The sequence below is a fragment of the Geotrypetes seraphini genome, chromosome 1 (genome assembly GCF_902459505.1).
Source record: "Geotrypetes seraphini chromosome 1, aGeoSer1.1, whole genome shotgun sequence".
NCBI classification, from domain to species: domain Eukaryota; kingdom Metazoa; phylum Chordata; class Amphibia; order Gymnophiona; family Dermophiidae; genus Geotrypetes; species Geotrypetes seraphini.
In genome coordinates, this window is record NC_047084.1 from 467,378,946 (window position 1) to 467,507,158 (window position 128,213).

The 128,213-nt window shown below is 44.2% G+C and overlaps 2 protein-coding genes across 3 annotated transcripts in view; one reads left to right on the forward strand and one right to left on the reverse strand.

Annotated features, from left to right (window-relative positions):
• LOC117364244 (leucine-rich repeat neuronal protein 1-like) overlaps positions 1 to 17,411 on the forward strand; it is a 23,582-nt gene extending 6,171 nt beyond the window's left edge. For both annotated transcript variants that reach the window (XM_033953368.1, XM_033953282.1), the window contains exon 2: positions 13,811 to 17,411. In XM_033953368.1, coding sequence (XP_033809259.1) covers positions 13,932 to 16,133 — 2,202 coding nt within the window. In that variant the 5' untranslated portion in view covers positions 13,811 to 13,931 and the 3' untranslated portion in view covers positions 16,134 to 17,411. The remainder of the gene's footprint in view (positions 1 to 13,810) is intronic.
• Positions 17,412 to 59,084: 41,673 nt separating this feature from the next.
• Positions 59,085 to 104,944, reverse strand: ELK1 (ETS transcription factor ELK1). Its single transcript, XM_033924218.1, has 6 exons — positions 104,314 to 104,944; positions 100,026 to 100,234; positions 92,841 to 93,251; positions 87,255 to 87,725; positions 77,308 to 77,409; positions 59,085 to 61,084 (listed from the first exon to the last, which is right to left on the reverse strand). Exons 1-6 carry the CDS (start codon positions 104,339 to 104,341, stop codon positions 60,986 to 60,988), a joined length of 1,320 nt encoding a protein of 439 aa, XP_033780109.1. The 5' UTR covers positions 104,342 to 104,944; the 3' UTR covers positions 59,085 to 60,985.
• Positions 104,945 to 128,213: the final 23,269 nt, after the last annotated feature.

Genomic DNA, 128,213 nt, shown 5'->3' on the forward strand with positions numbered 1-128,213 from the left:
ATACATCTGGACTATTTGTTTTGGGAAAGCAGCAGCAGTAGTGGGGATGCTAGGGGGCAAACGCTGGTGGATGTGGGGTGGGGAGAGAGAGAGAGAGAGACGATGCTGGTGGATGTGGGTTGGGGAGAGATTGGGGGCAGGCACTGGTGGATGTGGATTGGGTAGGAGAGAGGGGGCAGATGCTGGTGGAAAAGGGGTGGGAGAAGAGAGAGGGGGGAAGAAGGTAGTGGAAGCGTAAATACAATAGCCCCCCTCCTTTACAAAGCTGCGCTAACATTTTTTAGCAACGGCTGCCGCGGTAACAGCTCCGATGCTCAAAGAATTCCTATGAGCGTCTGAGCTGTTACTGCCACGGCCAGCGCTAAAAACACTACTGAGGCTTTGTAAAAGAGGGGATAAATGAGGTAAATTTGGAATTATTAAACTGAAACTTAATAAATGGACTATCATGAAGCAATATTTAAAAAATACACATTTAACAGTACTGCAGAGAAATATGATAAATGTCTAAATATCAGTATAATACAAACAATACTATAACAGACAGCATGGAAGAACATTCAAATAACAGATATAATACAATGTTAGCATAATACCAATGAAACACCTAATAAGCACGTATTAGAACATTCAAATATCATAGATATGATGAAATTTATCCTAACTGACTGTACTACCCATCTTTGCTCCATCTATATATCTGCACATGAACAGAGTTGGTTGGAATAAATAGAAGGTTGACTAAACTCAAGACAAGTTCTTAGTATAGTTGAAGAAGATATAAGGAACTACAGTAGTTTTTCCCCCGCTTTTGCTATCCCCCTCTTTTACAAAAGTGCGATAAGCTTTTTAGCGCATGCTAAAGGCTAACACTTGCATGTTATCCTATGGACGTGTTAGCGGTTAGCGCACGCGTTGATTTAGCTCAGCGCGCCTTTGTAAAAGATGGCCTAAGGTGTGCTATGCATTTTAGCGCGCGCTAAACATCAACATGTGTATGTTATCCTATGGATGCGTTAGCAGTTTGCGCACGCGTTGATTTAGCGTGTGCTAAACGCGCGTTAAAACACTTAGCGCACCTTAGTAAAAGAGGGCCTTAGTTAACGAATGTATCAAGCTAATACAGGTGTGGAGTGAGTGTATAGTCAGTCACCATATGTATGAAAGGTTAGGTAGAAAAGCCAAGACTTTCACTTGATTTCTGAAGTAGAGAACATAACATAAGAACATAAGAAGAGCCATACTGGGTCAGACCAAAGGTCCATCTAGCCCAGTATCCTATTTCTACAGTGGCCAATTCAGGAAAAAAACAAATGCTGTAGTAGCAACAATCCATGCTACCGATCCCAGGAAAGCAGTACTTTCCATCATGTCTGTCTCAATAGCAGCCTATGGACTTTTCCTCCAGGAACCTTTTTGTAAAACCGGCTACATACGTTAACCACTGTTACCACATCCTCTGGCGATGCATTCCAGAGCTTAATTCTTCTCTAAGAAAATATCTCCTCCTATTGGTTTTAAAAGTATTTCCCTGTAACTTCATTGAGTGACCCCTAGTTTTTGTAATTTTTGATGGAATAAAAAAAATGATTCACTTGTACCCATTCTACACCACTCAGGATTTTGTAGACTTCAATCACATCTCCCCTCAGCTATCTCTTTTCTAAGCTGAAAAGCTTTTTCCTCATATGAGAGGAGTTCCATCCCCTTTATCATTTTGGTTTTTCTTCTTTGAACCTTTTCTAAATCTGCTATATCTTTGTTGAGATATGGCGATCAGAAATGAATACAGTACACAAGGTGAGGTTGCACCATGGAATGATACAAAGGCATTATAACATTCCTAGTCTTATTTTACATTCCTTTTCTAATAATTGCTAGCATCGTGTTTGCTTATTTTGGCCTCCGCCAGACATTGGGCAGAAGATTTCAGCTTATTTTCTACGATGACATCTAGATCTTTTTCATGGGTGCTGACCCCTAATGCGGACCTAGCATCTGGTAATTGATTTGGGTTATTCTTCCCAATGTGCATCACTTTGCATTTGTCCACATTAAATTTCATCTGCCATTTGGATGCCCAGTCTTCCAACTTCGTAAGGTCTGCCTACAATTTTTCAGTCTGCATGAGTTTTAACTACATTGAACAGTTTAATGTCATCTGCAAATTTAATCACCTCATTCCAATTTGCAGATCATTTATAAATATGCTAAATAGCACCAGTCCCAGTATAGATCCCTGTGGCACTCCACTATTTACCCTCCTCCATTGAAAAAAATGGCCATTTAACCATACCCTCTGTTTTCTATCAAATAACCAGTTCCTAATTCACAACAAAACATTGCCTCCTATCCAATGACTCTTTAATTTTCTCAGGAGCCTCTCCTGAAGAACTTTTTCAAAAGCTTTCTGAAAATCCAGATACATTAGAGGGATGATTTTCAAAAAAAGATTGATGTTTAAAAAAATAACATAAACCAGCATTTGGACGTCTTACTAGTCAAAACATCCAAGTGGGCATTTTCAAAACTGACTTTTTAGACATCTTTCTGGTTGTTTTCTCTCCAGTGTGTCTAAATATTAAGGGGGAGTGTTAGAGACACGTTTTGGGTGGGATTAGGATGGGCTAGGCACTTAGACGTTCTATAGCGATAAACATTTTACAAAACATCTAGGGCACAATTTGGATATTTTGGGCTAGACCTGTTTTTAAAATGAATAAGGGCCAAAAAGGTACCCATGCTGACCAGATAACCCTGGAGGGATGATAATATGGCCCCTACACACTCCCCCAGTGGTCACTGACCCCCCTCCCATCCCCCAAATACCTGCTTGAAACAGTACATTTCTGTCTGAATGACAGCTGCAGATACTATAGCCAGTCTTAGTAAAGCTGCAAGCAGGTCTCTGGAGTAGCCTGGTGGGCAGTGTAGTGGACTTCAGAGAAGGGGACCCAGGCCCATATGCCGCCCTAACTAGTACACTTGTGATGGAAAGTGTGTGCTCACCAAAACTCACAAAAAACCCACTGTACTGCCATATAGGTGACACCTGCAGGCATAAGGGCTATTGGGGTGGTAGAGAGGTGGGTATAGTAGGTTTTGGGGGAGATTTGGAGGGCTCATCATAAAATGTACAGGATGTTCACAACAGTGCCCACTAGGGTGCCCCAGTGCTCTACTGGCATGTCTGTGTGGCTAGTCCATTAAAAATTGTGTCCCCTTCTACATGTTTTGGATGTTTTTAATTTGGTCTTTTTTTTCCAATAATGGCATAAACAATTAGACATCTAGCTGGGCTATTTTCGGGAAAAAAAAAAGATAGATGTCTAGCTGGACAAAATGTCTAGATGGGCCAATTAAAAAAATGATAGACTTCTTTCAGGTTCAAAAATGGACATTTTCTTCCCACTTTTTGGATGTTTTTCTCAAAATTTCCAAAGTCAGACTTAGACGTCATATCGAAAATACACCCCCCCAATGTCAACCAGTTCTCCTTTAGCTACATGTTTATTCACACCTTCAAAGAAATACCTCCCTTGGCTGAACGCATGCTGACTCTGTGCCATGTTTGTCTACATGTTCTGTAATTTTATTTTTTTATAATGGATTCAACTATTTTTCCCAGCACTGAAGTCAGGCTCACCAGTCTATAATTTCCTAGATCACTCCTATGAACCTTTTAAAAAATTGATGCAACATTAGCCACCCTCCAATTTTCAGATACTACAGACGATTTTAGTGATAGGTTACAGATCACTTCACAGCAGAGATAGTCTCAGTTTAGACATAGCTGTTCTGGGAAGAAGTTCCAAAGTGTGGGGGTAGAGATAATGATGCTTCTTGAAATTTCTGGCTCATTTTGTCTGAGGACCTTGAAAATCAAACTTAGAGTTTTAAATTTAGCTCTGTAAAGTACTGGTAGCAAGTGTAGTTTTTGCTAGAAGGATGTTATGTGTTTACTCTGCTTGCAGCCTATCAGTCATGATGCTGTACTCTGAATTAGTTGGAGCTGATGCAAACTTTTTTTAGGTTTGATCAGTGTACAGGGCATTACAGATTCTCAGCCCACTGCACTAACCATTAGGCTATTCATCCACTTGAGTAGTTCCCAGCTAAAACCCTATCCTCCCTGTGAATAAGGAGGAAAGACGGGGATTACAGAATCTTTCTGCTGCTCCTAGCAGATAAGATGGTAGGGGCCTCACCCCTGTAGATTTGCTATTGGGAAAGTATGGGACAGAGCAGGAGCTGTTTGTGGTGCTGAAGTCCTGCTATCTTTGTCTTATATGCTGTCTGAGCAGCATGCACATTCCAGCTGTATCTGAAGGCAAAAACCTTATTCTCTGTCCTTACCTCTTCCCTATAAATAATAAAAATAGATAGGCAGGCAGAAATAGAAGGACAGTATATCAGAAGAAGAGTCGGAGTTGGAGAAATCAAAAGAGAGCATGAGAGTGCAGCCAAACACTGAACCGCAAGAAACCAGGCCAGAGAAACTGGAACTAGGCCAGAGAAACAGGAACAGAAATACATTTCCTTTTGTACAAAATGCAAAATGCAAAGATACACTATTTGGACCAAATAGTGTCTCAAAATGAAAGAATAAGTTAGCACAAAAAAATAAGTTAGTAGGGAAAACAAGACCAACAAAGGTGCATGCTCATCATTTCTCAAAACTAAGAAAGAAAATTTTTTAAAAACCCAAAAACCTTCCACAAAATGCAGGACAAATGCAATCCCGTAGAGAACAGAAGAAACAGCAAGGACAAATATGTATCATGCCAGTGATCCAGAAATATAATGAAGGTAATATTTGTGGGTTTAAATAGACCTAGTAGATAGAGACAGGTTGTTCATTCTCTCCAAGGTAGAGAGAACAAGAGGGCACTCTCTAAAAGGGGATAGATTCTGTACAAACGTAAGGAAGTTCTTCTTCACCCAGAGTGGTAGAAATCTGGAACGTTCTTCTGGAGGCTGTTATAGGGGAAAACACCTTGCAGGGATTCAAGACAAAGTTAGACAATTTCCTGCTAAACCAGAATGTACACAGGTAAGACTAGTCTCAATTAGGGCACTGGTCTTTGACCTGGGGGGCCACCGCGTGAGCGGACTGCTCGGTACGATGGACCACTGGTCTGACCCAGCAGCGGCAATTCTTATGTTCATTAAACATTAAGATCAGCATCAACAATATAAAAGGATATGCTCAGTTATAAACAGAATAGAAATCTGTCTAAAATAAAAAAAATCCCTCCTTCCCCCACCCTCAGTAATGACAGTACTCTGTGGAAGAGTAACAAGCAAACTTCTAGACCATTGGCTGGCTGTTTTATTAAAGCAATTCTGTTGGACTTTCTTGTTTTTGTCTTTCGTGTTTTATAAAAGCACCCATGTGCCTATTATACCTTTATAAAATAGGAACTTTTTCAAATTTAACTTAGAGTCTTATTATACAATTACCTCATCTTATCAGGCAACCATATTGAGTATCATCAAGGAATTGTCTGTGTTATCATCTTTTCTGCACTTTGTGATTACTTCCTTTCACCATTTGAGGCTTGATTCATTGAGGCTTTTCTCCCATTCTGAGCCTATTCAACAAGGTGTTGATATTTTAGGCCTTTAATCTTGTTCTTTGGCAGGGTGTGCACATATTGTCTTGACAATCCTGAGTGACAGAGAGAGCAAGAAAGAAAAAGCAAGGTAGAAAGACAGAGGAGATTAGCATGCAGAGGTAATGAAACTGCAAAAATAAGGAGGGTGGGAATGACCACTTTTATTACAAAACCTAAAATCCTATGAAGAGGAAAAGTCATCCTTAAAACTGTGACTCTTAACTAGGGGCATAGCCATGGGTGGGCCTGAGCCCACCCAATTGAGGCTCAGGGCAGTGGTGCAAACCTGAACTGGCATGGGGTAAAACTCCATGGCCCTGCATCTCCCTCTCTCTCTCCCTTCAGCAGCTAACTTCTTCACAGGGCCAATAGCAGCAGTAACAATTCCTACTAACTGCCTGCCACCAACCCAGAAATCGACTTCTTTGCCGCATTCTGCCCTGTCAGTTGTGGCAGAGAATGGTGGTATGTGGCAGAGAAGAAGGCTTCTGGGTCGGCTGCAGGCAGTGAATAGGAATTGCTACCACTGCTACTGGCCCTTTGAAGAAGCTAGCTGCTAAAGAGAGGGAGAGAGGCAGGTGCAGGGCCACAGAGTTTTACCCCATGCTGGCTGTCAGGTGTGTACCATTGTTGAGTGGCCCTGAGCTTTTAGAGAAGCTTGTTAAGGTAGACATGGGGGGGGGGGATCTAGCCAGGGAAGGGAAAGGATGGAAAATAGGAAGGAGGAAGGGAAGAGAGGGAGAATTGTAGGACATAGGGAGAAAGAGATACTGCATGGAGGAACAAGAAAGGGGTGAGATGCTGCATGGGGAGAGGGGATAAGTACAAGAGTGGGGAGAGATGCTGTGGGGTGGGAGAGGGAAAAGAGTGGGGATAGATTCTGCGGGGGAGATGGGAAAGAGAGGAGAGAGATGCTTCAGGGACAGAGGGGCAAGAGAGGGAAGAAATGCAGGGTGAAGGGAATGATGTTGGACCTAGGGTACAAGGGAGAGAGAAAAAGAGAGATGGTGAACAAAGGGATAGAGGGATCAGGGAAGAAAGAGGGAGAGGTATTAGATATAGCAGTGGAAGGGACAGAGGGATAGATGTTGGTTCCAGAATGCCAAAGAGAGAGAGAGAGAGAGATGGTGGACGATGGGAGAGATGCACAGGAGGGGGAAGGGTTAAAGATGGAAATGTTGGATGGAGGGGTAGAAGAGATTGAAGGAGAGATGCTAGACAATGAGAGAGAAGGAGACATGCTGGACTATGGGGGAAGTTGTGCAGGAGGGAAGAAAAAAAGGACAGGGAGATGCTTGGGGGGCTGGAGTGAAAGGAACAGGGAGATGTCATATTGTCAGGGAGGGGAGAAAGAAGAAACAGATGTTGACCAAGAAGGGTGGAGGAAGAAGATGCTGGGTGTAGTGGTACTATGTGGGAAGGGCTGGGGAGGGGGAGAGGAAGATAATGATTACAAGGGATAGAAGTAAGTTAAAGATGAAAGGGAATGGAAGGCTGGAGAAAGAGTGAGATGGGGAATGGAAGAACTAATAGGTGAGAATAGGAGATAGAATTTGATAGGTAGCTGAAAAGTAGAATGAAGGGTGAGAAAGAGGGTAAAATTAGAATGAACAAAGAGCATTACATTACAGATTTCTTATCCGCCTATACCTTGCAGTTCAAGGCGGATTACAAAAGATTTGACTGGACATTTTCCAGTGAAGATACAATTTTTTTTTTTTTTTTTTAATTATAACAGCGGAGAGATAGCTGGGTAGATTCCAAGGGGAACTTACGAGTTGGATAGTAAATTGACATTGCAGGACTGTGTGATATAGACAGATAGATTACATTTAGAGTAGGTAAGGTTACAAAACATTTCAGGGATCTGTTTATTTAGTAGGTGTTTTGGGGAGGATTTTATTAGGGGAGAATTATCTGGAGGTAAGGTGAAGGGGGGTTAAGATGTTTGGATGAATTTTTTGAAGAACAGGGTTTTGATTTCTTTTCAAAATGTTTTGAAGTCGTCCGTTGTCGTCAGTAGGTTGGAGATGATAAGGTTGAGTTTTGCTACTTGTGTTTCCAGAAGGTTGTCAAACATTTTCTTGCGCTGTGTGCCTTTGAGTGGGGGGAAGGCAAAAGGGTTCACTTTGAATAATAGGCAGTAGAATTTGAATTAAATTTGTGCTTGTATGGGTAGCCAGTGAGAGTCTAAAAAGGCAGTTGTAATATGATCATGTTTTCTCAGGGAGTATATCAATCTGAGGGCGGTGTTTTGTATGGTCTGAAGTTGTTTTATCATAAAGGCTGGACAAGGTAGATAGAGGGAGTTGCAATAGTCCAGCAAACCTAAGACTAGGGATTGGACAATTAGTCTGAATTGTGCTGGGTTGAAAAATTTTCTGATTTTACGTAGATTTCTCATGGTTAGAAACGCTTTCTGGGTTGTCTTGTTGATTTGGGACTGCATTATGCAACATCTGTCTATCGTTACTCCTAGGATTGAAGAAACATATGTGAGAAGCAGGTGTAGTAAGGAAATGGAACAAGACAGAGAGAGGAGAAGACAAATGGACTGCAGTCACTTGAAATAGAATTAACAGAGGAAAGATAAGAAAGCACAAAAGAGAAATTTGAACCAATATGATGGAAAAATGAAATGTCTAGTCAGGAAAGGTAGAAAAAAGCATTTTATTTTTCATTTATTAACTGAAATATGTTAAGTATAGTGCTCTTTTACATCACTATGAGTACAGTGAAAAGCGATACTTAGCTTATGTCAATGTAGTCTGCCTCTAGGGTATTTCACCGACATGACATGTTTCGCTGGGTAGTTTTATCAAGGTGTTAGCCCTAGACTACTAGGGAGTTTTGGCTACCTTTGGAGAAAGTCTGTAGGAGTGGAGGCTGAGAGAAAATTTGATGGCCACCCACTTTGGGCTGGATTCTGTATCCGGTGTCAATATTGGCAGTAGCCTTAAAAGCGACCGCCAATCGTGTGTCAATCATGCTTTGGTGCCAGTTTTAGAATCACGCTTATGGGAAAGATAGGTGTTAGAAATGCAGTCCAGGGTTTTCAAGGCCTTTATTTACGGCACCTATCTTACGGGAATTGAGCCTATGTAGGTGCTTTACACCGCCTAATACCAGTTCTGGTGTTGACCCTGCCTACTTTGGCATTTGGCGGCCTAAAGCACCTACATAAGCATGATTCTGGCACCTTTTATATAGGTGCCGGTAGGCGCTTCAACCTTGCTGTTTTTTTTTGCCATTTCTAACAGTGTTCTTCAATTAACTTAGGCGCCCCTTTGAGCTCAGGCCCAGCCAAAATTGGCTGTCTGACAATGCCACTGCTCTTAATTAAGGCAAAATGTTCCCTGCTGTACAAAAGGAAGGCATATTTTAGTATTCTACTACATAGGGATAACTTTATATGGATAAATTACCTGCATATAGCAATTCTGATATATTCAGCTAAATATCTGCATAAAGATATATGGATATATTATTTTCATATCTTTATGTGATCCATAGACCATAGAATATTGACCCCAGACTACTGAGAAACAATACTAAAAAATCATCAGAAATGACAAACTGAAAAGCAAACACTTCTAGTGTGACATTTCTCCCTCTTCCGATTGCAAACTCATGCAGTTCAGTATTGGGTGTGAAAAGACAAGGTAATATGTGTCTTGTCTCATTAGTGTCATTGGTGTTGTATGAGGCTGTGGGTGTCTGTTTCTGTGTCTTTGTAGGTATCTTGTGTCTATGTGCATGTTTGTGTGTGTGTATGTGTATCTAAGGTTACCATATGGCTCCAGAAAAAAGAGGACAGATTGAGACATCCAGGTTTTACTTCCATTGAAAGCAATAGAAGTAAAACCCGGATGTCTCAATCCGTCCTCCTTTTTCTGCAGCCATATGGCAAACCTATGGTATATCGAAATGTGCATGTGTTCATGTTTGAGTCTCTTTTTGTGTTTACATCTTTGTCTTTCTATGTGTGCTGTGCATGTTTGCATCTCATTATCCCCCACATTCTGTTTAGGTCATCCAAATCTGCTCATAACCTAATTAATTCATTAAATATTAACAATCAGCCATTGGTATTAACAAAGACTTAATTGACAGCAATTAGAAGTTACACACGGATCTGCCCTTTGCCTTAGTCTATAACAGGCGTGCCTAAATTTCATAGCGCACAACTCCAAAGGGGGCTTCACCACAGGAGTTTTCAGAAATTTAGGCATGATGCTATAGAATACCTGCCTTTGCACACCTGCCATCAGTTGGGCGTGATTATTTCCTCTAGCTTTTGGCAAGCATAAGTTCTTGAGCCAAAAGACAGGTGCAAGAACTGTGCCTAGCTAGCATTCTGCAAAGGCGCTCTGCGCAAAATACTATTTTAATGTGGTAACAACTGCACCTAACCTTTGGTGCCATTTACTGAATCTGGCCCTGTGTGTGCATGTGTATGTGTGCCTGTGAGTATGTGCCTGTACATGTCTATCTCTTTATGTGTTTGCATGTGTACACGTGTGCCTATGATTGCATGTTTGTGTGTGCCTGTATGTCTGTATTTCTCTGCATGTTTGCATGAGCATCAGAGCTAATACCACCACGGCCGACGATAAAAAAGCTTTAAGCAGCTTCATAAAAGGGGGCTTTTGTGGGGGTGCACGTCTGCATACACCTGTATATACATTAGTCTGTATGCATTTATGTCCTTGTACTTGTTTGTATGTATGTGTGTCTGGGATCTTGTGCATATGTGTGTCTATATCTTTATATGTATCTCTCTGTCTGTGTGTCTTTGTGCCTATGTGAACGGATAGACAGATGGAGCCGCCCCAATTGGCTCTATTACAAAAAAATAAATAAAAACATATATAAAACTAGTAATAACAGTAAAATAAAACAGGAAAGCCGATAAGAAGGACAAGTCCCAGGTCCTGGTGATGCTCACTGTTGTCTCTGGGAGGATTGGGAGAGTAACATTATAAAGGTGGAAACCACCGTGTTTCCCCGAAAATAAGACCTACCCTGACAATAAGCCCTAGCATGATTTTCAGGGTAGGTCTTAATATAAGCCCTACCCTCGAAAATAAGCCCTAATCGTAGGCAGCCGCGTATCCCCCTGCCCCACCCTCGCCACGCAGCCGAATCGCTGAACCCCACTGACCCTCCATCCTTCCCTCCCAACCAATCCCCACCGACCGCGACCATAAATTCCTTACGGCAGAGAAGTGTCGGGCCAGCAGCACTCATAGGCTGCTTCATGGCCTTCTCGCTGGGGCCTTATGTGTACCATATTGTACCTGTGTAACACACACACCACATCTGTGCCATACAAAAAAAGTCTTCCTGCTTTGAACAATTGAGTAGCGGGAGGCTGCTTTAGGTCATCCCTTGCTTGTCAGCCATTCAGGCTTCCCCTGCCACCTCTGCGCATGTTTGAGAATTACTTTCTCAAAGACTGATCAGATGGGATTACAGCTATCTTGTGTGAAACTCCGTGAAAAATTGATCACCATTTTAAAATCTGATTTAAAAAAAATCAGCCCACAGTAACTCACACAATCTTAACGGCCATTTTTAGTGCATCCGGACCACAGTCCATACTAGCCGACATCTGTGTCTGACCTAAGGGGAGTCACTTTGTGGCTCTTTTACCAAGCTGCATTAAGAGCTAGTGTGGGGTTTACCACACATAGACAGTAGTTATTGTTTCCTGCGCTAAAAAAGCAGCCATTAGGAGTAAAAATCCTACATTAGCAGCCTAATGCAGGAATGGGTGGGAACTGGGCATGACATGCGCAGGCAGAGACGTGGCCAGTTATGACTGCTTGCATGTGGGTCCATACCATGTGCTGTCACAACTGCTGCATCACCACCAAATTGCATCACACCTTTCAAAAAACAGAGCCTTTCCAAATCTGAGGTTCTTCCATTGAATGTACATTGTGTAAAAGCTTTATTTGATCCATTCCCCTTTCTTTGGAAGGAAGAGGGAATAAAATATTTGGGTATAATGATTAAAAAAACATTGGAAGATACAATGACAGTAAATGAAAAATCCTTATTGTTGAAAGTTAAAGAAATGTGTGAGCATTGAAATCTATTACATCTTTCTTGGTGGGGGAGAGTCCAAACCATCAAAATGATGATTATGCCTGTGGTTTGTTACCAAATGAGTATGTTACCAGTTTATTTCCAAAGTTCCTTTTATAAAAAATTAAACGGGATTCTTACAAAATTTCTTTGGCTGGGTAAAACTGCTAGATTAGCCTTACTATCTTTGCAAAAACCACAATCGACGGGAGGGGTAAATTTTCCAAATTTTTACAGGTATCATCAAGCCTTTATATTGCGTCAGGATTGGTATTGGATCCTTCATGAAGAATCTGCCAGACTGGTTGATACTGGAAAGTCATCTTTTGGTCCCATTACGTCTTAACCATATTTTGAGTATCAAGCATCCTCGAATATACAAGGACAATATTATTCTTCAATCTACCTGGAAGACATTAAAATTTATTTGGTTTCAGTACAACAATCCATGTGTCAATCCCTATGGTTAAACTCCAAGATAAAGTTGGCGAGTCTAAAATCCTCTGGAAACATTGGTTGCAGGCATATACATACTTTAGATCAGTGATTCCCAACCCTGTCCTGGAGGAACACCAGGCCAATCGGGTTTTCAGGCTAGCCCTAATGAATATGCATGAGAGAGATTTGCATATGATGGAAGTGATAGGCATGCAAATTTGCTTCATGCATATTCATTAGGGCTAGCCTGAAAACCCAATTGGCCTGGTGTTCCTCCAGGACAGGGTTGGGAACCACTGCTTTAGATGATGTAATTCATGGTATCTCAAAATCTCAAGATTATAAATGGTTGCAGTTGAAACAGGCCATTCAGACTGACTGGCGTAACTTAAAAAAATCAGTATAGCTTGCCGGGCCTATGTTTTCAGACAGATTTGCAAGGGCATCAGGCCACCAAGTGGTACAAATTAATATCTGAATATTTGAATAAAAAACCTAAAACAAGCTTAAAAGATATTTGGAGCATTGAGATAAAGCAGCAGATTTCTGCCACTCAATGGCCACAGATTTGGACTTGGAGAATGAGATGTACAGCGTCAGCATCTATGAGACAAACTTGTTTTTTTCTGTTATATAGAATTTATTGGACCCCAGTTCATTTGCATCTTGAAGTAGGGACACTGGATCATCTGTTGTTTTATTGTCCCTTGATACTCAATTTTTGGAAATCAATATGGGGGGAAATTAATATGGTACTTGAGACATTGATACCATTATCTTACGATGTGGTCCTATTTGGGACAATGTTGACTGCTAAGAATCCAATAAACATATGCAAAAGCAGACTTCTTCTGATCATGACAGGGGTGGCCATACAGATGATAACCAGAAACTGGAAAAACTGGGATAGGCTAAACTATTCTTTTTGGTGGGAAACACTCTGTATTACAGATAAGAAAGGATGTATGCAGAGCAAATGGGAATAATATAAATTTTTAAAAAATATGGAGTTCATTAGAGACATTTGTTAACTTAAAGACTGACTAATTGATGAACCTTTAATTCCTTGATGATCTTTATACACATCCAGGGAGGGGGGGAGTAAAATATTTTATTTATTATCTGTTTGAAGATAAGTGCTGTTGATATGTTATTCTTCTGATTGTATACTATACTTTGTTTGCACTTTGTATAAGTTTTGAAAATGAATAAAGATTTTTTTTTTTAAACCAAACCAGAGCCTTTCCAGAAAATTAAAACCTGCAATTTTGCTATGAGAACCTATTTTATGCCAAAACCACTAGTTTAAAGTTTTTTAAAAGGCTCTGTTTTTGAAAGATGTGGTGCAAGTCTGAGAAGTGAATGTACAGTATATATGTTTTACCTAGTGATTGATGCCAAGGCGCAGAAACATGTTGGGCATGTTTTGAAAGCAAATTGAAGTCTGGGCCACCTGGGTCTACCTGTTACTTATTGAATCTGGTTCTAAATGTGGTTCACATTTTATCTGCTTTCAGAGGAATGAAAGGTGGGCACAATAAGGAAAATCAGGATTTTTTAAATGTTAGATGAAGATGGAAGAGATTGCTGTGATTCTTTGATGCCTCAGTCCTGGTGGGTATTTTATTAACAGTTATTTCCTTTGGTTTTATTTCTTGCAGAAACATTCAACTGCCATTGAATCCTGCTTATGGCTATCTGGAATTTAGAAGCTTGAATTCAGAACACGAGCCTCGTGCTACAAAAGTTATCATTTCCCTTGTTACTATTTCTGGGCCAGCAATGGAAGCTCCGTTTACAACATCATATTGCCTGCCCCTCAGAACTGTAATGTTGTCACTGATAAAACTGTCCATCTTGGTTGCTCTCATTCCCTTCTCGAAAGTAGCATCGGGGTCCTGCCCACCACAGTGTGTGTGTGAGACTCGACCTTGGTTCACACCTCAGTCCGTATACCATGAAGCCAAGACAGTAGACTGCAATGACCTTCTTCTGACTAATGTGCCCACCAACCTTTCCACTGACACTCAGGTGCTTCTACTCCAGAGCAACAAGATATCTCGAGTGTCTTCTGAGCTTCAGAGCCTAGACAATCTGACTGAGTTGGACCTGTCTCAGAACCATTTTGCTAGCATTGAAGATGTGGGATTGGCCAATCTCTCTCAACTGATCACACTCTATCTAGAGGAGAACCAAGTTAGCAACCTGCCCAACTACTGCCTGAAGGATCTAAAGAACCTGGAGGAACTCTACATTAATCATAATCAGATCAGTTCTATTGACCCTGAAGCTTTCTCTGGCTTAACCAGTCTCTTGAGACTCCACCTTAATGCCAACAAACTCCAATTCATAGATAACCGCTGGTTTCAAGCACTGCCCAATCTGGAGATCCTTATGATTGGAGAAAATCCCATAGTGGCCCTTCAGAGCATGAACTTCCAGCCTCTGGGTAAGCTGCATAGCTTGGTCCTGGCTGGGATGGAGCTTCAAGAGATCCCTGAAGATGCCTTTGTGGGACTAGACTACTTGGAGAGCCTGTCTTTCTTTGATAATAAGCTATCCCGGGTTCCCAAGGAAGGCCTAAAGAATCTGCCATTGATGAAGTTTCTGGATCTAAACAAGAATCCCATTGAGAAGATCCTGATTGGTGACTTCCAGGACATGCCCCACTTGCAGGAACTGAGTCTCAATAATATGGATGATTTGGTGAGTGTGGAACATAGTGCCTTTCAAGGATTGCCTGAGCTAACCAAATTAGAGATGCGTAACAATCCCAGACTGTCATTCATTGACCGCTCAGCTTTCCAAGATACCCTTTCCTTGAAAACCTTGCTTCTTAGCAACAGTGACCTCCACCTAGTGCCAAGGGAAGTGTTCAGATCCCTCCCTAACCTCAAAGAACTCAGCCTTTATGGCAACCCCCTCCGATGTGATTGTTCTGCCAACTGGGGGATCCTGAGAAATCAGAGTGTACGCTTGAGTGAATCCCAGTCCACCCTATGTGCCTCACCAACCCAGTTAAATGGGCACCTATTTAAGGAGGTCCTGGAGAATGGCTTGTTTAGTGACTGCCTGCCCATGATATCCATCCACACCTTTCCATCTTACCTTAATAAAACAAGCAGCATGATCATCTCATTGGACTGTCGAGCCATGGCTGAGCCAGAGCCAGAATTCTATTGGATGACACCATCAGGTGAGAAGGTCACACAAGATACAGAATCTACCAAACATAAGTTACTGGGTGGAGGTACCCTTGTGATTGTAGAAGCTAGGCCAGAAGACTCAGGGTTGTACACATGTGTGGCTTGGAACTCAGATGGTTCAGACACAAAGAGTACTACAGTCCACATTAATGGAACTACAGAGGAGAAAGGCCTTGCTCTGTTAGTGGTGGCAAAAAAGGTGCAGTCACACTTTGTAGTGGTAGAATGGAAAGTTTTCCCTGGCTTTGCTTCTCCACAGTGGTCATCAGCCACCATGCACATTCACAACCCTCATATCAGCTACACAGCCAAGGTACCTCTGGACATCAAAGAATATAACCTCACTCACCTCCAGCCAGCCACCAAATATGAGATATGTCTCACAATATCCTTGGTATCTAACGTGGCCCAGAGGTCCTGTCTGAATGTCACCACCAAGGAAGCCTCCTTAGCTGTGGAAATGGTATCGCAGCCCAGTGGCATGGCATTGGTGGCTGTGCTGGGCTCCCTTTTTGCTGCCCTCAGCATGGTTCTGCTGGTCCTCTATGTAGGTCACCAGCTCAAACAGAAGAGCTGCCACCACTCACTAAAGAAATATGTTCAGCACACATCATCCATTCCCCTCAATGAGCTCTATCCACCACTAATCAACTTGTGGGAAAATGAAAGTGAGAAGGAGAAGGACTGCACCTTGGAGCAACCACCAGCACCTCCCAACTTTCCTGTGCCCCCTGCTCTACAGATTGACACCTCCAAAACCTACATATGGCAGCCCTGAGGAATTATCTCCAGTCATAGCAACTCTATCCTTAGTTCCCCTTCTTTGTGAAGAGCACGGCCCACTCTGACTGTGGTTGTGAGTGGTTGACCATGGTGTGACAATCCAGTGATTTTTGTTTCTGACCATGGCTAGAGTTAACTGATTATGGTGTGGCAATAGTAGATGTAGAGAAGAAAAGGACTATATTGGTGTGAGCATTTACCTTGAGTGTGACAAACACCTTTTGAACTACCTTGCAATTGAAAGAACTGCAAGAAATGTTTTATAATGTGTAATCTGTATGATCTATGGACTGCTGTGACATTATTTCCTGTAGAATAGCAGTAGCAGCCATTTTGTTTTGTATCTTTTTAATAGACAACTACTATATATCTGCTTAGCAAGTTGGAAGCTGGTCTTTTCCTGCTTAGCCAAATAGAAGAAGACGGTATGGTCTTTGCCTGCTGTGACTATGAATGCCATGACAACAGGACAGAACAGATTTTTGTGGACTTGGAAAAGTTCCCTTGCTATTACCATGAAATTTGGTTAACCAATTCTTGGGAAGGTTCCTCAAAGGAGAGTGACATGAGAGGAGGAGATCTTAACATATTGGATAAATGAAAAAGGGGGGGGGGAGAGATAGACAGGTTGACAGAAGATTGCAGACTCAATCATCTTTGAACAAAATAAATTATGGTTCCAGGAAGCCATCTTGCAGACACGACTGAGTTCTAATTTGTTTTGGGGGCAGTTTTTCAATCCCATGCATGGACTTGTAGATCCTGCTTTGTCTTACAGAGGGCTGGATCCACTTTATCTGTACAAATTGAGCCAGTTTAGTTGCTCTGGTGTTGAGATTTGTTAAGGAAGCCCAAGCCACAAAAGAAGCAGACTCTACTCTGGCATACTTTTCTGCCCCTCCACTTTTTTTCTGAGTGAATCCCAGTTCCTTAATGGCTCCGAGTCTTGAAGGCTACACTGATGTACCCCATTGCTTCAAGAGAAGTGTAGTTAAATTTTCCTAAGAAAAACAAGACACTTCATGTCCATAGCTATAATGGGAAATATTATCCGGACTGGCATATCGTGGGCATTATACAAACTGCAATATGGAAACTCTGAAAATGGTAGTACTTAAAATATATCAACTGGTCTGGTTTTTCTGGGGCTCTGTCGCTTCTCCTTATCCCAAGTCCTTATTCTCTAGTCTCTTTTCTCTTCTATATTCTAATAAACTTTAAATGCATTTATTTTTATTTTCGCACTAATTTTAAATAAAACGTATACACCTTTTTTATGTTCTCACCCCATTTTTTTTTTTTTTTAATACCATTTTTCAGGTCTCCGAGTTCTAATTATGCTTCACCTGTATCAATGTGACCCTGTGTGGGACTGTGATGATGATCAAGCAAATTCAGTCTGAGGAACAGCAAGTAAATAACACCTTAGCAGCTGACCTGTGGCCTAACGGGTGGGTCCAGGCCCACCCACTGTGGTTTCAGGCTTACTCATATGAGGTGGCTGACAGGCATCCCTAAGCCCCACAAGCTGAAAATCCCTAACAATACTCTCTCCCGCTAATCTTTTAAATAGCAGATCTTCACTGGCAGCGAGCAGTGACTGATACACATTTCTCACACCAGTCCCATAGCCCTCCCTCAGACACACTTCCTGTTTCCGCATAGGCCATGAGGCCAGCACAAGTAGTGTGTGTCTGTCACTGCTCGCTGCCAGTGAAGATCTGATGTTTAAAAAGTATGTGGGGGTGGGGGTTTATTAATAATAATAAACAGTTTATAAACCGCAGAACCATGAAGTTCTATGCAGTTTACAATGATTAAAAATGCCACAAATTGAGTAGAACTGGCAGGTTAAAACTAGTGAATAGCGGCTCTAGAGGTCAGTTATTGTGGGAAAGATTGTACAAATCACCTGCCTAAGTACTTCAGGAACAGATATGTTTTTAGGTGTCTCCTGAATTCTCCATAAGTATTTGCAAGCATAAGTAATTGTTTCAGATCTTTACCCCATAATGTTGCTTGATATGAGAGATGTTGTTGATGACTTTTGAGTTTACATCCTCTAGCCGGTGGAGGTACAAAGTTCAGGTGTGAGCTTCTCTTATGTCTGTTGGTTGGGAAGGAGAAAAGGTCAGTTATATATTTAGGGGCTAAACCGAATAGTACCTTAAAGCAGAAACATCCGAACTTAAACTTCAGACGAACCTCCATCGGCAGCCAATGTAGGAGTCGGAAGGAAGGAGTCACATGGTCAAACTTCTTCAACCCAAAGATCAGTTTGACCACTGCATTTTGCACCAGTTGTAATCGCTGCATATTCTTTTGGGTAATTGCCAGATAGATGATATTACAGTAGTCAAGTTGCCTCAGTATAAGGAATTGAACTAGAATTCTGAATGATGAAGCATCAAAATATGCTCTGATGGACCAAAGCTTCCAGAGAGTAAAGAAACCCTTTCTAACCAAAGAGTCCACCTGGTCTTTCATGGTTAGGCCCTGGTCCAGAATTATACCCAAAACCTTCATAATAGGTTGAATAGGGTAGCTAAGATTATTGATGCACAGTGATGTTTTTGTATCAAGCAGGTGAGATGAAGCTACAAAGAATTTTGGTTTTTCTGAGAAACTGGATGGCCTGTGGGTGGGTGGAAGAGGGAGAGACTGAATCACCGGTGGATTCTTTGCCCACCCACCATGGACCCAGGCCCACCCACAATTAAGTATCTGGCTACACCCTACTATGTTACTAAACATGAAACAAAGCATTCAGCAATCTGATTGGCTAATATGCTAAAATTTCTACTCAGCCAAAGGGAATGTTTGTAGTAGTAAAATACGTCTTTTAAAACAAATAGATGTCGGTGAAAGTATAAACCTTAGGAATGAACAGATTTGGTTTAGTGTGGAAAGAATCCCACATTGACAAGATATTAAATGCCAAGATGTATGTCCTGCTTTTTTCCCTCATCCTGAAATAAAATAATAATAATAATTTTATTTTTATATACCGCCCTAAGAAGAGAACATCTGATGGGGGATTCTAATGATTTTCTTAAACAGTCATCTTAGGGCCCTTTTACTATAGCTTAGGACGTGTTAATGGATATTCACGTGTGCTAAGTGCCATGTAGCCCACAAATATAAAGGAGGACATTCAACATGCCATATGCACTAATGCCCAAAGCGCGCACTATGCTTCAGTAAAAGGGCTTCTTATCTAAAACTAGCAATGTTTTCTTAGTGCTGTAGGGTTGTGATGTGGAGAGACAGCAGGAACTCACTTCTCCCCTATCCCTAGAACATACAGTTGTCTACAAAGGTTTAGCCAACCCTGGTCAAATGATGTCTTTCAATGAATCCCAAGGTGAACAGAAGCTGACACAACATTTATGTGGTACAAAGTACAGCACAGCATCTTTCTGTCAATGTTATGATGCATGGTTTAAAAGAATTATGAAAGATTCAACATTTTTAAAACATTTTAAAAATAACTACTGAATGTTAATTATTATTTATTTGCCCCTTTTAAATTTAAAATCAGAGAAGAGTGAATATAGACTCCTGTCAATCAGTATTCTGTAATACTTGCTTTGGCAGAAATAAAAGCTTACAAATGCTTTCCGTAGACAACTAAGAGTCTTTTTTTTCTTGTGTAGGAAGTTTTTCCACCAGTCTTCCTTTCAAAACTCTTCTGGCTTAGAAATATTTTTAATTCTCTTTCCATACACTGCATGTTTGAGATTTCCCCCCATAGATTTTCAATAATACTCAAGTCTGGGGACTGGGAAGACCCCTCCAAAACCGTCATCTTTGTTTATTGTAAGTACTTCATGGTTGATTGTGAAGTAAGTTATAGATTATTGTCTTGCTAAAATATCTCATTCCTTTCCAGCTTCAATTTCTTCATTGACAATGGGACATTAGCTTCTAGAATATGTTGATTGTAGTTGAATCTATTTTTCCCTCCACCTAAGCAATAATTCTTGTGCCTTTGGCTGTCACATAACTCCAAAGCATAATAAAACCACACCAATGCTTAAACATTGGCAAGTTGTTCTTTTCTTCAAATGCTACACTTATATTACATTATATTACATTGGTGTCTTCTATCCCGCCAATATCTTTCAGTTCTAGGCGGTTTACAAAAGAATTGGCCTGGGCATTCCCAGGAAGATTACAAAGTTGATAGTTGGAAGATGCATTAGGATCTGGGGAGTTGGGAAGGTTTAGTTAGATCAACTGACAAATTTCTTGAATAGCATGGTTTTCAATTCTTTCCTAGCTGGACATCATGGTCATCAGATTGGAGAGGTGGTGGTCTAGTCTCGCTGCTTGAGTTGCTAATAGTCCATCATATGGTTCTTGCTTTGTATGCCTTTGACTGGGGGGTGGGTAAAGTGTGTCTGTGTTCTCCTTGATCTGGATGTGTTGTTCCTGATTAGGCAATTGTTTAGATAGCTTGGTCTGTGTGTGGTTGTAGCCAAACGGTGAACCGTCAAAAGCATGTTGGACATTGGCGCACCGACAATCATGCCCTGACATTTGCATGCAGGAGAAATGTGCGCCACCTATCAGGCCTTCCCATTTGCTCTCTGAGGGGGAGTGGGGGAGAACCCCCCCACTTAACTTACACCTCCTTACACTCCTGTTGAGGGGGGGCCTGGGGGAACCCCCTCAATGGGAGCGTGAGCAGTTCTAAGTGAAGTGGGAGGTTCCCCCCACATCCCCTCAGAGTGCAAATGGGAAGGCCTGATAGCAGTCACAGCGGCGGCGCACATTTCTCCTGCGTGCAAATGTCAGGGCATGATTGTCAGCATGCCAATGTCAGGCGCGCTTTTGACGGTGTAACAGCCAAACAGTTCAGTTTTTGTTATATCTGTTCAAAGCACTTTGGCCCTGACTCTATAAATGGCACCTAGATCAACAGCACCTAGCCGAGCTTCATGCAGAAGTCCAAAATTGGTAAGCTGGCTTGGTCACTGACCACACCAGTAAAAGCTAATTTTATAAACAACTTTAAAAAATGATTAATTATGAGTTCCACATGGTAACTACCAATGCCTAAACGGAGGCACCTACCTGAAAAGTAGGCATGGTTAGGGGCAGAGAATAGGTGTGGTATGACTTAGGCGTCAGTAGGTGTCTGTGTTAGGCATTAGGAAAATCCTGGCCTAATTTGTATTTATTTATTTCCCACCTTTCCCAAGACGGGTCACAATAGAGTACATACACAGAATCACATACAGTACAACAAATAGAACATAATAGTAATAATGTAAAGCCTCCTAAAATTACAAAGAGGCTACCAAGGCCTCGCATCAAAAAACGATAAATCAAGTCCCATATTTCATCTTACAGCAGAGGTGTTTCTTCAACATTTTCTTAAAACTACTCAAACATGTTTGCTGTCGTAAATATGCCGGAAACTTATTCCACTCCTGAGGACCCACACACGAAAATATGCTAGCTCTAGACCAGTGGGCTCAAACTCAAATCCTTTGCAGGGCCACATTTTGGATTTGTAGGTACTTGGAGGGCCTCAGAAAAAAGTAGTTAATGTCTTATTAAAGAAATAACAATTTTACATGAGGTAAAACTCTTTATAGCAGGGGTAGGGAACTCCGGTCCTCGAAAGCCATATTCCAGTCAGGTTTTCCCCAATGAATATGAATGAGATCTATTTGCATGCACTGCTTTCAATGCATATTCATTGGGGAAATCCTGAAGACCCGACTGTATTACGGCTCTCGAGGACTGGAGTTCCCTACCCCTGCTTTATAGTTTATAAATCTTTCCTCCAGCCAGTCAGGTTTTCAAGATATCCCTAATGAATATGCATGAGAGAGATTTGCATACCTGTCACTTCCATTATATGCAAATCTCTCTCATGCATATTCATTAGGGATATCTTGAAAACCTGACTGGCTGGGGGTCCCCCAGGACAGGTTTGGGAACCACTGAAGTCTTAATAATAATATTGTCATTTATAGCTAAAGAGACATATGATCAAGAAACTGTTTTATTTTACTTTTGTGATTATGATAAACATACTGAGGGCCTCAAAATAGTACTTGGCGGGCCGCGAATTTGAGACCACTGCTCTAGACCAGGGGTAGGGAACTCCGGTCCTCGAGAGCCGTATTCCATTCGGGTTTTCAGGATTTCCCCAATGAATATGCATTGAAAGCAGTGCATGCAAATAGATCTCATGCATATTCATTGTGGAAATCCTGAAAACCTGACTGGAATACGGCTCTCGAGGAAAGGAGTTCCCTACCCCTGCTCTAGACACAGCTAGCCACAGCTGTTTCACTGTTGGAATATATAGGTCATCGTGAGTCACTGAGCGCAACATGTGCTGTGGTTCGTATGGCAGAATGCTATCCATCAAATGTTTCGGTGCCTTATTGTGTATATAAAGATGTGCCATGTCCAATAATTTATCAAGGATTCGATGTTCTAATACAGAGATGTTGCCTGGTGTGCCGTACGGTGCAGACACTGATTAGGCCTCAGGCCGGGTCCTGCACGCGCTCCCATGAGACTCCCCCGGTCCCCGCTGCTGTTCAGTTTCGATCTTCTGCTCTGACGCAACCGGAAACAGGAAGTTGCAGCAGAGCAGAAGATTGAACACTGAGCAGCCGCGCATGCATGTCGCCGAAAAACAAAACCTACAAACTAAGGTGAAGCGAAGGGAGAGAGCTGGCTAAACAGTAGGATCGATTGGGAAGGCAAGTGGTGGCTGCGGGGACCGTGCGATCGCTCGTGTTCCCGGCTCAAATTGGAAGGAGGGAGTGAAAGGGAAAAGGATTCTGGGCCAAGGGGATGAAGACGGAAAGAAAAACCCACAGCAGGAAAGAAAGGGAAGGACAGGCAGGTGAGCCAGATGCTAGAAGCAGGGGGGGGAAGAAAGAGGGAAAAAAGCTAGATGGGGTTGAAAAGAAGAGACACACTGGTATGGAAGAGGAAGATAGGGGAAATCTGGACACAGGAAGGTAACAGAAAGAGGGGAAATTATGTGCATGGGGCATAGGGACAGAGACATAAAGGGGACATGCCATGGGGATGGTATATGGACACAGGGGGGGCAATGAAAGATACATAGGGGAGATATTAGAAATGGAGAAAATAGGAGCACAGAAGCGAGATGGTTTGTGGGGATGGAACAGGGACCGAGCTTGCAGGCTCCAGTGGCTTGCACAAATTACATTGTAACGTGCCATGAAAATAAGAGGAAGGAAGGTAGATAGGCCACGCGAGAGGAGCTGAAGGGTAGTAGAAAGGAACAGATGGTAAAGGAGGGAGGGAAGGGTGGTGGTGGAAAGGAATAGGAAAGACATTGAAGGAGGGTGGAGAGGAACAGACCCCAAAGGGAAATGTGGAAGACAGAGTGGGAAGAAGACAGATGCCAGACTATGGGGGAGCGGAGGGAAGAAGATGGGTGCTAGACCAATTGGGGGGGGGGGGTGAAGGGAGAGGCACAGTAACAGCAAATGGAAGACGTAGAGAGAAGACACACAGTGGATGGAAGGAATTGAATGAGAAGATGTGGAAAGCAGAAACCAGACAACAAAGGTAGAAAAAAAAATTATATTTATTTATTTATTTTTTGCTTTAGGATAAAATAGTATATTAGTTGTGTTGATAAAAATTTATAAATAAAGCCCTGCCAGCTGAACATCTCTTTCTCTAGTTCAGCAGCAGGAACTTTGATTTATAAGAAAGGAATAAGCTAAATATTACAGTACTAAGGCTTATATGGATGCAGCGGGGACGGTGACGGGGTGGTGAATGGGATGGCAGTGGCGGTGACGGGACAGTGAAAGGGATGGCGGTGACGGGGCGGTGAAGGGAACGGCTGTTGACGAAGAGCTACGTGTGTGTCTTTCTTCAATTCCAGCCAGAATATCAGCTTTGTGTTCAGCCAAACAGGCCCAGGTTTCGCACTGAATAAAGTATTTTATAATTTTTCACTATTCTGTTTACTTAATATTTCATAATAAAGTAATTATAAAATACTTTATTTGTGTTTATTTGATTCCTATTCAAGAGAATTACTTTATATATAGTCAATATAGGCACCGAGTTAAATTTTTTAACATTTTCTAATGGTGGTGTGCCTCGTGATTTTTTTCATGAAACAAATGTGCCTTTGCCCAAAAAAGGTTGAAAAACACTGTTCTAATATACCGGCACCTAACATTATGACACCTACCAATGCCTAAGAATTAGGTATTGCTAGGTGCCATTTATAGAATAGCTCCAAACTAACCCACTCTTTTACAAAAGTGTAGCATAGTTTTAGTCACTACAAACCACGCTACGGTTTTGTAAAAAAGGGGTGATGGTGTAAATGTTCAAGTTTTTATCAAACTATTTATGCATCTTTAGAAGATGTTTTTGATGAGGTTGAAGAAAAGATTTCCTTCGGACAATGTTGTATTGTGTACCTGTGGACTCCACTATCAACTAAACCTCTTAATAAGCCATTTTCAGTGATTTCTGTGTTTTGCAAAACTGACATGTTTTTACATAAGAATAGCTTTACTGGGTCAGACCAATGGTCCATCAAACCCTGTAGCCCATTCTCACGGTGGCCAATCCAGGTCACTAATACCTGGCCAAAACCCAAGGTGTAGCAATATTCCATGCTACCAATATATTTGCAAGCAGTGGCTTCCCCCATGTCTTTCTCAATAACAGACTATGGACTTTTCCTCCAGGAAATTGTCTAAACCAGCTATGCTATCCGCTCTTACACGTTCCAGAGCTTAACTATTCTCTAAGTGAAAAAAAATTTCCTCCTATTGGTTTTAAAAGTATTTCCATGTAACTTCATCGAGGCTTCATCGAGTGTCCCCTAGTCAGAGATTTTTTTGGTCGTCTGTATTTTGCTTCAGCTTCAATAGCTCCATGTAACTTCTGGGGTTGTTTTTTTTTTTTACAATGTTTCTGACAGTTGAATTTCCTAGCTGGAAGCATTTAGAGATTTTTTTGATTACATTTCCATTCTTTCAAAGAGTACTGAGGTAGCTATTTAGAGAATTCCAGGGCTGTTGAAATCAGACAGAGCAACAATCACAAGTTGAGAGGTTAGAAGGGTCAGAACACTTGTTCAACTTTGAAACTGTCTTCAGCTGACTATGGGATCTTTTTTTGTTTTTTTACCAAACATCAGTAAAAAGTATTTTTTATAAGTTATCTATATTTTCTTTAAATAGTTCGTGAAATTTAATGAACTATTTAAAGAAAATATAAATAACATAAAAAATATTATAAAAAAGAATAATATATAATGAAAAAATGATTTAATTATGATTATTCATGCCACAAGTAGGGGGAACCAGTGAGGAGTGCTGCCACACCAAAACAAACAATTTGGGTGGTGTTCTGAGGTCCCTGGTGTGTTTTAAGGAATGATTTATAGACCAGAAATACACACTGTTAGTGATTGTGGTGATACAGTCCTATTAAAGCAACAAGCAGGTTTCTAGAGTAGCCTGTTGGTCGCTGCAGTGGACTGCAGAGAAAGAAACCCAGACTCATATGCCACACAATGAGTACACTTGTGGTGGAAAGTGTGAGCCCACCAAAAACCTACTGTATTGACTTATAGGTGACATCTGTAGGCATAAGGTCTATTGGGGAGGTATAAAGTTGAGTACAGTAGGTTGTGGATGTGTTTTGGAGGGTTCATCATACAATGTAAGGGAGTTATGATGAAATGTGTACCTGGGACCTTTTATATGAAGTTCACTGCAGTGTCCCCTAGGGTGCCCCACTGCACTGTGATGTCTGTGTAGCCAGTCTGCTAAGAAAGCTAGTTCCTTCTACATCCCAATATTTGTTTCATTTGGATGAGGTGTTTCGTTTTGTTCAGAAAGATAGACACACTAAGGACAAATACGTGTAGGAAATGGCCATTTTTAAAAAATTACTTTTTCAGGTTTAAAAGTGATCATTTTCTCTATGGATTTTTGGATGTTTTTCCTAAAACATCCAAAATCAGATTTAGATGTCATATTGAAATGCCCTTGCAGTTAAGAACAAAAATTATATCTGTTTGCTGATGACATTTTGGCTATTGTTGAAGCTTCAGAGACGTCTCTGAATGCCCTAAAAGAAGCTATGGGTGAATATAGCCAACTGTCAGGATTTAAGGCTAATCTATCTAAGACGGAAGTGATGAATATATCAGCACAGTGGCGTACCAAGGGGGGGGAAGTCTGCCCCGGGTGCATGGCTTGGGGGGGTGCACAGCCGGCCAGGTCTGGGTCTTCCTGCCCTTCCTTTCCCCCGGCCGCGCCGCTGCAATCCTACCTCCCCCCACCGACAAGAAGTCTTTCCGACGTCAATTCTGATGTCGGAGAGGACGTTCCGGGCCAGCCAGGCAGTGATTGGCTGGCCCGGAACGTCCTCTCCGATGTCAGAATTGATGTCAGAAAGACTTCTTGTCGGCGGGGGGAGGTAAGATTGCAGCGGCGCAGGCCAGGGGAAAGGAAGGGGAGAGACGCTTTTTTTTTCCGCACCAGGGAGGGCAGGATGTAGGCAGGCAAGCTGGCTGGCTTTAGCGCAGCAGGGAGGGAGGAAGATAGGTAGACAGGCAGGCTGGCTTTGGGGTGGCCAAAATCTGGAAGGTAGTGGGGGGACATAAGAAGGAGGCACTGAGGGCACAAAGGACATGGGAAGGAGGCACTGTGGGCACTATGGACACAAGACGGAGGCACTGGAGCCACCATGGACATGGGACGGAGGCACTGGGGGCATCATGGACACGGGACGGAGGCACTGGGGGCATCATGGACACAGGACGGAGGCACTGGGGGCATCATGGACACGGGATGGAGGCACTGGGGAAACTATGGACACAGGAAGAAGGCACTTGGGGCACTAAGGACATGGGAAGGAGGCACTGTGGGCACTATGGACACAGGACAAAGGCACTGGGGGCACTAAGGACACAGGACAGGGGCACTAGGGGCACTATGGACACAAGACGGAGGCACTGGGGCCACCATGGACATGGGACGGAGGCACTGGGGGCACCATGAACACGGGATGGAGGCATTGGGGGCACCATGGACACGGGATGGAGGCACTGGGGACACTATGGACACAGGAAGGAGACACTGGGGGCACTATGGACACAGGAAGGAGGCACTGGGGGCACTATGGACATGGGACTGAGGCACTGGGGGCACTAAGGAAATGGAAAGGAAGGAGGGAGGGAATAGAAAGGGACAATTGTTGGGCCTGAGTGCAGAAAGAAAGAAATGAAAGAAAGGATACACAGTCAATTAATAGATGTCCCCTTTTGATGAAAAAAATAAATGGTCATGTTACCTCTGACTTACTTTCTCTGCAGCAGAGTCAGCAGTCGTGCTGATGTGCAGGAAGGTCCCACGCTGACTCGTCTGCTGGCTCTGATCCGGAAGAAGTAAGTTACGTTGGAGAGGGTGGACCCGGCAGACGCAGTCATTGCAGGACTTTGCCACAACTCCCTGCGTCTGCCGGGTCCACCCCCTCCGACGTAACTTACTTCTTCTGGAGCAGAGTCAACAGACGAGTCATCGCGGGACCTTCCAGCATGCGGCTGCTGAGTCCGCTCCAGAGCAAGTACGTCGGAGTGGGGTGGACTGGGAGCCATCAGCTACAATCATCATAGGACCTTGCTGCATGAAGGGAGAGAAAGGAGCAGGGTTGCTGGAATGGAAGAGTGGTGGAGGAAAAGAAAGGGGGCAGGGTGGTATGGAAGGGTGGTGCTGATAGAATTGATGTACAGAGAAAGGGGAGAGACATAAGGGGGAAGGATATTGGAGGGTGAGAAAGGGGGGCAGATGCTGATTGAAGAGGGGTGGATGGCGAGAGAAAGGGCAGACATTGGATGGTAGTGGGGAGCCTATGCTGGATGGAAGTGCAGATGGGAGAGATAAGGGAGCAAATGCAGGAAGGAAATGGGAGGAGAGAAAGAGGGGAGCAGACGCTGGATGGAATTGGACAGAGAGAGAGGATACTAGATGGAAGGGTTGGAGAAAGAGGGTACATGATGGAAGGAGGGGATAAATAAAAGGAGGGCACATGATGGGGAGAAAAGGATTGAGTTAGGGAAACATTGGAGGGGTGAGGGAAAGAGGTGGCAAGCTTTAGGTAGACAGTAAAAAAGGACATTGATGAGAGGGTAGTAAGAATGTAATCTAGACAGATGCAGAAAATAAACTGAAAAGGGAAATGAGGGAAAAAAGGGAAAGGGATTGCAGAGGAGAGGTGTGGGAGAGGGAAGGAGAGGAGAGAGATGCCAGACCAATGGGGGTGAAAGGAGAGATGGAAGGGGGAGGCATACAGTTTCTGGAAGGGGCATAGAAGGAGAGAAGATGCCATATAGGGGAAGAGAGACGGCAGACATTGGATGGAAGGAAGAGAGTTACAAGAAGATGAGGAAAGCAGAAACCACAGAAGACAAAGGTAGCAAAAAATTTTCTATTTATTTATTGCTTTAGGAGACATGTGTCACTGTTTCTTTTGTGCACTGTATGCAGAGTCCAGATTCTTACTGGTTTAATTTAACCTTTGTCTATGTATTTCTATTTTATCCCTCTTTTACAAAACTGTGGAGTGTTTTTTAGCGCCAGCCGTGGTGGTAGCAGCTCTGATGCTCAGAATTCTATGAGCGTCAGAGCTGTTACCACCATGGCTAAAATACACACTAGTTTTGTAAAAGGGGGCGGGATTAGTTTGTGATGACATATTCCATACTAGGTGAAGGCATTTTCTGTGTTCTGTGTGTTCGAAAGACATGTTTTTTTTGTTAGGATTGATCTGTCCTAGTCTGGCTTGTTTAGTTTTACAATGGGTGTATTGATGTACTGCTCACTGCAGTATGTAAGATGCTGCCTTTTCCTAGGTACTCATGTTTGACATGTGGCTTGTTACTAAAAATCATGTTTTTTGTACAGATGGGGGGGTGTCAAAAATTGATGGGCCCCGGGTGTCACATATGCTAGGTACGCCATTGTATCAGCATCTATAGAAAAGGTTAAGGAATTGCAGAGATCAGTGTCTTTGAGATGCGTAAAGGGACCTATTCGCTATTTAAGAATAATAATGGGAACAGATTGGACACTCTTGTTCCAGCAGAACTATATACCATTAGTAATGGATATCCAGAGGGATTTAGAAAAGTGGAATAAGATGTTTATTTCATGATTAGGATGTATGGAAGTGTTTAAGATGATGATCCTTCCTAGATTTTTGTACTTATTCCAAGTATTACTGATAGAAATTCGTAAAGGGAGCCCTTAGTCTGTTCCCTTTTACCTTCATCCTATGCCTCCCTCATTCCAGAGTTTCCTTTCAATTAAAAGAGACTCAAGAACATTTATGCCACAGAGTTACTGTATTTAAATATCTCTATCATATCTCCCCTCTCCTGCCTTTCCTCCAAACTATACATATTGAGATCTTTGTCTGTCCCTGTATGCCTTATGATGAAGACCACTATCCATTTTAGTTGCCTTCCTCTGGACCAACTGCATCCTGTTTATATCTTTTTGAAGGTGCAGTTTCCAGAATTGTACACAATAGTCTATATAAAGTCTCACCAGAGTCTTATATATTACAGGCCAGATTCTACAAAAGCCACTGAAAGTTAGGTGGCAGTAGCTGCCCTTCCATCACCTAACTTAATTGGTTTAATTGGGTTTAAGTGGCACGATAATTGGTCACCCTATTGCAACCCAATTAAACCCTTGTAAAAATATTTTTTAAAAGCTGCTGCTGCTATGCAGCCTCCCAGACCAGCACCTAGGTCCCTGGCAGCTAACGGTGCATAGTGACACTGAAGCCCGTTAGTGATATGATTAGGGGTGGCATTGGACTCTGGTGTCACTATGCGCCACTGGTCGCAATTCAGGAAGGACGCTAGGTGCTGGAAATGTAGGCCTGTAAAATCCTGGGATCCTTGGGAGCAGTGATTCTGGAAGCATGACTGTTGGTGATTGACACTAGAGAATAACACGGGGACAAATTTGTCCCTGTGCCCCCAGGAACTCAATTTCCCTGTCCCATCCCTGTGAGTTTTGTAGATGTCCCAGTCCCCGACCCATTCCTGTAGCTCTGCCTTAACCGCACAAGCCTTGAACATTTATGATTTTGAAGTGTTTGAGGCTTGTGCAGATGAGGACAGAATGGGGCAGGGACAGGAAAAGAACTCGCCAGGACAGGATGGGAAAATGAGTTCCCGCAGGGACAGGGAAAAATTTGTCCCCGTGTCATTATCTAATTGGCATGCAGCAGGCATCCATTTTGTAGGTGCCTGCTGTGGCAGGCATCACTTACAGAATCAGGGCCTACCTCCTTTTTCCTCTCCCTATGAACCCAAGAATCCTTCTATTTTCTCTGCCTCAATTATGGTAATTGAATCCAGTTCTCTTGGGTCACAGGCCACTTCACTAACCATTAGAGCCACTCATTCACTCCCTAAGTCTGAAGCCTGCAGGTATGACAGTCATGAATCCAGTACCAATAGCAAAGATAGACCATTTCAGAAGCAGTATATTTTCCTTATTCTTTCTCCAGCAGGTGGGCAAGATCATTGGGCTTCTCTTGGGGGGGGGCAACCTTGGCCCTTGGGGGTGGCAACCCAGTTGCGTTTTCAGGATTTTCCCAATGGATGATCTACCTCCATTGTATACAAATAGATCTCATGCATTTTCATTGGGGAAATCCTGAAAACCCAACTAGGTTGCCATTCTTGAGGAACAAGGTTGCCCACCCCTGGTCTAACAAATCCTTTACCTTTTGCAAATTATTATGCTTATATTGACCCATGAAAGGCTGATAAGAAGCTTTATGGAAGCTAAGCACAGTATTCTAAATCATCCTTTCAACATGGTCTGGGACAGTAGTCGGCAAACCGCGGCTTGCAAGCCGCATGCGGCTCTTTAGCCACTTGAGTGCGGCTCGCTGCTCATCTAGAGCAGGGGTACCTAACGTGCTTCCCTTCCCCGTAAAGAGGACGCTGAAGCGCAGGGCCGACCAAAATTCGCCACCTGATGTCAATTCTGACATCGGAGAGGAAGTTCTGGGCCAGCCAATTGCTGTCTGGCTGGCCTGGAACTTCCTCTCCAACGTTAGAATTGACATCGGGTGGTGAAAGTTGGTCGGCTCGGTGCTTCAGCGTCCTCTTTAGAGGGAGGGAAGCAGGGAGAGCTCAGAACTCAGTGGCAGCCTGTTATCCGATGGAGGCGGTGGCAGCCTATTCCCCGTGGCAGTGGCGGCTTGTTCCCCAATGACGGTGGCTTGGGGGAGGGCAGGGAAAAAGAAAGGGGGGGCAGGGAAACAGAAAGAAAGAAGGGAGATGGGAGACAGAAAGACAGGGAGACAGACAGAAAGAGGGCATGGAGTAAGCGCTTCAGGGCTCAGCGCAACCTGAGGTTAAGGGAACAATTGGAACGGTTGGGGAGGCTGCACCAGAGACACCAGGACCCCTTAATATATGAACAATTAGTTAAGGTACGGGCGGAGCTCTCCCTACTGCAGATGGAGGAATATGAGTTTTTGAGGACACGTTTGCGGCAATCGGTCTATGAATATAATAATACACCTGGATCTCGCTTGGCTCGGTTGATTAAGCTGAAACAGGCGAGAGCGGCTATTACTCAGATACGGGATGCAGGAGGGACGGTGCATCGGACTGACTCAGATATTAGATCAGATTTTCTTAATTTTTATTCTGATTTATACAGACCCTCACAGGGGCGAGATCCGGCTGCTATTGACCAATACCTTTCACAGATGCGGCTTCCTCGACTTTCGGATGAGGACAGGGAATTGCTCAATGAGCCTATAGAGTTAGGGGAGGTCTTGGGAGCCATTGCTGAGTTGAAGTTAGGGAAATCGCCGGGCTTGGATGGCTATACTAATCAGTTTTATAAACTTTTCCGGGAGGTCCTGGCTCCGTTGCTGGTTCGGGTTGCGAACGGGGTGAGGGATGGCTCTTCGTTGCCGTCCACCATGGGGGAGGCTGGGATTTCGGTCCTACTTAAACCAAACAAAGATCCGATGTGCTGCGGGTCTTACCGACCGATTTCGTTACTAAATACTGATGCAAAAATCCTTGCTAAAGTGTTGGCCCTTCGGTTGGGGAAGGTATTGCCGTCTTTGGTACACTTGGATCAATCTGGATTTGTGCATAATAGACGGGTAGGTGATAATATTAGACGCACTTTACACCTTATGTGGGCTGCTCAGCGGACTTCTGCTAAAGTAGCTTTTCTGTCGATTGATGCCGAGAAGGCTTTCGATCAGGTTGACTGGACTTTTTTATGGCAGGTGATGTCGAAGATGGGGTTGGGAGTTTTCTTTTTGGCATGGGTACAGGCCTTTTATGCAGCTCCAAAAGCTACTGTGTGTATTAATGGGATTTATAGTGACTTTTTTTCCATTGCGAGGGGTACTCGACAGGGGTGCCCTTTATCTCCTCTGTTGTTTGCCCTTTCTATGGAACCTCTGGCCATTCGTATTCGGGAACATGGTGACTTGATGGGGTTACGAGTAGGAGATATTGAACATCGTATTGCACTTTTTGCTGATGATGTGTTATTGTATGTTAGGGACCCGGAAGACTCGTTGCCACTCTTAGTTGATCTCTTTTTAGAATATGGGCAGCTTTCGGGGTTCACGGTAAACATGGATAAATCTGAATTGTTGAATGTAACCCTGGGGGAGGAGGATCAGCGTCGTTTAGCTGTCCGGTTTCCTTTTCGCTGGGCTCCTGGGGTCATTCGCTATCTGGGAATTCGTTTACCGACCGATCTAACTCAATTGTATACAACTAACTATGCTAGAATTATTCAACGAGTTAGGACTGATATTCAACGCTGGAATGGGTTTTGGTTGTCTTGGTGGGGTCGCATTGCAGTGTTGAAAATGAATGTCCTACCCCGGTTGCTCTTTCTCTTTCAAACGTTGCCGGTCGCAGTCCCACATTTGGTGTTGAAGCAATTACATGCTTTGTTTTTTCGCTTTATTTGGCAGGGGAAATCTCCTCGTATCTCCAGAGCTGCTTTGTGGGCAGCTAGGGATAGAGGGGGACGCGCGGTACCTAATTTATTGTGGTACTACCGGGCTGCTCAGCTGCGGCTATTATTGGATTGTGAGATTGCTGATTTTAAGTTGGCGGTGCGTATTGAACAACATTTTGTGGGACGCCCATGTTTGAAACGCTGGCTTTGGTCCTCCTCTATTGATCTTGAGCGACTGGCGGTCCCAGGAAATCCATTTTTGGAACATCTTCTGAGAGTGTGGGGGGTTACTAAACGGCGTTGGGGGGCTGGGGTAGGCCCCTCGATTCTTGGTGCGGTGCGCGGTGAGCCTCTGTTCCCGGCGGGTGGGGAGAGTTCTGTGTTTGTGCGGTGGGAACGGTTGGGGTTGTCTACCTTTCGAGATGTGCTTCAGAAGGGGGTCCTGGTGTCTTTTGAAACCTTCCAGATTAGTGCTGATTTGCCCAGGGGAGACTTTTTGGCTTATTCTCAGATACGTCATTTCCTTCACTCTCAAAAGTGGGATAGGGGACCCATTCAATCTCTAGATCCCTTCGCTCACTTGTGGGTCACTCTTCGGAACTTACCTAAACCCATTTCTGTTCTTTACCAATATATTCGGGGCTCCTTTTCCTTTCCGGCTCTCTATCAACGGGCTTGGGAGGTAGACTTGCACTGTACCTTTTCTGTTGAGGAGTGGTTTAAAATTCACATCGAAGTGGGAAAAGCCTCTTCTTGTGCACTTATTAAGGAAAATGCCTATAAAGTAACCATGCGCTGGTATTACACACCTGCCCGTCTCCATCGTATGTTTCCTACAGTATCTGCCTTATGTTGGAGATGTGGGGTGGATAGGGGGACCTTTTTACATATATGGTGGGATTGTCCAGTTCTAAAGCCCTTTTGGAGGACTGTTGTGGGATGTTTATCACAATTGTTACAGATTTTCTTGCCTTTTTCTCCACAGGGATGTTTATTAGGCCTTTATAATGTTAGTCTGTATTCTTGGCAGACAAAGCTCCGACGTTGGGGTTTGGCGGCAGCAAAATGTTTGATTGCTGCCCATTGGAAACAGGGACTGGCACCTACTCATTTGGATTGGACTTTGAAGCTTCAGTTTATTGTTCAAATGGAATTATCTATTGCAAAGCGACATGGGTATTATTATACTTACACCAGGACTTGGACGAGAATAATAGAAAAAATCGAATCTTTACACTGAGCTTTTTTTCTGGGGGGGGAGGGATTGTGTCCAGGGGGACTTCCCTGAAGAAACCACAGGAAGTCCCTCTCTGAGGGTAATACAGTTGGTATGATGGGGGGGAGGGGGGTTTGTGGAGTTCTGATTGATGATATGTATTGGGGGCTGTTTGGGTTCTGTTGGGAGAGATTTCTGCTGTTTGTACTGCTGGGGGAGCATTCTGTGACTTGGGAGCTTTTTATATGCTTGCTCTCCTATCTGTTGATGTCCCTGATATTTATATTCTGGTTTGTATAATTTTCTCAAAACTTTTTCAATAAACATTTATTGATTAAAAAAAAAGAAAGAGGGCATGGAGAAAGAAAGAAAAGGGGCACGGAGAGAGAGAGAAAGACACATACAGAAAGAAAGAGGGCATGGTCATGAAGAGAGAAAGAAAGAAGGAGGCAGGGTGAAAGAAAGAAAAAGTTGGGGGAGGGAATGAAGTCTGGAGGAGAGGAAGCCTACAGGAGGCTGAAAGAAGGGAAGAAATATTGGATGCACAGTCAGAAGAATAAAGTGCAACCAGAGACTGATGAAATTACCAGACAACAAAGGTAGGAAAAATTATTTTATTTTCAATTTAGTGATCAAAATGTGTCCATTTTGAGAATTTATATCTGCTGTCTATATTTTGCACTATGGCCCCCTTTTACTAAACCGCAATAGCGTTTTTTAGCGCAGGGAGTCTATGAGTTTTGAGAGCAGCACAGAGCATTCAGCGCATCTCCCTGCGCTAAAAACCGCTATCATGGTTTAGTAAAAAGGGAGGGGGTATATTTGTCTATTTTGTGTATAGTTGTTATTGAGGTGACATTGCATAAAGTCATCTGCCTTGACCTCTTTGAAAACCCGCGGAATATAAATGATAATTAACATTTTCTCTGCGTACAGTGTGCTTTGTGTTTTTAAAAATTTTATTGTTGGTAGATCATTTTGACTTGGCCACGAAGGTAAGGGGGAGGGAGGAGAGCTGCTGAAAGACATCTAGTAATCCTTGCAGGCTTGACTGTGCAGGGAATTATTTTTGTAAAATCATGTTTTGTTATGTGACTGGCATTATTTATACTTTAATTTCTATGGCCTCCTTAGGCGCTTTAGGCTGCCTAACGCCACTTCCGGTGTTAGTCACGCCCACAGTGGCGTTTGGTGGCCTACAATGCCTAAGGAGGCATGATTCCAGTGTTGATTTTTTTAGGCGCTAGTAGGTGCTTTGAAACTCAGTTTAAAATGTTGTTTAAACAGCTTTTCTTTTTACTGAGCTTGGGTGCCATTTAAAGAATCCAGCCCTAAGTGGCATTCTATAAAGGGCACTCAAAGTTGGGCTCCATATATAGAATATAGTGCCGGGATTGACACCCAATTTTAAGTGTGAGGATTTATACCAACTGAAACCTGATGTAAATCGGCCATATTCTGTAACACTGCGTGCAAATTCTAGAAATGTATGTGTGGGGGGGAGTCTTTCACATTCTTATTTTTACCTGAGGATTTCATAGATGGCCACTACCACAATATAAGGTATTGGAGGATGTCCAGAATATTTGTCCTGGTCTTAGCTTCCTTCCTAACTGAAAGGGTATATACCTCTACCCATATTCATAAGAACATAAGAAATGCCTCTGCTGGGTCAGACCCGAGGTCCATCATGCCCAGCAGTCCGCTCACGCGGTGGCCCAACAGGTCCAGGACCTGTGTAGTAATCTTCTATCTATACCCCTCTATCCCCATTTCCAGTAGGAATTTATCCAATCCTTTCTTGAACCCCAGTACCGTACTCTGCCCTATTACGTCTTCTGGAAGCGCATTCTCCTCACAAAATCAGAAAAAGAAAGGTCCTGTATAGGAGATTCTCCTGTTCCTGAGGAAGAAAGGTTTGAAGGATGACCTGTTGACTCCTTCTGAACAGAACAGCCTCCAGACTCCTGCTCTTGTCTAGTTGGAGTGTGCATCAATCTATGATCATGTGCACCAAGATATTTTTAGCTGGGTAGGGAATGGTGGGGAGCTGAGATTCCCCTGCAATGTGGTGTATCAGGTAAAAGACCCTTCTCCCTAATGCACTTTGTATTAATGGCATAGTCTGCATTGATAACCAATGTCCTTTGGGGCACCGATATCAATGCAATACCACCAGGTGTAACCAGACTCAAGAATAAGTGTACCTCCATCTGGATCACTTGAGCTGTTGTTGATGCTGGTGTACTGGTGCCAGCCTAATAGAAATCACTTCCTGAATTCTTATATTCAACTTTCCCTCAAAAATTGCTAATGACAATTTTGCATGGGCAACAGAAGAGACCTTTTCTTGGGTTTCTGTAGCTATATTGGTGGCAATGGCTTGGATCCTTGGAGACTGTGATACATCCCATGGACTTTCTGCAAGGTGAGTGGACCCCTCTGTGTGGATGCTTGGGAGAAGGTATGGCAGCCACCACGATCCCTCTGCTCTCAGCACCATGCATCAACAGAGACCAATGGCAGTGCTTCTTGGCTTTCGTCTGATGTCCAACGTCAGTATCTCCTGAAGCCATATTGATAGAGTAGAGTCAGACTGTGTCTGAATTCAAAAAGGCCTGGGACAGGCACGTGGGAACTCTTGGAGAGAGAAAGACATAAGGGTTCCTGGGGATAGGCAGAGTAGATGGACCATTTGGCCTTTATCTGCCACCATGCTTCTATTCACTTTCCTTGGGTTGGAGGAGTAAGAAGAACTACTCCCAGGGTCTTTATAGTGCTTGATCTCAAAGATGAATGATGCCTCCTTAATACTGATGCACTAGCAGTGGCCAGTGTAGGTCCTGGGTCCTAGGATGTTGATGCCTTCAATGGTAATGTAAGCAGATTTAGCTTTAGGTGTTCAAAGAGCCATAAACTCTCCTATACTTTCCATACATTTAAAGGCTACTATGTAGCCCTAAAAAGGGCATTTAGGTCTCAAAAGCATCAAGAAAAAGAAAAATTTGTCTTAAAATGATGAAGAGTTGATTCTTCCCATAAGTGGACCGGAATATTATTCCAAAGAGATGGAGCACTGACAAAGAAAATAGTAGACCTCATTGTGTTGATAAACTTCAGAGATGAAACAGATAAAAGATTTTTTGAAGAAGTCTTTGGTTGTACTAACTATCCCCAATGATGTCATATAATGTTAAGATTTAACCTTGTATTACAGTTGATGTATGTTTTTTATTACTGTACACCGCTTAGAAGTTTGATTTATTCTCTGTTTCTATAGGATGACACTCTCATTCTCCCTGTCTCTTCAGCTCATAGCTGTGAGGTCTTCTTTGACTCCTCTCTCTCTTTCTCTGCACAAATTCAACAGACTGCTCAAGCATGTTGTTTCTTTCTCTGTGACATCACCAAAACCCTTATCAACACTATGAGCATCACCTCTAACTTAGACTAATGCAACCTGCTTCTCACAGGTATCCCACTGAGTCATCTCTCTCCTCTTCAATCCGTTCAGAATTCTGTTGCATCACTTATCTTCAACCAGTGTCATTACACTCATATAATCCGTCTCTTCTAGTTCCTTCATTGGTTCCCTACCCATTTCCGTACTCAGTTCAAACTCATCTTACTTACTTACATGTACATTCATCTTGCAGCTCCTCAGTTTCTCCTCTCTTATCTCTTCCTACACCTCTTCCCAGGAGCTCCCTTCAAAGACACTTAGAGGTTCATAATCGAAATGGAAATATGTCTAAAAACCCACCTGAATCAGCACTTGGACGATCAAAAAGACAGGTCATCCAACTGCCGATAATCGACATATCTAAAAGCAACTTAGGCCTGTTCACTGCCACTGTACACCCAGAGTGAAAAGGGGCATTTTTTGAGGAGTGGTTAGGGTGGGAGGTGGGCAGGATGTGAGCTGACCTAGACTTAGTCGTTCTGCAATGATAATCGAAAGTTTAATCCTACCTAGAAGGAACTTATACATTATGACTTGGGCTATCTAAAAACTGTTATAAGTACCTAGAAGGTATACAAAGTGACCAAATAACCACTGTAGGAACAAAGTACAGACCCCCACACACTCCCCCAGTGATCACTGACCCCCCTCCCCACCACCATAAAAATCAGAATAAAAAAGTACATACCTGCCTCCAGAACATCAGCCAGCATTATACCTGGAAATTCAATGCCAGGACATGTCCAGGCTTCAGCATTGAATTTTTGAGTTTGCAAAGCTGGCTAACTATGATATTCAGCACTTAACTGGTTATGGGGCACCACATAAAAATAGAACTGACTTTTATGTGGGGTTGGTTTTTTATTTTCACATTTGTATATTACATATACTTCACACAACATGAATTACAAAGAAATAATAGTCTACATCAAAGGGAAGTAGCTGAAAATTAAAACAATATAATAAAAATATACTCATACCTATGTATAGAGATTTGTCCCTCTATCAACCTGTTAGAATATATGAACATAAGAATAGCCTTATTGGGTCAGACCAATGGTCAAGCCCAGTAGCCCGTTCTCATGGTGGCCAATCCAGGTCACTAGTACCCGGCCAAAACCCAAGGAGCAGCAACATTCCATGCTATCGATCCAGGGCAAGAAGTGGCTTCCCCCATGTCTTTCTCAATAACAGACTATGAACTTTTCCTCCAGGAAATTGTTCAAACCTTTCTTAGAACCAGCTAAGCTATCCGCTCTTACTACAACCTCTGGCAATGCGTTCCACAGCTTAACTATTCTCTGAGTGAAAAAAATTTCCCCCTATTGGTTTTAAAAGTATTTCCCTGTAACTTCATCAAATGTCCCCTAGTCTTTGTAATTTATGACGGCGTGAAAAATCGATCCACTTGTACCCGTTTTACTCCACTCAGGATTTTGTAGACTTCAATCATATCTCCCGTCAGCCATCTTTTTTCCATGCTGAAGAGCCCTAACCTTTTTAGTCTTTCCTCATACCAGAGGAGTTCCATCCCCTTTATCATCTTGGTCGTTCTTCTTTGAACCTTTTCTGTATCTTTCTTGAGATAAGGAGACCAGAATTGAATGCAATACTCCAGATGAGTTCACACCATCGAGCGATACAAGGGCATTATAACATTCTTAGTCTTATTAACCATCCCTTTTTAAAATAATTCCTAGCATCCTGTTTGCATTTTTGGCTGCCACCACACATTGGGTGAAATGTTTAATTGTATTGTCTACGATGACACACAGATCCTTTTCTTGGGCACGAATCCCCAAGGTGGACCCTAGCATCTGGTAACTGTGATTCAGGTTATTCTTTCCAAAGTGCATCACTTTGCATTTGTCCACATTAAATTTCATCTTCCATTTGGATGCCCAGTCTTCCAATTTCCTAAGATCCACCTGCAATTTTTCACAAACCACATGCATTTTAAAAACTTTCAACAGCTTAGTGTCATCTGCAAATTTAATCACCTCACTCATCGTTCCAATTTCCAGATCATTTATAAATAAGTTAAATAGCACCGGTCCCAGTACAAACCCCTGCGGCACTCCACTGTTTACTCTCCTCCACTGAGAAAAATGACCATTTAACCCTACTCTCTGTTTTCTATTCAATAACCAAGTCCTAATCCACAACTGAACTTTGCCACCTATCCCATGACTCTTTAATTTTCTCAGGAGCCTCTCATGAGGAACTTTATCAAAAGCTTTCTGAAAATCTAGATACACTACATCAACCAGCTCACCTTTATCTACATGTTTATTCACACCTTCAAAGAAGTCAAGCAAATTGGTGAGGCAAGATCTCCCTCGGCTGAACCTATGCTGACTCCGTCTCATTAAATCATGTTTGTCTAAGCGTTCCACAATTTTATTTTTTATAATTGTTTCCACCATTTTGCCCGACACTGAAGTGAGGCTGTAATTTCTCGGATCTCTCTGGGAGCCCTTTTTAAAAATCGGAGTATCATTGGCCATCCTCCAATCTTCAGGTACTACAGATGATTTTAGCAACAGGTTACAGATCACTACAGCAATTTCACATTTTAGTACCCTAGGATTTATACCATCTGGTCCAGGTGATTTATCACTTTTTAACTTGTCGATTTGGCTTAGTGAATCTTCAAGATTCACCAAGATTTCTTTCAGTTCCTCCGCATCATCACCTTTGAAAACCATTTCTGGTTCAGGTAGATTTCTTACATCTTCCATAAAGACCAAAGCAAAGAATTCATTCAGTCTCTCTGCTATGGCCTTATTCTCCGTGAGTGCCCCTTTTGCTCCTTGATCATCCAACAGTTCCACAGATTCCTCCACAGGTTTTTCCTTCTGATGTACCTAAAAAATTGCTTCAATATTGTATTTTCAAATTCTAGGGAAAGGCAGGCTTTTTGGAGTCCTGCAGACTTTGCTTGTCCTTCACTATTGAAAATATGGCAGCAAAACAGTGCCACCCACTGGCAGAACTGGTAAATGGAGGACTTCCACTCAACTTACCTAGAACACTCCTAACCAAAATAGTTGGTTTTGAGTTAGGTGATAACTGAACATTTTCAGTGACACTAACTGGTTAAATGTGCAACTGAAAATGGCCAGTTAGCTCCAAATAAGTTGATTTAACCAGCCAAGAGCTATTTCTGGCCAGTTAAATTTGAATATTGACCCAAATGGGTCCTGTGACAGATAACATGTGCTTAGACTGCTAAAAAAAAAAAACAAACCTAAAGAGGCCAATGAGAACTGTGACATGTCTAAGGCAAAAAATTTTCTGCCCTTTGAGCACCAAAGCTGAAACTGAAGGGGGATCATGCAACTACAATGAAACAGGGGATCTTGCACATGCTCATTAAAAACTGTATGAAAGCTCTAGTAACCTGCTGAATGCCTCATCTGCTTGAGGACTGGTACTCTGCATATCCTTGAAGAAATGAACTTTCACCTTGTGACAGATTAAGGGGTTTCCATCACCATCAGGTAGAAGGGAGCACTAACTAGAGGGGTGAACTACAGGTCCCAGGGTGCCCTGCATTTTAGAAGTTCACTGTTGAGTCAGAGAGGCAGGACTCAGGCAGGGAGGAGTACTTCTGCCCAAACCAGAATCAGTCAGAGAGGTCCCTGAAAGAGGAACTCCTAGGTTAGCTAGAGAAAGGCTAAGAATCAGAAGGGTGCCTATGAATGAAGCAACTTGGCTGAGGTGTGTTTTTGTGTGAGGCAAACATAACAAAAAGAAAGATTTTTGTTCATGTGAAACTGTCCTGAATACATTTTCTTCTGGAAGTCCGGGCCAGCCTGCCACACCAGGCTACATTGTTACACAGCTATAATATTCTCCACATGATGAAAATGTGTTTTATTTTTTTCTGTTTTTCCCTCAATTTTGGAATCCAGAAATGGAAAAACTTGCCCCCTTATTCTATAAACTTGCAGGCATAATTTTGCAACAAATGTGCAAAAAACTGAGCAGTCAAGGTTCCGATAATCAGCATTTTGCTGCTACTGGTATTATATCTGGAAATTCTATGCCAGACCATATCTGGACTCCAGCATTGAATTTCCGGGTATATGGAGCTGGTGAAAACAAAGACAGTTAGATGATATGTTAGGCCAGTGATTCCCAACCCTGTCCTGGAGGAACACCAGGCCAATCGGGTTTTCAGGCTAGCCCTAATGAATATGCATGAGAGAGATTTGCATATGATGGAAGTGATAGGCATGCAAATTTGCTTCATGCATATTCATTAGGGCTAGCCTGAAAACCCAATTGGCCTGGTGTTCCTCCAGGACAGGGTTGGGAACCACTGTGTTAGGCAATTAAACCGGCTATGAACTGCATAAAAATTGGACTGAGTTTATGTGATTTTCTAAGCCCGTTAAGCACTGAAAATAAGCACTTAATTGGCTAAGTGCCAACTCCATCCCCGGAATGCACTCTTGGCATTTTCAGGGGAACTGTCCATTTAAATGTCATTGAAAATGCCTGGTTAGCCCTGGATATGTGATCTAAATGGCCAGGAGCCTCTCTTAGCCATTTAAATTGTTTTGAACTCTTCCTCCCTCTCTGATTATTCCAGTCCTCTAAATTTCCTCTTCATCCTTCCCTCCTCTGGAGTTCCTTTCTACCCTAACTCCTGTTAACCGTGTCGAGCTTTGCGAATGTAGAGATGATGCGGTATACAAACCTAAGGTTTAGTTTAGTTTAGTGGCTTTCATATGCTTAACTTGCTAAATTAGGCGCTACTTTGTGCCAGGTACCAGTAATGGCCCTTAACTAGTGTTAATAAGCGCTAATTTGCAATTACATACATTAACTGCACTTAGGTGCTATTGTATAAACATAAAGTTGTATGGGCCTAGTCCAAAGCACCTACCTAAAACTGGGCATGGTTAGGAGAGCATTATATGTTTTCGGGTTATTCACTTAGGCATACTGTATTATACTCAAATATAAACTGAGATTTTTAGGCCCAAAAAGGGGGTCTCTGTTTATATTCAAGCCACCTCCTATGCCTCACCCACCATGCGCCTCCAGTAGTGCCCTGGAGGTCCAGTGGTGCAGGAAGCTGGAGCTCCTGTCAATCCCTCCCTCTGCTTGTGCAACTTTTATTTTATTTATTTCGATTTCTATCCCGTCCTCCCAGTAGCTCAGAACAGATTACAAGCCAATATTCACAGTGAATACATTTGGACAGTACAATGACTATACAGCAACTTAAGTACAAGTTAAGAATGGAGAAGAGAGTGCAGAAAGGAAGGGGGAATTTAAGGGGAGAAGGGGGTTGATTGCAGCTGGATTTTTAGTTGAAGAGGAGGGTCTTCACCACTTTCCGGAAGGTCATTAAAGAGTTCTGTAATCTGATTGGGGGGGGGAGTTGGTTCCAGAGTTGGGGGATGAAGTGGCTGTAGGAGCATTTGCGGGCTGTTTCTGACAGTTGAAACCTTACTGGGGGGATGCACAGGCGTTTCTCCATTTCAGAGCGGAGGAAGCAGGTGGGGTTGTACAGTTAGCTTGGATCCTATGTAGGTTGGGATGGTGGCGTAGATTCATGTGCTATTACCAGGGCCTTGAATGCGCAGCGTTTGTTGATCGGAAACCAGTGCTCTGCATGGAGGGCTGGGGAGATGGGGATCATAGTAGTCAAGGTTGTGTAAGAGGCGGATTGCTCTGTTTTCGACACGCTGGAGGCATTTGAGATCTTTTTTGGCCATTCCTTTAAATAGGGAGTTGCAGTAATCCATCCTGAAGAACATAGGCATAGAGGAGTTGGGCTAAGTCTGGTTTGGCGATGTAGGGTTTGAGCCTTCTCAGTTGGCAGAGGTAGTAGGAGGTGGAAACAACTTGAGATATGTGAGTAGACAGGGACAGGTGGCCGTCTAATGTTACTCCTAGGCTGCGTACCTGATCTGCTGCTGTGAGGTGGAATCCCATGATAGTGTTGGGCGTGTGTATTTAGTACTTTTTTCCCTGATCCATATGAACTCGGTCTTGGAGGCATTCAGCTGTAGTTTGTTGTTTGTCATCCAGGTTTTCATGTCAGACAGGCAGAGTTGGCGATTTGGGATGATCGGTTTTCACCTAGTGGTAGGAGTAGCTGGATGTCATCAGCATAGAAGTGGATTTTAATGCTATACTTCTGGGCTATATTGATGACAGGTCTGATGTAGAGGTTAAATAGGAGGAGGATAGAAGGGTGCCTTGGGGAACAATGTATTTGATAGATTTGGGGTCAGATTTGTTTGGGTTCTTTGGTGAAGGAAGGAGGTGAACCACTGGAGGGCAGAGTCCTTGATTCTGAAGTCTGTATAAGAGGAGGTGATGGTCAACAGTGTCAAAGGCAGAACTGAGGTCTAGTAAGACCAGTAAAACATTGCTGCCTTTGTCGAGTATCGACCAGCTGTCATCTATGATATCTAGTAATACTGACTCTGTGCTGTGATCTGTTCGGAAGCCAGATTGTGGGGGCGGGGGACAGGGCAGCTTGTTCTTCTATGAAAGGGTATAATTGGTGGAGCACTATTTGTTGTAGGAATTTGGAGACAAATGGGAGGTTGGAGACTGGCCAGTAGTTGCCGGGTTCATTAGGGTCGAGGGTGGGTTTCTTGAGTGTGGGTTTGATAATAGCCGATTTCCAGCTGAGTGGTACTGTTCCTGTGGAAAGGGAGGAGTTGATGATGAGGATAGATTCTGCCATGGCGTCTTCTGTGAATAGTAGGAGGCTGGATGGGTAGGGGTTAAGGATGGTGCTGGAGGGCTTGAGTTCTCTCAGGGTTTCGAGAACCTCAGCATGTGTGACCATGTGAAGTTGGGATAGTGTGGCAGAGGATGGAGTATTGGGGTTGGGTTGGGGGTATGCTGGTGGGTGGTTGGTGGCAGTGTCAAGATTATTGCGGATGGTTTGTACCTTGAACTGGAAGTCCGAGAGTCTATCAAGTTCAGTTGGGTTGTTGTGTCTTTTTCCTTGGGTATTGGTGAAAAGTTGGTTTGTAAGGGTGAACAGTTTTTTGGATCTAGTTGGGACTTTCTGTAGGATGTGAGAGTAGTAGGCTTTTTTTGCTTCTAGGATGGCAGCTTTGGATTCTAAATTTGGGTGTTTGATCTAGTTTCTTTCTGCTTTCCTCAGTGATCTTTTTATAGATCAGAGGTCGTTGGTGTACCAGGGAGCAGGTGTTTTGTTAGTGGTTATTCGTGTTGTTTTTGTCTGAGCGAGGCTGTTATAGAGGGACTGGATGTTGGAGTGCCAGATGGAGGCCGCCAGGTCGATGGAGTGGGGATGTTGGGTGCAGGTTTTTTTGAGATTATGAATGCCTGCAGCCATGACTGTAGGATTGACTGAGTTAGGGATTTGACGTTAGGTGGGTGGGATAGGGCCTCTTAGCGGGGCTGGGGCAGTTTTGATTGGGAGTTGGAACTCAATGAAGTGGTGGTCTGACCATGGGACAGGTGTAATGTTTGTTGGGGCTCTGCAGTCAGGTCCCTATGGATGAAGATTAAGTCCAAGGTGGTTACAGCTTGGTGAAATCCCAGGTCGCTGAGGGAGGACAGGAAGTTGTCACTCATTCCTGAGGTATTGAGGTAGTTGAAGTCTCCCAGGATGGTTACATGTTTGTGGGAGATGAATAGCTCGATGAATTCAAGGGACTCTAGGGCTTCTGCTGGGGAGTGGGGGGCTCTGTAAAGGATGAGGGTGATTTTGTGTTTGTGGTCCATGGTGAAAGCTAGAGTCTTTAGGATGGGAATGTTGATAGAGCTTATCAGTTTTGGTGTGGTGGAGGTCTTGATGATGGTGGCCACTCCACCTCCTTTCCCAGTGTGTGAGCAGGCCAGGGCACAGTTCGCCTAGTGCTATCCCATTGTTGTCTTGGAGCCAGATTTCGGTGACCATGAGGGTGTTGTCAAAGACTCGAGGAAGAAGGTCTTGTTGTTAACTGATCTTGCGTTGATGAGTGCAAATTTGAGTGTATTGCTGGTGGGGAGGGTAGGATGGGGATGAGATTGGCAGGGTTTCTGGTATGGTTGTTTTTGTATTGGGATGTGAGGTGTTTGCCTTGGCCTGTGATGATGGGGATGGGGAAGTATAGTGTTGTAAGGAGGGCTGGGGATGTAGTGGGAAGGGGGGTGAGGAGGCATGGAATGTTGGAGGCATGTTATGTGTAGTAGTGGTGTGTGAGGATAGAGATGGTGTTGTTCTGTAGGAGTTTCTTGGTTAGGTCCTTTGGTTCACACAAGTAGCCCTTCAGCCAGGCTGCTGCTGGAGAGGCCCGCCTAGGCATCAATCCTTTAGTAGGGCTGCAGCCCACCCTCCCCTTGGTCCCTCTACAAGCCTACCTTAGGTCTATGGTGGTCAAGCAGTAAGGTGGGGTAGGAGTGATCCTTCTATGCTCCTACTTGGCCGTCTTCACAGTTAAAAAAAAAATGGCTGCCACGAGTTCCTGCAGCAACCTTAGCGAGACTGTCCTACCATGGTCTAACTTGTTTTAATTGATGATAAATGGCACAGTAATTGGCCACATTAAAACAAATTAAAATCTAATTTATAAAAATGAAGGCATGATGCCATCCAACTCCTGTCCAAAGATGTGCTACTGCTTCTGTCTAAAGTAACATAGAAACAGACGGCAGATAAGGGCCACGGCTCATCTAGTCTGCCCACCCCAATGACCCTCCCCTACCTTTCTCTGTGAATAGATCCCATTTGTCTATCCCATTTGGCCTTAAAATCAGGCACGCTGCTGGCCTCAAAGTAGGCAAGGTTTATGCTGGAAGTGGATGTAGGTGCCTCTATGGATGCAATTCTCATCAAAAGTAGGCACTGGAATTGTAGGCCTGTACAACCCTGGCCTATATTTCTGGCACCTACTTTCAATTTGGCCACAATTTTCTAAATGGTGCCATCACTTTTCTAAGCGGCCACTGCTAACGGCATCGTTTAGAGAATCCAGCCCAAAGTGTGTGAATGCTGACTTATGCTAGTATATTCTATGACAATTACAAAATTGTCATTATAGAATTCTCATTTAGCATTCACATAAATTACATATTACAAATAATAGCTCTACATTATTCAGTTCTATGTATACCATCTGGTCCAGGCAATTTGCTACCTTTTAATTTGTCAAATTGTCTCATTACATCTTCCAGGTTTACAGAAATTTGTTTCAGTTTCTCTGACTCACCACAATTGAATACCACATGGTACTGGAATCTTCCCCCATCTTCCTCAGTGAAGACTGATTCAAAGAATTCATTTAATCTCTCCACCTATGGCCTTGTCTTCCTTGAGTTCCCCTTGTACCCCTTTGCACCTAACTTTAAGCGCCTTTTCTTGAATTAATCCCTCAGTTTGCTTGCTCTCTTGCATGCATTGGTTAGTCCAAATTAAAGGTCTCACCTAATGTTTGCTTACATATTTTTGCTTTTGCAATCTTTTGGGAGTTTGGCATTCAGCCCTACAAGAAGTCACCCGACCAACTGATTTGGAGACCACTGCTGACATCTTGTGGACAGTACTGAACACACAGCTCCAGAAGTCACCAGGTTTGGAGTGCGGGCATAGTCTAAAGACTTTTACCCTGGATAAATTACAGTACACAAGTCATTTCACCAACTGAAATTTGTTTTAGCTTTCTCACAGTCAATCTCTGTAAAGAATAGCAAACAATTTCTCCATTAATCTATAAAATATACCACTTATCTCTGAAATTTTTGGCCTGGTTATCCAGTCTGATTTGTTAATGAAAACAGTAACCAAATTCACAAGAGACAAATGTTTGGTTTTTTTAAAAAATATATTTACAGTGTATAAATTCACAGCAGTCAATATATATCTATCTATATATATATATATATAATACTTTATTTTTATCTATATAGAGATATAGATATCTGTTTATCATTAATAACAAAAATCCCCAAAATTGGAGAGTGCATTCAAACCCCCGATTGCTGAAAATAGCCTTAAAAGCTTAAACTGCATTGCCACTGGGTAGAAAGAAAGCTGAGTGCCAGATATGGCGAAACAGACTACCCAAGGGACAACAACAGTCAGTGGCAGATACTGAAAGTTTCCTAAAACTTCGGGCAAAGAGGAGGGAATCATTTCTCCCTAAAATAAGCTGCCCCAACTTCAAACAAAAGATGGAACCACTGCTGAAGTTCATATGCTATGATGTGAACAACTGTATTTTAACACAGGGAGAGTCTAACCCCCCAAATGTAAACAGAAAGGTTGTTAAGTGCCTTTATACAGTCTATGTTCTGATATGGCTATAAAACTCCTTGAGGAAATTAGAACAAGTGACTGGAGGGCTGTTACTGCCCCAGCCTGTACCCATGTATGAAATGTAAGATGCCCAGACTGCAGCTAAATCAATCATTGAAGATGTCATCTCTCCAGCATGGAGATGGGCAATCAAGGCCCTCGAGGGTCACAACCCAGTCAGATTTTCAAGATTTCCCCCAATGAATATGCATGAGATTGATTTGAATGTACTGCTTCAATTGTATACAGATAGATCTCATATATATTCATTGTTACTATCCATAAGAGCATGGAATGAAAAACGAACTGTTATAAAATTAAGAAGACAACAAGTAAAGATACATCATTGCTGCTAGGATATGAACATTGTGATGCACTCTATGAAGAGATTTTAAATGGGTTGAATGAACTGGTGGGCTCCGTTGTGGGTTTTGTATGTATGGTGGGATATAATGTAATTAAAGAAATAGGAAGATAAATTATATTGTGTAAAAATAAATGAAGTAATTTATGAATTAGCTTAATGTATAGTTAAATATTTATACATATTCATTGGGGAAATCTTGAAAACATGACTGGATTGTGACCAATGGAGATGGTTGCTCACTCCTGCTTCAGCCTGTAACCTGCAACATTCAGTAGTGTGCAAAAAATCATGCACAGCTGTAAATCTCTGAACAGCCTTACTTGAACCAACACAAATACTTCCTTTTCCAGTGGCCACGTACAAAATGTACTGGGCCAAAAAAGTGCCCAATTACTTCACCACAGCTGTAGTTCAGTGTGCTTACAGAATAGAAGGCTAATGTTACATTGCTGCAATGTCTAGGTGCTGCAGGAATATCTTGAGACACCAGCATGATAAAGTACCATAACTTGCAAGAATGAAGTCACCACAGCCCCCCCAGTTTGCCCAATAGATATCACCATGGCCTTTCAGGAATGGCAGTGATGCCACCATGACCCGGGTTCACATGTACAGAGGAGAGATACTGCAGTGCTCTGCAATTCACAAGTGTAATGCCACAATGACCTGTTGATAATAAAGGGCTCACACATTTCATTACAAAAATAAAATGTGAAATTCTAAAATACAAAACGCAAGTCTTAGTCATGAGTGACAGCACAATGGTCTGTGATTCACTCCTGTAAAGAGCAGCAGATAAAAGGCAGCTTTCAAGAAATGTTAAAGATTATTTCTACATATGCACCTCTGTAAAGATCCTATTTTTTTAGTCACAAGGTGTCATATTAAGGAATAATGGAAATTGACTGGTAGAGGCAAAGATTCCCAACTACTGTATACATTAAATGGTTCAGAAAAATACCCAGCAGTGGATTGGCTGGACTGCATCACGTGACCAGGTACTGGCATCCTTTGACACTGAATTAGAAGCACTGTTTAAGACACCAGCCAATGGGCAACACCCAGAGACATCACAGTGTGCACAAGTCTTACTAAGATTTTAACTTGAGGTGGTACAATAAGGAAAATAGATTAGTTAACATTTTTATTGTGGGGGGGGGGGGGGATCTGTATTTTCTTTGGTCCCATGATGCTTTAATAGTGCAATACCATGTTTCCTCAGTACTGAAGGCATCTGCCCTTATATCTCACACTTAAGAGTTAGCAGATATCTCTGCATTACTCAGACCTAGATGGAGATGTAGTTCTTGCTTTTCTTACAAAAAGCAAAATTACACATCCATACATACAACAGGGAGGCTAAAATCTAGGACTGAATTAACATGTTGTAGAAGACATGGAGTCTCCTGGTGACCTTTCTCACAGTGCACCTGAGATGTACTTACAAATTCTTTAAAATAATTTTGTAGGCTTGGTACCTTATGAAAGTGCTGTTTCTAAACTACTTGTGTCAAAGTGGACCAGATCTTTTTCTGTATCAATCAAAACAATTTCATTGTGAAGGTATTAATTTTAAAAATGATAATTCCCCCTGAAGGAGCAGCTAAGATTGCAAAACTCGCTGCTGATCCAATTGGTTCACATCAGCTGTAATATTACAAAAGACATTTATAATGGGATAGCAGCTTTCATGACGCTGATAATTACATCCGAAAGAGATCTAAGAGAGCTGACGCCACATGGCATCTCCCCTCCTTCTTCCACAATATATTAGAAAGCGATAAAATCACAACAGAAATCAGCGCCATAAAGGGAGCTAGTTACACTCTAGATAAACAGAGGAAAATGCATATTTTAATATAGAAAGATCTCTGTCTCTCTCTGGAGGACTACAGATGTGAGAACACATCCACAGCTTTTTACTAATATAGTCACCCTGAAGTAATTGCGTGAGAGTCAAAAAGCAGTCTCCATATACAGGCATTAGTGCGGTTTTACAAAAAAGTTAGGGGTAAGTTTACCATTTGACACCAGGTGCTTAAGCATAGACTGTCATCCTATTTGACTACTCCAGGAACATTAAAACTCACAGGTTCCTTCTCGGAAAAATCCAACTGAGGTACTAGGACCAGAAGAAAAAAATATTATTTTATGAATCCTTTGCACAACCTTTTAGGAAAAAAATGTGTAATCCCTTGAACCCATGTATGTCTGATTTGTCAATGTCTAGGTTTATAGTTTAAAGATCTCCTTAAAAGATGAAACCCACTAGCTTTAGTCTTCATCCTTTTTCCATCTTTGACAAGTGGGTCAAACTGTAAAAGGTTCTTTGCAAGAAGGCATTTTTCTAGTTTTAAATAATACATTTAGGGGAGACTTCATGAAAGGGTGTTAAGTGAGTTAGCATGTGCGGTTGCATTAGCGTGCGGTAACCACTAGAGATGTCCACAGGAATGGGCGTCTTTAGCAGGTAGCGCTCGCTAATGCGCTTGTACGCACTAACGCATTTAACACCCTTTCATGAATTCCCCCTTTAGCCAATGATAAAGAAATTAGCCCCTTTTAATTCAAGGTAAACATATGACAGGCAGTGAAAGCCTTTAACCAGATGCTAATTTATTGGTATTGATTCTTTAATGCTGTTTTTTTTAATCTGGCATTTTATCCCTCCCACCCCACCTTTTTTACAAAACCGTAGCATGGTTTTTAGTACCAGCAGTAACAGCTTCGACGCACATAGGAATTCCAATGAGCGTTGGAGTTGTGGCACTAAAAACTGCACTACAGTTTTGTAAAGGGGGGGGGGTTAGAATTTTAGACTTTTTATTGGTTTTATTGATTTATTCTATGCTGGGGTTTGTGCTGCATTATTATTATGCTGATGTTTTACTTAACATTGAATTTTAACAATGATTTTTGTAATTCACCTCAAGCCTGTTGGAAGGGCAGACAATAAATTGAACAAGTAAATAAATAAAACTCTCAGCTTAATAGACCATTTGACCTCCCTCTCACCTTGAAGCCAAAAATTGCAAGGCACCAAAACTCTGAAAGGCAGCAGAAACACGGCAGCAGAATCTTAAATTCATCCAGCCTGTTCTAGTTCTTATGCTGTACACAGACTCTGAGAAGCGGTACTAAGGGGCAGCAAAAGACTAGCAGGCGAATAATGGTTGTTACAAGGTATTCCCAGCTTCCTGCTGTTTAAAGATTCACTTATGATTTAACAGATCTCACCCCAGTGCAACTGTGGGACTTGACTTGATTTTAAATAGACACAGGAGGCAGAGAAACCTGTTAAGTACCAGAACACAATAGGTTCACGGGAGTTTAAATAAGACAGTCATAGGTTCATTTACAAAGCTGGCCTATGCTAAAGCTGTGCAGAGTGTAGAGTTCATGATCCAATTGGCTAGAACCTAATATGAATAAAAAGACAAAAACTGGAGATGACTCCTTGCCAGCACCTGAAGACCTGGAACCCTACAGTGATCCCTGAACTTTGGTGTGTTGCTATGGTGACTATCCCTTACCCTCTTTCTACGCTGCTAACCCAATATACACTAGAACAGAACTTGAACTATCACATGGGTGTCTGCAGTGGCTCCATAGTTCTTTGTATAGCAGTCTGTAGAGTTCTTTTGAAAGGTGAGTGGGGTTTGGAATACCTCCAAAATCCCTTCAGAGAAACAAGGCAGTGGATGAAGACCTTAACGGACATCTTGAAAATCATATGTTCAAAAAAATAACAGCTCTTCCTACCTAGAACAGAGCTAACCCTTCCCCACAGCACAAAAAGTACAAGAAATTATGTAGCCCAAGCTCAATCCAGATGTCATGTGATAAAGAATAAATTCCTGAGTGTTGCTTTGGAAAAGAAAGAGGTTTAGTCACGATTGTCTCCTTAAGGTTTAGGCCTCAGTCCTTGGCAACCAGGAAATGACATCATAGACTGGCCAAGCATGCTCAGTGAAAGAAGCTGCCTAAAGGAATCATCACTTTTTGGCACAATAGGGTCTCCCCATCAAAATGAAAGCAATTTTAGGCAGAATAGGTATGGTATTTCTAAAAATTCCAAGCAAAGGAATTGACGGCTAAGAAAACCCAACTTTCAAAAACTAGGACAACAAAGTCAACCTGGTACAGCAATAGAGAGGGAGTGGGCAGGTAACAGAGAAATAGATCTATTATTCAACAAAGTAGAGGAATAGCCTAGTGGTTAGAATAGCTGGTTGAGAACCAGGGAAGCCAGGGCTCCAATGCCATTTCTCACCCTGTTGCTCTTTGTAAGCTTGTGCAACACATTTTTCCCTCCTTTACCTCGGATACCAATTTAAATTTACAGGCCCTCTTTGAGGATGGGGCTTACCTACTGCAGCTGATTTTTCACTCACCTTGAAAATTTGAGTAATAAAATCTACATGCAGAAGCAGGTACCTCATTATGTGAAAGAGGGCCTATATTTGAAGTGAAAATACTGACCAGAAAGAGGAATATTCTAAAACACCTTGTTTTTCATCCCTGAAATGAATTCCTAAATTTCTTCCAGAGAAGAAAAAGAGATGAGGACATGGCAGGTCTTGGCATTTCCTGTCATAGTGCACCCCCACCCGCCCACTTCTCTGATTCTAAAACATCTTCCCTTACATGGAAATTTACAACCTTTACTCCCCCCCCCCCCCAAAAAAAAAACCCAAAAAACTCTGCAGGGTTTTCCTGGGGGCTAATTCCCCTTCTGTTTGTCCTTAGGTGGTTTCCAACCCAAGCCTCAGGCACTTTCTATTTTTTTATACCTCCTTGAAAAGTTCTGTAGTGCTTTGGCAAGACATACACAAAGTAATGAAGACCTCATATGGGCATCAGAGGGAGATTTGGCCATCTGTCCAGAGTACAGTAACCCTAAATCACATTCATGGCACTCTTTTTATCCCTGTAACTAATCAACTGAACAATTAGTGAATATATCATCACATTGCCCACCACTGTCACTGAAAATACAAGTGATGTCTCATTAGCTCTTTCCCAAGAGTGGCATTCCAGACTAGAGCCAGCTGCTGAAACATTTCTTGTAGGACTTGTGAAATCCAAACTCCTTTTCCATCATCACCACAGCAGCCATTTTCTTAATTGTTTTATGGTACACTATGGCAACCATTTTGTTTTGAACTTTGGCAGTCCATTGTAGCCAGTCTTGATTCTGAATCCTGTCAATTATTGTATCAATCACTTTGTGATGATCTATGTCTGTCTGAACTCCAGTAGTCATTTTATGATGATCCATGGTGGTAGACATCTCTGGAACACCACCAACCCACCATGAAACATTTGAGAACAAGGGAGGCATGTCCCATATACAGGACAAAAAAAGTTAAAAAAAATGGAACCTCAGCATCAGTCAAGAGTGCTTAGGGATATCAGTGTGTTGGTCTGTCAGTCCCTTACAATCTTCTTCAGAGGTAGGCAGGTTTTGAACTGCCCATCTACAAACTTTTCCTTCCTACTGTTTGAAGAGGTTTAAACTGGAGATAGAGGAGGGTGAAAAGTGCAACAAAGGCTTCCATTTCTTCACTACTCGGTTCAAGTCATTTTCCGATCTGCAGAAAAGATTCTGGATAGCTGGTGGATACAAAAGAAACCCTTAGCTGATTCCTAGTTGCCTATGAAACTGGAGCTTTTCTGGAAGAGTTTCTCTCTTATGTTTACGTATGAATGTAAATGTGCAAGTGAGAGTGTGTGTACATATTATAAGAGAGAGACAGAGAAGGTATGTATATTCAGGAATCAATCGTAGGTCTTTGAAAAACCATTCAGTTCTTTGAAGAACCATTCAGTTAGGTAAGTGCTCTCTGGATGGGAGACTCTAAGCAAGTCCTGACTTTCAAATTCCCACCTCCCTACTGCAACAAAATGGCAGGAGGTACAAATCACACAAAGCATTATGGCATGATAAAAAATAAATCCTCCGTCAGAAATCTCTGCTGTCACCTCTCCCTCTCTCTTTTCACAAACTCTCTCAGAATAACTTTTCAAGGCTGTAGCATAACCAAGAGGAAGGCCCTTGCACAATCCAGCCCCTTCCCCAATCTCCTTACAAAAAAAGAAAATCTCTCCTTAAATAAAGCAAATTCCAGAATATTCTGGATGTGGAGAGACTCTGGGTTTAGAGGAGACAGGGGATTTTCTAAACCACTAGGCACTAAACAAAGGGGGGTAGGGGTGGATACAATTCTTATTAACATCATTCTTTCCCCATAAAGTTATTTTTCAAGGTACAAAAATAAAGAGACCAGTTCCCCCAATAAAAAGGGCAGGTCAACATTAATTAAGGGAGGTCCAGCTCCCAGAAGCATCTGGGGGCAAGAGTTGGAGTGGGGTAATGGGAGGCTGACTCCTAATCCCACACACAAGAACAATCCCCTTATATAAATATTCTATAGGTACAGTTTGAACAATATACATGGGATCCTGAACATATTTAATCCAGTACTATTTTGGCATAGAAAGCCCTAGGTTTCTAATATTCAGCCACCATCATGCTGACTGTTGCTGGAATTATGCCCAGAAATTCAATGCCAGGCCATGCCTAGACTCTGACGTTGAATTTCCAGGTATCCAGAGCCAGCTACACCATAGTCGGTTAAGTCTGATATGCAGCACTTAATCAGCTAAGGGGCAACATATAAAAATAGGACTGACTTTTATGCAGTCCTATTTTGGAGGTTACCTTGGTCAGTTAACTGCCGCTGAAAATGACCAGTGAAATCTGAACAGATGATTTAACTGGTGAGGGGAGTTTCTGGCTGGTTAAATCACTTTGAATATCAACCTGCAGATGCACAGAAATAAAATATTTCCTTATATTAGCCATTTACTTTGAAAATTAATTCCAGTGTCAAAAGTAAACTTAGGAGTCCAAGGCCCAGTGTTCAAAAGCCCTGATGTAGCTAGTAACTGCATAAAGGCTTCTTAAAAAAAAATCACAGCTCATAAAATGCATGACTTTTGGCCAAATAAGATTCTGTACAGCCAAAGTTATGTTGATTACGCTGAAGGCTACAAAGTTATAGAGAAAGCGGCAAAATTCAGCCACTCCTCATATAATTTTGTGCAGTTAAATGATGCACATAAATTTCTGTGTATTCAGCTATCAGATTCATACATTTAGGACCACTATCTGCACAACTTTATATAGATAACTTATTGATATGGGGCCTGAAATTCAGCCGCCGGGGTTATCCCTGGAAATTTAATGCCAGGCCATGTCCAGGTTCTGGCATTGAATTTCTGGGTATAAAGAAGTAAATGGCAGTGAGCTGATTAAGTGCAATGATCAGCACTTCACTGGATATGGTAAACCACATAAAGACAGAGCTGACTTCTATGCATGACTGTTTAAGCAGTTATCTCAGCTTCTCTTGGCCATTTACACCATTTTGAATATTGGGCTCATCTTTATCTTTTATTGGCATTTGATATACCATCACATGGCCACGAAAGGGTTTAGCAGCGGTTTCTATTAAAACAATAAAAACAGGGGCATTACAGAAATATTGTAATACAAACTGTAGTTAAGACTAAAACAAACTGTAGGAAAGACTAAAAAGTTTAGGGTTCTTCAGCTTGGAAAAGAGACAGCTGAGGGGAGATATGATTGAATCCCGAGTGGAATAGAATGGGTACAAGTGATGTGATTTTTCACTCCGCCAAAAATTACAAAGACTATGGGACACTCGATGAAGTTACATGGAAATACTTTTAAAACCAACAGGAGGAAATTTTTTTTCACTCAGAGAATAGTTAAGCTCTGGAACACGTTGCCAGAGGTTGTGGTAAGAGCAGATAGTGTAGCTGGTTTTAAAAAAGGTTTGGACAAGTTCTTGGAGGAAAAGTCCATCGTCTGTTATTGAGAAAGACATGGGGGAAGCCACTGCTTGCCCTGGTTGCATGGAATATTGCTACTACTTGGGTTTTGGCCAGGTACTAGTGACCTGGATTGGCCACCGTGAGAACGGGCTACTGGGCTTGATGGACCATTTGTCTGGCCCAGTAAGGCTATTCTTATGTTCTTATGTGTAAAGGGGTGCCCAAGTTTATAGAGTTAGGGGGTAAGGGAGTAATTCTATAACTAGGCTTTACAATTTAGGCATCCAAATTACATGGGCTGTGACCTTATTCTTTAAGAGTACCATATGTGCTTGAATATAAACCAAGATAACATTTCCTCTCCCCCCTTTTAGGGGAAAAATGTTAACTCAAAAATAAACTAATGGTTTATAGTCAAACAAAGGTAATCCTCTCTCTCCCTCCCCCATGGCCTCTGCATTCCTGTCTTCCCTCCCTGAGGTTTTCTCATCCCACCCTGTCCTGGCCGGCTCTGCACCCAATCCCCTCCCTTCCCGGACCCTCCAGAGGCCTCTCACTGGGCCTACTTTACAATCCTAGTGGTCCAGAGATGAGCTGGGGCAGGAGCAATCCCTCCTTTCCCTGAGGTGACGTTTCCTCTCTTGGCTGGCTCTGCATCTCCCCCCCCCACGACTCACACCAGGTCTCTCCTCAGACCTGCTTTACAACCCTGGTGAGCCAGTGGTGAGCCAGGGCAGAAACTATTTTCCTACACTCCAGCCCATCCAGTCTCTCTATTAAAACTGGCTGTCACATGTCCCCATGTGGCGGTCTTGCAAGGTTGCCGCAAAGGGAACTTGCGACAGCCATTTTAGTAGACAGACTAGACAGGCAGAAGCATAGGAAGATTGCTCCTGCCCCAGCTCACCACCACCAGGGCCATAAAGTAGGCTTGGGGAAGGTATGGGCTCCTATAGCAGGAAGATCTACTCGCTGCTGTTTGTGCCATCGTCAGAAGATAAGTGAACTGTTTTGTTCTTTTTCTGGCTCCCTGTGCACAGTGGTGGCTTTGGTCCCGTTTTGAAAAATTACATTTTGAAACGTGTGAAGTTTTTTGCCTATGATGCAGAGCAGGACTGGCTTAAGAACTCATTGGGTTGCCGTCCGTATATTGTTGATAAGTTGAGGCTTTTTCTCCACCTATTATAAATGTACTTTCATGGGGTATCTCCACCACTAGGCGAATAACAATTTTTTGCTGATTGTATTTAAACGTCTCTATCATATCTCCCCTCTCCCACCTTTCCTCCAAAGTATACAGATTGAGATCTTTAAGTCTGTCCCCATACGCCTTATCATGAAGACCACACACCATTTTAGTAGCCTTCCTCTGGACCGACTCCATCCTTTTTATATCTTTTTGAAGGTGCGGCCTCCAGCATTATACACAATATTTCCTACCAGTCATACCTCTCTCTATGCACCTTAGCATCCTTCTATATTTCGCCTTCACCTTTTCAACCTGTTTGGCCACCTTAAGATCATCACATACAATCACACCCAAGTCCCGCTCTTCTGTCGTGCACATAAGTTCTTCACCCCCTAAACTGTACCGTTCCCTCTGGATTTTGCAGCCCAAATGCATGACCTTGTATTTCTTAGCATTAAATTTTAGCTGTATTTTAGCAGTATTCTGTAAGCTAAGTGCATAAATGTTGGCCCCGCTCATGTCCCGCCAACACTCCTTCCCTGTAAATGCTCCCCTTGTAGTTGTGCACTTGGGCATTTGTGTGCGTACTTCACGGAATCTCACTGCTGGCACTTGTGTGAATAAATGCTAATATTCTATAAATATAAGTGCACAAATGGCACTTAAATTTAAGCAACTTGATACAGAATTACAGGGTTAGTAAAATGGTCTCTTTTTCACTATACTTATAGCATACTGGAAGTTTACTAATTAATTGTTTTAGTTTTGATTTGGGGGTTTGATTACACATTCTGAATTGAAAGTTTTTCCATCCCATGTTGGTATTATTTATGATTGGTGCAGTTGTCTGTCAATTAAAGGGAAGGGAAATGGGGACTTGTATACTGCCTTTGGCATTTCAAAGCAGAGGATTAAGTGACTTGCCCAGGGTCACATGGAGCATCACTGGGATTTGATCTTACAACCTCTGGGTGCAGACAGCAGCTCTACTAGTGAGCCACATCTTCCTGCCGACATACCAGAGGTAGGACATTAGTTTGAAATTAAAACATATCTTCACAAAGTTTACTAGTCCAACTACCACAACTCCATGCTTGGAGACCACCCACCAAGAGACCACTGCATCAAAACTCCCTAGTACAGAATCAGCTTTCTGGGAATAACCACCCTTTCATTTTCTCACAAAATTGCAAGTAGCTTTGCTCTAATCTGTTCTTTAGTGGAAGACAGTTTGAGACTAACTGACAAGTCTACAAAATCCTGAGTGGAATAGAACGGGTACAAGTGGATCATTTTTCATTCCGTCAAAAATTACAAAGACTAGGGGACACTCGATGACACTGCAGGGAAAAACTTTTAAAACCAATAGAAGGAAATATTTTTTCACTTAGAAAATAGTTAAGCTCTGGAACGTGTTGCCAGAGGTTGTGATAAAAGCGGATAGCGTAGCTAGTTTTAAGAAAAGTTTGGACAAATTCCTGGAGGAAAAGTCCATAGTCTGTTATTAAGACATGGGGAAGCCTCTGCTTGGAATGTTGCTACTCTTTGGGTTTTGGTCAGGTACTAGTGACCTGGATTGGCCACCGTGAGAATGGGCTACTGGGCTTGATGGACCATTGGTCTGACCCAGTAAGGCTATTCTTATGTTCTTAATATCCTTGCTTGTAATCACACAAAATGTATCTTCTGGGTACATGAAACTTCCAAGGGAGCTAGCTGCCTTGACTTGAATTCCAGATTCAGCGCATACCATCTCAGTTATTCAACAGATATGCCAGGCCATTTGCTTGTACTAACTGGAAAAACAATCGGCAGTTTAGACTTGGCCATTGCCATTACAGGACAATGTTAAGTGAAGCATAATGAAGCAACATAATGCCTTCTGGGTTTACCTAAAACCAGCTTAGCTGAAACAGTCTGAACTTTTTCTTGTATGTGTATAAGCTTCAAAGGGAAGCCCACACACACAGCTGGCTCAACCTATGGACCAGGTGAGGCCCTGATCCAGGGTGCCAGTGCTCACACTCAACCACCTTCATTTCTATGGGCACTTTTGTTAACACTTTAAAATCTTCATTCTGATTTGAGATAGCTTGTTTTGTTAGCTTTACACCTATACACTTTCTTACTGAACATAAGTAAATACCATTATCCCGTAATGCCACTTGTTCTATGTAATTCACATATGGTATAGAGTCGTCATACGAGGGATCTTCAAAAGGTTTCCACACTTTTATTTAAACACTATTTATTAAATGTCTCAAAAGCAAATTACATCACCACCTGTAAGGTGAGCCAGCTTGCCTGACTAGTCACATGACATTCTACGACACGCCCTCTTACCACTTCTCCCGCCCCAACCATTTCCCGCGAAAATATGAAAGTGCGGACACTTTTTGAAGAACCCTCGTACTTTAAGTTTTCTTATAGCACTGGAATTTAAAAACATATTAAAATAAATAGTGCATATGAAAGAAAGATACTGCTTTTCTGCATCCTGAGCTGTCTGTGCCAAAATAGTACAGGATTCAGTGTACTCTAAACCTTTTTGTACTGTACCTATTGTGCATTATTTTAACAGTCAATATGGCCACTATATATCACAATTTTCTGATTTCTTTCCCATAAGCCAGCTTACTGAATGCCCCAAAGCCTATGTGGCCCCTCCAAGCATTGCTTTGGCATTTTCCCTCTGAAATCTATGAAGCAACAACAAAATATCACTACTGAATGCTTTCATCGCCATGGAAACTTTCCTTCAGAAAAGAAAACAGCAATATTTCTTTCCCACAGTAATAGTCTTCTGGAAGCTTTTCCTCAGAACAGAGAAGCTATCATTTTGTTTTGTTTTCTGATATAACGTTTCAGAATTTCCCCTCAGTGGAGAAGCATTTGGATATTTTTTTCTGTGGTAATGACCTTCCAGAAGCTTTCCCTCAAACCCACCCACCCCCACCACCACCATTTTGTGTGTTTTCTCCATGATAATAGTATTCCAGTTCCTTTAACTCAAATTATAAAGCTGCCAATTTTTATGTGCCATGGTACTTGTCTTCCATAAACATTCTCCTCAAAGAAGAGAAGCTATCATAATTTTTCCACTTTGATAACCATCTTCTGGAACAATGCAGGGGCAGCGGACATCTTTGTGGTTGTAGCAAACAAGCAAGCCAATCTCTGGCCCTGCCCTCAAGCTAATTGCCAATACTGTGTTGGGCAAAATATTGGTAAGGCCATGGCCCCAGTGGCTCACCCCTTTCTGCTGCCCATGAAACAGTGTCTTTCTTTCCTTTTTTTTTTTTTTTTTTCCTAGTCTCCTGCTGGGACTGCTCCAACGGAGGGGGAAATAGGGAAGTGCTTTGTTGGAGCTCCCCACTGAGGAAACATCTCACCAGCGCTTGGAAGAGATGCCGAGGAGAAAGACAGTTGGACAATGACATGGTTTATGGCTTCTGGGGTCCTGGAGAGAGTACCACAGGGGTAGAGAGTCCATCAACGCTCAATGACGGGATGTGCACTTGGTTATTGCCATTTGAAGGGAACTGTAAAAGGAGAAGCAAAAACAATAATAAGAGAGAAATTAGACTTAATAAAACATATTAACTTTCAGACCAGGTTTTCCAAAAATTTCCAGACCAGAGTGCTATTTGAGTTGCTGTGAAGCAGCTTGACTCTTCCTAGTTACCAAGTTCTTAGAAGGAAACAGTGCCAATCCAAGCTTTCTGAAGCCACCAGATGCTGAAGCATTTAATGTAAGTACCTGCAGTGCTGATTGTAACTCCAACAATGCACTGGCATAAAAGTTCAAAACCCAGGATTGACTGAAAAAAGTCTCCCTCCGGGGACTGAGCAGCTCAGGCCCCAGTCTGATGGAACAGAGATGATCTACTTATACATTTTCTGGTGTCTTTTTTGTTACTGAAAGTACATCTGGCTATCTGCACACAAGAATCCCTCTTGGCTACTGATCTCACATGGGGCATCTGCAGCTGGGGACCTTTTTAGCTATAGCTTGATTATGTAAAGTGATCGTGCTAAAAAGAGTTCAGCAGAAACAGATAGAATACTGAGCAATATACAGTAAAGAATGTGAACGCATAAGGGCCTCTTCCGAGATATACCACACCCTTTCAAACCAAGCCACATTAAGAAACTTCCAACACATGGCTACCAATGCACCTCACTTCTGCTATGCAGCACTGCCCCACCTTCCAGTACTGAGACCCTTGCACACAGTAAGCCTCAGTCATGGCCTGCAGTCATCCCTGGCTATTCCCTCTAAGCTGAACGGGTGTCCTCCAACCGCATTGCTATCAGTAGGGAGTGATGCAAATACTTTTGTTTGTTCTTTAGATGACAATTGTAATCCCTGAGGCAGGCTTTCTTAGCTGAAACGTGGACCGTGTCAGGTCTGCTACACAGATTGGTTTTGATGTTTTAATTTCCCATACAGGATATAAACTTTTATTTTTGTTGGACTAAATTTGAATTGTCTTATCTCTGATAAATGTGTACGGTTTCTTCCCCACTTTTTTCCAATGCCAAGACCTTACACACAATTTTACCAATGTGCCTCAAGCATGCCTGATAGCACCTCCTGCTGTTCTCCCCAGCTGCCCCCTACCCCTCTGCAATGCATATTACTCCTGTACTGCAGCATCAGACTAGAGAGTTGCACAGGGACAGAAATCAAACCTGTCCCTGCTGGAATTAAAACTCATCCCCACTAGGATCCCTTCCATCCCCGCAAGTAATCCCTTCCATCCCTGCCCCTACTCATAACCTTCAGAAGTAGTTATTTCATTTAATCACGCTACTGAAGTGTGTTAGAGGTTCTGGCAGAGACCCATTTACAGAGTATGTATTCTTCCCAATTAGCATTTCCAAATAAGCAAAGGCACTTTATTAATTTGGAAACATTAATTGGGAAGAATACATACTTTGTAAATGGGTCTCTGCCAGTGCCTCTAATGTAAATATAAACTATAAATTCTCTAGCTGATGAGGATCCCCAAGCTCTGTCAGCTGAAGACTTCCTCTGAAGGTGGTCAAAACTCCCTTTTACCAACTGTGGAAGGCAGCAGTAACCTCCCTGAGCCACAGATGCTGGCACCTCAGTGGCTCAAGGATCCTGCAATACCATCTGAGAACCTCCTCCAAAGGTGGCTGGAACTCCCTTGATAGAAGGGAGTTCCAGCCACCTTTGGAGGAGGTTCTCAGATGGTGCTTCTTCAAGATCCCCACCAGCTATAGCAATAAATTTCAGTCAATAAATTCAAAATAAGATGCTTTTTTTGTTGTTGGGTTTTTGAAGTTTTTTTTACCTTTGTTGTCTGGCATTTATTTTTCCATCAAGTTGGTTCTAGCTTATCATTTTTGCTTTCCTGTCTTTTGCAAATTCTCCTTCAAACGGCTGCTGTCCATTTGTCTTTTCTCCTCTCTCCTGTCTTGTACCATTCCCTCACTACAACTGCCTCTGACATACAAGTATTGACCTTTCCATTTAGCTCTTCACCTTTTTCTTTTCTACCTCAGTCCACTCAAATTTCTCTCTCCCTTCTATTTTTCAGCTACCTATCAAATTTCCATCTTCTTCTCTCACCCACTCTTCCATTCCCTTCCATCTCCAGTATACTCCCCATTACCATATTTCTACTCACTGTAATCACCATCTTCTGTTCATGCATTTCCCTGCCAACCACCCCCCAACTCTCCCTCATGGCGCCACTATTCCTATCTTCTCCCATCTTTCACCCTTCCTCAAAACCTGAAATCTCCCTATTTCTATCATTATCGCTATCCCTTTCACTCCACACCCCCTCCAGCATCCTTTTTTTTCTTCCTTCCTGTCCCTTCTAACATTGCCCAGCATTTCCCCCTCTCTCCCCTCCCTCACTCTCACTGTACATCATCCTCACTCCTTTGTGCCTCTAGATCCAATCCAACATCTTCCTTTCTCCCCTCTTCTGCACAGCATGTCTTCCTCTCTTCCCCATCCCCATGTCCAACATTCTTCCCTCTCTTATCCCAATCCCCATGTAGCATTTCTTGCCTCTACCCACCAGCCCTATGTACATTTCTCCTTCTCTCGCCCCTCTCCAGTCCCATGCTGCCTCCTTCCTTTCCCTCCACCAACATGTCCAATTCTCCCTCTTAACCCCACTGTATAGCATCTTTCCCTCCTTCCCTCCCACCCCATGCCCAACAATTCTCCCTTTTTCTTCCTTTCCCCATGTGCACCATCTATCCCTCCCCTCCACCTTATGTCCCAACAGTTCTCCTCTCTTCATTCCCATATCCCCACCTCACATCTACCCGCTCCTCCTGTGTAGCATTTCTCATTCCTCCTCTCTCCTCTCCTTCCTTTAATAGGCAGATATCTTTAAGGCTGAAAGTCAGCGGTTATGACATACTGCCAGCGACTAAACTGGAAGCCTTTCCTCTACATGTAAAACATGTCAGAGGGAAGGATTCTGAATCAGCCGCCAGCAGCGTGTTGGAACCGCTGTCCATAGCTTTGAAAATATCTGCCTGTTAAGGGCAGAGAGCAAGCGCAGCTGCATTGTAATTGAAGGGAGGAGGAAGAGGCAAGTACCTGGCAAAACCCCAAATAGTAGCAGCATTCCATGCCACCAATCCAGGGCAAGCTATGGCTTCCCCCTTGTCTGTTTCAACAGCAGATTATGGACTTTTCCTCCAGGAACTTGTTCAGATCTTTTTTATGTTTAAATTTGTTTTATTATTTCCAATAAACAACAAACATGAAATACAAGTAATAACAAAGTGCAAAACCTTGATAATGATCCCTCCTCCCATTCCCCCCCCCCCCCAGGGAACAGCCACTGTTAACTCGCCTGTATAGGTTCACTCCAATAATCGAGCTTTCGCTGCGGGAGACAGAGTTAAACAAAAGGGTCTCCAGCATCGAAGATACTGGACCCCTCTCTTAGAGTGTATGTCTAGAATATCTTGTCTTTCATAACCAGCCCAATAAATCATCTGAGTCCGCCATTGTGATACAGAAGGCGTGTGTGGGGACAACCAGCATTGTAAAATAGTCTTTATGCCCACCAGGATAGCTCTTTGTACAAATGCATTCACCCCAGGTGTAACCGGGTCCAAGGAGAATTTCAATGTAAAGAGAAAAGTCGACGTCCGTGTCCAGGAGCAATTCCATAGAGACTGTATTGTACGTCCTATACGCCGCCAGTAGGCTTGAATACCGGGGCATAACAGAAACATGTGTCCAAGAGTTGCTCTGGCAGCTGCACATCTGGGGCACCTTGCTGAAGTACTGATGTGGGCTTGATGCGCTCTTATGGGTGCCATATAGGCACGAACCAAGAATTTATAATAACGTTCCCTCTCTACTGCTGCTACCAGGATACGTGATCTCAATGTAAAACCCCTCTTTATCATGGACTCTGTAATTGTGGTTTGTAGGTCCAAAGACCAGGATTCTGCCAAGGCTCTATAGTCCAGGTCTCCAGCCAGCCCCTGCAAATAGCGATGATAAGCACTGAGTGGGGTGGGGTCATGAGCTGTTAAGCAGAGGGCCTCAGATAACTTGTCTTGAACTATATCCAACAAAGCCTGTCTAGGTAAGGAATTTACATAGTGAGACAATTGCCCATAACACAGCCAGTCACTAGCAGAAAGGACTTTAGTATCTAATAGTTTCTGAAATGAATAGAGGGTCCCATCCGCATTTAAGATTTGAGACAAATAAAACACTCCCCCTCGAGCCCATCTAGTAGGAGCCTTAAGACCTATTCCAGGAGCATAGTCAACGTTGCCATGTATTGGTAAATAAGGTGTCACTTCTGGGCTGATGTGCAGTTGTTTGCACAGTTTCTTCCAGGTTTTCCTCAACGGGCCCAGTAAAATATCCCCATAGTGTTGTGTGCGCGAAGGCAATGTGGAAGCATGTAGCATGTAGCTGCAATGGTAGGGGGTAAATGCCAGGCACTCGACCACGGCCTCCGAAAAATGGGAGGTCCCACATAGCCAATCATTTATATGTCGAAGCTGACATGCCATGTTCATTCTGCCTAAATGTAAGAGTCCTAAGCCTCCCTGTGATACTGGTAGAAATAGTGTACGGAAGGGTATACGCGAACGTCTGCCACCCCACAAATACCCATTCAACGACTGGTGGAGAACTCTAAGGTGACGGTGTTGTAACATCAAGGGTAAGGTCTGTAATAAATACAGCCATTGGGGGATAATCATCATATTGTACAGGGCTATTCGCCCTAATAAAGATAGTGGGTAAGAGCGCCAGGCTCGGAGTTTCTGTCCCGTCAGATGGAGACGGGGGAGAACATTGAGTTTGTATAATTGAGTTAGATCTTGTGGTATCCAAATCCCCAAATAACGTAAAGATTTCGTGGCCCATTCCAATTGAAAGGGCCCCTGCCAGGAGGTTCGGACATCATCCTGCAAAGGCATGACTAAGGATTTTTGTTTATTTAATATGAGGCCGGAGAATAAATGGAACTCATCCAACAGCTCGAGGGCTCTAGTCAAGGATTGCTGGGGGCAAGCCAGGGTCAACAAAATATCGTCAGCAAATGCTAATACCCGTAATTGGGATGTTCCCTCCATTAATCCTACTAAAACATCATCTTTTTGTATTGTTCTGAGGAGGGGTTCCAGGTATAGTATGAATAGTAATGGTGACAATGGGCAACCCTGGCGTGTCCCCCTGCCTACCCCAAAGGGTGGTGTATGAATTCCGTTTACCAATATGGATGCTGTGGGGGACGTGTATAATGCTCGTAGTGCGGCTAGAAAATGCCCGCCTATACCTACATATTCAAGAACCGAGAACAAGTAAGGCCACAGGACCTGGTCGAAAGCTTTGGCCGCATCCAGGCTCACCAAAATGCCCCCAACGTGCGATTCTTGCGCCCTAGCCATAGCCAAAAGAGTGCGTCTCACGTTGAGGACAGAGTGGCGCCCCTGAACAAAGCCCACCTGTGCTGAAGATATAATGTGTGATAAAAGCGGAGTCAGACGGTTTGCCAACAGACGGGATAGGATTTTTATGTCCACGTTTAGTAGGGATATAGGTCTATAGGATTCAACCTCCTCCCTAGGTTTGTTCGGTTTAGGAATCAGTGTAATAGTAGCTAAATTAGCGTAGGCCGGAAAAGCTCCGGTTTCTGTTACTTCCTTATAATATGACATCAGTGACTCACAGAGCTGCGGTGACATCATCTTATAAAATTCTGCCGAAAACCCATCAGGGCCCGGGGCAGTGCAGGAACGCAAGGTTTTAATGGCTTTTTGTATCTCTTGACCTTGCAGAGGTCTGTTCAGAATTTCCCGCTGGTGCTCAGTGAAAGTAGGCAAGCCAGCATCAGTTAGATAATCAAGGACATCAGGGCCTGAGTATGGTTTGGGATTCGCGTAGAATGTCGAGAAGTGCTGATAGAATGCGTCCGCAATTTTATTTGGTGCAGTGTGGTAGGTGGTGGGACCATGTTTGATTTTTGAAATATATCTGGAGTCCTGCCAGTTCTTGGTTATTGATGCTAGCATCCGGCCTGGTTTGTTCCCGAACCTATGATATTTGTATTTGCGGTAAATTATAGAGCGTTTGGTGCGGTCATGTATTAATGTATTAAGAGCTACTTGCGCTACATGAAGCTCTTCCTTCAAAGCAGTGGTTGGTGTACTTATAAAGTTCGCCTTCAATGCTGTGCATTTTCTTTCCAAGCTGATAATATTAGCCGCTATTCGTTTATTCCTTGCCACAACGTAGGCAATGATTTCCCCCCTGAGAACAGATTTCGCGGTTTCCCAGAAAAGACCCGGTTCTGTTTGATGTTGCGCGTTATTTATTAAGAAATCCTCCCAACGTGTTCTGAGATAGGCCCCGAAGTCTGGGTCCTCATGTAGATAGGATGGAAATCTCCACCGACAGGTTCCCTGAGGAGGCCGTCCCCAAGCCAGGTCTACCCAAACAGGACAGTGGTCCGATACCTCCATAGGGCCTATAATAGAATCTGTGACTCGACCAAACCAGGATTCTGGAACCAGCATGTAGTCTATACGTGAGAACGATCCGTGTGCCCGAGATTGGTGTGTGTAATCTCGCTCTGTTGGGTGTAGTAGTCTCCATGGATCTACCAAACCCAATGATTGACAGAGAAAGGGGATACCTTTGTTTAAGTTTGGCACCGTCAACGTTTGGGGACCGGAACGATCCAAGGAAGTATCTAGCACTTGATTAAGGTCTCCAGCTATTATCAGCGGCAGGGTGGTGTCTTGTAAGCCCAGGGATACCAATTTATCAAAAAATACTTGTGAGTACGTGTTCGGCCCATATACAATCAGCAGCCTAAAATCTGTGCCCTGCATAGATATCTTTAAGAGTAAATATCTGCCCTCAAGATCTTCAGCAAGTGACGTCACTGAGCAGTGCAGTCCCTTGCGTATGAGCAAACATATCCCGGCTCTTTTCCCAGATGAGGAGGCTGAGTATACTGATCCCACCCATCCTCTTTGTAGTTTACAGTGTTCTTCCCGGGTCAGTTTAGTCTCCTGGAGGCACGCTAAGTCAGCCCTATGGTGTTTTATTTGTCTCAAGAGCTTCGTACGTTTAATTGGCGATGTGATCCCCGACACATTCCAAGATAGGATGCGGAGAGAGTGGTCACCCAGGGTCAAAACACCAACAGCTTGAACCATTCCGCCGCAAGTGATCTACACCCAGGTGCCCAGCCTCACCCGGGTGAGCCAGTATGTCCCCGCAGTAACTAACAATCAGGCAAATATGAATAAGTAACATCCCTAATAACCAAGCAGTAGGCTGTTCCCCACACTCCAACGCCCTCCCCCCCTTACCCCCAGAAATCCCAAAAACCATATCCCCGAAGGAATATGTGGTAGGTCCGAGAATGGCGCCTCACAAGACCCCACCCCCACCCCTGTAAACAATAATTCAACAGTGCCCCCATCATTTCAGGCTAACAACATTTCAGTAACATTCAACTTTACGATAGCAGGTTCTGTCTTCCAGTGTGAATTTCACCGCCTCTCCGTCTGTGCTTATGTCGGCCCGGATGTTGGAGCAGTGGCCTTGTTTATATAGTCAGCGGCTGCCACAGCCTCGGTGAACACGTGCCATGAGCCATCATGGTGTATCTTTAGGACCGCTGGGTAGATGAACTGGAAACGATACTTGTTTTCTTCCAGCTTTGAACACAGTGGGTAGAAGGCTTTCCTGCGTTCAGTGAGAGCTGCAGAGTAATCCTGGCTTATTCGGATTGCAGCACCTCTAAACTTCACAGTGTCACGCTTAGCTCGGTACTGTCGCAGGATCTCCAGTTTGTGTCTGTAGTTGAGGATTTTTGCGATCACCACCCGAGGCCTCGAGTCCTTGGTCTGCCGTGGGCCAAGGCGGTGTGCCCGTTCTAGGCACAGTGGGCCCAGGGATTCAGTGTCTGGAAATTCCAGCTCCAGCCAGCCCTCCAGTTCAGCAGTTAGTTGGTGATCCGGTATTGTTTCAGGGACGCCCATAAAACGCAGGTTCCCTCTGCGTGAACGGTTCTCCAAATCATCTATTTTAGCTGCTTGCAGGTGAACCGTTTCTTGCAGGGCCGAGAGATCCAGTTCATGCGAGTTTAGGGTGTCTTCTGCTGCTGAGACTCGGTGCTCCAATTCCGACGTTCTGGCCGTCGTGTCAGACATTAGTTGTTCTAGTCGGGTCATTTGCGTTGTCAGCGCTTCCATTTGGGGGGCCAGGACTTGTGCCACCGCTGCCTTTAATTCCTGCAGTGCTCCTGCCGAAAATTCTGAAACCGCCGTTCCGGTTGCGGCCGCCATCTTGCCCGCCCCAGGGCTTGCACGTTCCCTGTCTTTGCGCGCCGGTTTCATGCGCGCCGCTTCTTGGGAACGTGTTAGATAACGTTCCATGCACTCCGGCGCCTATTACCAAGCCGCGGGTGTCCGTGTGCGGTCCGAATGTCGGCGGCGAACGCGAGGGTAGAGACGGGGTCTTGGAGCCGAGCAGGAACACGTCCTCACTCGCTCATAGCGTCAGGTGACCCTCCAGATCTTTTTTAAAACCAGCCAGAACTGTACCCTACCAATATGGCTTCCGACCTAGCTTCAGCACCGAATCCCTCCTAGTCTCCTTAATTTCAAAGGTGCAACAATTACATTCTCGAAACAAGTTCGCTGTCCTATTGCAATTCAATCTCTCTGCAGCCTTCGATGTAGTCCACCATGATATTCTACTCTATCAACTTTCCGAGATAGGCATTGACTCCATCGTCCTACAGTGGTTCTCGAACTTCCTACGCTCCCGTTCCTACACTGTCAACATAAATGGCACCATGTCCGTTCCTTGGAAACCATCTTGTGGAGTCCCACAGGGATCTCCTCTATCCCCTATTCTCTTTAACATCTATATGTGTTCTCTGAAACTCTTCCATCTATCTCCCCTCAAAACAATCTACACATATGCTGATGACATCCCCGTCCTTCTCGAGACTGACCAGAACCTCATCCAACCTCCACGAGAACATTACAGCTTGCATAACAAGACTTCACTCCTGGTCCCTCTCGGTACAGATGAAACTGAACGAATCTAAAACAAAACTACTCTGGCTCGGCCCAAAATTAGAACACCTGCCCACCCTCCCTTCACTGCCCTCTGGCGACACTCTGCAACTTGAGTTCTCAAGCAAGGTCCTAGGCATCACCATTGATTCTTCCCTCTCCTTCAATGACCACCTCAACTCCTTGGCAAAATCATGTTTTTTTAGTCTCCACATGCTGAGGAAAGTAAGGTCCTACTTCCGCCAACATCATTTTGCTGTCCTTGTCCAATCTATCATCCTCTCCAAACTAGACTACTGTAATGCCATCTATTTAAGTTTAACAAAAAAAAATCTTCAAAGACTCCAGCTAATCCAGAACACTGCAGCCAAGTTGATCTTCGCAAAACGCAAATCTGATCATGTCTCCCCACTTCTGTCCAAACTTCACTGGCTCCCAGTGATTTCCAGAGTTCATTTCAAATGTACCTGCCTGGCTTTTAAGATCATTCACGGCATCCTCCCCCCCCCCTAATCCCACTATCTTATAACTCCTCGAGTCCTGACTCCACCAGGCCCACCCAAAAACATAAACTATCCTTCCCCTCTCTACATGGTATTATCTATGCGGGTAAACTGGGAAAATCCCTCCTTTTCAAAATCACAGGGCTTTGGAACAATCTCACTGTCCCACTACAGAACTTGAACTCCCTCTAACTATTCCGTAAGCACCTGAAAACTTGGCTTTTCACAAAAATGTAATTTTCTCTTCCCCCTTCACGCAACCCCAACCCTTTCTCTTCCCCCCTTTACACAATCCCAACCCTTTTTTCTGCTCTTCCTACATTTAAGTTCTTGTAAACCGTGCTGAGCTCTACATCTGTGGAGAAGATGCAGTATATAAACTTAAGGTTTAGTTTAGTTTAGTTAGAATATGCATGAGAGAGATTTGCATATAATGGAGGTGACAGGCATGCAAATCTGCTCCATGCATATTCATTAGGGCTATCGTGAAAAACTGACTGGCTGGTGGTCCTCCAGGACAGGGTTGGGAACCACTGCACTAGACCACCAGGCTTCTGTAGTTGGGGGCTGTGGGAGACTGTTGGGGGAGAGGGTGGTTAAAGGCGCAGCTCTTGTGTGTGTGCTGTGCCCATTTAAAACAATAAAAAAAGCAGTCCCTGCTCTCCCTGCTTGCTGGTCATGCAGGCAGAGCAAGCGCTGTTTTGTTTTTTTTGACAGGCAGGCAGGCAGGAGGAGCTGTGCTAGCGATTTTTCTTCTGAGCACAGCTCCTCCCCTCTCTTTACTGGTGATTTTCTGCACACATAGTATGCATATAATTTGCATACTACTGTGCTGAGAATCGCCAGTAAAACAAAATCATTCCGACCGTGGCATTTTTTTTTTTTTTTACGTGGTTTCGGAGCTTAGAGAATCTGGCCCTGAAACTTGCCATTTCTGCAGAAAGAGGTTGTAAGGGGAAGATAGGCTGGATAATTGGGATATAAAATGGAAGTGGAGCTGTGTAGAGAGGAATAGAGGAGGCTAGAAAGAGGTGAAGTAACTGAAAAGGTTTACTTGCTAGTAGACAGAATGCAGCTGTGAAGAGCAGAAAACAGCTGTAAGGGGAAGGGAACTAGATGAGGTCATAAGCTGGGAGTAGAGCTTGTGGGGAGAGGAACAGAGGGGTTAGGAAGGGGTGAAGAGGTTTGAAAGGAGGTTACTGCCTAGAAGAAAGAATGCAGCTTTGAAGATTTAAGTGGCAAAAAGCAGCTGTAAGGGGAAAGGAGGTTAGATGATGAGAAGAATAGAGAGGTCTAGGAAGGGGTAAGTGAATTAAAAGGGATTATTGCCTAGGTGAGATAATTCTACTGTGAAAGGCTGATAAAAAGAAAAAGGAGATTTAAGGGGGAGAAGGCCTGGATGATCAGGACTGGCACTGAGAGTGGAGTTGTGGGGAAATGAATAGAGAGGTCTAGGAAGGGGTGAAGGGGATTGAAAAGTTTCTGACAGGGAGAGAGAATTATGCTGTGAAGGGCAGAAAGGAGCTGTATGGGGGAAGAGAGGCTGGGTAATGGGGACAGGCTGAGGATGGAGCTGTAGGGGGAGGAATAGAATGGGGAGAGAGCACGCTGCTGTGAAAGGCTGGCAAAATCAGAAAGAAACTGTAAAGAGGGAGAAGAACTGGGCGATCGGGATAGGAACAGAGGGGGCAAGGAAGGGGTAAAAGGAATCAAAAGCCCTGAAATTCCAGTATCAAAATTAGTTGTAAGAGAGAATCTTGCTGTAAAGAACTGGAAGTGTCTGAAAGCTCTGAAGTAAAGAGAAGCTGGGTGATGGGGACAACAATTGTGAATTTAGCTGTTTGTGTGGAGAAGAAGCATGCTATGATAGTGAGAGGAACTCAGGGAGAAAACATGGGCTAAGGTGAGTGAAGGGAGCTGGGAGGAGACATGATTTGGAAGACAACAAATATGAAGGCAGAGAGGAAGCATAAGAGAAGATCAAGAATAAGCAGAGACAGAGGATATACGGGTGAGGCGTCAAAATCGTGTGAGACAGTCGTGCGCAGACAAAGCCGGGTGGACAATCGCGTGCAGGACATCAGCGCGCTGAATTTAAAAATGAATTTTAAAGCGCTCCGAGGGTGTATGTGGGGGGAAACCTCCCACTTAACTTAGTAGTGTTGGCGCTGCTATTGGGGGGGATACCCCCCCATTAAAGAGGACCCTGAACTTTTTTCCTAAAAAACAGGGGAAAAGCCTGTTTCCTCCCAACACCCCCCCAATGGCAGTGCCAACACTACTAAGTTAAGTGCGGTGGTTCCCCCCATCCCTCGGAGCACTTTAAAATTCAGTTTAAATCCGGCGCGCTGATGTCCTGCACGCAATTGTAGGCCCGGTTTTGTCTGCACGTGATTGTCTCGCGTGGTTTAGTCTATGAACCAGATATAAGACAAGCTATAGACATAAAAGTAAAGATTTCTGTGCTAGCTGGGCCGGGTCAAGGGTCGGGAACAGCTGATATTTTGCCATTCTCCTCCAACCCTATGGTCACCAGGATATACAAGTTATTTTACTGAAGGGACAAGGGGTAGCAGAGGAAGATTTGGTAGTACGCGATGCCACAATTTGAAAAAAATTTTATAATGGAGAGGACCTATAGTCAAGTCTCAACTTGAAGGAGAAATGGAGAAGAACATCATTTTATTTTTTTCACAAAAATAAAACAATCCTCCTGCCTGATTGTGGGCAGTATGGATAGGCCAGGCAGGACTGGAAGGGATATGACTGTGGTATGGAGATCATTTATTGAACTCATACTATTCTGCCTTGGTTGCGTGAGCAAATTGGCGAGGATGGGATGAAGCTGGGGAGGAAGAGACTGGTGGGATATTCAGTTCTTCTTTTAGCCATCAGTTCTTCCAATGTGTGTACTACCTGCTGTGCTCTACATCTAAATATGGCCTGCTCAGTTGTGCCCATGACCCTGTCACACTTTGTTTTCCTTTTTAAAGACCTGGTAATATGTACAGCGTTGAACACCCCCCAGTCGTTTTGAAATGTTGGCTCCTATGGTTGCTGTTAAGTGTTAACGCCTTAACTATACAGTCGCACTTTTGGCCACTTATCAAGCTGCAGTACGGGTCTTTAGTGCGAGCCGGCACAATAAATGCTCTGATGCTCATAGAATTCCTATGAGCACCAGAGTACTTACCTCACTGGCTCATGCTAAAAACCTCTAGCGCAACTTGATAAAGAGAGGGTGGCGTGTTTAGAGCATTGGAACATTGAGTGCCCCAGGCTATGGTAGAAACCTCTACCATAGCTTAGTAAAAGAGGACCTAAGTTAGTCCAATAAAAAACGTATTACTTTTATTCCTTTTCTTTTATTTCTATTTATTTCAATATATTGTCTTAAACAATGGACTAACATTGCTACCACACCATTTCACTCTAGTATTCTATAAAGGAAGTAGATGCCTCAGCTTCAAATAGGCGGATTCTTGGTGCCTAAATCTAGACACCCCCTTCTAGAATTACCTTTTATGGGAATAATTCCATAAGGAGGGCGCCAACATTTAACTGCAAGAACCCAGACACATGACCAGACCACCTGCACATATGCACATAAATGCCAACATTTTGGCTATGCACAGTTCTATAAACCAGAAAAAAGAGTGGGGAAGGGACACAGCCACAGCACATCAGCCTCAGTTTATTTAAAACATATAAATAGCTAAAACATATAAATAGCTAAAACATATACAAAGAATAATGGTTTTAAGATTTTCAATGGCATTGTGTATCTTAGAACAAAGAACAAGAGAACCAAATCCACAAACCACAATAACATAAAACAAAGAGCGGAGATGTCCAATGTAGTCTCGTGAATTCAATCTTCTTTCTTAAAAAAGTCCTTTATTTATCCAAAAAATCTCAGTGACTCGACATGTACATGTTTCGGCCAAATCGGCCTGCTTCAGGAGTCTTAAAGATCTTCATAACATAACATAACATTATGCTTATAGACCGCGTTACCAAAAAGTTCTACACAGTTTACAAAAGATTATAAACATTAAACATAATCATATATTTGAGGACGCTTCTTTTATCAGTTACATGGTTTCTACAAGAAGATATAAGTATAAAATGGATGACTAGGAATTCACCTTTTTTTAAGATCACTTCATTCTGAAGATCTTTAAGACTCCTGAAGCAGTCCGATTTGGCCGAAACATGTACTGTCAAGTCACTGAGATTTTTTGGATGAATAAAGGACTTTTTAAGAAAGAAAACTGAATTCACCAGTCTACATTGGATATCTCCGCTCTTTGTTTTATGTCTTGGCACCTTTATTCAGCATAATTTTAGTACTTGGTGACATGCAAATTTAGTGAGTCTTCGCTACTCTCCGCCAACCTCATTTGTATGAGCGTTTTTTGGAGAATGACTCACTTTTTAAAAATAGATACCAGAACGGCTGCGATAGCAACCCATCGTTTTTTTTTTACGTGGTTTTTTGAGAATCTAGGCCTCAGAGGCTACAGGTTCTCACCAATCTCAACTATACTGTTCTGCTAAGCAGGAACACTGGGGCCGATATACAGACTGTGGGAGGCAGGCTGGCTAACTCCTGCAGTTGATGCTGATTGCGCATATTTAATGCTGGGCTGTTTCTGGTGACAGGCATTGAATATCAGGTTTATTTTTGGCTAGTTTAAACCGGATCCACCCAAGGGTATTAAAGGAAATAGCGGAAATACTCCAGAAGATTTGCAACCTGTCCTTGAAAACGGGGGTGATCCCGGAGGATTGGAAAATAGCAAATGTCACACCTATCTTCAAAAAGGGATCGAGAGGTGATCCAGGAAACTACAGACTGGTGAGTTTGACTTCAGTGCCAGGCAAGATGGTAAAAGACAGTATCTGTGAGCATATTGAAAGGAATAGGCTGATGAAAACGAGCCAACATGGCTTCTACAAAGGAAGATCATGCCAAACGAACTTACTACACTTCTTTGAAGGGATAAACAGCCAGATGGACAAAGGGGACCCCATAGACATCATATATCTCGACTTCCAAAAAGCCTTTGACAAGGTATCTCATGAGTGGCTACTTGGGAAACTGTGGAACCACGGGGTGGAAGGGGACATACATAGATGAGTTAAACACTGGTTGGCAGACAGAAAGCAAAGGGTTGGAGTGAAGGGCCACTACTCGGGCTGGAGAAGGGTAATGAGCGGTGTCCCACAGGGGTCTGTACTCAGACCGCTGCTGTTCAACGTATTTATAAATGACCTGGAAGCAGGGACAAAGTGTGAAGTTATAAAGTTTGCAGATGACACCAAACTCAGTAGCAGGGTTAAAACTATAGGGGAATGTGAAGAACTGCAAAGAGACCTGACAACATAAATGGCAGATGAACTTCAATATAGAGAAATGCAAGGTCATGCATATAGGGAAAAAGAACCCAATGTTCAGCTACAAAATGGGGGGGTTGGTACTGGGGAAAAGTAACCTTGAAAAGGACTTGGGAGTGTTGGTGGATACAACAATGAAACCAAAGGAACAATGCACAGCGGCCTCAAAGAAAGCAAACAGAATGTTGGGTACTATCAAGAAGGGTATTACAACAAGAACGAAGGCAGTCATCCTGCCGCTGTATCGGGCGATGGTGCGCCCACACCTGGAGTACTGTGTCCAATATTGGTCACCGTACCTTAAGAAAGATATGGCAATACTTGAGAGGGTCCAGAGGAGAGCTACACGAATGATCAAGGGTATGGAAAACCTTTCATACGCTGAAAGGTTGGAGAAACTGGGGCTCTTCTCCCTGGAAAAGCGGACACTCAGAGGAGACATGATAGAGACTTACAAGATTATGAAAGGCATAGAGAGGGGGAGAGGGACAGGTTCTTCAGTGTACTGGGAACTACAAAAACAAGAGGGCACTCAGAGAAATTGAAAGGGAACAGGTTTAGAACCAATGCTAGAAAGTTCTTCTTCACTCAGAGGGTGGTGGATACCTGGAATGCGCTTCCGGAAGATGTAATAGGACAGACTACATTAAGGGGTTTCAAAGAGAGACTAGATAAATTCCTGAAGGATAAGGGGATTGAAGGCTACAGATAAGGGAGGATACAGGAGCAAAAAGGGTATAGATAAAAGGGAAAAAGGGTTTTTTTAGGATATAAAAAAGTAGGGATCAACAGGTTAGACAACAAGACAACTCTACAGGTCATGGACCTGATGGGCCTCCGCGGGAGCGGACCGCTGGGCTCGATGGACCCTTGGTTTGACCCGGTGGAGGCAAATTCTTATGATCTTATGTTCAGTGCTGGCCAAAGATAGACCTGCTATTTGCACAGCCCGATTTGGCTCAGTGCTCAATATTGGAAGCTATCATGTGATATGGTCAGCTAAATTTTAGCCACTAACCGTGAACATTCAGCGGAGATAGCCAGACCAAGAGCCATTCCTGTATCTGCAACAATTACATTTCAAGGAAAATTAACTTTTCTAATGTGATTTATTGGAGCTATACTATTACTGCTTAGCAGAGCAGTATAAATTCATTATAATACCACCTAGAAAACTCAGTTGAAATAACAATCCTATTTTCACAGCATCTAAAGAGACTGTCTTCCAGCTCAGGCTGTAAACCTGTAACCCTGGGGAGATAAGAGCTGGACATTTGGAAGAGACATACCTGGAAGGAAAGTTTGGCTGGACTGCGGGGGGCAATGGGGCTTAAGGTACTCCAGAAATGGATGGCAGGGGGCAGGGAATTTGGGGTCAGCAGCACAGGGGTCTGAAAAAGAAACAAAATGTTCTAGTTAATACACCATTCTAGGGGACAGAAAAAATTAACATGTCCACTAAGCACAGAGACGAGGGCTGTTGCATAGGCTGACTGTAGATTATTGGGTCAATATTCAAAGTGATTTAAATGGCCAGAAATGGCTTATGGCTATTTAAATTGCTTGTCTGGGGCTAACTGGGTATATTTAGCAGCACTTAACCAAACAGTGCTGCTGAAAATGGCTGGTTCGTGCCTAATTCGGAACTGGCTATTTTGTGGGCATTTTTGGGGTGGAGGGGGCACTTTGCCAGTTAAGTGCTTAAGCAGCCAGGATAGCTGCATAAATAGGACAACATAAAACACAGTCCTATCTTTATGTGGTTCATCATTGCCGCTTATTGCTGAAAATCATACTAAATCAGCTATATTTTCACCACCTGCATATATACCCAGAAATTCAATGCCAGAGCCCAGACATAACCCGGAATTGAATTTCCAGGGATAACGCCAATAGCAGTCAGCAAAACAACAAGTGCTGCCTGCTGAATATCTGCCCCTATTCATTTCACAGTTCAAATCTGCTAACAGGGTGTTATAATTTACTGATTCTGAGAGAGAAGTTACTAGCTGTGAATTCTGTGGAAACTTTTCAACCTGTGGACTTTGCACCGGTTCTAAAAGAGAAAATACATGTGCACTTTCACTTGGACAAGTGCCAAAGGAGAAAGTACCAGTGGCAGTGCCAGATCTCAATTTTTGGGTGGGCCTACCACAAAAATGTGTGGTCACAAAGGGCTACATCAGGGGGTGGGCAACTCTGGTCCTCGATGGCCGGAATCCAGTCAGGTTTTCAGGATTTCCCCGATGAATATGCATGAGATCTATTTGCATGCACTGTTTTCAATGCATATTCATTGGGGAAATCCTGAAAACCCGACTGGATTCCGGCCCTCGAGGACCAGAGTTGCCCACCCCTGGACAAGATGCACAAAACGCAGTCATTAAGGCCGTGCAAGTCGCTGTTGGCCAATTCTTTGGCTGACTGTGTAACAGCAAATGATATTTCAACAACTTTCCATGCAAATGATTTGCACGGAGGCTTTCCAGAATCGCGACTGACACATGCGCAGAACTGGTTTGGGAAAGCCCGAACAGCTGAATGGCAGGGAAAGCCCCAAAGCAGCCTCCTGTCACTCAGCTGTTGAGGCTTTTTTCTTTTTTTAATGGAACTAATGTTTTGGGTGTGTTACACATGCACAATATCTGCCCCCATAAAAAAAAAAAAGTCCTCCGCCCTGATAACAGTCCCTCCCTCCCACTGACACTGCGACTGGAAGGGATGCCCACTCCCTCCTGCCACTAGATGCCTCCCCCCCATACCTTGTAATTTGATGACAGCAGGAGGGATGCCCAGTTCACTTCAAAATGACGGGCCTTCCCCTTTCCGGTGCATCCTAGGATGCATGGGGAAGGGCCTAAGGTCCTGATTGGCTCAGACTCCTAAGGCCTCTGCCTTATTCCCCTTCCCATGAATACCAAGATGCACAGGAAAGGGGAAGGCCTGCCATTTTATAGTGGCGGGGCCTGCTGAGCAGGAGGGAATAGGCATCCCTCCTGCTGATTTTTTTTTTTTAAAGGGGAGCGGGGAATGGGAGGGGGCATCTCTCCTGCCAATTTTGGCTGGCACACAATTTTTCACGGTGGCAGGAGGAAGTGAGCATCCATCTTGTCTCTCTGGGTGTGTCAGTGTCACGGGGGCGGCTGTCATCATTGGGGGGGGCAGGGACCCATGGTTATTGTTGGGGGGGCAGCAGTAGCTCATCATGGGGGATGAGGTGTCAGCTCGGCTTGCAGGATTATTTTTGAGGAGGATAGATATTGTGCGTGTGTAACACACACATAGCATCTGTCCCATCTAAAAACCAAGATATGGAATGTTATAAATGGTAAAATTATGTCCTTACCTGTTAATTTTCTTTCCTTTGGAAGCAGCAGATGAATCCAGAGACAAGTGGGAATAGCTCACATCGACCAGCAGGTGGAGATAGAGAAACTGATTAACAGTTGGCCTTATAGCCTGGTATTCCTTCTGTCTATTCAGTTATGCTCCTTGCCTAAGCATCCAGAACAAGAGAATGAGCATCCAGAAAAAAAAAAAAACTTCTTTCCCGTAGCTACTGAACAATCTATAAATCTTAGAATACAACTACCAACCATAACTCAACCGAAAAGGTGCAACCTAACCCGGCGACAGGAATATTATTGAAGGGGTGGGGCTCTGGATTCATCTGCTGCTTCTAAAGGAAAGAAAATTAACAGGTAAGGACATAATTTTACCTTCCTTAGCAAAGCAGCAGATGAATCCAGAGACAAGTGGGATGTAGCAAAGCAATTCTCAATCTGGGTGGGAAGCAAACGCCGCCTCCGCAACCACCGAAGAATCCAAAAAATTCATATCGTATGTGCTCGCACATCCATGCAGAGACGTGGAGAGAAGGTACTCTCGGAAGACCAGTTAGCCGTGCGACAAATCTCCTCCAAGGGAAAAAAACCTCTGGGCTGAGCCCAAGAAGTAGTTAGCGTTCCAGCGGAATGGTCCTGAAGTTCAATCGCCACCCGCTCCTCCGCCAGCCTGCAAGCCTAAAGAATGTCCTCCTGGACCCACTGAGCGAAGTAGGCAACGGACGCCGCTATACGCCTGAGGCGTCCCTTGAAGAATTTCAAAAGGAAATATATCCCACAAACAGTTGTTAGAACCGAGGTCGCGTATCCAAAAAAAATAGTGAATAAAAGCACTGCTCCCAATATCCCCTCCCAGGAAGGAGGAAGGAAGGAAGGGAAAGCGAGCTTGACGTCAAAGAAAGGATGATACCCTCTTAGAAAGATATAGTGGTACCATCCGAACTGATACCCTATATTTTGGAAATCAGATATAGGAATCCCCGGTGAACAAGGACTGCAACATAGAAGATTGCAGAGCTGAAGCCATGGCCACAAGAACATCCTGTTCAACAGCACAGCCCTTTGGAATCCTAAAAGATAAGGATGAAATACAGCATTCGGTAAACTGCGAAGAAATACGTGAAGAATGTACTCCCAACCGGGCTTTCCATGAGGTGCCCAAACATACCGCACTCTGTTTAGGAACTGAACCACATAAAGCTGAGAAGGAAACGAAGAGTAACCTACTCCGTCCTTGTAACAAGCCACGAAAGGCTCTAGAAGCTGAAGGGTATTGAACGCTCAGCCCTTGGCAATACACTTGTGTCAAAAAAGGAACTCTGGAGTGGTCCAAACGATAAGAGGTACCCAAGAAAGGAAACTAAAAACCTCCAAAAGGAAGTAGAAACCACAGTAGAAGATGTCCGTAGCACCCAGATAAGCGCAGAAATAACGCGCTATGCCTAACCAGTACAAGGCAGCCAAGACCTCCAAAAAGCTAGGTCTGAATACTACAGTAGTACTAATATCCATGTTGAGTGGTCCCCAGGTGAGCAACGGCAGAGATACCCGGACATATCTGTATCCCAGCTGTCTAAATACTCAACAAATACGTCTAACAAGGATGGTGCCGCTAATCCAGAGAATCTACAAAACCGCGCCCAGCAGTCGAGCTCGAGATGGCCAAACCAAGCCATGATCAGGCAGAGGGTAATATTGAAAAAGAGATGGCAGAGGCGATAAAGGAGCCACGCATCAACCCCCTATAACTGCCTCTCCCTGGGTCCGCCGGATAAGCAAGGAAGCCTAGAAACGAGAGACGAGGCCATGCGAACTAGACCCAAGTGATCTCATGTTCGCAAACAGAGCAAGAACGCCAGAGCCCCAAAACTCAATATCCCGAATGGAGAAGATATTAGAAGTACTGACATGCCCACTCTCCAGAGTATACCTTACTCTGTACCAAACAAGAAATGGTCTATGCTCAGATATCATGGAGAGTCTATCTAAACTCTTATCCAGATGCATGAAAGGATTAGCCAACAGAATCTGAAGATGACAGTGCACCCAATGGAAGTCGAACAACGTCGCCTGCCAACTGAGTACAACACATACTGCCCAAGCTGTAGAGAAATACTCCCGTCCAAATACTGATCCAAAAGGACCCCCAGCGGCCTTCTTGAGGAAAGATCTGAGGCTCCAGCAAAGTAGCCTGACCCTGTTCAAGAGTAGAAGAAAGAACCATTACTGAGCTGCCTCCAAAGACCTGACCCCTATAGCTGCGGACGGAAGCCACCGAGTCTCCTCACCCCGACCGTCCGGGATGGGCGGTGGTCAAAAGCCAGTTCAGCAAAGACCCAGGCATGTCTTGAAAAGAGAATCGCGCCGAGCCACTAAAACAAACCTAGAGATGCATGGGGAGCCATCCAAATAATGGAGATATCGGAAACCACCAGCACAAAAAACGACTGCTGTAGCGAAAGAAGGGAAAAGCAAGCCGAAATCCCCAGTGTAGTCAGCACTAAGGATCATAGAAACTATACAGAATCCCTTGTTCATCGCCCTGGGAAGTGGAGAAGAATGCCAATCTGAAACTGAGATCTTACATCTAAGTTTCCGGCAGAAACACACGTGTCTCCAATATGCCCAGTTGCATGTATAAAGAACTGAGGAAAGGAAAACCACCCTTCTTGCTTCAGACAAATGTCAGGAAGTCATCCGAGACAACAGGCAGACTAGCAGAAATTGGATGAATCGCCTGGAAGCGCCCAAAACGGTACCATCGCCCACCTCCACTAAGCGTTCGTGAAGCTACAGCCAGACGAAATTGCAAGTGCCAAAACCAAAAGCGCTGCTCTAAGAGAGGCAGGCAAACTTAGTGCTGAATCGGAGTTTATAGAAAAAAAAGGAAATCGACTCCCAGGTAGGCAGCCGAAAAGTGGAACTCTGAGAACTACGTTAGCAGAATGGTATCTAGTCTGCCCCATGCCCCCGTCCTGGCCACCATGTAGGTATCGGATTCTCCAGAACTACTAGACCCGTCCCGAGGACGCGGAAAGCAATTAAAGAGAACCCCAAAACATGGGGACTCCATGAACGAACAGAAAACCTGAGGAGGAGGCAAAGGGACAAGTAACCTTAAGAAAAAACACACAGTCCCTGCCATTGAAGGATAGAGACTACTCCCCCATGAGAAAGCCCGCCAAGGCCCTGGAAGGGTTTAGGATTCGCACAGAATGCAGTGCAAAAAAGTCAGTAAATGGCAGGATGAGCAATGGAGGAACTTTAAGAAGAACGACATTCTCTTAGGGGAAACCCCAAATCAAGGTGCATACAGCAACCCATCAAACAGTTCGAAAACTGGGAGACTGAAGAAAATAAACTGTACACAGTCGCCTCCGACACCGGGGAGAAACGCATTCCACCTTACCGTGAGGAACCTACCCTGAAATGCCAACTCATAGAAGAGGAGAAAAGAGCTTATAGGAAATGTGAAGGCACATTCAACTAACTGAAGAAGAGAAGCTCAGAGAAAGAAACCAGCAACAGACCGACAAAGAGACTGTCTGGAATACATCTGAAACAAGCAGATGGGTAAGAAGGAAAATAGCCGAATCTCATGGAAGAATCAAAAGGACACCACTGCCCCCATTTCCAACAGGTGACCAGTCCAAAGACTATCAGGTCCCAAGAGAGTCAACCAACTCGTAATACCGACATACTTAAATGGTGATCTCATTGTGAGATCATCAAGGTGCACCTGCAAGGTAGAATGTCACAATTATAATATGTGCTGGGGGAGCTGGTTGGGAACTGAACCCATGATCTCTGGAAGAGGAGCACAGGGCTTTTACTTATTGAGTAATAGCAGCTTCCAATCCTCCAGCTCTGATCCTACCTAGCCTCTCAGAATAGGCTGTAAAAAACCGTGTTTTTATTATTATATGAGGCACCGCACCACCTGAAAGAAATATGGGCACTCTCTGGTCACCTACCGCCCCGTGCCACAGCCAACCCATGACGTTGCCCCCACTAAGCGTAGACGGCCAAACTTATGGCAGAACCACTGGTGCGAGGGCATAGGGACAAAACTGGACCACCCGAAGAACAACCAGCTGCCTCTCGGCAAGAGACATCCCTGGAACCTTCACAGCCATCAATGAACCCCGCAAACCGGAACAAAGCCGGTCATAACAGGGCCGACGTGTCTGACTAAACTGTCAGCTGCAGAACCAAACATATAGAACGTCGCGGCAAGCGCGTGGCCTGTTCGCGGTAAGACCAGCCGGCTCCCGAACAGGGCTGTAAAAAACAGACCTGAAGCACTCAGCTCAAACAGAAGTACACAGCCCACAAAGGAAAACTGAGGGACGCGAGAAAAAAACAGCCGCCTCACATGAACCCCTCGAGCAACGTGAGGCAGGCCGCTTAAGCGCGCAACTCTTTCGCCCCAACACAGGCCGGCCCCGAGAACCATGCTGATACAGCCTCGGAGCGCAAAGCTGGGGCAAATATAGAAGCCTGCAGTTTCGGCGTACCCTTGTGAAATACTCCCCGGGCAGGGAAAGTATGAAATGCGCCCGTGTCTCCACCGCAGCGGAGAACAAGCACGCGCCACTCGCGCTCCGGCAAGACTCGGTTCCGGTCCCGCCACTGCATAATGCCCCCAGAGCCGTTCTCAACTCCCCGAGGCCACCCCGGGAGCTGCACAAACCTGCCATTCCTCATGTGTCACGGCAACGCTAAGAAAAACACTCCCCAGGAACTAGCAATGCCACAGCACCAGAGTTAAGGAAAAAAACAGAAGTTTTACAAACACATGCGCGGGACGGAACTGGCTCCCGCATTCGCGTGGTAGGCCCCCGAAGCGACCCCCGAACAACTGAAACTGCACCGCACATGAAATCCGATTAAAATAAGAGCACGTAGCTATCACACACCACAAAACTAAACAGAATGTACACATACTCACAACTCATTGAACAAGGCCATTAGATGCCTGGAAACGCCGGCAGCTCCGCCCTAGCGGGGCAAAAAATGCAGCGCTGGAGTTGTGAAGTCCCCTTTTTTTGGGGGGGATGGGAAAGAAGAAAAAATACATCCATATAGGGACTCAAACTGACCCTCTATCAATGGAGGGAGGGTGAGGCAGGGACAAGGGAGGGCCCAAGTGTAACCTCTAAAGCCGGCACCCTTCAGCCGGACACCCCTGTCTCACTGAAGAGAACAATCTCAACAGGAGAAATAGAATTAATGGTAAGCTCACTGAAGAGAAAATCCCAACAGGAGCAATTGAAATTTCCAGCCAAAATCCAGGAGCTATTGGAATAGCGACTTTCCCCTGCTGGGAGATAGAGCAAACTGAATAGACAAAAGGAATACCAGGCTATAAGGCCAACTGTTAATCAGTTTCTCTATCTCCACCTGCTGGTCGATGTGAGCTATTCCCACTTGTCTCTGGATTCACATGCTGCTTTGCTAAGGAAATATTAATTTCAGGGCTGAACTACGGGTAGGACAGGTAAGCGACTGGCCTTGACCAATCACTTTTTTGTGCATTGGGAAGCCATGTTAGAGAATCAATCGCTCTGCTAGTTGACATGGCATGTCAATATTAATGACCTTATTTGCATGGCCAGATCAGACCAATCGTGCACAAAACCACATGGTGAGTCATTTTGTGCATCGGTTTGGCAAATCTGATCGTCGCTAAACCAGTCAAAATCGGTTTAGCAACGATCGTTAGACGATCACTGACTTTAGTGCATGTTAGCCAAAGTCCTTTCCACAGCCCTCCTCCCCTGTCCCACCCACCCCCCGGAATCCTCTATCACAACTCAAAAACAGTAAATACCTGAATTGGTGGGGATTTCCCAAGCCCCACTAGCTAAAAACCTCTTTAAAGGCACACAAACTCCTTGCAGCTGGGTTGCTTTAGAGAGCCACCTGACGCAAGCTCAGTTTTCACATATCAGGTACCAGCAATAAGCAGGCCACTAAAACTTCCGTTGACTGATAAGCTGAGCTAAAAGGAGTTCAAGGTATCCTTGAGGAGGTCTTCTGCTGGACAGCAAGACGGGGCCTAAGCCCAAAAAGGGTAATCCTCGGCCCACCCACAGCTATACCACTGGAAAGTACCCACAAACGTTTACCTCCATTTTGTGCCGATAGTTTCTCCCAGCTGAACTAAAGCATTTACTTTTGATTAAAGGGTCAATATACTCTATGCTGGCAATTTTATAAAGGATTACTCACATATACCGTATATACTCGAATATAAACCAAGGTAACCTTTTTCCCCCCCAAAAAGGGGAAAAAAGTTTGACTCCAATATTAAACGAAATGTCAGTCTTACAAGGGTTACTGTGGGAGTGAGTGACCTAGTGGTTAGGGCTGCTGCCTTAGCACCCTGAGGTTGTGAGTTTAATCCCAGCCTGCCTGTTGTGACTCTGGGCAAATCACTTAATCCCTCCATTACCCCAGGTACCACCGTTACGTCTCTATCATATCTCCCCTCTCCCGCCTTTCCTCCAAAGTATACAGATTGAGATCTTTAAGTCTGTCTATCCCCATACGCCTTATGATGAAGACCACAAACCATTATAGTAGCCTTCCTCTTGACCGACTCCATCCTTTTTATATCTTTTTGAAGGTGCAGCCTCCTGAATTGTACACAATTTTCTAAATGAGGTCTCACCGAAGTCTTATACAGGGGTATCAATACCTCCTTTTTCCTACTGGCTTAAGGTAGGCAAAGGAAGAGGATCTGAGAGGGGGAAGACTTGACTATAAACTGAGACCTCCATTTTTGGGCCATTTATTTTGTCCAAAAATCTAGGTTTATATTAAAGTATATACAGTAATCCATGTTGTATGCACTTCAAAGACCTTTTATAAAATTACCCTGCACATAACTGTGACCCACATGAAAGTGTGATTGAGGGCACAGATTGGGTAGAATCTGGGCAAAGTCACAAAGCACACGCATAGGCTATAAAGTACACACCTCCGTGCATACTTCAGCCATGCACAATTACACCAGTTTCTGAGCTGCTGTAAATGTATGCAGCTGCATTCTAGACACAATTTCAGCAAGTTTTGTGAGGCTATTTTACAGATACACAGGTGCCTATGCATCTTTAGGACACTGCCTCTGAGTAGGTATCAGGGGCGTAGCCAGACCTGCCTGTTTGGGTGGTCCCAGATTTAACTTGGGTGGACCCTGCCCATCCCCACCTCATACATTATATCATTTTTTTAAACTTTCCCTTCCCTTCCAAACCCACATCCATAATCTCCCTCTCTCTTCCTTTTCATCCCCTCTGCCCCTACTCACTTCATCGGTCTCCTCTTCTCCACTCCAACCAAGGCAGCATCTCCTCTTCTGGGATGCAGTAGAGGGAAGCCTGCAGAGCCAGGGCGGGTTGCCTATAAGAGCCGCCAGTGATGATTGTGAGGGAGACTGGGGGGAGGGAGATGTTTTAGAGAAAGATGGGCAGATGCCAGACCACAGCCCCATCCCTCCCCCCCCCCAGAGGAGGAGATGCCACCTTGGGGCAGAGGAGAGAAATGAGGCACCACCATTGAGGTGTCTCAGGGGCCTCATGGGACATTAGACTGGGCGGGCCTGAGGGGTGGCAGTGGGCCTGTGCCCACCCAGGTCAGCCTGTGGCTATGCCACAAGTAAATACCTACTTGGCCTCTTGACTAAGCATCCTGGAAGGAGATGTAGTCCCATTTTGGGAGAAAAAGTCAGAATTACATCTCCATGCAAGGAATGGGAAAAATAAGGTTGACTTGAGTAAGATGGCAACCTGAGGACAGATTCTGAGAAAGCAATTGCTTTATGTTCTGTATTGAAGGTAATATGAATAATTTACACTGCTACAGGTCTCTCCATGACTCATACTCACCAGCGCATGAGATGTGATAACAGTGGGGGTCAGGGCGCTGCCTCCACTCCCTGGTGCCAGCAGTGAGCTGACTGTTGCGCTGATCTTGTCCTGACTCACACCAGGGCTCAGGAGATTGGGCGAAGATGGAAGTTCCAAGTCCTTGGGCTTGCGTCCCTTTTGGGGTGGTGCCTCCGTGGGGACGAGGCGTTCCTGTTTCACCACTTCCACGCCTTGCTGAAGTATTGGCTTCACTTTTTGAGTGTCTATGGGGACCATCTCCAGGTCTTCCTCCTTCTTCATCACTGACATCACTTCCTGGTTCAGCTCTTCCTCCTTTTCCTCTTCTGAGCTCTGAATTCTGACCTCAGGCAATGAGGCTAGGAATGCTTGCTGAGTGTGAAGCCCCTCATCCCCATCCATGCTGCTGGTTAGTGATTCCTCCTCTGTGTACTCAATTTTAACCTCCGGTGGGGGTGGAGCTACAATAATCTTAAAATATAAAATGAGTAGAAAGTTTTTATGAAAACCAGAATCAAACAGCAGATCCCTCAAAATATACATGGTTCTGATTCTTTTCTCAACTTTTGTAGTACTAAATTTATTTTTTCAGAGATGCTGAGATACCCAGTTCCAGGCTGGAAATTTTCAGACAGTCCTGAATTTCTGACCACTCCATCCTGATGTATAGCACTAATTTCAATGGACAGGATCAGGTACTACAAATGCCAAACTGCTTGAGGAATCTAAGTTCAAAATCAGGACTGGCCAACCCATGGTGTATAGCGAGAGTAGGAGGCACCCAGGACGGTGGTACCTCGCGCCCTCTTCTTTGCCCCCTGCTGCACAGCTTCCCTCTCCACCGTACCTCTTTAACTTTGCCGGCGTGAACAGCATCTCCAACCTGCTGTCTGTGCCGACTTCAGCTCTCCTTCTGATGTCACTTCCTGGTCCCGTAACCAGGAAGTGACCTAAGAGGGAGAGCCTAGGCTGGTGTGAGCAGCAGGTTGGAGATGCTGCTCGCACCAATGAAGAGTTAAGAGGTACGAGGGGGAAGGGAAGGAACATGCGCAGCAGGGGAGGGGCAGGGAAGGACAGGGGGCAGAGAGGTGCCAGTGCCCCTGCCCCTCCTTCCTATACCACTGTGGTCAACAAGTCTCCAACCTGGAACTGGGTAACTTGGCATCTCTGTTTCTCTAACAGACCACTGCACTCAATCCTTTGCATGCCACCAACTTCCTCTGTCCTGCAGCAACACCAGAAGGATGGTAGCTCCAGCAGTGAATCTGTTTGGCTGGTGGGATTTCGGCATACCCATTAGCCCCCCCCCCAAAAAAAAAAAAAAAAATAAATAAATAAAACAAACAAACAAAACCCAGATGGCTGGCTACGTCCCTACTTGTTTGTTTCTGATTTTGTTGTCAGTTCTTTTCATATATAATATTTTTACTAAAATTCAGCATTAAACAGAACAGTTCCGCACGCTCAGGCAACAATTTTTCTAATTATTAGAATTTCAGCACTTAACAAAGCAGAATTGTTTGGTTTAATTTTTTTAAAGAACCACCACCACCATTCCCAAGATGAAAACCACTAGTCAAAAGAAAATAGGGAATTTTGACTCTTACAGTTCCCCACTACCCAAAAAATTTAACATTAATCCAACCCCCTTCCTTCCCTTCCCAACTTCCAACCATTCCTACCCACACCCCCTTCCTTCCTTCTAGGATGACTGCTGTCGGCTTATTTTATTGAGTTTAAAAAATGTGAACACAGCCATCAGAGACAAAGTTTACAGAACCACAGAGCAATGCATCTGTATCAAAGTTAAAGTTTCGCAACATTTCTAAGATAAAATATAAAGAGTATGATAGGAAAAACCCAGCCATTGTGCAAACAATGTACGAAAAAGACTGTCTCAATGAAAAAGATTTTGAACATTGGAAAGATATGACAGTTTCCTGGTTAGGACGCTTTAAGGTTATTAAAATATTTGTGTTACCATAATTGATATTTTTATTTATGTAACTCCCTATTTAAAAAAAAAAAAATCCTTCTCAGTTCTTTAGAGAAATAAAGAAGCTGTTCGCTACGAGGGCCTGCTGAAAAGTTCTCAGCCCAACTAACAAAGTTGGAGCAGTTTCCATCAAGGGCTGTATAATTATACCAGCAATTTTCCACTATTTTTTGTTCTGTATTTTTCTAATGGAACATGTGTATAACCTTCGATGGAGATTGCCCCAACTTTGTTGGTTGGGCTGAGAACTTCTCAGCTGCCCCTTGTAAGTTTGAAAAGAGCTAGAATCCATTTTACAGTTATGTTAGCTCCCAGATTTTTAGGAGGAGGGAGTATCTGTTAAAATATCTTATTGGAGTGCATCATTACATACTCTACATCAGTGTTTTTCAACCTTTTTACACCCGTGGACTGGCAGAAATAAAATAATTATTTTGTGGACTGGCAAACTACTAAGACCGAAATTTAAAAAACACATTTCCGCCCCGTCTCCGCAAGCTCGGTCCCTGCAAACCATCTGATCCCAACCGCACAAGCGTCAGTTATGATTTTATATTGAACGTATTTTATTAAAGTATAAAAAGAAACAATATTCTGTACAATTGTCATTTTATAAATATAAATATTCAGAGCAAGGACCAACAAAACCCCTGTCTCCCCTCCCCTTCATATATATCCCCTCTACTATCAAGAAAACCGAACAAGCCAAATTATTACAGAATGCTACACAGAAATATCATGCTAACAGAATACTGCAGTCACACAGTTATGTCTCTAGCAGGATATATATTTCAAATCTGATATATTGTAATGACAAAATAGAAATAAAATTATTTTTTTCTACCTTTTGTGGTCTCTGCTTTCATCTTCTTTTCACTCTTTTCCTTCCAGCGTCTGCCCGTTCCATCCACTGTCTGCCCTCTCCCCCTTCCATATGTATCTGACTTCTTTCTATGCCCCTCTCCCCTTTCCATCCAGCCTATGCCTCCTCTCTCCTTTTTACATCATTCATTCCAGCTTCACTGCTTTCTTCATTTTTATCTCTCCTACACCAGATCTAGCATCTTTATCCCTCTCTCATTTCTCTGCTGACCCCCTTTCCAGCATCAATCTCTCTCTACTTTCTCATTCCTGTCTCTCCCCTTTCCCTCATCTGATCTCTTCATTCCACCCTGACCCCTTTCCCTCCTCTAATCTCCCTGCCAGCTGTTTCCTTCCTTTTTTCCTTCTCCCTTCCCTCTTCCCCTCCCAGCAGCATCTCTCCTTCTACCTCCCTCCAGGTGCAGTAGCAGCTCTCCCTTTATCCAGCAGCTTCCCAGCCTCCAACAGTGGCTTCCTCTCCTTCCAGCAGCTCTCAGTACTTGCCTGCAGCAGTGATTTCCTTAGGCAGCCCTGGGTCTGTTGCTGCCTCTGAGGAAAGGGGAAGTTGCCGAAGTGAATCACTGCCCTGGTAAGTACAGAGCTGCTAGGAGAGGAGACAGCCACTGTTGAAGGCTCCCCATGATCTTACTCCTGCTGTGCCCTGCACATTCGCGACCCCCCAAGCCGGCAAAAACAGCTTTGCACCGCAGGCCCTGCCGCCCAAGACGAGCCGGAGGCCCCTACCCGTCGCATCCTGCACGTGGGCAGACTCAGCACAGACACTGCTGATGGGCCCAATCCACTCGCTGACCCCCCTCCACGCACGCTGACCATCTCCCTTCTACTTGCACCTTCCCCATGGCCCAGGTACCTAAAGCCCCTCCTATGAAAGGGACCTTAGGCCCATGAGCCAATTAGGGCCTTAGACACTCCCCAATGCATCCCTGGACCTGCCATCTGAAGAGGTGGGCCTGCCAGCCAGAGGGATTAAGCCTTCATCCAGATGGCTTTGCTTATAAAGGTAAGGGGGAAGGGGGTTCTGGGGGAAGGGGGTGCTGGCAGGAGGGAGTGGGCATCCCTCCTGCTGGAGATGTTGGGGGGCGGTGCCGGCAGGAAGGAGTGGGCATCCCTCTTGCCGCAGACAATGTGGGGGGGTTCAAGGGTGGCATCAGGAGGGAGTGGGCATCACTCCTGCCGGTTGACGTAGAGTGGGATTCAGGGGTTCCCTGTGGCTGCCACTCAGCTGATTGCAGCAGGAAGATTCCCTTGCTGTGATCAGCTCAGCGGCAATGCGATTCTCTAAACGGTGCCTGTGACATGGACGCTGGTTAGAGAATCAGGGTGGTTAGGTGAGGTTAGGCGTGTGTCCATTAGGACAGACATGATTCTCAAAAGCTGCTCAGGCATCTGCTAAGACCAGGCATCTTATACAGAATCAGGCCCTTGGAGTTAGACCTGTTTTAGAAGTGTATAAGGACCAAAAAGGTACCCAAACTGACCAGATGACCACTGGATGCATGACCCGTCCCCACACACTTCCCCTATGGTCACTGACCCCCTCCCAACCCCCAAAGATGTGAAATAAACAGTACATACCAGCCTCTATGACAGCTGCAGATATTATGGGAAATCCAAGTAGATGCAGCAAGCAGGTGTCTGGAGCAGACTATTGGACGGTGTAGTGAACCATAGAGAGGGGGAATCCAGGCCCATATTCCACGCTACCCACTACATTTATGGTCGAAAGTGCAAGTCTACCAAAACTCACCCAAACCTACTGTACTGCCATATAAGTGACACCTGCAGCCATAAGGGCTACTATGGTGATAGAGAGATGAGTATGGTAGGTTTTGGAGAGCTCACCATACACTATAAGGAGGTTATGGTGAAATATGTACTTGGCACCCTTTATGTGAAGTTCACCGCAGTGCCCCCCAAGGTGCCCCACTGCTCTATTGGTAAGACTGTGTAGCCAGTCCATTAGAATTCTGACCTCTCCCATGTTCAAATGAGCTTGTTTTGGACATTTTGATTTTTGAAATTGGCCAAAAAAGACAAATGTCCTAAGGGACAAAACATCTAGACCAGGGGCCCCCAAAGTCCCTCCTTGAGGGCTGAATCCAATCGGGTTTTCAGGATTTCCCCAATGAATATGCAATGAAAGCAGTGCATGCACATAGATCTCATGCATATTCATTGGGGAAATCTTGAAATCCCGACTGGATTCAGCCCTCAAGGAGGGACTTTGGGGACCCCTGATCTTGACGAACCATTTAAAAGGAAAAAAAAAAAAAATAGACTTCATGCGATTTTGAAAATGGTCATACTGTATTCCTAACCTGACTTTTGAATGTCCTTGTAGAGACATCCAAAAACAGACTTAGATGCCCTATTGAAAATGTCCTCCATGTCTCCATCTCTGCTTAAAACATATTGGAGTTTAGGCTTCAATAACCAGGTTATAGGGAATGGATTAAGAAAGAACCAGTACTGGCTGAGCCTGTCCCTGATGACCTGAAATCATCAGGTGTTCCCCATTTTCATCTACGAGGCCTAGAGAACTAATATACAAGGCTTATGTTAGTGCAGTAAAGGTGTCACACCTTGAAAAAGATCCCATTTTCTCCAGAGCCAACATGGCTACCAGATTTTTGAAAAACACACTTCAGAACTAGATATGAAATTTAGTTTTGTTTAGAAAGGAGGAAGAAGGTGGAGGACAGTTTTACCTGGAGTGGGAGCTCCTCTTCTGGACTCTGGAGGCCAATTTCCAGGGGCAAGACCTCCACACTTTGCCCTGTTACCTCCACTGTTGGGGGCTCTGCCTCCAACTGAACTCTAACCTGAGGCAATGTGGTTTCAGGCCTGGTGGTCTTGGCTGGGGGTGGAGCTTGTAGCGACTGAATGGTGAAGGTAGAGTAGAGGCCAGAACGCATGTACTCATTGCGGTTGCTCTTAGGGCTGTTCCGAAGGGCTTTAGGAGGTCCCGGAGCCATCTCTCCAGGCTTGGGGCCCTGAGCAGAGTCCGCTGAGACCTCAGGGCGCCTGGCCTCCTCCTTCAGCGTCTCCATGGCAACAGGATCTGGGTAGGAGACAAACTTGTAAACAAACTTCTGGCCGCTAACTTTTTTGATGATGTTCTGCAAGACAGATTGAACAGGTTGGTTAGTACAGAGAAACATTGCTGTCTTAAATAGCCTCACAGCTCACTCTCCCATACTTGTTCTCAAATGGTGCAAGCCGCCTGCTTTATTCCAACAGTAATAGTCTCGCCCTTCTCCTTCTGTAACAGTACAGCTTGCTTCCTATGTCCCATCTGTAATGGTACGGTCCGAGTGCTCTTCCTGTTCTCTAACAAATAAGTTCATTTTATTAATTGCCTCTATCATGTATAATCCCTAATGATACAGCGCAACGATGCATTACACCTAAGTCCTGTTTCCTGCATGTAATGGTACAGCCTGCCTCCCAAATGCTGTGTGTAATGGTAGTACCTGACACTTCTAGCTATAATAGTAGAAGCTGACTCCTTTAATCTATCAGTAGTGATATAGTCCAAGGGCCTGATGCTCAAAAAGTGCCGAGGGTCCAACCACTGAGCTGACCAACCACCGATATTCAGCAACACTTAAGCAGGTAATGCCACTGAATGCTGCCGGTGACCACCTTGGCACTCACTATCTGGTTAATAGTGAGGCGGTCTGAGGCAGAGTTGGAATGCAGCTGGTGGCAAACTGGGCAGTGGTGATATTCAGCCTGCTACTCAGTTAGCTAATCAAGTAAAGTTAGGAAAACAAAAGTCTGTCCTAACTTTACTCATTTTACAAACTGGATAGGACACTTGCGTTTCAGGCAGGCAAATTGCAAACTGGGCTAGGTGAAATTATTTCTCAAGCCTTACCTTATTGTTCTTTCAGGAAATTAGCTAAGACCTATTAACCTTATAAGACTTGAATTAGCCTTATAAGGCTACTATCCTCCCCTTCATTCATGGTTTTGCCTTTAAATGTAACTTTTCTATCAAAATTGTAGTTCATCCCCCTTCAATAATGCCTATGGGGCTCATAATAAAAAAAAAAGTCTAAAATGTGGCCTAAATGGGTACTTGGACGATCACAGAGCCTGATCGTCCAAGTACCCATAATCAAAGCTGGTTTTAGACGTATCTAAAACCAGCTTAGGCCTTTCCCCTGCCTCTAAACGCACAAAGAGAAAAGAGGTGTTTTTAGAGGAGGGGAAAGGGCGGGCGGTGGGCCGACCTACACCTAGGCGTACAACACGTATAACCAAAGATTTTGACAGGTTGCCTAGTCGGCACTTATACGTTTTGACTTAGACCAAGTCAAAACAGGTATAAGTGCCGAAAAAGGGGCCGCTGAGCTGATGGCGGCTGGCACGATCAGTTCAGCGGCACGGCAACCTACCCACCCCTCCACCGCAACAGGAGTGATGCCTCATCTCCCCTACCGTGATGCAATCATCCCTCTACCCGAACTGCCGCGACTCGCGGCAGGAGAGATGCCCAATCTCTCCTGCCACGGGTTGTGGCAGTTCGGGTAGAGGAGTGATCGCATCATGGCAGGGGAGATAGCCAATCTCTCCTGCCACGATATATCACCACCCCCCCACACACACACACACATACTATCGGGGCAGGAGACAGCCCAAGCCCTTCTGCCCAGCGGCACCCCCGAACCCCGCGACACGATCAGGGTAGGAGGGAGCCCAAGCCCTCCTGCCCTGGCGAACCACGACCCCCCCCCCCAGTGACATCGGGGCAAGAGGGAGTCCAAGCCCTCTTGCCCCGTGATCCCCAACCCCCCCCCCTCCACCGAGTCCGATGGGGCCAAGAGGGAGCCCAAGCCCTCCTGGCCCAGCGATCTCCAACCCCCCTCCCCCCACACACGATCCGGCCAGGCGGGAGCCCAAGCCCTCCTGGCCCGGCGACACCCTCTAACCCCCACCCACCACTAAAATATGGGCAGGAGGGATCCCAGGCCCTCCTGCCCTCAACGCAAACCCCCCCATGACTGCCCCTCCGAATCCCCAATCGCCCCCCCCCCCGCCGATCCACGATCCTCCCCGCAGACTCCTCATCCCCCTTCCCCATACCTTACAAATTGTTGGTAGGACGGACGGGTGCCAAGCCCGTCTGTTCGACAGGTCAGCCATCTCAGGAATGGCTGGCCTTAGGGCCTGATTGGCCCAGGCTGCTCAAACCCCGCCCACAGTTGTGGCTTGAGGCTCCTGGGCCAATCAGAATTGGCCCTGTCTTAGGCCCCTCCTGTGGGCGAGGCCTTAGGCACATGGGCCGGTTGGGAATAATCAGGCCCTATGCTTATAAATTTTGGCCTGCCATTCATCTACCTAGATTTATGAGCCTTATTTATATGAATCTAGTGCCAGGAACTCTGTAAGTCTCTCTTATATGTACCCTTATCCTCTACTGCCAATTCCAGATTATGTCCCTTCTCGCCTGCTGCACCATACACCCGAGTCAGTACGTCAAGCTCCGTCTCTGGCAGTATTAAAATCTAAGCTAAAAGCCTACTTTTTTGAGGTTGCTTTTAACTCCTAACTCCCACTTGTTTGCAAAGCAGTCATACCTGTTTTCATTCTCTGAGAAACTCCCTAACCCTCTACTTGTCCTGTCTGTCTATCTGATTAGATTGTAAACTCTACTGAGCAGGGGCTGTCTCTTGAATGTTTAATGTACAGCACTGCATATGTCTAGCAGTGGTATTAAGAATCTACTATAATAAAATGCTAAGCGCGCATGCACACTCTTACCTTTGTGATCCCTGATCCATAGGTCTGTGGCCAGCAGGAGTGCACATGCGCGCATACAACGGTCCCTCTCTCGCAGACCCCAAGGTGATGTGTGGTCTTGCCGGCTCTCTTACACTTCACGGCCGGCCAAAGTTTATTTTTAAGTTAAAAGCCGCCGCCGCGGCTCCTCTCACAAGCCGCACCTGCGTCGGAGGCTTCCGATGCAGGCGGCGATCGTGAGAGCCACGGCGGCACCTTTAAACTTAAAAATAAACTCCGGCATGGGACTAAGGGAGCATGCCAGACTGCGGGAAGGGAAGGGAGGGGGGCGGCGGCAAGGGACTAAGGGAGCAGGCCAGATCGCGGGAAGGGAAGGGGGGGTAGGGGAAAATGCTGCTGCACAGAGACGTGGAGGGTGAGGGAAATACCGCTGCTGCTGCACAGAGAAGTGGAGGGGGAGGGAAATACTGCTGCTGCTACTGCTGCTGCACAGGGAAGTGGGGTGAGGGGAGGGAAATGCTGCTGCACAGGGAAATGGAGGGAGAGGGAATGCTGCTTCAGCTTCTGCACAGGGTAGTGGGGGAAGGGAAATGCTGCTGCTGCACAGAGAAGTGGAGGGGAGGGAAATACTGCTGCTGCTGTTGCACAGGGAAGTTGGGTGGGGGGAGGGAAATGCTGCTGCACAGGAAATGAGGGGGAGGGAATGCTGCTGTGGCTGCTGCACAGGAAAGTGGGGGGTGGAGAGAAATGCTTTTGCTGCTGCACAGGGAACTGGGGTGGGGCAAGGGAAATGCTGCTGCACAGGGAAATGGAGGGGGAGGGAATGCTGCTGCTGCGGCTGCTGCACAGGGAAGTGGGGGGGAAGGAAATGCTGCTGATGCACAGAGAAGTGGAGGGAGGGAAATGCTGCTGCACAGGGAAATGGAGGGGGAGGGAAATGCTGCTGCTGCACAGGGAAGTGGGGTTGGGAGCGAAATGCTGCTGCACAGGGAAATAGAGGGGGAGGGAATGCTGCTGTGGCTGCTGTACAGGGAAGAGGGTGGGGAGTGAAATGCTGCTGCTGAATAGGGGGCAGGAAGAAAGACAGATAGAAAGAAAGATAGCGGGAGGGAGGGAGAAAAAAAGAAAGACAGAAAGCGGGAGGGAGACAGAGAGAAAAGAAGAAAGCCATAGGGGCAGGGAGACAGAAAGACAGACAGACAAAGGGGGCCAGGGAGAGAGACACACAGAAAGAAAGACAGATAGCGGGAGGGAGAGAGACAGCAAGAAAGACAGACAGACATATATTCTAGCACCCATTAATGTAACGGGCTAAAAGACTAGTCAGTGCTAAGCTCCTAACTTCTTTTCCTCAACCTAACTCTGTCCTTGTTGCCACCCACTTTTTAAACCTTCTGCCAGTTAAATTGATTGCACCTGCCTATCCGCTAACATTTAGTGGCATATAACAGGACAGTGCTGCTGAATATCAGCACCAACTGCCCCTCCTCTATCCGATTATGAAGAAGGAGTTCACTCGCAGAGCAAGTGCTCAATTAGTTAGCAATGATATTCACACTACTAATTTATTAAGTAAGTAGATAAAGTTAAGACAGCAGAAAGGCTGTTCTAACTTTATCCACCAAGCTAATCATGCACCAATCTGAATATTGGCCAATACGAGGAACAGCTGAAAAGTTCTCAGCCCAACCAAGAAGAGAATGATGTGGAGCCATGAAACCTATAAGTTATTCTGTATTTTTCTTGACACTTTTCGTTTCAATGATATGAAATGAACAGTGTCAAGAAAAGTACAGAATAACTTGTAAGTTTCATCACTCCATATCATTCTCTTCTTGGTTGGGCAGAGAACTTTTCAGAGGCCCCTCCTATGTGGTTAACTTCTGGTAGGCCGCATTACCCAGCCTGGACACAGCACAGCATTTGAATATTCAGGCTCAGTTCTGTCCATGGCTGTCAGCATGCCTTTTTCCCCCCCCAGGCTGAATATTACCCCCTTTGGACTTTATATTCAGCTGGAAGTGACTAGCATTTTGATGATTGGGCCACATCTGGGCACTGACACTGAATTTCCAGGTTTCTGGAGGCGGCTAACACACAGCTGGTTAAGTGCAATATTCAGCACGCAACTAGCTATGGCTTCGTGCATAAAGATAAGACTGACTTTTGTGTGGTCCTATTTATGCAATTACCTTGGCTAGTTAAGTGCCAAATATCAGCACTTAATCGGCCCTTTGACTCCACCCTCACAATGCTCCCAAAATAGCCAGTTTTCAGCAATAGTCAAAGCAATTTAATCAGCCAGAAATGGTTCCTGGCTGGTTAAATCACCTGTTCGGGGATAACTGCTAATTTTCAGCGGCAATTAACTGGTCAGTGCAGCTGAAAATAACCGCTTAATTGACTGAACTGAAACCCGGCTATTTTGGGGGCATTCCAGGGGCAGAATTAGCACTCGGGGGTCCTCTTACAAAGGCGCGGTAGTGGTTTAACGCACGGAATACCGCGTGTTAAACCGCCTGCCGTGCTAGTACCTAACGCCTCAATTGACGAGACGTTAGGATTTTAGGCTGCCGCGGGGGGTTAGCGCATGATGAAAATGTCCGACGCGCTAACCCCCTTAGCGCGCCTTGATAAAAGGAGCCCCCTGGTCATTTAAGTGCCAAGATTTAGCACATAACTAACCGTATAAATACTGTAGGACTGCATAAAAGTCAGTCCTATTTTTAGGTGGAAAGTGCTTAATATTGCACTTAACCAGCTATGTGTTAGCCGGCTCTGGAAATCTGGAAAGTTAATTCCAGTGCCTGACTCAGCAATGAATTTCTAGGTTTAACGGTGGCAGCAATCAACAAAACACTGACCGGCATCAGCTGAATATCGGGCCCTTCGAGTATCAAGTTTATTAGGATTTTATATACCGCCTATCAAGGTTATCTAAGCGGTTTTTGCAATCAGGTACTCAAGCATTTTCCCTCTCTGTCCCGGTGGGCTCGCAATCTATCTAACGTACCTGGAGCTACGGAGGATTAAGTGACTTGCCCAGGGTCACAAGGAGCAGCGCGGGGTTTGAACCCACAACCCCAGGGTGCTGAGGCTGTAGATCCAACCACTGCGCCACACACTCCTCCTACAAAGTTATGCACTCACTCCTAGTACATTTTCAAAGAGATCAATTTATGAGCATAGTTCTCAAACTTAGGAGCATAAATCCTTTCACTATCAGACCCTAAATCTTTAGCTTTGCATTCAGGCCCGGATTCTATAAAGGGCGTCTATCTAGGCGGCTAACTTAATTATTCAATTAGGCTTAATCAGCGCTTTTAATTCAAAAGCTCCATTAAAAAGCAATTCAAAACTACAAAAACAATTAATTAGCTGGTAGGCACCTACCACTTCAAAGTAGGCATCTATTCTGAGGCACCTACCAGAATGCAGGCATGGTTAGGGGCAGATTCCGGGTAGATTTTAGACGTGATTTGACTTAAGTGCGCTCATTTAGGCCAAGAAAACCATAACATAGATGGGAGTGCCCCTAAGGTTTCAACGCTTTCTGGCACCCAGTGGCGTAGCAAGGGTAAGAGGCGCCCGGGATGCCCCCATACCTTTTTAACTTCTCCGAGACGCATTCCCCACATTGGTGTCGGCTCGCTCTTTGACGTTACTTCCTAGATGTGGGACCCAGAAGTGACATCAGAGAGAGCGCCGATGCCGACGCAAGCAGCAATGTTGCTCGCGCCAGAGAAGCGAAAAAAGGTACGGGGAAGGCAAGCGGCTCGCACGGCAGGGGGAGGAGCAGGGGGAGGCCGAGAGGAGGAGGGTTGCCGGTGCCCCTGGCAAGAGGGCACCTGGGGCAGTCCGTTCCCTTCCTTACTACACCACTGCTGACACCTAAGACCGCTAGGCGATATTCTATAAATGACACCTAGTGGATGGCTGATCAATTTGCTCCTCGGTGCCTAGACATTAGATGCCGTTTATAGCTTCAACGGCAGTGATGACCTTGTTAGACAGACCTGTTGATGATGTGCATGGTGGGTGTGGAGATAAGCCAAGTGACAAAAATAGGACTTGCCACAGAGATGGGCCTGTTTCAATACATGCGCTCAGGTGTGCAAGATAAGCCCCAAAACACAGCCCCTTACCTTGTCATAATAGTAGCGCAGGGCACGGCTCAGCTTGTCATAGTTCATATTGGTTTTGTTCTTGCGGAGACCCCAGAGCCGCGCCACCTCCTCTGCGTCCACTAGCTTGAACTCTCCGTCGTTGGAGGTCCAGGATATGAGGTGCTCGTTGTTCTGCTCCTCCAGCAGCTGCAGCAGGAACTGCCAGAGAGTGACAGATGGGTCCATCGCTGCTCAGCCACGGGTGAGAGACCAGACCCAGGAGGATTTAAAGAAAGGAAGAGAGGGTTACAACATGAGGATAGAGCAATGCATCGCCTGCCTTTCCATTACAATCCTCTGGCAACCATGTGACAGAGAAACTCCCCTGTCTGTATGGCTCAAAAAAGCAAGCGGAAGGGGTGCACTATAAGAGTGACTGTTCTTGGGCTCTCAGATATGTCATGGTTCATAATTTTTAATATGTAAATTGCTCAGTGTCACCGCACATACTGTATAATGAGCTCGACTCACAAAGCCACTATCATAACACTGCTAAGCGATTATTGTTAGGTTATCAGAAAAAAACAGCTAGTCATATTGTCTGTCACCCAAATTTATAGTTTTAAATATGTACACCGCTCAGAAATCTGATGAGCGGTATATAACATAGTAACATAGTAGATGACGGCAGATAAAGACCCGAATGGTCCATCCAGTCTGCCCAACCTGATTCAATTTAAATTTTTAAATTTTTTCTTCTTAGCTATTTCTGGGCAAGAATCCAAAGCTTTACCCGGTACTGTGCTTGGGTTCCAACTGCCGAAATCTCTGTTAAGACTTACTCTAGCCCATCTACACCCTCCCAGCCATTGAAGCCCTCCCCTGCCCATCCTCCACCAAACGGCCATATAATAATAATAATAATAATAACAGTTTATATACCGCAATACTGTTAAGTTCTATGCGGTTTACAGAAGATTAGTGGAGTACAAGTTGAGTTGACGTACAAGTTGAGTTAACTTAAGGGATGTGGGAACAATGGGGAGAAAGGGCAAGAGAGGGGAAGGAGGGAAGTGGGTCAGCTGTCTAGGTATTTCAGGAATAGGTGAGTTTTGAGGCGTTTCCTGAATACCTCATAAGTGGTGGGCAATAGGAGTTGTTCTAGGTCTTTACCCCATAGAGCAGCCTGATGTGAGAGAAGATGCTCATGGTGTTTTTTTAGTTTGCATCCTCTAACCGGGGGAGAAACGAAGTGCGAGTGGGAGCTTCTCTTGTGTTTGTTGGCTGAGGAGAATAGGTCAGTGATGTATTTAGGGGTTAGACCGTAGAAAACTTTAAAACAGAGGCAGGCGAACTTAAACTTTACACGAGCTTCCATCGGCAGCCAGTGTAGTTGTTTGAAGTATGGTGTCACGTGATCGAACTTCTTTAGACCGAAGATTAGTCTGACCGCAGTGTTTTGCATTAGTTGTAATCGTCGCATATTCTTTTGGGGGATTGCTAAGTAGGCGATGTTACAGTAGTCGAGTTGACTTAATACGAGGGACTGTACCAAGATTCTGAAGGCAGAGTTATCAAAGTATGCTTTAATGGATTTAAGTTTCCAGAGGGTGAAAAAACTCTGCCCAGTATTGGCCTTAGTTCAATATTTAATCTTATTTTCTGATTCTAGATCATTTGTGTTCATCCCACGCTTCTTTGAACTCAGTCACAGTTTTACTCTCCACCACCTCTCTCGGGAGCGCATTCCAGGCATCCACCACCCTCTCCGTAAAGTAGAATTTCCTAACATTGCCTTTGAATCTACCACCCCAAATTTTACATGAAACTAGTCCAGGGCTTGATGTTTCTACTTGTACTGGAAAGAAAAACTGGAACTACATGACCAGAGATGCAGTGAGACAACACCGGAACTGACACAGCTTGCTCCTCACAAATTCATTTGGTGGTCTTGCTATATAGCAGTTATCTTCATTAATTTTTAAACTGGGGCCACTTTGGATTCTAATGAGCTGAAGGAGAGCCACCAAATATCTTCCTATGCAGGGCCATAATACTGCTGACCAGTGTGTGTCAATGACATTCATCTCCACCAGCTCACCTTTAAACTTCATTGAGGGCATCCTCAAGGTTGTGAGCATTTCCAAATACGTACATTCTCTTATGTCTATTGAGAAATGCCTTGTATTTAAGTCATGCAGCTCTTCCCTCATCCACTTTCCCCTTTATGTCATGAGCCTGGGTGGAAAGGCTTAGTAGCAAGAACCCTCCCCCAAAAAAGTCAATGGTGGGTCAGCCCAGAGGTCTCCAGGGGTTGCCATTGTCATTCAAGAACACTGTTATATAGGTTTCAGAACTAGGCCTCAAAGCTTTAAACTTCTCTGCCTCTCACCTCAGCCCTTTAACAGAAAAGGAGAGAAAGAGGGAGGGGGAACACATTAAAAAGGAGAAGGGGAAAGAAAGCAATAAAACACAGCGAGAAAGAAAAGAAGCAACATAGAGTAAGACATTTTTCCTTCACATTCAGTCTTTTCACCAATGTCCTGGACTCCCAGTGCATATCTTCTTTTCTTTTTTGTATCTTTATTTCTGACTGGGACATATAACCACAGTGCTTGGCCCCAGTATACAAATCTCATCATGGTTCAAATGGAACACAAACCAAACGATTATGAACACATGAACATTTTCTTCTCCTCCCAGTTACTCCTTTCCTGGCCCCTGCTTTCTTTATACCCTATGTCACCTACTCATCATTCATCCCCCACCCCCGTGTTGATCTTTCTGTTCATACGTCCCCGAATCCCTTCCTTTCCTCCACTGAGAATGTTCTGCCCTGTCCCAGGCTCTACCATTCACTCCCTCTGTTCCTATCCCAGTTGCTCTCCCACCGAAGATCCTGTGTGCCTATGGCAGGCTTTTTCTATTTCTGATGTATGCTTTATTCCTACACCTCCACCAGCAAGCTGTTCCACTCCTCCACCCCCTCTCTGTGAAGAAATATTTCCCTATGCTTTTCTCCGAGCCTTCTTCCTTCCAGCCTTGTATTATTACCGTTGGTTCTAGAACATCCTTCCTCCTGATAGGAGCCTGACCCTTGTGCATTTATTTTTTTAAAGTATTTGAATATTCTAAAAATATGCCTCATTTATTTCTACATGGTGCTATGAAAGATGCCTTAGCTGCTTCCAATGATAGACTTTTCCAGAGCCTGACCACTATGACTACAGAAATATTTATCATTATTTTAAAGTAGATCATATCTTTAATTAACTGGAGAGTATATCACCAATTTTCTACCAGGTCTCCATTTCTTAACAGCCTCTGACACTCATCAGTGATGTGACCCTCTTAAACACCTCTGCAAGGTTTAATAGTCTCCACTAGTCCATGATGAACATTTGGGGTCTTTATAGTCCCTTTTGATAAGATAAATGTTCCATTTGTCACCTCTTAATGTACTTTGGGATTCTTCCTTGGTCTCAGCAGTCTCTTTTCAGCAAAGGGGGGTGCACTAATCTGCACTTCAAAGATTTCAGAGGCAGCATGAATCTAGGCTTTTGCACAGATATGGAAAAGGGGAGCCAAAGACAGAAATCTATGTGACAGTAGTGAAAGCTGAGCTGTTGTGAGATTCAAGACCATGAGCGGTTAAGAAGTGAGAGGAGAGAACAAGTGATGGAGAAAAAAAGACAGTCAAAGGGAAAAAGAGAACAGAAGGATGAAAGGGCGGAGGGAATAAGGGAAAGAGGGAAATAAAAATGAGAACAGGGTAGCAAGGTAATAGAGATAAAGAAATCAGAAAATAGAAAGAGACACATAAAAAGAGAGAAAGGAGGAGGTTTAGAGAGGGAGACTTCAGTCTTCAAATGGGAGTAGACTCCTCAATTTTTGGAAGCAGAGACTTTTATGTAAGGCCTCACCTCCTCTCAAAAGTGACACATGTACCACTAATCCCTCTTCATCACTTTCCAGGACCCAGGAATATATGCAATACATTTGTGTGTACTTTCTAGTGTCAACTGAGATTGTAAGAGACGAATATGAGAGTACATGTGTGTGCATGCAGTACAGGGCTTCTGAAACCTGTCCTGCAGCCCCCAGAGCCAGCTGAGTTTTTCAGGATGTCCACCATGAAAACGCATAGGACAAAACGTGAAGACAATGCAGATCAGGTATATGCAAAACTCTCTTATGCATATTCAGCTGGCTCTGGGGTCTGCAGATTTGGGAAGCCCTGGTGCGCTACGTTAGCGCGCTAGAGAGTGGGGTGGGTTGTTTGGGGTTGTTGTTTTTTTTTTTTTTTTTGTACAAGTGCTGCACTCACCAGCAGTAAGGCCTGTAGTCACGTCCATAAGGTAGGAAAATCAGAGGGCCTGAGGTCTCCTCCAGCTCAAGTGTCTTAACTTCCAGGGCAGGGCGTCCCTCCTGCAGGTCAGCGCGCGCGTCTCTCTCCCCCGGCTCGATGCGGCTCCACCAAGGCGCGCGATCTCTAGCCCCCCGGTCGCTGCCCGCGTCTCATGTCTCCGGCTACCTGGCTCCTCTCTTGCTCGGCAGCTGCGCTCAGTCTCCTCCTTTCCTCTCCCGCAGGGTCTCTGGAGCGGAGCCAGCTCCCGGAGGATGCTGCGGCAGCAGGGGGGGGGGGGTCTCGGAGGAGAGGGATCGCGGCCCCCCCACCACCTCTGCAACTCTCCAGCAGCCCCTCGCAGGGGCCAAAAGGTAAAAGAAGACGGATCTGCGGGCCTGGCGGGGATGGAGAGAGGCGGCGCTGCTGGGCAAGGGGCTGAGCTGGCGGCAGAGCCCTCGTGTGTGTGTGTCCCCCCCCTCTCCCCTCCCCGGTGCCAGCGCCGCTCTCCCTCTCAGCGGGCCGGGCCGGACCGCGGCTTCTTCGCTTCGGAGCTCGGCAGCGGGGCGGAGAGCGGGCGCAGGGGGATCGGGGCCATGCTGCCAGCGGGACAGCCCCAGCCCTCTCCCTCCTCCCCTCGCGCGCGCCGTCCTCGCCCGCCCCGGCTTCCTGGTTCTGCGGCAGGCGCTGAGCCCCCCCCCCCCCTCCCTCTCCCGGGTCACATTCCTCGGCCCCTGTCACATGGAGGGAGGAGAGAGCCGCCGGGCTCCCCCCTTCGTTCCGGGTTTCTTCTTTCCTGCGTTCTGCTTTACGTCTTCTCTTTCACTTGGGGTGTTCCTTCTGTCTCTCGGGGAGGGTTTGCCAAGTTCTTATTCTGTTTCTCTCTTTTGATAAACTTCGTGGGCAGGATAGTCTGTATAGGTGTTCATAATGAAGAAGCATAAAAATCCGGGTTCAAATTTTTTTTCTTTTTGGGGGAACCAGCCTGGAACGCAGGTCCACCACTTGTCAACATAAGAACATAAGCAGTGCCTCTGCTGGGTCAGACCAGAGATCCATCGTGCCCAGTAGTCCGCTCACGCGGTGGCCCATCAGGTCCAGGACCTGTATAGTAATCCTCTATCTATACCAGGGTTAGGGAACTCCGGTCCTGGAGAGCCCTATTCCAGTCGGGTTTTCAGGATTTCCGCAATGAATATGCATGAGATTTATGGGTGTCAGGTCAAAAGCGCGCCGGGACAAAGGCGCACCCAGACAATTGAGCGCAGCGCGCGCCGCTCTAAATTACTGTTTTTAGTGCTCCGACGGGGAGGCGTGGGGGGGAAACCCCCCCCCACTTTACTTAATAGACATCACGCCGCGTTGTGGGGGGTTGTAACCCCCACATTTTACTGAAAACTTCACTTTTTCCCTGTTTTTAGGGGAAAAGTTCAGTTTACAGTAAAATGTGGAGGGTTACAACCCCCCAAACCCCCCCTAACGCCGGCGCGATGTCTATTAAGTAAACTGGGGGGGGGTTCCCCAACAAAACCCCCTTCGGAGCACCTAAAAACTGTAATTTAGAGCGGCGTGGCGACGTGCGCTGCGCTCAATTGTCGGCGCGTGCTTTTGTCTTTCGCGCCGTTGTCTATGAACCGATTTATGTGCATGCACTGCTTTCAATGCATATTCATTAGGGAAATCCTGAAAACCCGACTGGAATACAGCTCTGGAGGACCAGAGTTCTCTACCCCTGATCTCTACCCTTCTATCCCTTTTTTCCTTCAGGTTTTCAAGTTTCAAGAGCAGCAGAGGTGTTCTGCTCTGACCCTCCCTTCCAGAGACCCTGCAGGGAATTGGAGGTGAATCTGGAGCAGACCCAAGAAACATCACTGTACTTAAATGGTGGGTTACCTATCGCCCAGGAACTGAACATGTCCCGCCATACTTTGGGAACTTTATTTATTTAAATATTTATTATTACTTGTACTATCAGATGTTCTGTGGCGTGGGGGGGGGGATGGAGGACAGGATAAAATAACTTAGCTTACAGTACAAAACAAATACTGTATCAGTAAAACATAATCATACTTCAATAACAAATGCAACCCCTTTGTTCACCCTGTAGCTGGGAAGGGGCACACAACGTTATTTTTATTTGTTAGGACCAGCTTATCAGCACCAGACTCTTTACTCCTTCAAATAAAGTACCTGGGTGCTGAAAAGTTCTCAGCCCAACCAAGAAGGGAATGATTGGAGCCATGAAACTTACAAGTTATTCCATATATTAAACCCTAAGTTCAACACACTTGGCACATCGTGTCTAAGGTTTCGGTAAACTTTCTAATAAAATACTCCGATATCTGATCACTGAAATACTGCTTTGCTGCTGCAATCACCTCCAAATGGTTCATAGACAACAACGCGGAAGACAAAGGCGCGCGCCGACAACTGAGCGCAAGACGGAGGCGCGCCCCGAAGAAAATTACTGTTTTTAGGGGCTCCGACGGGGGGTTTTGGGGAGCACCCCCAGTTTACTTACTACAAATCGCGCCGGCGTTGTGGGTGGTTTGGGGGGTTGTAACCCCCCACATTTTACTGTAAACTTAACTTTTTCCCTAAAAACAGGGAAAAAGTGAAGTTTTCAGTAAAATTTGGGGGGTTACAACCCCCCAAACCCCCCACAACGCGGCGCGATTTGTATTAAGTAAAGTGGAGAGGTTCCCCCCCACACCCCCCCCCCCGTCGGAGCCCTAAAAACAGAAATTTTCTTCGGCGCACGCCTCCGCGCTGCGCTCAATTGTCTGCTCACGCCTTTGTCCCGGCGCGCTTTTGACCTGACACTCCTCCAAATCACTTGAACATTGTTGCCCTTTCAAATTCTTTTTTAGGGTTTGGAAACAGAAATCAGATGGAGCAAGATCTGGTGAGTAGGGTAGATGGTCTATGCACTGACTGAAACCCCCAACTGCATCAAAACATCCATCGTTTTGCCAGCCTTGTGAGCAGGTGCATTGTCTTGCAAAAAGAGGGCTCCTTTCTGCAGCTTCACTCTCCTTTTTTTTTCTTTCAGTGCCTCCTTTAATTGGCACAGCAAGTTACAGTAGTAGTCCGCATTAACTGTTTGGCCCCTGGAAGGTAGTCAGTCATTACAACACCTTCCTGATCCCAAAATACTGTAGCCATGGCCTTTCCTGCTGACTTTTGAGTCATGAAGTTTCTTGGCCTTGGAGAACCCGAGTGCCGGCATTGCATGGACTGTTGTTTTGTCTCAGGATCATAGTGGTGTCACCATGTTTATGGTGTTATACAAGGTGTCTCCCCCGAGTGAGCAGAGATAAACCAATCCTTCAGATATGGGGCACAGAGAGGCCCTGTTTCCACAGGTGTGCTGCAACTACTGTGAGACACTTGGTAAACAGCCTGGGAGCCAACAAGAGTCTGAAGGGGGAGCACCTTGTATTGGTAGTGCGAGCCAAGAAATGTGAACCTGATGGGAGTGGATGAGGATGTGGGCGTATGCATCGCTGAGATCAAGGAAGACAAGCCTCAAGGAATGGCAAGATGTTGGCGAGGGTAGTCATTTTAAATTTCTCCTTTAAATCAAAGGAACTGGCATTTATTGATAAACACTTGATCCCGTACGAATCTAACAGATCCCTAAGATCTTCCAATCAACACCTGCTTTGGGTCCCCTCATTAAAAATTGTAAACACTCGCCGGACAACAATATTTTCAATTACTGCCCCCAACAATTTGGAATGCCTTGCCCATTCATCTTTGAGCAGAACAAAATCTAGACAAATTTAAAGGAAGCTTAAAAAGCTTCTTATTTAAAGACGCTTTTGTAAATTGAAATCTCCTCTTTATTTTCCTGGATCCAACTCTTTTCTACTTCCCCTTCGGTCCTATTGTTTTTTTCCTTATACGTTATCTTTCCTATAATCCATTGTAGTTCTTCCCCCTTTCCTAGTGTTTAATGTATATGTTATTATGTGTCCTGCTATATGTTTTTGTTTTTAAATGTCTTGTTTTTAAATTTGTATCTCCCCTTAATTTTATACGATTGTAAATCTCTTAGTATCTGATAGGCATTTAATCAAATTTTTAAATAAACTTGGAAACTAAAGGCGAGGATAGGTCTGAGGCCTCCAGACCTTTTGGGAATAAGGAAGAATTTGGAGTAGAATCCCATTCCTCCATGTTTAGGGAGGGTGGGCACTTCTTCCACAGCATTGCTGCAGATCAGTGTGTCGAGTGATGGTGTGGTGTCATGGAAGTAAAGGGGAGTACCGCTGATATGATATGTGTGGAAGTTCAGCTGATTGAAATGATGTTGTACACCCATCTGTCACATAGAAACATGAGGGCAGATAAAGGCCAAATGGCCCATCTAGTCTGCCCATCCGCAGTAACCATTATCTCTTTCTTTCTCTGAGAGATCACACATGCCTATCCCAAGCCCTCTTGAATTCAGACAGTCTCTGTTTCCACCACCTCTTCCGGGAGACTGTTCCATGCTTCTACCACCCTTTCTATAAAAAAGTATTTTATCAGATTACTCCGGAGCCTATCACCTCTTAACTTCATCCTATGCCCTCTCATTGCAGAGTTTCCTTTCAAATGAAAGAGACTCGACTCATGCACATTTATATTATGTAGGTACTTAAACGACTCTATCATATCTCCCCTCTCCCGCCTTTCCTCCAAAGTATACAGATTGAGACCTTTAAGAGTGTCCCCAGAGGCCTTATCACGAAGACCACACACCATTGTAGTAGCCTTCCTCTGGACCGACTCCATCCATTGTAAGTGTCTGGGCAAAGTGGCAAAACCTCCTCCAACTGGCAGTGTACCAAAGGGAAGAGTTAGTTTTAAGGGAGAATTGCTGAAAGGTGGCTGTTTGCTTCCACTCCTTAAGTCTTTGGCACTTTGGATAAGTCTACTGTTTGAGTGTAGTGAGGAAGGCCTACTGTAGTGATTGTAGCATTTCCAAAGGGTAGAATTGATTGAAAAATTGCTGGTGGTAGGACCTCCTATAATTTAAGTGGGCAAACTGCCTGTATTGTGTGGTTCTTTATATCACAGAACAGTTGTCCTTAATTTCTGTAACGGTGTCTTTGACCTTGTCTCCAAACAGTATATTCCCCAGACGGGGAGCATCAAGAGACGGTCAAATGCTTTGAGACATGACCGATGGCATGTGCTTATGGAAACAGCCACTGTTCTGGAAGATATATCATGGCCATCGTAAATAGTATTTTTAAGGTGGTAAGATGCCCCCTGAAGTGCTAACTGAAACTGAGTTACAGTTTTGGCATGATCAGCAGCTGAAGACGCTATAGCCTCCTCCAAGCGTGGGAGTGTAGACTGCTGGTAGTAGCTGTTGAGTGAATTTCAAAGTGAGCATTGTGTCTGCTCCAGGTGGTGATGGTTTCACTGTAGAGTTTTATAAATCATTCCAAATTACCCTATTACCTCATATTTTAAATTTATATTAGGCTCAACTAACTAAAGGTTGCATTTCGGGTACTATGGCAGAATCTCTAACTATTGTTTTGCCGAAGCCAAATAAAGATCCCATGTTGGTTTTCAAATTATAGGCCTATTTCTTTGATTAATGTGGATGGAAAACTTTTGGCTAAGCTATTGGCTCTGCGCTTGGCTAAGGCTCTCCCTTATATTATCGGTATGCACCAAACGGGTTTCGTTGCTCAAAGACATTCTTCAAATAACACCAGATTGGCTTTTCATATGCTAAATTTAACAAAAGCCATGGAAGATCCGGCCTTTTCTATATCTTTGGCTACAGAGAAGGCCTTTGATCGTGTGGAATGGACCTTTATGTATCAAGCAGTGGATTGGTTTGGTATTGGTTCCTGATTCTTACAAATGATTCAAACCTTGTATAGTTCCCCTTCTGCCAGATTATATATTAATAATACTTTTTAAGAGCGTTTTCGTCTGGAGAGGGGAGTTAGACAAGGTTGTCCATTATCTCCTTTGCTATTTGATATTTTTCTGGAACCCTTGCTATTCAACAGACAAAGGAGATACAAGGTATTCCTTATGCAGGCCGGGAATATAAGGTCTCTGCGTATGCAGATTATATTTTGCTTCATTTGAGGAATCCTGAAACTACCATTCCACATTTATTAGATTTGATTGACCGATTTGGAAAATTTTCTGGATACAAAATAAATTGGAGTAAATCGGTGGTTCTTCCGCTAAATGTACACTGTTCAAAAGGATTATTTGATACATTCCCTTTTCTCTGGAAGAGGATATAAAGTATTTAGGTATTTGGATTAAAAAAATACTGGAAGAAACGATGAAAGTAAATGAAAAATCTTTATTGCTGAAGGTCACAGAAATGTGTGAGCTATGCAACCCCTTAGATCTGTCTTGGTGGGGGAGAGTTCAAACGGTTAAGATGATGATTTTGCCTGTGGTTTGCTACCAAATGGGTATGTTACCAGTTTATTTCCAGGGGTCCTTTTATAAGAAGTTAAATAGTATTCTTACTAAATTTATTTGGCTGGGTAAAACTGCTCGAATTGTTTTAGTATCTTTACAAAAAAACAATTGCGGCGGGTGGGGTAAATTTCCCAAATTTTTATAGGTACCGTCAGGCTTATTTATTGTGTCATGGTATGTATTGGATCCTTCCTGAGCTCATGGACCATCTCCCTGATTGGTTGTATTTAGAGTGGCAACTTATGTCCCCATTACAATTGTTTCAGGTGTTGAGTATCAAGTTACCCAGATATGTTAAGGACAATAGTATTTTATTTGACACCTGGAAAACCTTGAAATTTATTAACAGATATTCCGATAGAGAAATCCACTTATCAATCCTAAAACTCCAAGATTCAAATTGGCAAATCTAAGGTCTCCTTTTACTAAGGTGCGCAAGCGTTTTTAGCGCATGCAGAAGATTAGCGGTAGCGGCTAGTGCACACGGCATTTTAGCACGTGCTAAGCGCGTGCTAAAACCGCTAGCGCACCTTAGTAAAAGGAGCCCTAATATTGCCTGGAAGCAATGGATGCAGGCAGGTATACGTACACTAGATGATGTTTTAACAAATGGGGAAATGCTTGATTTTTCACGACTGCAACAATCATTCGGTATTTCAAGATCTCAAAATTATAAGTGGTTGCAGTTGAAGCAAGCCATTCAGAAGGGGTTCCCTGACTGGTGAAATCTAAAAAATCATAGCTTACAGGTTCTATGCTTCCAAACAGATTTGCTAGGACATCAGGCCGCCCGGTGGTATAAATTAATATCTGAATTTTTGAATAAAAAACCAAAAACTAGTCTTAGAGACATTTGGAGCATTGAGCTAAAGCAGCATATTTCTGCGTCTCAATGGCCATGAATTTGGACTTGGAGGATGAGATGTACAGCGTCAGCATCTATGAGACAGACATGTTTTTTTTGTTACATAGAAGTTTGTTCGTTTACAAAAATGAGATAGTTCTAAATCTAATAGATGATGGCACTGTCATCTGGACATAGGGACATTGGATCTGTTATTCTATTGTCCTTTGATACTCAACTTTTGGAAGTCAATATGGGGATAGATTAATATCATACTGGAATCATCAATTCCATTGACATATGAGGTAGTCATATGTGGGACATTATTGCATATTAAGCCCCCCATGGACTGCTATAAATGCCAGCTTTTCCTAATTATGACAGGAATAGCTATGCAAATGGTAACTTGTAATTGGAAAAATTATGATCGTCTCAATTTTCCTTTTTGGTAGGCCAATTTATGCTCAAGCTGTAGATATGAGAAAATGAATGCTGACATGTTGGGGCATAGCAATTTATTTAAACTGGTTTGGGGCCCATTGACGTCTTTTATTACTTCATTATAGTTGTCTTTTATCTTTAATTTTTGTTTATTTCCACACACATCCAGGACAGGGGGGGAGGGGGGAGCTATCTCTTTGCTTTGGCTTAATCCTTGATGAAATGTAATGGAAGGAAAGGGGGGATTTATTCTTTATGCAGTGCTATTGATTATGATTATAAGTGTCTAACCTGCTGATTAATGTATATATATGGTTCTACACTTTTGTTGGTCTTAAAAATCAATAAAGATTAAAAAAAAAAAAAAAGAAGTAAGCATTGTGCTTTGATACATTTTCTGCCCAATGGAATCCACGATTCTGTTAAGTCCCATCCGGATTCCATACGCTACGTGTTCAATCCCAACCCGCAGTCTGGGTATTGCAGGAATTCACATCTTAAAATCAGTTTCAATTTCTGCAAGCAGTCTGGGCAGAAGTCTTTTGCAGTTGCTCTGCTTTTGTTTCTTATTTTTTTAACTAACTCCGCTTGTGCGGTTTGGTGTGGATGTGGTGTCGGGCGTCCTTTACGATCTCTTTCGAGATGTTCTGCTGGTGCAGAGTCTGAGCGCCGGTCTCTTTGGATCTGTCTTTAGATGAGGACACTGCCTGGAGGATCTCCTTCAGCAGCCGTCCTTTCAAGGGCCGGATTCTAAGTTTACTGCTGAATTCTAAGGAATATGATTCCACACATAACCCATTAACATTTTGGGGGGTTATATTAGCCTATGGCAAGTTTTGTATAGGAAGAACTGAGTGGATTTATGACATGAGTATGAGTCCTAAATTTTCTAAGATTCCTATATAATAGTGCTTCTTAAGATACACAATACCGTACTACAGTGTAAATCATCTTCCAGGATGTCTGATCATGTCTAGTAATGACTCAGGGCTCCTTATACTAAGCTGCGGTAGCATTTTTATCACGCGCTAACTTCTGCACCACGCGGAAAAACTAATACCAGCTCTATGGAGGCGTTAGCGTCTAGTGCACCTGACATTGTAGCACGCGCTAAGCGCGCGCTAAAACCACTAGCGCAGCTTAGTAAAAGGAGCCCCCAGTTTTGGAGAGAGTGAGCTTACACACTGATAAATTTTTGAATACACATGTGCTTTACATTCCTTCTTATCCCCTCCCCCCCTTTTTTTAACAAAAACACAATAGCGTTTTTTAGCGCAGGCCGGAACACTGAAAGCCCTGCGCTGCTCCCAATGCTCATAGGAACTCTATGAATGTCGGGAGCAGTGCAGAGCATTCAGTGTGCCAGCCTGCGCTAAAAACCAGGGCTGTGGAGTCGGTAGATAAATGTTCCGACTCCTCAGTTTTTTGTACTTCTGACTCCGGTAAACAAACGACCCCGCGCGTGAAACAAGATCTTCATCCGCGTAAAAAGATGTTGTGCGTATGGTGGGAGAGCTTGGTTGGATGAATTTTTCGAGTCTACACCAGGTGATTTCTACCAACGAGGTATTGAAAACCTTGTTGAACGTTGGAAATAAGTTGTAAACAACAACAAGGAAGAATACATTTATAAGTACTGGTGCTCCGAATTGTGCGATGCGTGCCATATAGTGAAGCACGTGTTTATTTTGCAGTTACGTGAGGCACTGCATGCCTTGGTCTTTATTCTTACAATAGAGAAGTCATTAATTATAACTTTTTGTGAATTGGGACATTTAAACTTGCTTTTTTTAAATTCCAATCTAAATTTAGTCGGAGTCGGTGCATTGTTTGGCAACTCCGACTCCAACTCCAGGTACCCGAAATTTCCTCCGACTCCAACTCCTCAACTCCGACTCCGACTCCACAGCACTGCTAAAAACTGACATCGTAGTTTTGTAAAAAGGGTGGGTATATTTTTTGGGCTGTATCCAGAATATAAATTTTAGTGACCATGGATATAACACTTCCATTCCTCAAGATGAGGCAGTAAGTTTATTTCAGATGTCTGGAACAGATAAGACCATATTTTCACATTTTGTTCCAACTAATTTTTTGTCGTCTTTGGTGACTATTACATTAGAATGCTTTTTTTTTTGTTCATAGATCAATTTTTCTTGCAGATTTCCAGTGTAACCATGGGAACCATATTCACACTCTTTTTATCTAGTATATTTATGGCTGCCTTTGAAGCAAAGTGGTTGGAGTTTGCTTCTCTTACTGAACGCATTTTTGCTCTGGCGTTGGCTCATTGATGATAATTTTGTGTTGTACTGAACAAGAATTAAATTCATTTTTTTGTTATGGTTGAATTCTTATAATGGAACCTTCAAATTTGACATGACAACAAAGTGGATATACAGTATTTTCTTGATGTACTGATCTTGTAAATTGGGGATAAATTAGTAAACACTGTTTATTCAAAACCTATAGACAGAAACATACTGATGAATTATTACAATTTTCGTCCACAGTGATTAAAGAATAGTTGGCCATTTTCATAGATTCTCCATTATAGAAGAATTTGATTATCAGATGAGGGTTATAAGCTAAAATCTCAGGGACTGTGCGAGAGATTGGTTTTTAGGATATCCACAAGTCAACAAACAAGCCTATAAGTTGTGGGCTTGAATCCCACACTGCTCCTTGTGACCCTGGGCAAGTCACTTAATCCCCATTGCCCAGGTACATTAGATAGAGTTGGAGCCTGCTGGGACAGTTAGGGAATAATGCTTGAGCAGCTGAATAATTTGTAATCTGCATAGAATTGTAAGATATGCATTTTATTTCATAGCCCCACAATTGTGGAATCATTTACCACGAGAATTGAGGCTAGAGGGAAATAGCAATGCATTTAAAACAATGTTGAAAACCTATTTTCGTGAAGCGTTTGGGGAAGACTCTGTTTTGTCTGAAATAGCACATATATGTTAGTGGAAATGGGTCTTTCAGTAGGATTCCTGTGATATAGAATGGAAATAAAAAGTTCATTTAATTGTCTTTCGGAACGTGTGAATGAATTTGTGCATGCCTTTGTTTTCTATATAGGTCTGTCCCATTTTAAAAATGGATTTCTTTTCCTTTAAATATTTTGTGCTTGTAAACTGCTTGGACCTGTCATAAGAACAAGCGGTATAACCCGTTTTAATAAAACAAATAATGATAAGAAGAATAAAACTTGTGCAAAGATGTAAAAAGAACAAGCAACATTAAGAGCTCCTTTTACGAAGGCGCGCAAGGGTTTTTAGTGCACGCACAAAGTAGTCGAAAATCTAGTGCCTCCTAAAAAAGGAGGCGGTAGTGGCTAGCACGCTCGGGAATTTAAAGCGCGCTATTGTGCGCGATAAGGCCCTAGCGCACCTTTGTAAAAGGAGCCCTAAAAGTATTCATACAACACAAGCAATGACAGACTATAGCTAATTTCATTGTAACTACAATAATTATTGTGTAAAATAACATTCAGGGGACCAAGTGAATATAACTAATCCTCTACAATAAAACCCTAAGCGCGCATGCGCACTTACAGCTTCGTGTTCCCTGCCGCCGTGGTGTCTGACTCCGTGGCCATGTTCGATTCAGCTGCCTCTCCTAAGTTACTGTATCTTACGAGCAGGGACCGGCGAATCCTTTGCAACTCCGGCTGTGCGAGAGGAGTGTTTGGAGCTTTTACCACCCCGAAGACTAGCGGAGCTTCTTTTAATCAGACAGGATGATAGCTGCCCGGCTTCTGGCCTATTACTTCACGGAATTAAAGGATGATCAGGTCAAAAAGGTGAGTGAGCGAAGGAAGAAGCACAGTGCTGTCGGGACAAAGCAAGGTCTTACTGCGAGGTTATCAGAGCCAAGCATGGCACTTTACACACATAATGCGTGTGTTTTGCGTGGTGTGTGCGAGTCGGGAAAATTGGAGACGGAATAAAAGCAATTGTTTCAGTATAGGGTAAGAACGGAATGGACTGTGTGCGGCGGCTTGCGGCAGAAAGAAGTGGAGGAGGAGAGGGAAAAGGGGCTGCTTTGGAGGGAGGGGTGTGCTGGAGGGAAGGCAGCAATCTTGGTTTGCTCGGGGGGCCAGAGAGAGATAGGAAGGGGGCCAGGGAGAGAGACAGAGAGACAGACAGAAAAAAGTGGAAGGGTAGAGGGAAAAGGGGCTGCTTTGAGGGGAGGGGTGTGCTAGGGGGCAGGCATCAATCTTGGCTTGCTCGAGGGGCCAGAGAAAGATAGTAAGGGGGCCAGGGAGAGAAACAGACAGAAAGAAAGACAGACAGACAGACACATCTATTCTAGGGCTTAAAGACTAGTCAGATAAATATGATCCAAGCATACGTCTAAATGTGTAGAAAGTGATTGCAATATGAAGGTACCCAGATGAAACACATACCTAAAAGTGGACTTCAGCACACTTTCCCCTAAAAACTTCCATAATACCAAAAACTTCCAAAATTCTAAGATACTTTCAAAATAACACAGTAAATGATGGCAAAAGAGACCCTTGCGGTCCATCCAGTCTGCCCTACAAGGTGACCAGAGCCTCACCCACGTTTAAATGCTGGTTGTGAAGTCACCACCATGCCAACCATAAAGGCAGCCAAACATGATATGCGGTATATTAGTGACAGTTCAGCTTATCAGTCAAGATGCCTTCCCCTCTCTCCTAAGCTGCACTATTCCCCCATTCGCAGTATGTGACAATAAAATGATCAACACACTGGAGCTGCCGAACCTTCACCTGTCTCTTGTCATGTGCGGAATACAGACCATACAATTCTGTCCAGCATCGGTCTCTGTTCCCTCATGCAGGGTTTGGCCACTCTTCTTTGTCTCTTGCCACGTGCGGGACACAGATCGTACAAGTCTGTTGAGTATCGGCCTCAGCTCCCACTATTCTTGCCCAAGGTAACACCTCAGCAGCCATGTTGCATTTCCACCTTCTTTCTATTTAAGTAGTCCCTATGTCTATTGCACACAATTTTTGAATTAATTCACAGCCTCTCTGCTAAAAAGTATTTTCTGACATAACTCATGAGTCTTCCTCCCTGCAATCTCCATCCATGTCCTCTAAATCTACTGCCTCTATGTATCTGAAAGAGATTACACTTCTCCCTCCGTATCCACGGTGGTTAGGAGCAGAGCCAGCCCGCAAATATTAAAAAACCTTGAATAATATTCGGGCCAGTTATGCTCCTAACCCCCACTTCCCCTCAGCTATTTTAAGACAGCCATTTCCTGGGGAAGGAACGTGGGAAGATTGCTCCTGCCCGAAAACCCGCTAGACCACCAGGTAAGGCTTAAGGGGGGGGGGGGGCGGGGGGGCGGCTCACAGGGCTTAAAATTGCCTGAAAAGTGAAAATGATTTTTTTGGCAGAAAATCACAAATAATCAAAACCATAGATACGGAAATCACAAATACGGAGGGGGAAATGTATATTCAGGTTCTCCATACTCTTCTCATATGTCTTATGGCACAAGCCCTGTGGGAGGATGGAAGGAAAGGAGAAAGATGCCAGAGCATGGGAAGGAGACAGAGATGCCAGAACCTGGGGTGAGGTGGGAGAAGGGAGGGAGAGATGGAAGGAGACAGATGACAGACCATAGGATAGGGAGAGAGGGAAGAAAAGGAGAGGAGAGAGATGCCAAATGAGAGACTGAATGGAAGAAGACAGAGATGCCAAACCTGTAGGGAGAAAAGGAAAGAAAGATGCCAAACCATGGGACCAGGGAAGAAGAAGGGAAAGAGAGATGTCAGACTATGGGGTGGGGCAGGAAAGGAAATGATGCCAGGCTTGTGGGGGCTTGGAGGGAGGGAAAAATGGCTAATTTTAATTTTTTTTTTATGTGTGTATGTATACGTGTGTGTGTACTGTACAGGAATTCGTCAACTTACAGCCTATGCAAGTTAAGACTGTTCAACTTTAATAATAATAATAATAATAACTTTATTCTTGTATACCGCATTACCATGGAAGTTCTTTGCGGTTAACAGATGAAGAGACTGTACATTTACAGCGAAGTTACAATTTCGTTAATGTTTTATTTACAGTTTTAGACGATACATATTCGGTCAAGTTACCTTTACATTCTAGACAATAAATATACGGTGAAGTTATTTTGGCAGCTAGGTTATATGTTCGGAATGGTTACATTTGCTATAAGCTCGATACAGCAGCGTTATAGATGTTACAACATGTCTTTCGCTCTCCCGAGTCTCACTACGCAGTGCAATAACATACGCAGGGGTGTTGCCCCAAGTGAGTTTGTACCTTGTGGTTTTGGCGATTTCATACCCTAAACATGATTACCAAGAGGAAATTGTCTTTGTCCACTCTTCAGCCTTCCAAAAAGGAAAGAAAGGCCATAGATTTGGACACAAAAATGATGATAATAAAACAGTATGAAGGAGGAAAGAAAGTGAATGCGATCGCATGTGATATAAAGTTATCACACTTTACTGTGTCGACTATTATAAAGGACAAAAATAGAATTCGTGAAGCTGTGAAAGGTTCTGCACCTTTGCGATCAACAGTGATTACGAAGCAACGTACCGAGTCCATCCATGAAATGGAGAAATTGTTAAACATTTGGATGGAAGATCAGATTCAAAAGTGGACACCATTAAGCCTCTTTACAGTACAGTTGAAGGCTAGAAGTCTGTTTGGGACTTTAAAGGAACGTGCCAGAGAAGACTACAGTCAAGAATTTGTGGCAAGTACTGGTTGGTTTAAGAGGTTTAAAAATAGATTCCAGTTGCATAATGTTTGGGTGACAGGAGAAGCAGCGAGTGCAGATGAGGAAGGAGCTAATAAGTTTGTTGATAGTTTAGAAGAAATAATCAAGGTTGAGGGTTACCTTGCAGAGCAAGTTTTTAATGTGGATGAAACAGGGTTATATTGGAAGCGGATGCCAGGACGCACTTACATCCACAAAGAAGCCAAAAGCATGCCAGGATTTAAAGACTCACTCTACTCCTTGGAGGGAATTTCAAGGGTTTCAAGCTGAAGCCCTTATTAATTTACCATTCTGAAAATCCATGTGCATTTAAGAATGTGAACAAGCACACTTTGCCAGATTATTATAGATCAAGCCGTAATGCCTGGATGAACCAGGCTTTATTTGAGGTTTGGTACAGTAATTGTTTTATTCCTCAAGTGTGTGAGTACTGTCTGGAGAGAGGAATCCCCTTTAAAATTCTACTGTTGCTCGATATTGCGCCTGGACATCCACATCACTTAGCTGATCTCTATCCCAATGTGAACGTGTTATTTTTGCCCCCCAAACACTACACCACTTATTCAACCGATGGACCAAGGGGTGATTGCTACTTTGAAGGCAAACTATCTCAGAACCACTTTCGCCCAAGCCATAGCCATGTGACTATTGGAAACAGTATAACATTTTTAAGTGTATAAAAAACTCTTGCTATTGCATGGGACTCAGTGACGGAAAAGTGTATGAATGGTGTATGGAAGAAGTGTGTTAAGTGCTATGGGGCTCATAATCAAAAGAGAAAAACGTCCCAAAACCGGCCTAAGTCAGCACTTGGACGATCATAAACGAAAGACTTCCAAGTGCCGATAATCGAAACGGGTTTTGCACGTGTTTACAAACGACCTAGGCCTTCCCAGTGCCGCTGAACGACCAGAGCTTAATGGGGCATTTCAGGAGGAGTGTCAAGGGCGAGATTTGGGTGGGACTTGGGCTTTGCTAGACTTAATCGTACTGAATGTATAATCAAAAGTTTTACAACACAGCCTAGACGGAACTTGGACGTTGTGACTTAGACCATTAAAACATGGTCTAAGTCACAAAAACCTATATAACATGACCAGATAAGCACTGCAAACACATAGTACACACTACCCCAGTGATCCCTGACCCCCCCCATAAAAATCGTAATCACAACTTTAAATATCCGCCTCCAGAACATCAGCACCTGGCAGCCTGCCATAGAATAGCCTAGTAGAGCTACACAGAGGCGGCTTAAGTCGTCTTGGGGGTGGGTTAGGGACCTAACTTAAATGGAGAGGAGGACCCAGGCCCATAAGCCACTGTAATCATTGCATTCATGGTGAAACATGTGCACTCCCCAAAAACCCTTTTGTACTGCCAGATAAGTGGCTCCTGCAGCCATAAGGGCTATTGGGGTTGTAGACAGGTGGGTATAGTACGTTTTGAGGGTGTTTTGAGGGGCTCACCATGACCTATAAGGGAGCTATAGTGAAAGAAAGACAGACAGACAGGGGGCCATGGAGAGATACAGACAGAAAGAATGACAGACAGGGGGCCAGAAAGACAGACAGCAGCCAAAGAGAGAGAGAGACACACACACACAAAGAAAAAAAGACAGCGGCCAAGGAGAGAGAGAAAGAAAGAAAGACAGACAGACAGTGAGCCAGGAAGAGACACAGACAGGAAGAATGACAGACAGACAGGGGGCCAGAGAGGCAGACAGAAAGAAAGACTACGGCCAAGGAGAGAGAGAGACAGAAAGAAAGACAGACAGATATAAGCAACCAAGGAGAGAGAGACAGAAAGAAAGAAAGACAGACAGACAAAGGCCAAGGAGAGAGAGAGAAAGAAAGAAAGAAAGAAAAATGACAGACAGACAGCAGCCAAGGGGAGAGAGAGAGAGAGAGAAAGAAAGAAAGACAGCAGCCAAGAAGAGAGAGAACAGAAATAAAGTGCTACTGCTGGACAGGATGAGCAGGCAAGGGGTGGTGGTCGACAGCCGAGGAGAGAGAGGGACAGAAAGACAGACAGACAGCGGCCAAGGATAGAGAGAGACAAAAATAAAGACAGACAGACATCTATTCTAGCACCTGTTAATGTAACGGGCTTAAAGACTAGTTACTTATAAAATGTTATTACTGTATTAGTATTTAAAATCTGTTCCACTGACACCCCACTATTTCTTAGCAAATGTTTTACACCCTACACTCCCTCTCAAACTTTAAGATCCCTAAATCAAAATCGTCTAATAGTTCCTACTTTTCAAGAAATATTTCTGGGCGCCATACGTAATTTGATTTTTTTAGTCCAGGGTCCAGAACTATGGAACAGTCTTCCAAGTCATCTCAGGCTTCAGACCGCTCTCGTTACTTTCAAGAAAGATCTGAAAACTTTTTTATTTTCCGATGCTTATTCATAAGCATCGGTTCCTATAATACCAATCATACCAGTTGAAGCATATAGACCAGGGGTGTCAAAGTCCCTCCTCGAGGGCTGCAATCCAGTCGAGTTATCAGGATTTCCCCAATGAATATGCATGAGATCTATTAGCATACAATGAAAGCAGTGCATGCAAATAGATCTCATGAATATTCATTGGGGAAATTCTGAAAACCCGACTGGATTGCGGTCCTCGAGAAGGGACTTTGACACCCCTGATATAGACCATCCCCAGACCATGTGTGTTACCTTTTCCCTCACTTTTCTATTATACATTGTATTTCTTCCCTCCATCCCTTTGTGTCAACCTCTGTTTTTATAATTTTTATTGCTTTTAGTTTTTTGGGTTTTTTTAAATTGTATTTATTTATAAGTTTTCAAATACAATTCAAGATTACACTTGCACAGAAAGCAATTTAAGACAAGAAAATCTAAAAAGAAAATGCATGAAAGTATGCAATTTAGCTTAAATCATCTCAAGTCCACAAAAGATCCAAAAATGTAATATATAAACGGAAATTTAAGGAAAACTAACATAGAAAGCATGATGCAAGTTGACTGAAATATGGGCATCTAATACATTCTATAGCCCTCATTTCTTTTCCCTCTCAAGTCGGGATAGGGAGAGGAAGGCCATCAGCTGGAAAGGCTCAAAGAAAACATATTTTTGAGAATTATACTGAATTTTACACTCGCAAGGATAACGAAGATAAAAGGTGGCTTCCTGGTTTTAGTATAAGAAATTCTTTTCTACACCTTTGTGTATCCCTAGCCAAGTCAGGAAACATTTGTATCTTAAAGTCCAAAAATTATTTTGCTCTATTTTTAAAGAAAAGTCTCATTTGTTCCCAGATGGATAACAACATCAGTGTTAAAATCCTTAGTTTCTTCCTTAATTATAGTCAGTATTTGCCTGGAACTCCTGGTAGCTGAGGATCCTGGAAGACATTTCACTATTTTGGTCTCCTCGCCCTGTGTTCAGAGGCATTAACCTTGGAACACAGGGCGAGGAGACCAAAATAGTGAAATGTCTTCCAGGATCCTCAGCTACCAGGAGTTCCAGGCAAATACTGACTATAATTAAGGAAGAAACTAAGGATTTTAACACTGATGTTGTTATCCATCTGGGAACAAATGACCTGGCCAACAACTCCACACTTGCAGCACAGAAAGCTTTTCGGGAGCTTGGTGTAAAGACTTTAGCTTTTTCTGAAATACTGCCTGCATATGGAAAAGGAGAGCAAAGAGTGAAAAATACAGAGGACTTTAATAGATGGCTCAGAGCCTGGTGTCATCAAGAAGGCTTCAGGTACATAGGAGGATGGGGAAATACATGGAAGGACAAGAAGCTATATTGCACTGATGGGCTACATATTACTACAGCAGGAAAAAGAAACCTTGCAGAGAAATTTAGACAATATTTTTCTAGGCATTTAAACTAGAAGGTGGGGGTGGTGTATGTACGAAGGACAATTATAGAGACCACCCCCGGCAAAAGAAAAGATGTGATAGTAGTAAAGGCTGCAACATAAGCAATATCAGCAAATCATTTCTTAGTATTGCAACGGAAAGTGAAACGACACAAAAATCCATACGAAAAAGGAGATTATCGCTGAAAAATAGCTGGAAAGCGATGACCACAAATGCTCGCAGTCTAAGCAACAAAGTTCATGATCTGCAAGCCCTGATATTAGAGGCAGATCTAGATATTGTTGCTTTCACAGAGACATGGTTCAGTGAATCACATGGATGGGATGCAAACATACCGGGATATAATCTTTTTAGGAAGGACAGAGATGGTCATAAAGGTGGAGGAGTAGCTCTCTATGTAAAGATCAATATCCAAGCGACCGAAATGCAAGGGACCTGGGGAGAGGAAGAAGCGATATGGATTGCTCTGAAAAGAGAAGATGGAACTTCTATCTACGTGGGTGTAGTCTACAGACCTCCGACTCAATCGCAGCAAATTGATAAGGATCTGATTGTGGATATCCAAAAGTTTGGAAGGAAAGAGGAGGTTCTGCTGTTGGGAGATTTCAACCTGCCGGATGCGGACTGGAATGTTCCGTCTGCGGAATCGGAAAGAAGTAGGGAGATTGTGGATGCCTCTCAAGAGGCTCTGCTCAGACAAATGGTGACGGAACCCACAAGGGAAAAAGCGATATTGGATCTGGTCCTCACAAATGGAGAGAGTATCTCTAATGTTCGAGTGGGTGCTCACCTGGGTAGTAGCGATCATCAAACGGTTTGGTTTGATATAACGGCTAAAGTGGAGAGCAGCCGCACGATACTTAAAGTCCTAGATTTCAAACGTACGGACTTTAATGCAATGGGAAAGTACCTGAAGAAAGAGCTGTTAGGATGGGAGGACATAAGAGAAGTGGAAAGACAGTGGTCTAAGCTGAAAGGAGCGATAAAAATGGCTACGGACCTTTATGTGAAGAAAATCAATAAAAACAAGAGAAAAAGGAAGCCGATATGGTTCTCCAACCTAGTGGCTGAGAAAATAAAGGTGAAAGAGTTGGCGTTCATGAAATATAAAAAAACCCAAGAAGAGGAGAGCAGAAAGGACTACAGGGTGAAACTGAAAGAAGCCAAGAGAGAGATACGTTTGGCGAAGGCACAGGCGGAAGAACAAATGGCTAAAAATGTAAAACAGGGAGATCAAAATTTTTTCAGATATATTAGTGAAAGGAGGAAGATAAAAAATGGAATTGCTAGGCTGAAAGATGCTGGGAACAAATATGTGGAGAGTGATGAGGAGAAAGCAAATGTGCTAAACAAATACTTCTGTTCTGTGTTCACAGAAGAAAATCCTGGAGAAGGACCGAGATTGTCCGGCAAAGTTACACGAGAAAATGGAGTAGATTCTGCGCCGTTCACGCAGGAGGGTGTTTATGAGCAACTTGAAAAACTGAAGGTGGACAAAGCGATGGGACCAGACGGGATCCATCCCAGGATACTAAGGGAACTCAGAGAGGTTCTGGCGAGTCCTATTAAAGACTTGTTCAACAAATCTCTGGAGACGGGAGTGATTCCTGGGGATTGGAGGAGAGCGGATGTGGTCCCTATTCATAAAAGTGGTCACAGGGATGAAGCAGGAAACTACAGGCCGGTGAGCCTCACTTCAGTTGTTGGAAAAATAATGGAAGTGTTGCTGAAAGAAAGGATAGTGTATTTCCTTGAATCTAATGGGTTACAGGATCCGAGGCAACATGGCTTTACAAAAGGTAAATCGTGCCAAACGAACCTGATTGAATTTTTTGATTGGGTGACCAGAGAGCTGGATCGAGGACATATGCTAGATGTAATTTACTTGGATTTCAGCAAAGCCTTTGATACAGTTCCTCATAAGAGGCTGTTGAACAAACTTGAAGGGCTGAAGTTAGGACCCAAAGTGGTGAACTGGGTCAGAAACTGGCTGTCGGACAGACGCCAGAGGGTGGTGGTTAATGGAAGTCGCTCGAAGGAAGGAAAGGTGACTAGTGGAGTCCCTCAGGGTTCGGTGCTGGGGCCAATCCTGTTCAATATGTATGTAAGTGACATTGCTGAAGGGTTAGAAGGAAAAGTGTGCCTTTTTGCAGATGATACCAAGATTTGTAACAGAGTAGACACCGAAGAGGGAGTGGAAAATATGAAAAAGGATCTGCAAAAGTTAGAGGAATGGTCTAATGCCTGGCAACTAAAATTCAATGCAAAGAAATGCAGAGTAATGCATTTGGGGATTAATAATAGGAAGGAACCGTATATGCTGGGAGGAGAGAAGCTGATATGCACGGACGGGGAGAGGGACCTTGGGGTGATAGTGTCCGAAGATCTAAAGGCGAAAAAACAGTGTGACAAGGCAGTGGCTGCTGCCAGAAGGATTCTGGGCTGTATAAAGAGAGGCGTAGTCAGTAGAAGGAAGAAGGTGTTGATGCCCCTGTACAGGTCATTGGTGAGGCCCCACTTGGAGTATTGTGTTCAGTTTTGGAGACCGTATCTGGCGAAAGACGTAAGAAGATTTGAGGCGGTCCAGAGGAGGGCGACGAAAATGATAGGAGGCTTGCGCCAGAAGACGCATGAGGAGAGACTGGAAGCCCTGAATATGTATACCCTAGAGGAAAGGAGAGACAGGGGAGATATGATTCAGACGTTCAAATACTTAAAGGGTATTAACGTAGAACAAAATCTTTTCCAGAGAAAGGAAAATGGTAAAACCAGAGGACATAATTTGAGGTTGAGGGGTGGTAGATTCAGGGGCAATGTTAGGAAATTCTACTTTACGGAGAGGGTGGTGGATGCCTGGAATGCGCTCCCGAGAGAGGTGGTGGAGAGTAAAACTGTGACTGAGTTCAAAGAAGCGTGGGATGAACACAGAAGATTTAGAATCAGAAAATAATATTAAAGATTGAACTAGGCCAGTTACTGGGCAGACTTGTACAGTCTGTGTCTGTGCATGGCCCTTTGGAGGAGGATGGGCAGGGGAGGACTTCAATGGCTGGGAGGGTGTAGATGGGCTGGAGTAAGTCTTAACAGAGATTTCGGCAGTTGGAACCCAAGCACAGTACCGGGTAAAGCTTTGGATTCTCGCCCAGAAATAGCTAAGAAGAAAAAAAAATAATAATAATAATTTAAATTGAATCAGGTTGGGCAGACTGGATGGACCATTCGGGTCTTTATCTGCCGTCATCTACTATGTTACTATGTTACTAAAAGCCAATTTAGGGCTAAAGTCGCCACCAATGCTGCAGAAATCGCCGTTTCTCTGTGTGATAACTCCAGTAAAGCCGATACATTTAGTATAAACTTTTTTATTCACCAACAGGAAAGATATACACAGACCAGAGAGAACACAATCATTTTCTCAGTACAATGCCACAATACAGATTAACATGGTAACACCCAACTAGAAATCCCAGATATCAGCGAGAGTCCAGGCCTGTACTCTGATAGCCTGGAGCCCTCCAAATCCATACTAGACACAACCCCCCAACCGCTCCATCCCAACACCCCCCACCCCCAAAACCCCACCCTCAACCCACTGGCAAGACGGGGGCAACTGGCTTCCGCAAGCGATTGACCACCTGGCTCTTTATCACAGGGGGCAAAGTATCCAAATAAGAAGCCCAAACAGACAGAAAAAGCTTGCTCCGAGATCCAGAGAACCGAGCGGACGTGGACTCCCAGTCCATTAATAGATGCAATTTATTGCGCCAATACCAGATGGTGGGCGGGGAGTCCTGAAGCCAATGAGTAAGAATACATTTCATTCCCACAATATAGCCCTTACGAATGAGCTGGCTATCCCCTGCAGAAAGGCCGCCTAAATAGCCCTCCGCCAAAAAAATAGTCCCTTCCACCGATGAGGGGAGCCGATAACCTACCAAAGATTCCAAATAACAGCGGACCTCCATCCAAAAGGCAGAAATTGAAGTACACAGCCACACCCCATGTGCCAAAGAATTATCAACCCGGTGACATTTCAGACAAATAGCCGTAGGGGCACATCCGAAATAAAAGGCCCGCTGCTGCGAGACATATCCCCGATGTAAGACCCGAAAGTGACATTCCCGGAGCTCGGCGCTCTGCACCACCCGAGGTATCCGGCGCACCAGAGGAGCCAAGGACGCCACCCGCGGGCGACATCCCAGGTCCCGGGCCCAAGATGCCAAAAGCCGCTGATAATCCCTCCGAGGCTGCAGAGCCACCAATCTGCGATGATATTGAGAGATAGAAAGCCAATCCCACTGAGCATCAAAGAAAAAGTCGCGTACAGTGATAGCAAAAGACTGGGTCAATGAGTCCCTGGGCAAGGAGGCTACATAATGTGAGAGCTGCATATAAGCAAACCGATCCGTCGCACCCAAAGACCAGGACGCCTGGAGAGTCAAAAAAGGAACAGCGCTACCATCCATCTGGAGAAACTGCTCCAAAGTTCGGAGTCCCTTCCTCGCCCACCTTTTGAGAACAACATTGTCCTGTCCCGGACTGAAGGCCGCATTGCCCACTATGGGCAGCAGAACAGAACTAAAAGGCGAGTGACCCCACATCCGCGAAACACATCTCCAAGCCCGACGAAGCGGCTCCACCAAGCAGCTACGGGCCCCAGGCCCCAATCGCACCTTCCCGTCCCACTGTAAAAGATAAGGCAGAGCCCACGGAAAAAAATAATCAACCTCCAACTCCCGATCAGTATGCTGAGAGCCAAGAAAGAGCCAATCCCGGACATGCCGAAGCAAGCATGCCAAATTATACAAACGAATCGAGGGAAGACCCAAACCTCCCTGTGCCCAGGACCCCTGAAGGAAAGAACGATGCATTTTACCTTTCTTACCCCCCCAGCAAAATGAAATCACCAGTCTCTGAAGACCCAAGATATCTTTTTCCAAAAGAAAGAATGGAAGCGTTTGCAGGACAAATAACCATTTCGGGAAGATAATCATGCGAAAAAGATGAACACGGCCCATCAAGGAAAGCGGGAGATTCAACCAGCGCCGTAAAAGCCCCTTAGTTCCCTGCAACAAATGATCAACATTCAAACGGTAAAGCGCGGAGACATCCATAGACAACAAAATACCAAGGTATCGAAAAGAGGATCCCGCCCAGCGCAAAGGAAAATCCGGCCCCCAGTCCACCCGCAAAGATTCCGGAGACGCCATAGCCTCCGACTTCTGCTTATTTAAACGGAAACCAGAAAAATCCCCATACTCACGAAAACACTCCAAAAGAGCAGGGAGGGAGGCCCGAGGATCCGTCAAATAAACCAAGAGGTCATCGGCAAAAGCCGCCAGTTTAAAATGATGAGCCCCCACGACCATTCCCATAATGTCCGGGTTACCCTGCACATCCCGAATGAGAGGATCCAGAGTCAGGACAAACAACAAAGGTGAAAGGGGGCATCCCTGGCGAGTACCCCTACAAATTGGAAAAGGATCAGAAAGGGTATCATTGGCCCACA

What these genes read in the sequence shown, in the direction of transcription:
- ELK1 (XM_033924218.1), bottom strand. Translation starts at nt 104,341, where the DNA reads ATGGACGTGACTACAGGCCTTACTGCTG. An exon ending in GACTACAGGCCTTACTGCTG is followed by an intron (nt 100,235 to 104,313) that starts GTGAGTGCAGCA and finishes GTGGCTGAGCAG; the next exon opens with CGATGGACCCATCTGTCACT. An exon ending in AAGAGGAGCTCCCACTCCAG is followed by an intron (nt 87,726 to 92,840) that starts GTAAAACTGTCC and finishes TTATATTTTAAG; the next exon opens with ATTATTGTAGCTCCACCCCC.